The sequence below is a fragment of the Leuciscus leuciscus genome, assembly GCF_965113295.1.
Source record: "Leuciscus leuciscus genome assembly, contig: SUPER_11_unloc_4, whole genome shotgun sequence".
Lineage (NCBI taxonomy): Eukaryota > Metazoa > Chordata > Actinopteri > Cypriniformes > Leuciscidae > Leuciscus > Leuciscus leuciscus.
The window spans coordinates 100,350-231,603 of NW_028118543.1; the positions used below are offsets into that span (position 1 = coordinate 100,350).

General features: G+C 38.2%; 2 protein-coding genes, 5 long non-coding RNA genes and 1 pseudogene across 10 annotated transcripts; 1 reads left to right on the forward strand and 7 right to left on the reverse strand.

The window, feature by feature from the left end:
• Positions 1-12,391: 12,391 nt before the first annotated feature.
• On the reverse strand, positions 12,392-15,404 carry LOC309510188. 3 transcript variants are annotated; one of them, XR_014210243.1, is made up of 6 exons: positions 15,265-15,404; positions 15,088-15,161; positions 14,925-14,950; positions 14,570-14,650; positions 14,225-14,334; positions 12,392-12,775 (listed from the first exon to the last, which is right to left on the reverse strand). It is a non-coding gene; the product is annotated as an uncharacterized lncRNA (long non-coding RNA). The 3 variants fall into 3 exon arrangements; XR_014210244.1 differs by having other exon boundaries at positions 14,925-14,991; XR_014210245.1 differs by lacking the exon at positions 14,570-14,650 and having other exon boundaries at positions 14,912-14,991.
• Positions 15,405-30,561: 15,157 nt separating this feature from the next.
• Positions 30,562-67,509, forward strand: LOC309510207 (NLR family CARD domain-containing protein 3-like; the record flags this gene model as incomplete). The annotated part of the gene is made up of 8 exons (XM_082191244.1): positions 30,562-30,611; positions 30,764-30,923; positions 33,577-35,174; positions 35,916-36,089; positions 47,184-47,354; positions 55,183-55,352; positions 66,038-66,213; positions 67,469-67,509. The coding sequence occupies 7 exons, from the start codon at positions 30,562-30,564 to the stop codon at positions 66,040-66,042; spliced, it is 2,328 nt and encodes a 775-aa protein (XP_082047370.1). The 3' UTR covers positions 66,043-66,213; positions 67,469-67,509.
• Positions 67,510-73,314: 5,805 nt separating this feature from the next.
• Positions 73,315-75,295, reverse strand: LOC309510182 (protein adenylyltransferase SelO-like). The gene is made up of 5 exons (XM_082191237.1): positions 75,093-75,295; positions 74,922-75,001; positions 74,797-74,840; positions 74,067-74,146; positions 73,315-73,887 (listed from the first exon to the last, which is right to left on the reverse strand). The coding sequence occupies exons 1-5, from the start codon at positions 75,180-75,182 to the stop codon at positions 73,765-73,767; spliced, it is 417 nt and encodes a 138-aa protein (XP_082047363.1). The 5' UTR covers positions 75,183-75,295; the 3' UTR covers positions 73,315-73,764.
• An 871-nt stretch (positions 75,296-76,166) lies between these two features.
• Positions 76,167-77,630, reverse strand: LOC309510191. Its single transcript, XR_014210248.1, has 3 exons — positions 77,392-77,630; positions 77,203-77,286; positions 76,167-76,485 (listed from the first exon to the last, which is right to left on the reverse strand). It is a non-coding gene; the product is annotated as an uncharacterized lncRNA (long non-coding RNA).
• Positions 77,631-77,724: 94 nt separating this feature from the next.
• On the reverse strand, positions 77,725-79,233 carry LOC309510198. Its single transcript, XR_014210256.1, has 3 exons — positions 78,905-79,233; positions 78,561-78,617; positions 77,725-78,394 (listed from the first exon to the last, which is right to left on the reverse strand). It is a non-coding gene; the product is annotated as an uncharacterized lncRNA (long non-coding RNA).
• Positions 79,234-89,690: 10,457 nt separating this feature from the next.
• Positions 89,691-90,373, reverse strand: LOC309510192. The gene is made up of 2 exons (XR_014210249.1): positions 90,117-90,373; positions 89,691-89,818 (listed from the first exon to the last, which is right to left on the reverse strand). It is a non-coding gene; the product is annotated as an uncharacterized lncRNA (long non-coding RNA).
• A 2,398-nt stretch (positions 90,374-92,771) lies between these two features.
• LOC309510187 lies at positions 92,772-93,163 on the reverse strand. Its single transcript, XR_014210242.1, has 3 exons — positions 93,089-93,163; positions 92,938-93,005; positions 92,772-92,840 (listed from the first exon to the last, which is right to left on the reverse strand). It is a non-coding gene; the product is annotated as an uncharacterized lncRNA (long non-coding RNA).
• Positions 93,164-105,732: 12,569 nt separating this feature from the next.
• On the reverse strand, positions 105,733-109,463 carry LOC309510177 (putative inhibitor of apoptosis; annotated as a pseudogene). Its single transcript has 2 exons — positions 109,457-109,463; positions 105,733-108,541 (listed from the first exon to the last, which is right to left on the reverse strand). The product of its transcript is annotated as a putative inhibitor of apoptosis (transcript).
• Positions 109,464-131,254: the final 21,791 nt, after the last annotated feature.

Sequence of the window (131,254 nt, forward strand, 5' to 3'; positions counted from 1 at the left end):
AATAACTGCATTAATAACTGCATAAAGCTGGGAACACACTTTAAGGCCGGTAATGAATGTAATTTGATACTTATGACTGATCATGCCCAAAAGCGTGTTCAGCGCGTTCAGTCTGTGTTCAAAGTCGGTGTTTAAAATCTGCTGCAGTCGATGAAAACAGTCAGAGAATGTGTCAGCTAGTCGTGTGTCCCAGCATTAGTCTGCTATCAGCGGCTCAAACCTCCGTTACTAACTCTACCTAACCCTAACCCTAACCCAGCATTAGTCTGCTATCAGCGGCTCAAACCTCCGTTACTAACACTACCTAACCCTAACCCAGCATTAGTCTGCTATCAGCGGCTCAAACCTCCGTTACTAACTCTACCTAACCCTAACCCTAACCCAGCATTAGTCTGCTATCAGCGGCTCAAACCTCCGTTACTAACTCTACCTAACCCTAACCCAGCATTAGTCTGCTATCAGCGGCTCAAACCTCCGTTACTAACTGTACCTAACCCTAACCCAGCATTAGTCTGCTATCAGCGGCTCAAACCTCCGTTACTAACACTACCTAACCCTAACCCTAACCCAGCATTAGTCTGCTATCAGCGGCTCAAACCTCCGTTACTAACTGTACCTAACCCTAACCCTAACCCAGCATTAGTCTGCTATCAGCGGCTCAAACCTCCGTTACTAACTCTACCTAACCCTAACCCAGCATTAGTCTGCTATCAGCGGCTCAAACCTCCGTTACTAACTCTACCTAACCCTAACCCAGCATTAGTCTGCTATCAGCGGCTCAAACCTCCGTTACTAACTCTACCTAACCCTAACCCAGCATTAGTCTGCTATCAGCGGCTCAAACCTCCGTTACTAACTCTGAAATGACGTTTTGGAATTAGCAACGGAGGCATGGGATTAGATGCGTAAGAAATTAGTCCTACATACAAGAGCGTTTTAATGACAAAAACTTTACAAACGTCTTGAAATACATAATCTGAACAATGTTTCGAGGTGTGGTAATGTTGTGGCCAATTCTCTGTCTCTGGTTCAGGTCTTCAATATCAGGTTCAGGTCTCAGAAGAAATCTTTCAGAGTCGAAGTTTCAGGTCTCAGAAGTAACTTTATTGAACAATTCAACAAAGTGAGATGGTAGCTAAGCATCTAATTTTACAATGGTTTTCTCTCAGATCTTATACCTTTTCTCTCATCCCTTGGTGTCCAATTTCCTCGCTTGGTGACCAATTAGCGTTATCATGGTTATCTTTTTCTCTTTGCTCCTCCTTGTCACGTCGCCACGATTAGAAACACCTGCATTAATGTCCAATTTCTATTGGTGGCCATACTGGCGCATGCGCTTTATTAAATATGATTTCATATATGGTTTTTCGGGTACTTTTCCACTCTTGTCCTTAGACTACCTTTCACCCAGTTTTTGTCCTGTCCTCACACAACCTCTTCCTCGTAAACACTTTTGACAGGTTCAGTGTTTCCCATCATTTTGTCCCCTTTGACCTGTTCTCTCTGTTTCCCATGATTTTAGGCCTTCGTTTCCCCTGCTTTTGGGCCTCCCATATTCTAGGCCTAGTTTCCCTAATATTCATATCATGCATTTGAATAGGATTTATGTGTGACAGATGAGACAAAGAAAATTCTCCAACAGTAACTGGAGTATAAGCGGAATAATTGACTTCAGGCCGTTGAATTATTAGAAAAATAATGCACACCCGAGGTGTAACGGCCACTCTGCTTCGCGTCGTGACCGCATTACCACCTCGGGTGTGCATTATTTTTCTAATAATTCAACGGCCTGTCGTCAATTATTCCTTACATAATCACTAACAAATGAAATAACCCAAGACTGAGACAGAAGGGTAATTATCAAAATGTAATAATCACGTGTGCAACCAAGATGTTCACCATCAGTTTTCTCATGTCATCGCTAATTGTCCCTGTATCTTCATACTCCTTCAGCACATTTGCTCCACCTGGTCTTGTGTGTAGAATTTCTTTTATCAACTATAAAAAGAGGAACATTAACCAATTATGTAAGGGATGAAATGCATCCAGCCAGTTGTTATAGCAGAATAAACTCCGACAGGCTGATCAGGACATGAAGCGGTGGGTTCTTGAAAATTTTAAATATGAAGGGGTTTTACTTTAGCTCTCCTGCCCTCCATCTCTCAATAACCATGACAAAAAAAAAAAAAATATATATATATATATTTGCACAGATTAACTGTTCACCAAAAGACTAGTAATGTGCGCTAACGAAGTAAATAGGGTCAATTGACCAATCAGAATCAAATGTTCCACAGAGCCATGTAATAAGAGAGTAGAAAATGCAGGAATATTTAAATGCCCTGAACGATGGTCCTGAACTGGAAAATTACTATTGTGTATAAAAAAAAAAATAAAAAAAAAAAATGAATTAAACTTTTAGCATGTAAAGCTCAAGGTTATGATAAGTAAATCCCCCAATGTCTGTGTAAGGCTACTGGGACTCACATCTCTGGCCTGTAAGCTTTGAGAAGCCTCATTATCATCCTTCCTGAATCGTTTTGGACTAAACCAGTCACTGTCCTCACTGCTTTTTGAAGTTAGAGACAGTGTATCTGTATCCAAGCTGACTGAAGATTGAGGTGTGGAAGGTCCTGTTAATGTTCAAACTAGGGTTAATAGACATATTTGGAATACATTTATCCACACATCATCAACACTAGCTACAACATTTTAAATACTGTACATATTAAACACTACCAGCATTCATTCAGATATTGGGATTTGATATCATTCAATAGCTCCTGTTATCACTCACCAATGTCATTCAATTAATTTATGACAAAAACCAACCCACTGGTGGTCATTAGATCAGGAAACACATCTTTATCCACCTCTGTGCCAGTGTCATCTGTAACTGTAACTGCAAGATCTTCCGGAATTGAGAACTTCTCTTTCACTGCACAACAAAAGTTTTATCAAATTTAGGCAATGCTTTATTCACAATTTGACACATAAGGATAGCTATATATATATATATCCCCTTATGTGTCAAATTGTGAATAAAGCATTGCCTAAATTCTTGCAGTTACAGTTACAGATGACACTGGCACAGAGGTGGATAAAGATGTGTTTCCTGATCTAATGACCACCAGTGGGTTGGTTTTTGTCATAAATTAATTGAATGACATATATACAATATATATCATATATAAAACTATATACAATATATATAGTTTTAGGTTGGTAAGATTTTTAATGTTTTTTTTTTTTTTTTTAAGTCTCTTTTGCTAATCAAGGCTGCATTTATTTGATTAAAAAATTACAAAAGAATATTAATAATATTGTGAAATATTATTACAATTTAAAACAGTTATTTTCTGTGTAATATACAGTAATAGTGTAATTTATTCCTGTGATCGCTGAATTTTTAGCATCATTACTCCAGTCTTCAGTGTCACATGATCCTTCAGAAAACATTCTAATATGATGATTTAAATGCACACCAAACATTTCTGGTTATTATCAGTTTTGAAAACAGTTTTTTACATTTTTATTTCAGGATTTTTTTTTAAAGAAAGTTCAAAAGAACAGCATTTATCTGAAACGGAAAGCTTTTGTAACATTAAACACTACCCGTTCAAAAGTTTGGGGTCAGTAATAATTTAAATTTTATTTTTTGGGGGAAAATAAATAACATAAATCAATAATTTTATTCATCAAGGGTGAGTTAAATTGTTCAAACCAGTGCTCGAAGTGGGGCGGTACTCACCGGTACGCAGTACCGGCACTTCTGCATTTTACTCCAAAGCGTACCTGCACTTTTTCTTGCGTACCGCTACTTCTCGCATGTAGCCGGTACTCTACCACTGACAGAAAAAGCGTCAGTGTCACGCCCATTTCACATACACTCCGTTTGCAGTGCGTATTTTTTTTCCCGCACCCATATTAACAGGTTAGAGCTTTCACACTGCATGCGGATGCGGTCCGGCAATGCGTTCCAGGAGCGGTGCGTATACAGCAGTGCAACGATCGTTTCCACACCGAGTCTATTTCTGCTGTGCTGCACGCGCTTAAAGTGACAGCGCATGGTTCGTGGTCAAAATTAACACAGAATATGACATGAAAATATAATAATCTCACTATAAATGCATTTAATTAAATAAAATGTAGTAATCTCACCATAAATGTATTTTTGGACTTGCAGACTTGTTGTTCCGTTTTTATATACACGCACGCACGCACGCACGCACGCACGCACACACACACATACACGACTTGTTTAAATACATTTATGTTGTTAATAAATATCAATAAATTGTTGTTGTACCAGCAATATCTCCAAGTTTTGTTTTTCACTGTAGAAATCTCAAATGTCATGATTACTTGCCAATGCAAGAGAGTACCGGCACCTTTCCCCCCCCACTTCAAGCACTGGTTCAAACGTTACAGTAAAGACATTTATAATATTAGAAAATATTCTATTTTAAATAAATAATGTTCTTTTGAACTTTCTATTCATCAAATAATTCTGAGAAAAAAATTGTACACAACTGTTTTCAATATTGAAAATAATAGGTAATGAATGTTTGAGCATCAAATCATCATATTAGAATGATTTCTGAAGGATCAGACACTGAAGACTGGAGTAATGATGCTGAAAATTCAGCTTTGATCACAGGAATGAATTACACTTTACTATATATTACATAGAAAACAATAATTTTACATTGTCATATAATTTCACAATATGAATGTTTTTTATTTATTTTTTTATCAAATAAATGCAGCCTTGGTGAGCAGAAGAGACTTCTTTTAAAAACATAAAAAATCGTACCGATCTAAAACTTTTGACCGGTAATGAATATATACACCTAATTATTAATAACGACTTCATTACTTACATTCTGCTATAAATATATCAAAGCAAGCGTCTGGGATTTTTATGAACTTCTTCTGATGTCTAAATTGTGCTTTGACTATCATAGTGATTTTACCTCTGAACTCCTGTGGGAGAGGAATAAACATCTTACTGGGTTGCTAACTTGCTATAAATAAAATTTGATTCAATATGAAACCATTTTCTTTTTTTAAGTGATAAAATAAATTACATTTCAAAATATCAAAACATCAAAGATGCCATTTTCATTTTCTCCATGTAAACGCAAATTTGTGAAACCGACGTCTTACGCATACACATTACGAGATCAATATATCGATTGACTACTGTCCACGTCTGACTTTGCTCCATTAAATATGAGTAAAATGTACAAATAAACAAAAATAAATCAGCTGCATGTGAACAAATCTATATTTTTTTTTCTTTTTTTTTTCTGTCCGTCGACTCTTTTTTTTTTTTTTTTTTTTATTGCAGAACTTGCACATAATTACAAGCTCAGGGAAGTGAAGCAAGGTTGTATCTCTTACAATGAACAAACAATGAAACGAGGAGAAAAAAAAAATACATATCCTGGATTTGCATGAAGCACATTATGTAATTATACATACAAAAAAAGAAAAGAAAAGCATAACAACAAGGTTAAGTCATATCTTTTAATAAATCATCATAATGCATCAAAAATGTTGCACTTTTTTTGTTATTTATAAGTCTAAGGGAAGAAATAAAATAATTAAGGTCAGCAAGAAAAAGAGGGAAGCTCAAAGGAGACTTAAGCCATTTTTGCTTGTGGATGAAGAATTTTGCATATAAGATAAGGAAATTAACAACATGTTCAAGGGACATCCGCTTTGGGTTTTCATAATAAAAGATAATCTCTTTAAGAATGAAGGTGTGGGTCACATTTGTAGGGCCAAAAACAAAAGCACTTAAATTAGCCCAAAATCGATTGGTTACATTACACTCACAAAATAAATGGGGGACAGTTTCCTCAACAAAACCACAAAAAGAGCAAGTCTCATCAATATCAGAATATTTAGAAATGGAAGAGTTAACAGGATAGATTTTATGAAGGATTTTATAATGAATTTCCTTAACTTTGTTGGATACACAAAATTTACTAGGCAAAAGCCAGGCCTTTCTCCAAATTACATTTGTTACAAGGGATCCCCAATAGAATTTACCCCTTGGAGTAACTTTTCTCTTCATTTGAAAAATTGAGCGAATATGTCTGTTGTTGCATTTTCGATCTAAAAAATCTATCTCGCCCAAGCGTAAAGCCGGATAAACACTATTACCTTTACTGAAGTTAAGGTGATTTTTAATTAGCTGAATTAAGCCTGCTGGGATAGCTTTTATCAAGGTATTATATTCCTTTGGTGGAACTGGAAAGTTATGGTGATTCAAAAATTGCTTGTAAGTTAGAATATGACCAGAATCATCAAAGACAGATAGAATGCAATTAAAATTATTGTTAAACCATCTAGGGAAAAAGAGAGATTTATTTCTAACGGTTATATCCGCGTTATTCCAAAGGAGAACTTTGTGGGGGGAAAAGCTATGGACAAAACACAATTTCCACGAGAGAAGGCATTGCTGATGAAAGTTAGATAAGGAGATGGGTAACTTGCTAGGTAAAAAGTTACACTTTAATAGGAAAGACAGGCCACCGAGTTTGTTGAAGATATTATTAGGAATGAAAAACCATAACGACACTGGATTCACAAGGCATCTTTTCAGCCAGTTTACTTTAAAGGTGTTTATGGTATCAGCAAAATCTAAAAAGTCAAGGCCACCTTCACCTCTGGAATTAGAGAGTACTTCTTTTTTCAATTTGTGAGGCCTATTTTTCCAAATAAAATCCAAAAATATTTTGTTAATTTCCCTTATAGCTTTATCATTGATAAACAAAGAAAGAGCAGGGTATACAAAGCGAGAGAGCCCTTCCACCTTAGATAAAAGGACTCTACCGTATAATGAAAGATCTCTCTGAAGCCAGATGTTAAAGACGTTTTTAGTTTTTGTCATTTTATCAGAAAAGTTTAAAAGATGTCTGGTAACTGGATTTTTTGTGATATGGATACCTAGATATTTTACACAGTTTTTAACAGGGATCCCCTCCAATGATGTCTCATCTATATCATGAATTGAGATAATTTCGAAATATTAAGTTTTAGACCCGAAGCACAAGAAAATTGTTCCACCAATTCCAGAGCATTAGGTAACTGTTTTTTATCCTCCAAGAATAGTGTGGTGTCGTCCGCTAACTGTGCAATTTTAAACTCCCGATCAAATATAGAGATTCCTGTCAAACTTTCATTTTGGTTAATCCTTAGACAAAGTAGTTCAGTGGCTAAAAGAAATAAAAACGGGGAGATTGGACAGCCCTGTCTGACTCCACGATGGATGTCAAACCTTTTGGATGTATCAAAGTTAACGATCACTGAGCTGTTAATATCTCTATAAAACATGGTTACAGTATCAATAAATGATTTACCGAATCCAAATAACTCTAGAGTGCGAAAAAGAAATTTGTGTTCTAAGGAATCAAAAGCTTTTTGAAAATCAAGAAAAAGTATGAGACCGTCTGAGTGAATTAAATTAGAGTAATCTAGCACATCTAATACTAACCTTATATTATTAGATATGTGACGGCCTTTCATGAAGCCCGACTGAGATTCTGAAATGTTATTTAGACCAGTACGTAATCTTTTAGCATAAACGGAGGCTAACATTTTATAATCTAATGTTAAAAGAGTAATAGGCCGCCAATTGTCAATTAATAAAGGGTCCTTGCTTGACTTGGGTATAAGGGATTTCATTTCATTTCATTTATTAAGATCCCCATTAGCGCCTGAAATATCAGTTGCTATTCTTCCTGGGGTCTCCTCTTCATTACATCACACATTTACATAATTCATCATTTTGTACACTCACTCACTCACTCACTCACTCACTCACTCACTCACTCACTCACTCACTCACTCACTCACTCACTCACTCACTCACTCACTCACTCACTCACTCACTCACTCACTCACTCACTCACTCACTCACTCACTCACTCACTCACTCACTCACTCACTCACTCACTCACTCACTCACTCACTCACTCACTCACTCACTCACTCACTCACTCACTCACTCACTCACTCACTCACTCACTCACTCACTCACTCACTCACTCACTCACTCACTCACTCACTCACTCACTCACTCACTCACTCACTCACACCCATCCACAAACTGGACATCATCTACAATAGCCCAATGCAATTAAATAAATAAACAAACAAAAAACAAAAAAAAATGCTATACATTTGAACATATAATCCATAAATAGCTCTCCAATACAAACTATAAAACATCTTTCCATATTACCATACTCTTCCAACATCATGACTCTTGTGTGAACAGAAACAATTTTAATTTCTTTTTAAAACAATTTCTATTATTTTCCAACAACAAAAATCCTGGTAATCCATTCCATGCAACCATGGCCCGATAAAAAACTGCTTTCTGAAACTGATTAGTTCTTACTTGAGGCAAAACAAATTGCATTCCAGTGGTTTGTCTTGTGCAGTAATTATGTTGATCAGCAAAAAATGTCAATTTTCTGTAAATTATTTCAGGAATTTTTGTTTCAATGATATTATAAATAAATGATAAAAGAAAATATTTTAATCTATATTTTACAGTTAACCATGCCAAATTATTATGCATTGTGATTATATTAGTTGTATATGGACAACCCAAAACGATACGTGCCACTTTATTCTGTGCGACTTGCAATTTGTATAAATTATTTTCATTGGTATTTGACCAAACAACTGACGCGTAGTCTAAATGAGCTAATACTAAAGATTGGGCTAATCGTTTAGTCAGCCATTTGGGAATACATTTCTTACAGTATCTAATCATTCCCATACTACGACCCATTCTTTGCAATATTTTATTTATTTGGCTATTCCAAGACAGTGAGCTATCCACAATTACACCCAATAGATGAATTTCTTCTACTTGCTGAATCACATTTCCTCCTATATCTAAGTGCAATGTTAATGATGGCTTAAGAAAATATTTTGACCCAAGTATCATACATTTTGTTAATAAGTAATTTATTGTCAGTAATCCATTGTATAACCAAGTCTAACTCCATATTTAACATAATATTCAGTTGATCTATATCTCTTGCTGATTGACACAATGTTGTGTCATCTGCATACATTGCCATGGTTGCATGTTTAATTACAAGTGAAAAATCATTTGTGAAAACAGAAAATAAAAGGGGTCCTAAACAACTGCCTTGGGGCACCCCACAACTCATTTCTTCCACCTCAGAGTAGCTACCATTAAAGTAAACTGTGTACTCACGTTTTCTAAGATCACTTTCAATCCATCTAACAGCAGTTGGTTCAAATCCATAACAAACTAACTTTTTTAATAAAATATTATGGTCTAGAACATCAAAGGCTGTGCTTAGATCTAAAAATACTGTGCCCACTAAATTCTTATGATCAATTTCCTGTAGCCAATAGTCAGTTAACTGAGTGAGTGCTGTTGTTGTGGAATGACCCATTTTATAAGCATGCTGATACATTGTGTTTAACCCATTTACTTCCAAATACTCTTGTATTTGATCATACACAACTTTTTCCATCACTTTGCTTACTGCCGGTAATAAACTTATTGGTCTGCTATTCTGACCTGAAAACTGTTCTTTATTATTTTTTATTAAAGGTAAAATTTTAGCTTTTTTCCATTGTGAGGGAAAAACACCTGCTGTTAAACTCAGATTAATAATATGAGAAATGGGCAAAGCAATGACATCTACCACCATCTTCAACAATTTAACATCTAAGTGATCTATTCCACAGGGTTTATCTTTACTTGCTTGTAATATTTTCTTCACATTGTCCTCTGTTACAGTGTTAAATTTAAATGTGCAATCTTTTTTTTTCATTATCCTATTTGATATTAGATCATATGAGATATTTTCATCTTGTCCCAAATCCATGGCTTGTCTAATTTTTTGTATTTTATGCTTAAAAAAATGGCTCAAATAATTAGCAATCTCTTTTGGTCTAGTAAGACAAATCCCATCAGCCTCTAATGATGTTGTATTACATTTTGTTTTCCTTCCCAGTAATTCATTAAGTGTTTTCCATACCTTTGCACTGTCCATTCCAGCATCTCTTAATTTATTTTGATAATATATTTGTTTTTTACGTTTGTTCATTTTAGTCACCTGATTTCTAAATTTACGATACTAATTCCACTGAACCACGTCATTCTGTTTAATAGCTTCTGCTTTAGCTTGATTCCTGTGCCTCATATATTCTTTGAGCTCTTGATCCAGCCATGGAGTTGAAACATTTCTTACAGTTTGTTCCCTTAAAGGAGCGTGTTTGTCTATTACTCTGGTTATCAAGTTATCAAAAATGGCCACAGCTCTAGTAGGATTCTGCTGCTGTGTAACCTCCAACCAATCTACACTCCTCATTTCTTCTACGAAATCATTCTCTTTAAACTTTTTATATGTCCTTTTATGAATAAAATTGACCGGATTTAGATACTTTTGTAATTCTTTCCACAGCTATTAAATTATGGTCACTACAACCGACCGGAATAGAGACTGCCTCCGAACATAAATCTTTTACATTTGTAAAAATTAAATCAATAAGAGTTGCTGAATATGTGCCATCGGCTTTCAAATTTACTCGTGTATAATCCTTAACTATTTGAGACAGATTACAAGTATTAGCTAAAGAAAGTAATTTACCCTTTGATGTACAATTCATAGACTTCCAATCTATATTAAAATCTCCTAAGAAATAGATTTCATCTCCCATTTCACATGCTTTATCCAACAATTCACATATTTGATCCAAATACATTACAGTAGCATTTGGTGGTCTATAACAGCATCCGATAAGAATAGGCTTTACATAAGGTAATTGTTGCTGTACCCATATTACTTCAACTCCTGGTATATTAAGATCTCCTCTAACTTTGACTGGAATATTATTTTTAACATAACAAGCTACTCCTCCTCCATACAAATTTCTGTCCTGCCTATATAAATTATAGCCATCTATATTCAATACAGTACTATTAATAGTTGAGTCTAAATGTGTTTCTGAAATGGCTAATATGTCGAAATTATAATATTTCTGAGATATCATTTATTTTATTCCTTAAACTACAGATATTCAAATGAGCTATTTCAAACATCCCTTTTTGTACCAAAAAATATTTTTCAACCATCTAACACATGTTTGTCCATCAATACTCATGCCTGTAGTATTACATTGAGCTCTCATTAATGCAAATATAACATCAAACCACTCACACATCACACACATACACACACACACACACAAATATCTTCTGCATTGTAATGAAATAAACAAAATACATCAGTAGAGCAACGCTTGCTCATGACAAATTATTCATTTTCCTAAACTAAATCTTAGCAATGTGGTCTTAAATTCAAGAACAAAAACTTTTAAAATCAAGCTTAACCAAAATTTGAAATTCATTTTCTATTTACCTTGCCCACATCATAATTAGCTTAACAGAAAAATCACTCTTAAATTCAGTGTTTAACTTATAGTCCATTTTATCTGTTATCATATGACCTTATAGTTTATCCGATCTAATCCCTAACATTCAATCCAGTATCGATTATGGTCTTTACATACACTTCTGCTGCACTGCGTTCTGTGAACTTCTTAGTCTCTCCTTTAAATGTTATTATCAGCGTCGCTGGATGAATTATGCCATGTCTCACCCCTGCGTCCTTCAATTTACTCCTTATTTCATGAAATCCTGCACGTTTTTTTGCCATTTCTGTAGTGAGATCTGGAAAAATCCTTAACTTCATCCCTCGTACTTGTAGCACTCCCTCTTTCTTGGCGATTTTTATGATCTCTTCTCTCGTTGTGAGTTTGTGAAGACGTACAATCATCACTCGAGCTGCACCTTTCCCAACCGGTCCAACCCTGCGGGCCATCTCCACCTGTGGCTCCCCCCGTAGTTTATCTTGAAATAAATCCTCAACAAAGCAGACATGTAGCTGCACAGCAAAAAAGCCAGTGTACATTTAACTCAATTTGAGTCAAATTTAACACTCCTGAAATGTATATATGACTCCCTCCATTTTGGAGTTAAAATAACACTTTTGAAAGTGTGAAATATATACATTACTCATGGAGTACATTTGAACTCTTACAGTGTTTAAAATGTACTCCATGAGTAATGTATATATTTCACACTTTCAAAAGTGTTATTTTAACTCCAAAATGGAGGGAGTCATATATACATTTCAGGAGTGTTAAATTTGACTCAAATTGAGTTTGTATTTATGAGATGTGCTTTTTGACAAAAGGAATCTTTTCAGAAATAAAAGCAAAGCATTTAACCTATTGATAACATTGAATGCACATCAAAACAATCCAGAAAGTTAGAATTCGGTTCATTGTAAAGTTAAAAATAAAGGCAAAATGCAAACAGTTGTTTTAACAAACTAATTTTTATTAACGAACAAGTCCCTTTACATCATATGTTAACTTTTAAAATAAATGAAGGCAAAATATAGGCATTTCTGTCATCAGAATTATGTGTAAGCTGCTCATCAAATGGTCTGTATCTCTGTAATACTTCAAGTCCTGTACATGTCAGTGAATGTAAGTCCTGTGTCAGTGAAGATGAGTCAATACCTTCAACTTTGCAACAGTACAGCAACAACATTCAGCAGATGAAAAACAGTTGCAGGATATGAGTGGATCAGTTGTGTCCAGTTGCTAACAGTAAAGTTCAGTGCATAGCCTAGTTGTTTCACAGAGCAGGAAAGGCTGTGCAGATCCAACTTTCTCAAAATCCTGGAGTGCTGGTTCCCTAGAGTAGACAACACAAAACCAGACCATTTACAATTAATACTATTTGTGTTTTATAAATACAGCAAGGTGACTCAAACAATAAACTATTTTGGTTAGATTTCCAAGTATATTAAAGACTTAATTCATCCAAAAATGTAAATTCTATCATTATTCACCCTTATGTTGTTCCAAACCAGTAAGAGTTTTGCTCATCTTCGGAACACTTAAAGGGATAGTTCGGCCAAAAATTATATTTAACCCATGATTTATTTTTTCAGACGAACACATTTTCAGTTATTTTAGAAAATGTCTTCGATCTTTCAGTGGTTATAATGTGAAGTTATGGGGTCCGGCTGCTTCAAGTCCAAAAATGTGCATGCATCCTTCACAAAAGTAATCCATCCGACTCCAGGGGGATAAACGAAGGCCGGTTTTGTCGTAAAAATATACATATTTAAAACTTTATAAACGAAAATAACTGGCTTCCGGCAACGGTCGACGCGCGTTCACGGAGATGGATGCTGGCGTATGACGTAGGACGTAGCGTAGGAAGCGTTGTGACGTAGAACGAACGTGACAGCGCAGCCAGTAAATATGTATATTTTTATGACAAAACTGCACGGATTACCCTCAGAAGGCCTTCGTTTATCCCCCTGGAGCCGGATGGATTACTTTTGTGAAGGATGCATGCACATTTTTGGACTTGAAGGAGGTGGACCCCATAGCTTCACATTATAACCACTGAAAGATCGAAGACATTTTCTAAAATAACTGTGAAATAATTCGAAATAATTTTCGAAAATGTGTTCGTCTGATAAAAGATTGACATATGCATCTTGAATGGCTTGAGTAAATCATGGGTTAAATATCATTTTTGACCTAACTATCCCTTTAAGATATTTTTTATAAAATCTAAGAGATTTCTGTCCCTTCATCGACAGCCTATTCAACTATCACTTCCAAAGCCACAGAAAGGTATAAAGGAAATCATAAGTAATCCATGTGACTCAGGTGGTTTAACTTAAAAAAAATGTATGAAGCAAGAGTGCTTTGTTTGCACGAAAAAACAACAACAAAAAAACTCAACTTTATTTACAAATTATTAATCTTCGATGCACGCTCACTTAACAACGCATGTTGGAAATTAATATTTTATAAATTAAGTGGTAAATGTTTTGTTGCTGCAAACACAGCACTTGCGTAGTTTAATAAAATGTATGTTAAACCACTGGAGTCGCATGGAGTACTTTAATGATGTACCTTTACACCTTTCTGGGGCTTGAACGTGGTATTTGCGTGGACTGTCAATGGAGGGACGGGAAACTCTCAGATTTCATAAAAAATATCCTCATTTGTGTTGTGAAGATGAAATAAAGTCTTGCATGTTTGGAACGAGATGAGGGTAAGTAATGACATAATTTCCATTTGTAGGTGAACTAACCCTTTAGGAATAATTTTAGACACGCACCTTAAGAAATCTCACTAAATAGTCAGCTGACGGAAGAATCTTTGTTCCCTTCTTGTGGCTTTGTGATGTTGGAGGCAGGTGATGGGCAGAGATTTCCCAATCAGTTGAGTCTAAAATTAAAAACCAAGAAAACATCTACCAGTCAAATCATGAAAACAATTGGTTTGAAAACTAATTTTATTTAAGGAAAAGTAACTTTTGTAAAGTAATTTGACTGGACAAATTCAAAATGACTGTTATGAAACACAAAAAATCTAGTTATACCAAATAGCAACAAAGCTATAATTCTTTTTTAATGTTTATGCACATGATTATCTCATGTTATCTGTAAAATCTGTCCCTCACCAGGTTCTAGTCTGTAACGTTACAGCCTTTAAAGACCAAGCCTGGTTAGCCTTAGCCACTTGGTGCAGCATGGAAATGCTCCTAGCAAACACAAATAACAAAATCAATACATTTAAACATAAAAGCATATTCAAATATCAACCAAAATGTAATCTGATAAATACATTTTCATAAACATATTCTTAAAGAATTACTTACACATTCTAAGAAAGTTTGTTTTTCAGATAAAATGAAAGTAAAAGATAGTTAGAGGATAAATACATTATGATATTTGCACATCACAAATATTGTCATAAAACAAAATAACATTATAAAATACGTATTGTAAATGAGTTAAAACACTTTGTGTTCTCACCGTTAAAAGCAAACTCCGCGTCTGCACTGCGCCACGAGTAAAAGAAGATGCAGGGCATAACGTTAGTCTGTGAGAAAGGTTTAGGCGCACATCACATAAATATCGTTATAAAACATTATAATGCCATGAAATACATGTTGTAAATTAGGTTAAAAACACTTACTTTGGGTGTTTTCCCTGTTGACGTTACAAGCAAACCTTCTCGTCGTCAGCTCCGTATTGAGTCAAAGATGTCGCCTTTGAGAAAGGTTTCGGCTCGTTTAAGCACGCAGAGCATTTAAATTTCTCCATAAATCAATATGTTATAAAATACATATTGTAAATTAGATAAAACACTTACTTTCGTCGTTTCTCTGTTTAAAAGCAACCTCATCCTGGTCTGCTCCGCATCGCGCGTCAACGAAAATGCCTTTCTGAGAACGATTTAGCCGTTCACAGCACATACATATTGTAATAAAACAATATAATGTAATAAAATTGTATAAAGTGCATATATAAATGCGATAAAACACTTCATATCTGCGTTTTCCCTCCTCGTATGCCTTGCATCACGAGTCAAAGAAAATGGCGTCTGTGAAAAAAGTTTCAGGTCGTTTCGTCGTGCCCAGCGCGTAAATGTCCCGGATGTAACTAATAACACTCTGTCAGTGTAAATTTAGTAACTCTACATATTTACACCAGCCAGAGGGTGCGGTTTACACTAGCAGTGTTAATCCCGTGAAATTCAACACCAGAAATTTAACTCTTTACTCTAAGAGTCCTTAACACCAGGATTTCAACACTGGAGATTTTGCTGTGTGGTCGGATTCCCTTTTTCGATCTCATTCGTCAGGCCAAATACACGCACATTGTATTTGCGACTGTACATTTCCAAGTCGCTCGGCTTTACCTTTCAACTCCTCGTTGGCCTTAATAAGTCCATCACACAGTCTCCAGCTTTGTCACACGTGAATCAAAGTTCGACATTGTCACATCAACTTCACCAAGCATTTGTGTGCAGAAAGATATGTCTTTCGCGAGGTTATTTAGTTTATCCACCACCACGTTCAACTCCTCTCGCATTATTTTACGTATGAGGGCTGGAAGCTCCAGCACGTTACACTCCTCACCCGCCATGTATCTTGCTCCCACTTGCTGAGACGCTTCTTCACCTTATTTCGGCTGTACTTTAGACTTCTTAGGAGACATAACACAGCATAGAGTCTTTATTGGTGGCAAACTTATATTTTGGTCACTCTTGCCGTAAGTTAAGCACCACACTGCACGATATTTAGACTAATTGTCAGAGCTCAGTGTCCTCACCGTCTACTCAACTCCGCGCATGCGTGCACACATAACTCCCTGTTTCATTGTAGAGGTCATCTCTCCCTGACTGATGCATTCCTTATACATATGAAATAAAGGCAATTTAATAAACTCCCAAAAGTGAAGATAGAATTCTACTGAAAGCCCGTCAATACCAGGGGATTTACCTATTTTCATTGAGTGCAGAGCTTGATTAATTTCCTCTATTGACAAATCAGCGTCACAAATTCGACTAAACTCACGATCAATAATTGGTATAGGGTGTTTAATTGTATTAATAAATTTCTCACAGCTGTCATAGTTAAATTCAGATGTATAAAGATTGCTGTAAAATTTGCTAACAAATTCTGATATTTCTTTAGGGTCTTTAGAGGTAACTCCATCGATGTTAAGCGCTGAAAGAGCTTTCCTCTGACCGTTTCTTTTTTCCAGGGCAAAAAAATAGTTAGAATTCTTCTCCCCCTCCTCAAGCCATTTCGCTCGAGATCTAATATATGCACCTTTGGCCATCTCTAAATAAGCTCTGTCGAATTCCAGATTTAATTTTTTTTATTTCCATATCTTCTTCTTCTGTAATCTTATCTTTAGCTAGTAAAACATTAAGTCTATTAACCAACTCTGAATCGGTTTTATGTTTAATATTTTTAAGTTCCTTACTTCTTTTAACTGCAATATATCTAGCTTTATATTTAAAGAACTCCCAGTTTTTTTTATAATCTCTGGTTGATCCGGTAAATAATTCTTTGGTAAGATTGATGATACTATTATTAAATTGTTTGTCTTGTAACAAGGTATTATTAAGTTTCCAATAGCCCCTCATTCTCGGGTTATTATTGATGTCACTCAATTTTATTGCAACTAATTTATGATCTGATAAGGGGGCAGTGACATGAGAAACATCTTTTACATATTTAAGGATAGAAGATGAAATTAGAAAAAAGTCAATCCTAGATCTAAGAGATAAACTTCTATTGGACCAGGTAAAATCTTTTGTAGAAGGATTAAAGAACCGCCATGCATCAGTAAGAGAGAGATCGGAGCACAGGGAAAAAATTAGATCATTATTCATCCTGCTATCAAGTCTAGGGGGGTATCTATCCAGGTGATCGTCCATACATTCATTAATCTCCCCCCAAAATAAAATAAACATTATTATATTTTTTGTGTAACTTTTTAAGCTTGTCCACTAGATGAGAGAACATTACTCTATTGGATGCACGAGAGTTGTGTCCATATACACAACAAGCTATAAAGGTGGCGTTATCTTGTTTAATTACAGCACAAACCCATCTGCCTTCATCAGAACATACAGTTTCTAATACAGTCCCTTTAAATCTATGTAACATTATAGCAGTCCCAGCCGAGTGGCTGCTGCCATGGCTAAAGAAAATTGAGCTTCCCCATTGCGTTCTCCAAAATTTAACATCTGTTTCCCCTGAATGAATTTCTTGAAGAAAGATAAGATCAGCTGCACTTCTTTTACAAAACAAAAAAATTGCTTTTCTTTTCAGATTGTCCCGCAAACCTCTAACATTTAAAGTTACAACCGACAAGGAGTTAAACGAATACTCCATAACAAGAACCCCTAAACAAAATGAGAAAAAACAACAAAAAAGTTACTTTCTTTAGACTAGCTACCAGAATGTAAAGGGAGAGGTGGATAATAACCAAAGCACATGTTATCGAGGTGATAAACAAATAAGGAGATTAATAGTAAAGGTAACAATAATTAAAGAAGAACAAAAATAGTTCCTATTTGTGCACAACTTAAAAGTTTTTGCACAGTTTATATTGTTAGTCGTCAAGTTTCATCTTTTCGATTTTTGCATGAGAAAAGTAACCAGTGCAAGCAGCAGCTTGGCTTACACGACATCAGCATAGAAGATTTGTTTCCCATCAATCAAAGCAAATGAGTTGGGAAAGGTTGCCTTCTTGCCCTCCTCCCTTGCCTTCTTCACAAGAGGCCACAGCTTATCCCGCGCTGCTCTATCTTCAGGAGACAGCGGCTCCGAGAGACGCAGTTTATTGTCAGTTAGAAACTTGCAACCTTTAGCAGCACTCCAAATGATGTCACGAATGCGGCGCTGTGAGAAGAGAATTATGATCGATCTGGTCTTTCCATCCGTCCGCTTCGGACCCAGACGATGAACGACATCGACACTGTCCTGTAGCCCGTCTCCGACTCCAGGAGCAATCTTCCCTAAGATGTTGAGGACCACACTTCGGACATCCTCATTGTCTTTTTCCGCAACGCCGTGCAACTTTAGAAACCATCGCCAACTGTAACGTCTACACTCCTGTACACTTGCTTTCAGTTAGTGGTGCAACGGATCATCATCGATCCGTGATCCGTTCGGATCAATATCTTCGGTTCGGCACTCACGTGATCCGCGGATTGATTGATGAAAAAAAAGTTGTGCGCATGTTCAGTCCACACACAGCGTGGTCATGGCGAGCGTTATGAACCGCAGAGAGCGTGACGCCTCATTCGCGCCGCAAAACCTCCAGACGTGCGTAAACGCGTCTTTACATTGACTTCACATTGAAATCACTCGCGCCAGACGCTCTATTCGCGTTTGGTGTGAACGCAGCATGGGTGACGGCGAGAGAGAGAGAGAAAGAGTGCCTGCGAGTGCGAGCGAGCAAGGTAATACGTTGTCAAATATGTTTAAACTTAAATGAACTACACAAGTAGTTATGTCTCTTTGTATTAATTTGTCCTGTTATTGACATAGGCCTAATGCGCGTCATTGACAAAATGCGCAACCAGATGTTCGAATAATTCGAATATGTGTTTTTTAGAGGGAATATTCGAACGTCATTTTTGAGCAATTTTGACAGCCCTATATGACAATGGAAACACATAAAGCATTGGTCCATGTTTAAAGGAAGGAGATGTTGCACTTTAAGTTGCACTTTTTATGTTGCACTTTAAGTTGTTTTTCATTAATTATGTTAAAAAGAAGATATTATGCCTTGTGCACTTTAAGTTGATTTTATATATTTTAATTTAACAATTTAAAAGTGTTAATAAAAAAATAAAATAAAATTTTGCTGATCCGAAAAATGATCCGATCCGTGACTCTGATCCGAGAAACGATCCGAACCGTGAGTTTTTTGATCCGTTGCACCCCTACTTTCAGTGATTTGTTTTCCTTTCTCAGAGCGTGGACTTCAGATTCCATATGATCGAGAGCCTCTTTATGCACGCCAACATCCAAAATAAGCTGTTGTACCGTCGCTGTTAGACTTTTGACTTGTTTGGAAGTTGCCTCGGTGGTAGTTTCAATCGCCGAAATCTTCTGGAACGTTTTGTCTAATTTAGAATCAAGCTCACGAATAGCCGCCAAGACATTCTCATTCCCGTTTCCACTAACGTTAGATTCTGCGCGTTTAGTTTTTTTAGCAGCTGGCCTCTGAGGAGTATCCGAGAGGGATGTGACAACAACCTCATTGTCGAAATTTGGACATGTCAAACCACTGTGATTCGGTATCTTTCTTAAGTTTAAATCCAGCACTACTCGAGGCTGATGCTGAATTCTCAAATTGATCAGTTGAGCCAGATGCGTCGGAAGACATGGTGTCAAGCCAAACTTGTTTAACTTTCTTCTTGCCTCTTTTTCCCATGCATAAAGATGTCAAATCAGAATCATATAACGTTTTCACGTATTTTTTCACGTTATCACCAGTCCGATTAATAGGTTATATCACCACTTCACCTTTATTTCCCTGAAGAGCAAAGAAACACTACCACCTACACCGCCGCCATCTTGGCCTCACAAATCTATATTAAATAAAGCAGCACCATTAAAAGCTTCAACCGCCATCTTCTATTGCATCAGCTGCAATACAGCCTTGCACTACAGCGTCCCAATGGTTAAACCGCGTTATTGCAGGCGTTATTAGTTGAAAATATCTGTCGACAATATCTGTTTTGACGTTTATCGATAATGTCGACTACATTTTTCAGCCCTAGGGAGACGAGTGAAGAGCTGTGCCTTATTTCTAACGTTACCTATATTTCACGACGAGTGTTCCACACAGTGTTAGAGCGAACACTAACAAATATTACTGGATTTCGTTCCTTAAAAGGCAACTGAGAGCTTTAATTCACTACAAATTTAATTAATTGCGTTTGACACCCATATTTGGCCGAAAATAATACCACGCAGATCAATCATTTCACAACATGATAAACGTAACGTTACCACAGTTCAGAACCACGACTATCACAGAACCACGGTCAACGAAAGAATATTCAAATTAAAATCATAACAATTAGTTTTAGTCCAGTGATCTTCCTGATAGGCCAATTTAACGTTACTGGTAGAACACTCTAGAAATTCAACAGTTAACCTTGTAAAATGGCCTGTGCTTCGCGCGCGCAAAACTTTAGGCTTTGTCGAGTGTGCTCAGAAAGAAAATGCCTGTGAACGTGCATAAAAACAATTACAGTGCGTGAGACGTGATGATAGACAAAACTAAGCTTAATCGAGGCTTTACTACCTTTACATCATTTATAAAGTGGCATGACATTGGCAAAAATCAAAATACAAAAATCAGACGTCAGAGCTCGTTGGCTGTCTAATGTTAATTATTCATTATTACAGTGATTTGTGATCGAATAATAGATTAAACTAATAAACTCTATACATTGAAATCAATTTACAGTCTGATTTATCTGTATTACTATCAAGTTAAAGTATTAGACTTACCCCACGCTTGACTCTTCCACAAGTAAAATGGCGTTCGCATGTGGTCTGGACTCTGGTTCAGTCAAAAACGACGGTTGCACGTAAACGGAGGTGTGGCTTGGTTAACTCTAAAAGAGAGTTATGTTTGCAACAACGCAAAATGACACCAACTCTTATTTAAAACGGACACTTCTGGTGTTAAACCCAATCTGTTTAGTGTTGATTCAACACTTTATTTTAACACTTTATTGTAACACTGGAAAATCAACACCGGTCAATTTACTGTGATGTTGACAATTTTACATTGTACAGGTTATCACTTGGTTTTCTCTATCTCTTGAAACAATTCACAGAAGAGTATGTTGTCTGGAAAGAAATCAAGCATCACTGGCAAAGGCTCAAAAGAGACCATGCCTTTCTTAAAAATCTTTTAAAATAGGTTGCTGTTGATATAACTGTTTTTGTTCAGTACTTCGCTTATATTATGTGCTGCAATATTATATATATATAATACTTCAATGTGTATATTATATAATGTACTGACTGCTGCTTTGTAAATGTAAGGAACAGGCAACTCTGGCCCTTTGCATTCTACTTTTTGAGGTTAATTAAGAGTTAACCTCCAACCCTAATCGAGCACATCTGAAAATTTGAACCAAAGTCTTCAGGTTTACTTATAGACAATAGGCAGGAGGGTTTGAGGTTGGAGCTAAATCTGCAGGACAGTGGACGCTGAGGGCCAGAGTAAACCATCACTGCTTTAAATAACGCAGAACATAAGCTGACCCGACTGTCCATTAAACAACTTCATTTGAATGGTTTGTGTTTTTTGTTTTACTTTCAGACCAGCACTGGAGAACGCCTGACAATGGGATGTTGAGACTTCTTCCTCTGGTTGAGAAAAAGCTACACCACATCAGTGATCACATCTTCTGTTCTTCAACTGAACAAACTGTTTAGACGAGGTAGAAGAACACGAACATGATAGAGACGTACAGGGAAGAGCAAGAAACCAGTTTAGCTGTGATAATGAATCATTATTTTCCAACACAATATCAAATCTGTTTTCTGTAGGTGACTGAATATGATTCTCTGGCACTCGTGTTGAGGCTTCAGCAGCTGTGAATGGATTCATATGATGTTAACGTATTTTTGAAGACACATTTTTATTTATCTTGAATCTCATTTTTCTTTATGCTACTTTATCAACTTTATGCTTTGCCCTCCAATAAAGTGTTGTTTAATAAAGTATGGTGCCTATTGTGTATTGAAAGTGGTGTTTGGTACAGTAAATATACATTTTTATTTGAGAAATTTTTATTTCTTATTTCTTTAGTTTAATTAATTTAAAAATAACTACATATAATTAAAAATAATAATAATTACAACTGGCCTGTTGGAGAATGCTTTTACTTCTACAAAAAGGGCAGATTAGGTACCTAGTCTTATTATTTTTTATTTCATAAATTAATCAGATGATTTAGATTAATTCACAAATAACACACACGTAAATGCGGTGGACAAAAAATAAATAGGGGTGCACTATCTAAGCTTTCACATTGCCTTTTAAGTCTAGTAATTTACATAATCATAGCAGACGCTTTTGTCCAAAGCAGCTTTAAAAGTGAGGAAAACAACGAAACAGTTATAAAGATAAAATAATAGGCTACTTAGATACGTTTCAACCGTTTTTAGAAACACACACACACACAGTGTGAGCAATGTTCTTATTAGGTGTTTTTACGCGTTTGTCACAGAAACGATAAATATTTAATCAATCACGACAAATATTAGAGAAAAATACAATATGATGTATGCCAGCATCTTGCGCATCAAAACAAACTTGTCCTTCCTCCATCACGGTTGAACTCGCACTAGATCCAGCAAGGGTGAGCTAGAACTCTAGCTCCTCCCATTTGACGCTGCAGCGAATCCCCGCTCACTAAATTTAGCAAGGTGGAGCTGGAGCTCCAGAAAAGGGGGAGCTCGAGCTCTAGCTCCTCCCATTTGGCTCTGCATCGAGCACCATCTCACCCGCCTATTACGTCTCGTCTTTCCATTGGACTGGTTATACACGTGCTTCACGACGCAATCACGCAGGGCGTTCCCACCGCGTCTCGACGCAGCTCGAGTTCCCTTGAAAGGGAAGCTGATGTTTCGCCATGTAATCAGACAGTCGATTCCTAAGTTCCGATACAAAATAGTAGTAAGTATTTCACAGAAACTTTTATAAAACCGTAGACAGGAATGTGTGTACTAGCTACTTGATGGAAAAGATGGAGGAGTTTGTGAATCGGTTGGATATCTAGACTAAATATGGATCAAGGGGACTTTTTATGTCTTGAGGCCCTTTACAGGTGACGTCCACATTAATACTTTTTTTCTGAAAGGACGTGTTTGACATTTTTCATCCTGTAGTAAAGGAACAGGGTTTCTTTTGTGTATCGTGCTGTAAGTTAGGCTATGTGATGATTTTTCAAATTACTTTTTTGAGTGAACGCATCGATGTCATTATCTATTTACCTCCAACTCTCATGATCAGATCATTGATAAAGATGTTTAATTAAGTTTAATTACTTTAGTTTAGTGTTTGTTCGTCATTTACATCCAGTGTCAGTGGAGATCAGACTGTTTCAACTGTTCAGCTTCATCATGGATGACACACAAACATCCAGAGTTGAAGATTTTTCTCCAGTTTGCAGGTACTTTAAATTAATACATTAAATAATTTTATTAAATAACCCTTTATAGACCCATAATAAAAGAGATGTCTGTTTTAAATGAATTTCTTGAAAACAATGTCTAAACCCTCCTCAAGTGCTTTTCATCCAAACAGTATGAAGATCTTGCATATGATGATTATCATCAAAAACTAATTAAATCTGTTCTGTTATAGTTCAGTTCAGCAGGAGAGATCAGAACCAGCGCCCAGCTGTGTGTCTTTGAGGAGTGACGGGTCTATGGGTCATCCAATAGATTTTAAGAATGACAATACACAGGCTGATCTCAGGTAGGCTGCAACATTTCTTAAATAGTGCAGCAGATTAGTAAAAAAATCGTTCACTTTGGTATAGAAGCATGAAATTTGGCACAGATACTCTCTAAGGGCCACTATTTTGGAAAAAGGCGTTGGCCACTCAAAAATTCAATATGGCGGCCATTTTTCAAAATGGCCGCCATTGCTATTCAATGCTTATTATATCAATTATTCAAACAGTGATCCAAGCATAACATTTTATACAAATACTCTCTAAAGGACATGTTAATAGAAAAAGATGCTTGTCCCTCAAAAATTCAAGATGGCCGCCATTTTTAAAGATGGCCACCGTTCCTGTCGAATATTAATTATTTCAAGTGTTCAAATGGTGATGCAAGCATAAAATTAGGCAGAAATACTCTTCAAGGAACACTCTTTTGGAAAAAGGTATGTGCCACTCAAAAATTCAGGATGGACACAATTTTCAAGATGGCCACCATTTCTGTCAAATAGTCATAATGTCTGCTTTGTCTGCCTCCTCTCCTTTGACCTGTCCAGCTTAGTTAAACTTGCCAGGGATATAAAATCCCCACCGGCATAGGTCTCAGGTTCATTGGAGTACACAAGCCTCTCCACCACGGCAAGGTGTAGTCCACAGAGAGGAAGTGCCACTGTTAGAAAAAGGATACGCTGCTGGTACAGGTTGCACATACAGTGGGGAGAACAAGTATTTGATACACTGCTGATTTTGAAGGTTTTCCTACTTACAAAGCATGTAGAGGTCTGTAATTTTTATCATAGGTACACTGAAACTGTGAGAGACGGAATCTAAAATCCAGAAAATCACATTGTATGATTTTTAAATAATTAATTAGCATTTTATTGCATGACATAAGTATTTGATCACCTACCAACCAGTAAGAATTCCGGCTCTCACAGACCTGTTAGTTTTTCTTTAAGAAGCCCTCCTGTTCTCCACTCATTACCTGTATTAACTGCACCTGTTTGAACTTGTTACCTGTATAAAAGACACCTGTCCACACACTCAATCAAACAGACTCCAACCTCTCCACAATGGCCAAGACCAGAGAGCTGTGTAATGGGCTACAGGACAATAGGCAAGCAGCTTGGTGAGAAGGCAACAACTGTTGGCACAATTATTAGAAAATGGAAGAAGTTCAAGATGACAGTCAATCTCCCTCGGTCTGGGGCACCATGCAAGATCTCACCTCGTGGGGCATCAATGATCATGAGGAAGGTGAGGGATCAATCCAGAACTACACGGCAGGTCAATGACCTGAAGAGAGCTGGGACCACAGTCTCTAAGAAAACCATTAGTAACACACTACGCCATCATGGATTAAAATCCTACAGCGCACACAAGGTCCCCCTGCTCAAGCCAGTGCATGTCCAGGCCCATCTGAAGTTTGCCAATGACCATCTGGATGATCCAGAGGAGGAATGGGAGAAGGTCATGTGGTCTGATGAGACAAAAATAGAGCTTTTTGGTCTAAACTCCACTTGCCGTGTTTGGAGGAAGAAGGAGGATGAGTACAACCCCAAGAACACCATCCCAACCGTGAAGCATGGAGGTGGAAACATCATTCTTTGGGGATACTTTTCTGCAAAGGGGACAGGACGACTGCACCGTATTGAGGGGAGGATGGATGGGGCCATGTATCGCGAGATCTTGGCCAACAACCTCCTTCCCTCAGTAAGAGCATTGAAGATAGGTTGTGGCTGGGTCTTCCAGCATGACAACGACCTGAAACACACAGCCAAGGTAACTAAGGAGTGCCTCTGTAAGAAGCATCTCAAGGTCCTGGAGTGGCCTAGCCAGTCTCCAGACCTGAACCCAATAAAAAATCTTTGGAGGGAGCTGAAAGTCTGTATTGCCCAGCGACAGCCCCGAAACCTGAAGGATCTGGAGAAGGTCTGGAGGAGTGTGCCAAAATCCCTGCTTATGTCTTGCAATAAAATGCAAATTAATTACTTAAATCATACAATGTGATTTTCTGGATTTTTGTTTTAGATTCCGTCACTCACAGTTGAAGAATACATATGATAAAAATGACAGACTTCTACATGCTTTGTAAGTGGGAAAACCTACAAAATCAGCAGTGTATCAAATTCTTGTTCTCCCCACTGTATCTGCGAGACGGAAGGCGGAAGGACCATCAGAATTGAGACTGGTTTCAACAATATAGGTGACCAGTTCAGAAAGAGCCATAGGAAAGATGGCTGGTTGAATCGTTTCACTCTGTGACTCTTTCTCAAGCCTTCTGAGGTTTCTCTCTGTTGTAAAGATGAATGAGACGCAAATGATGGTATTTCAGCTCCTGTGCAATGGCATCAGCACCACTTAGTTGAGACAATAATTTAGCATCATTCAGTGTTTGTGCACATTCATGTAGTCTGTCATTCAGTTGCAGTGTCATTACCTGACGTAGGTCAGATTCAGGAGATATGTTATCACAAAGAAAGCAAACCTGATCATGGTCAGATCCTGATCCATGATCCTGATCAGACTTTTCTGCATCATGGTTCTGCGATGCTTTGTTTGGCCTTCATCTATCTCACTACATTGAGCATCGGATTGTTGCTTCTGGGCACGAAGTAACTTTGTGTTGTTGAACCGAAGTCGACAATTGTAGTGATACTTCGCTTGGTTCCTTCTCAAAGCTTCTATACCACCACCTTCATCCAGTCGTTCCAGGTCCAGGGTCATTGGCATTTTGTTCATCTTGTGTAAGAGTGGAATGTTGGTGGCAATCATTTTATAGCCATCATGTTGAGAAACATGATGGGTAGGTGGTGATTGGAGGGGTTCCTTTGTGTCTGTCTGACAAAGACAACATTTCTTCCAATCAGTTGGCCTCTTGGCTGACATGGGATTTTCATTTGCCATTTTGGGGGTTTGTTGTCTGATTAAGGCCGAGGGGTTATCCTTTTACCACCTCAATCATAGACATAGTACACATTCAGGTATGGGATACAACTAGGTACGGGTCACCTACACCTAGCCCGATCATTCATCCAGTGCCATTTAAGTCCCGTGTGATCTGTACACCTTCCAGGTAAGCATACATGAACAAGTCATGTATTTCCCCGCTTACCCTTGGCTCGGCTCTCCCGCGCTGGCACAACCTGTCAATTCAGGTGCGGCTATCTAACTACATCTATTACTAGCTAATTGATGAGGGGCTGGTAGACAGCATTTGGGACACTAAACTTAGCTATACTATTACTACTAGTCAAGAACTACAGTGTAAGTAAAACTAGATCAGCTGACACTAAACCCCATGCTGAGTTCCACAGCAGTTAAGTCACCAGTGTGCCCTGGTTGTGTAATGACGTTCACTCTATTAAACAAAACCTTCCTTAACACATTAAATTGAGCTCTGACAGAAATGGTGGCCATCTTGAAAATGGTCACCATCTTGAATTTGAGCGGCACACACCTTTTTCCATGATAATGTTCCTTGAAGAATATTTGTACCAAATTTCATGATAGCAGCACCATTTGAAAAAAAGATGTAAGGATTCAAGAGAAATGGCGGCCATCTTGAAAACTGGTAGCCATCTTGAATTTTTGAGGGACAAGCACCGTTTTCCAAAAAAACATTCTGAAGAGAGTATTTTCACAAAATGTTATGCCTACATCACTGTTTTAACAATTGACATAATGAGCATTTTACAGAAATAGCGGCCATCTTGAAAAAATGGCCGCCATGTTGAATTTTTCGGTGGCCAACGCCTTTTTCCCAAAAAGTGACCCTTAGAGAGTATCTGTGCCAAATTTCATGCTTCTATACCAATTTGAACGATTCTCTTGAAATATGCCATTAATCTGCTGCACTAAAAGACAGTGTTTTGTATTTTGTATTTATGATATTCATAATAGACATTGTCTTCACCTGATGCAAGAGAGACATATCTATGAGTGTTCCAATTTCATGGCTTGGAATCAGATAAATAGCATTTTATTGAAAGAGATGCTTATATTATTTGAAATACCCAACTTTAGTGGTCATTTTAAATGTAGTCCTTTTTGTTGGTACCTGGGCGATGTGGAATTGCAGGTAATGTGCAGCAGTGCTGCTGTGGCCTTACATGTATATTCAGAGCTCAAAAAAATACCCTATTCTATATTCTGACCTCAAACCCATTATAACCTCCTCCAAAATGACTCCTCCAAAAATGACCAACAGATGGTATCAATGTAATACAATTAAAGGGGTCATATGACGGTTCTAAAAATAACATTATTTGGTGTAATGCAATGTGTTTATGCGGTTTTAGGTTAAAAAACAAACATACTCATTATTCTACACATACTGTACATTATTGTTGCTTCTCTATGCCCCGCCTTTCTGAAATGCGTTGATTTTTACAAAGCTCATCGTTCTGAAAAGCGTGGCGTGCTCTGATTGGCCAGCTAGCCAGTACATTGTGATTGGCCCGATAACCTTAAAGGGGTGGTATAATGCTCTTTTCACAAGATGTAAAATAAGTCTTTGATGTCCCCAGTTTGTGTATGTGAAGTTTTAGCTCAAAATACCCCACAGATATTTTATATCCTTTTACCTCACACAGACATGCACTGAAAATGTCAATGTTTATGTTCAAACCAGAGTCAGACAATAATGGAGAGACTCAAGAAGTGACAACATGTAGAATGCAACAGTACATTTCTGAATGGTTAGTTGATGAATTTAGGTAGCTTATGTGTTATCTTCTATTCATTGATTAGCATTTTTTAAGGACTTCGTCTTCAACATTACACACTAACTAAAGTTAAAAAAGTGAAATCATAATCAACCACCCCTTCAAGCGTGTGACGGAAATGTCTCGCCCCTTACCATATTTGGAACATCAGCTCCAGAAGCAATAAAGGCATGTGATCATGTCAGAACTACCTTATCAATTCGAGATCGATTCTGATCCGGAAAATGCAGATGTCCAAGATGAGCGATCATCTTTGCATGGCGGCGCTGGCGGCAACAATAATACAGCGAGAACAAAAGTTACGACATTGTTTCTACTCAGACAATTCATGGGACCATATCATCTGAACATATTTCCAAATGAAATAACCTTTTATAGGCCCATAATAAAAGAGATGTCTGTTTTAAATGAATTTCTTGAAAACAATGTCTAAACCCTCCTCAAGTGCTTTTCATCCAAACAGTATGAAGATCTTGCATATGGTGATTATCATCAAAAACTAATTAAATCTGTTCTGTTATAGTTCAGTTCAGCAGGAGAGATCAGAACCAGCGCCCAGCTGTGTGTCTTTGAGGAGTGACGGCTCTATGGGTCATCTAATACATTTTAAGAATGACGATACACAGACTGATCTCAGGTAGGCTATAACATTTCTAAAGACATTTAAATATTTGAATGAAAGAGATTTTTGAATAGTCAGTAGCAAATTCTTAAAATATAAAAAAAACATACTTACAGGCTGTGTGTGAGTCAGAAGCGCCAGAATGTACAAGCAAATATGGAATTGCCCCACTTTTTAGAATCAGCTTTGTGCACGGCCTGCCTTGTACTCTCGCAGGGTCTGGAAACAGTCCTCTGAAAATTGCGCATCACACAGTCGAATATTTTATTTGTACTGTTCTGGAACAGTTGTAAATAAAGTTTAAGCATTGTTTTCTAATTGTGTCCTCTTTTGGAAGGCCAAACTCATTTAGTTTGGCTTTCGCAGCGAAAAACACAGTGTCTCCACGACATGGCGGCGCTGGCGGCAACAATAATACAGCGAGAACAAAAGTTACGCCTTCTTTCTTTGCGTATACATTTATTTATGAAACTCTGTCCCCACACACTGACCTAGATTTGTTGGGGCGTGTTTGAAAGAAGAGTTTTAGGAAGGCGTGGCTGAGCCTTTATAACTTTTATAAAGAATATCTCTTAAGGTTTTACACTTTGAGCTTTGTAACTCTGCAGATCTTATACTTGCACTAACAGCTACATAACACACTAAAGAAAAAGGAAAACAAGAAATCGCATCATATGACCTTTAAACTTTATGAAATTAATCCTGTTGTTGATAGAAAACATTGTTTCTACTCTGATAATCACTGGGACCAAATCATCTGCACATATTGCCAAATAGGCACAAGGTTTTGTTATCAGTTGAAGATCCTCCTTTATGCCTCTTATGACAGAGTCCACTATCTTTAAAGCAGATTTTAAAGGAATGCGATGGTTTTAACTCTTCTAGGACTCTGTTTTTATTCTGTTGATTCGTATTAATAGATTTTTTTTTTATTAAGTGAGGCTGAATTAGTTTAAAAACATTTGTAAATTTAGTTTTTAGTTTATTTCTCTTTTTATATTTTGCTACTTTTATTCTCACCATTAAAATAGCTCTGACAACTGACATGATGTTAAATTATAAGCAATCAATCAATAATATATTATTTTAATATAATATTTACAATATATAAAAAGCTTTCTCAAGCTAACACAAAGTTTGTCTTGACAAACGTTTTTTTTATATAGTTTTTGTTTTTAGTATTATTACAGTTGTGGCCTTGAGCAGTTGATTTATTAATAAGTGCATTTACTTATTATCTGTTTTAGGAGGTTGACAGTGAATTATTAAGGTAATATAAAACAAATCCACCAATATGTCTGATTCTTCATGATGTTTAAGGTCAATCCCACCATAAAGATCAACAGTAACAAAACCCGCCTGTAAGAAGAATGACCAGCCTATGAATCAACTTCAGGACTTTAATGAAAGCAGGGATGCTAGTGTCAGGTAAAGTAAACAAACAGGTAAACAAATACAACATTTTACTCTATATATTTAACTTATGTAATACCATGTTATTTAAATTTTACAGCCATGAAGTCCTGAACACATTTAGATCAAAACTGATGGAGAAGTTTAAGTGTCTGAATGAGGGAACAGCAAAGCAGGGAAACCCAACACTCCTGAATGAGATCTACACAGAGCTCTACATCACAGAGGGTGAGTGTGGAGAGATCTGTATCGAAAATGAGGTGAGACAGATTGAGACACAATCCAGGAGAGCAGCAACAGAGGACAAATTTTGGCTCCTGTTTTGTTCTCATTATATATGCTTCCTTTGGGGTCTATCTTTACCAAGCACAAGCTGTCATTTCATTTGTATGCTGATGACACCCAAATTTATTTGCCCCTGAAGCACAACGACAAAACAGCTTTGAGATCCTTAGCTGCATGTCTGGCTGATATTAAGTCTTGGCTTTCTTCAAATTTTTTGCACCTTAATGAGAGCAAAACAGAGGTTATGGTTTTTGAGCCTTCAGGCACCTTTAATTATGATTAGGGAGACTTAGTTTGTTATGAAAGACCCTCTACAAAAAATGTGGGTGTCATTTTTGAATCCTCACTCAAATTTGACAAACAGATAAACTCTGTAGTTAGATCTTGTTTTTTCCAACTACGATTGTTATCTAAAACCAAGAGTTTTTTAACCTTTTCTGAGTTTGAGAGAGTGATCCATGCATTTGTGTCATCTCGGCTGGATTATTGTAATTCTCTCTATGTTGGAATTAGTCAATCTAATATAAATCGACTTCAGATGGTTCAGAACGCAGCTGCCAGACTTTTGACTGGTACTCGCAAGTTCGAACATATTACCCCTGTACTGCGCTCTTTGCACTGGTTGCCGGTCCACTACAGAATTGATTTTAAAATTTTACTTTTTGTTTTTAAAGCTTTGAATGGTTCAGCCCCTACTTATCTTTGCGACCTTGTGAACCCAAAAACCTCTGTTAGATCTCTGAGATCATCTGAACAAAAATTACTGATGGTCCCTAGATCTAGATTAAAGCTGCGAGGTGACCGGGCTTTTTCTGTTGTTGGGCCAAAGTTGTGGAACAGTCTCCCGGTCTCCCTCAGATCAGTTTCATCAGAAGCGGAATTTAAATCTAAGCTAAAAACATACCTTTTTTCTCAGGCATATAACTGTTCCTAGACTTTTTAGACCATTTATCAGTGTTCTGATTTACTCATTCTCTCTTTTTTTTTGCATTGCGGTCTTTATTATATTTATGTATGTATGTATGTATGTATGTGTTATGCATGTTTTTGTGTATAGGTGTGTACTGTGTGTATATGCGCATGTATGTATATTTGTGCATGTGTACATGTATATGTGTATATATGCATATGTGTATATCACTTATTTTATACAGGGTTTCCGCGGAGTCATAAAAAGTCATAAAACGTCTTAAATTTAATAATCAGAATTTTAGGCCATAAAAAGTCATAAAAACGTCCGGATTTTCCATACAAGGTCATAAATTTCATTTAGCCACGTCTTAAATTGATATGCTCGTTCATTCGTTGGTTCTACAATTGCTTTTTCCCCCTGAAAATGCGCTGGCGGCATAATGTTAAATGCACAGGTTAAATGCGCCAAAAGCGGAACGCTCATTTGAAACGCGCGCCACACGAACCATTTACCCGCTCGGCTCCAAGTCCAAACGGCAGCGCAGCGCGAGCTCAATAGAACTGATGCGTTTACTCTGATCGGTCTCGGTCACAAGATCCAGTGAGAAGTGCTTGAATTCAGCGAAGAACACACTGTCTCAGTGATTTAAACCAGTTTAAAGGCAGATTAAACAGCGCTGACCAACAGGAGAAACTCTGCACAACGATACAGTCTGAAGGCTTTTCGGTCTGCAATCTCCCATCATTTATCATGGATTTACTGTAACGTTAGCCTAGTAATATTAACTGCACCATGTGGGATATACATATTGAATTGTATTATATTATTAGTGCTGATAATGTATTAAAGGACTAATGGAATATTTACAGTATTTAATAATGTATTTAGGCTACTGTTTTTCATACATTTCCTGAAGATACGTGCCATCAAAGTTAGGCAACACAAACCTGGTTCAAGACTTGGCCCCTATTAGCACATGCAGAAACTAAGTAATTATTTTCCCAATAAAGATATTTATTTTGTTAAGGACAAATGACAAATGTCCTACCTCAGATTTGTGAAATGTTCACCTGTTTTAGCAAGTGTTTGTCATTATATTTTCTGACAATAAAGAGTAAAGTTAGTTTAAAACCACAATTAAAGCTCTGGTTTCTACAACTTTCACTTAGAAGCAACAGTCTGCCTTTAAACTTGAAAGAAATAAAGATTTGACATTTATCGTGATAATTATCGATATTGACTAATATAAAACAATTATCGTGATAATTGTTTTTGGCCATATTGCCCAGCCCTAACTGAAATCTCCCGGTCTATCACAATGGGAAAGTGTACATTTAACGAGCCATGGCTCAAAGATGGTGTGTTTAGTAGTTGGCTCAAGCCTGTTGCAAATAATCAGTATCAAGCATATTGCACACTGGGTAAGAAGGCGTTGGAGCTGTCTTTAGGCATTTAAATAATACATCTTGTTACTTTCAATGAAAGTCAATAAAAAAAATAAACTTTTGAAAGGAATTTTAATGATTTTTCGTAATTCGTGTAGGTCATAAATTTCAATCATAATGGTCATAAAAAGGTCTTAAAAAGTCTTAAATTTGACTGACCAAACCCTGCAGAAACCCTGTTTATACCTTTTTAGTATGATATTGTACAGCACAGTGGTCAACTATTGTTGTTTTTACTGTGCTTTATAAATAAATTTTGATTTGATTTGATTTGACAAACCCATCAAATGCAATGACATCTTTAAACCTTTACCTGGACAAAACAAACCCATCACAACTGTGCTGACAAAGGGAGTCGCTGGCATTGGAAAAACAGTCTCTGTGCAGAAGTTCATCCTAGACTGGGCTGAAGGCAAAGTGAATCAGGACATCCAGCTCATATTTCCACTACCTTTCAGAGAGATCAATTTGATGAAGGACAAAACACTCAGTCTTTCAGATCTTCTTCATGTGTTTTTCCCTGAAACAAAAGAAATGGAAATATCCAGTGACAAATATAAAGTGTTGTTCATCTTTGATGGTCTGGATGAGTGTCGTCTGTCTCTGGATTTTCAGAGTGATGTGAGGTTTTGTGATGTAAGTGAATCAGCCTCAGTGGACGTACTGCTGACGAACCTCATTGTGGGGAATCTGCTTCCCTCTGCTCTGATCTGGATCACCTCTAGACCAGCAGCAGCCGATCTCGTCCCCTCTGAGTGTGTCCATCGAGTGACAGAGGTACGAGGCTTCAATGAGCCACAGAAGGAGGAATACTTCAGGAAGAGAATCAGTGATCAGAGTCTGGCCAATACAATCATCTCACACCTGAAGTCATCAAGGAGCCTCTACATCATGTGCCACATCCCAGTGTTCTGCTGGATCTCAGCCACTGTTCTAGAGAAGATGTTGAGTGAAGCAGAGAGTGGAGAGATTCCCAAGACTCTCACTCAAATGTACACACACTTCCTGATCCTTCAGTCCAACATCAAACAGGAGAAAGACTATGAGAAGAACCTGACAGATGAAGACATGATCCTCAAACTGGGAAAAGTGGCTTTTCAGCAGCTTGTGAAAGGCAATGTGATCTTCTATGAGAAAGACCTGAGAGAGTGTGACATTGATGTGACAGAAGCATCAGTGTACTCAGGATTGTGCACTCAGATCTTCAGAGAGGAGTCAGGCCTGTATCAGGCGAAAGTCTTCTGCTTTGTTCATCTGAGTGTTCAGGAACATCTAGCAGCTTTATATGTGCACCTCTGCTTCACAAACAACAACAGGAATGTATTTGACCCAGTCTCTGAACCAGATAAGTTGTTTGTATTAAAGGACTGGTTTCAAGTTAAGTTTAAACATGTTTCATTTTCTGAGCTCCATGAGAGAGCCGTGAATGAGGCTCTACAGAGTAAAAATGGGCATCTGGACCTTTTCCTGCGCTTCCTTCTGGGGTTGTCAGTGGAGTCTCATCAGATTCTCCTTCAGGGACTAATGACACTGAGAAGAAGAATAAAGTCTGACAGCAATGAGAAAACAGTTGAGTACATCAAGGAGAAGATCAGGACCATTGACTCTCCAGAGAAATCCATCAATCTGTTCCACTGTCTGAATGAACTGGGCGACCAGTCACTAGTCGAGGAAATACAACAGTATCTGAAATCTGGAACAATAAGTGAAGCCAGACTCTCTTCATCTCAGTGGTCAGCTGTAGTTTTTGTGTTGTTGACATCAGAGAAGAGTCTGGAGAAGTTTGATATTAATACATTTGTTGGAGAAAACAATAAAGCTGAAAAACTGAAGGTTCTTCAGAAGCTGCTGCCCGTGATTAAAGTTCAGTAAGTATCAGTGAAAACTATCACTTTACTGTTAAAACAAAAGAAAATAAAAAGCTCATAAATCTAAGAAACATACAAACATTTATTGTATCAGTAATAGGAGCAATATGGCAGCATACTTGATTTTATTGTTTTTCTGATTTTTTTAAATCTATTTTATTGATGTGAATAATGACGGGGAGATGTGATTGGGAAACAATACAAGCTGACTCAAACTTGTGTTAAAGCACCTGACACCCAATGTCTTCAACATGAGGATTCATTTAAAACAAACAAGTTTAATGTTACAAATGATTTATAAAGTAGTTTTCCTGGCAACAACGGACAAAAAATTTAATATTCATATAGCATGTTTATTGGTTATTCACCTGCAAGGGAGGCCAAGAATTCTAGCCCAAGAATGCGGTCTTACATTTAGAGCAAAGCGAGGAGTTAGTTGGTTTAATTTTATGTTGTATATGTCGTGTCTGTTCAGAATCTTGTTCTTTTGCACACTGAGAGTTTGTTATCCTGAGTCCATGTCCCATTTGTCTTTTATTCACACTTAACTCTCTCCAATTGTAATCTGTGACACCATTACTTCAAGGTTCCTGAGTAATTTTGAGACAATGCCATCCATTGGTGACCAAGTGCAGTGTTTTCTTTACTCCATCTACAAATTGTCTACTTTTTCTCAATTTTCTATTGCTTTTTGTTTTCAGTTCATAGTGTTAACCAAGTATGATTTTCATCTCTCTACAGTTTGAGTGATTGTGGAGTCACAGAGAAAGATTGTGCTGCTCTGACTTCAGCTCTGATATCAAACCCCTCACAACTGAGAGAACTGGATCTGAATAATAGAAAACTGCGAAATCCGGGTGTGAAGCTTCTCTCTGTTGTACTGAAGGATCCTGACTGTAAACTGGAGAAACTCGGGTAAGATCATCTATGGTATATCATAGTCAGACATGTTATTGTCTTCTGTAAGACTAAATCAGGGTTCCACAAATCTGGCACTGGAGGGCCGCTGCCTTACTGAGTTTAGCTCAAACCCTGATAAAACTCTCCTTCCTGTAACTCTGAAGACATGGATTAGCTTGTTCAGGCGTCTTTAATTAGGGTTGGAGATAAACTCTGCAGGACAGCGGCACTTCAAAACCGGATTTGAGGAACCCTGGACTAAATGCTCTGATGTAAATTTTAGGGCTACACTGCAGAAAATAAATTTCTTTCTCAGTATTTTTGTTTTCTTTTCTTTTTTGTATTCTTAATTGAAGATAAATTTACTTGAGAAGCAAAATAACTTAAAATGTTAAGTCTTGTATACTGAAAAATTGCTTATGTATCTTGATTTAAGAATTTTTAGATATTAGATATTTAGACTACGTCTGGATCGGATTCAGAACGATGATCAAAACACAGATGGAGTAGATAAAGTCCAGCAACCCCCCCAAAGCTTCACAGTCCTATACCTCGTCCTGCGTCGACATTTCATTAAGTAACATTAGGCAGTTTTGATTTTACATTTGCGTCTGCTTACATACGTGACCCGTTCTGGCAAAATGAGTCGCAATGAGCAATTGTTCATGACTGAGCTACACCTGTTTGACTTTAATAGTCAAAGTCAATTTTGAAAAAAATCGAGTTAAAGTTTTCTGAAGGTTCCAAAACAAAATCATCTACCAACCATACCTTAAAATCTTGGGTAATAACACCACATTTGGCACACACCACCGAGTCAAAACCAAATATTTATAGGAACAATATATATTCAACTTTTTTCCCCCATGGTACCACAATTGTTTGATTAAAATTAATGAAAAAGACAGCCTATATATTCAGACCTACTGTACTGCACAGGTCTAATATAATGTTACACATCAGCTGTTTTTCCCCAACAGTTAACCAAATGTTCACTTAAAGGTATAGCGGAGGATCTTTCCAAATTTTAGATAAGACCCGCCCTCTCCACTTTTTGAAAAGTTTGATTGATTCACCAGAATGATTGACAATTAGGAGGACCAATAGTATAGGTTACCCACCAGGAAGTAAAACATCCTCCGCTATACCTTTAAGACATAGCAGATTATGTTTGCTTGAATACTCGCCAAGACAGATATTTTGAAACACTGTAATTCTGTGTAGGTATAAGAGTATATCGGGATCACGCGCTGTCTGAGGCGTCTTTGAGGCACGCTTCGGATGTGTCAGTCAATGTGAGTAAAATCACTTTGTTTAAATCAGTATGAGTTTGAAAATCACATTTCATTGGTTCAGACTCATGCCATCGAGAATTCGCTATTAATATTCACAAAGTTGGATTGCTACGTTTTAAAACAATACCAAACTTGTGCTGAGGGAAAGCACAGTCGTCGAGAAGCGAGCAGAGAAAACTGAATTTTTCATGGACAAAGGAAAACATACAAATAAAGATACTTTTAAATGTTTAATTGGTATTTTGACCCTTGGGATCACTAGATGAGGGCTTAATGAACTCATTTTTGTGAACACCTCAAATTCGACCATTTTGCCTGTAGCTCAGAATGATCCTGTACGCATTGACTCATTTTGCCAGCACGGGTCACATATGATATTGCATGTTTCTGCTTCTTCTTCGCCTGTGTTTTTATCAGGAGATTTAATACTTTTTCAAAAGTGAAAGATCTCAAACTAAACCGCCTTCAGTGATACATGTGTTAAATAGTTGTTGTTAAGTGTTAGCTTATTATATTTATGTTGAAATTTTATGGATTTAATTTTTACATTTTCCATAATCTGCCTGTAAATGTTTGTATCTCCCAGGATACGTTTCCCCTTTGGGAGTATAAATTAATTGGAAAAAAGAATGTTTGTTTGGCAATGCGTGTTACAACATTTTAATAACAATTTTAAAACATGTATTCTCTCATAACTTTAAACATTCTTTGTAAAATTCGGTCGAACAATGCCTGTTTATGAATATATTAGCCTACTGTATCATATTTAATATGCAAATTTCTAGGGCCTATGAATGATCAATATGACCAAAACTTTGCTGAGAAACATCGTGTACACAGTCTTCTTCATGCCTTCTGTCCTCTGATTGATAGTTTATACTTAAAAAACAAAAACAAAATTCAAGTAAAGTCCTTTTGCTCAGAAAGTTTTTATTTTTATAAATGTAAATGTAAGAAACATTTATTAGACTGAAGCAACTGGGGTTTATTGATAAACCATTTTTTTTATGTTAAAAATTGCATATATGATCCATAAAAGCCGTGTGTGTGTGTAATGTGATACTCAACAAAAAACAGATGCTAACTTGTATATGCATGCATGTGTTTTTTTTTTTTTACGTAATACTGTTTTTATTGCATTTTCTTAAACACTTACACAACAATGTACATCACATGTCTGTAACATCACATATAATGTACAAAAAAAAAAAAACAAAAAAAAAAAAACAAACAAACAAACACCGGGGCTCATATTACATGAAAAGTGCAATAGCACAACCAACATTGGATAATAAAGTATGTACTTTGGAAGACAGAGTTAACAGTACACTGCAATCAATAATAGCCACAGATAAGATAAATAAAATAAAATAGGATTAGTGCAAATTAAAATGTATTTTCAAATGAATATACTACCTAATCAAGCATTTTGTTCCTCCTCTATTATATTGTTCATATCCCCTTGCTCAATAAATAATAAAAAGGGACTCCAAATCCTCTTAAATTGGTCTTCTTTACCCTTAAGAATATATGTTATCTTTTCCACTGCAATGCATGAAGATATTTCTCTTAACCATTGAGTTATAGTAGGCCTTTCTATCTTTTTCCAATAAATGGCGATGAGCCGATTAGCATGTAGAATACACATATCTATCAATACTTGAGTTTCCTTTTTGATTTTCCAGTTATCTGGATGAATACCAATAATGAAAAGCCCAGGATCCAGTGGCAATCTCACTGAGACTATATGCCATATCATATTATTAATTTCTTTCCAAAACTCTTTTATTTGATCACATTCCCACATACAATGAATCAACGTGCCTTTTTCACTGTTACATTTAAAACAAGTATCTGGTATGTTGCTATGAATTTTATTTAGTTTTACCGGGGTTATATAAGTGCGCATAAGCCAATTGTACTGTAACAGTTTTAGTCTGCTGTTAACTGTCTGTGTTTGAGCTTTTGTACATGTTTGCTCCCATTTTTCCTTATCTATTTTTAATCCAAGGTCTTGTTCCCACATGGCTAATCTGGATGTAGATGACTCCTGAGAACCTAACAATAACATGTTGTATAAACAAGATATGTGTCCTCCACCAAGGCTTGGTTTAGATATACATTTCTCTAGATTAGTTAGCTCTGGTTCAGCCAGTCCTTGTCCCCGGGCAGTACGTATAAAATTCCTAATTTGCAAATATTTATAATAATGTTTTTTAGGGATTTTGAACTTATCAGTAATATCAGTAAATGACATTAGAACGCCATCTTTGTATAGATCTTTAACTTTCCACACACCATTCTGAGCCCAGAGTCGAAAGCCTAAATCCTTTCGACCAGGTATAAAATTATCATTCCCCCATATTGGGCTAAATACAGATAGAGACTCTTTTTCCTTTAGATGAATTCGTACTTTCCCCCAGACATTAATCATATTCAGTACTATTGGATTAAATGATATTGCACTCAAATTTTTCTGTAGTATTTTTATATTGGTTGAATAAAGATACAAGTTAAAAGGAATCTTCGATTTCACAAATAAATTTTCTATTTCTAGCCATTTAGGAGGAGCACTTGCCGAAAAATGAAACATTATCGCTCTTAACTGGGATGCCCAATAGTATGCTTGAATATTTGGGAGTTTCAATCCTCCCCTATCGTATGGTAGGTAAAGCAAAGATGTCCGGACTCTTGGGTGTTTATTATTCCAAATAAACTGGATAAATATTCTTCGTAGAATGGTGAAAAATGAAGTAGTGGGGGGCAAAGGGATATTTTGGAAATAATAAATTATTTTGGGTAGTGTATTCATTTTTAAAATATTAATGCGACCGATTAATGAGATTGGTAAACCTGACCATCTATCTATAGACTTAGTAATTGAATTTGTTAGGGCATTGTAGTTCAATGAGGTTATTTTTTCTATATCTGCCACAATCTGGAGTCCTAAGTATGTAAATGAATCTGTAACATTAAGATTGGAAGTTATGTATGATAATTTTGACTTTTCCTCTTGATTGAGAAATAAAATAGAGGATTTAGACTGATTTATCTTATAGCCAGAAAATTTCCCGAACCTTTTTATGAGATTGAGTAAAGCTGGAATAGATTGGCTGAGCTCTGTAAGAAATAATAAAACATCATCTGCATATAGGGATATGCAGTGTGTTATTGAGCCGATCCTAATTCCACTAATGTAGCTTTCATCCCGTACTGCAATAGCAAATGGTTCAATTACCAAGAGAAACAAAAGTGGTGACAGAGGACATCCCTGCCGGGTGCCTCTGTTTACTTTGAAAGGCCTTGAAATTATTCCATTGGTCAGAACCTCTGCTGTAGGGTGTGTATACAATAACTTAATCCATGAGCAAAATACTTCCCCAAAACCAAACCTTTGTAGAACCTCCCAGAGGAAAGGCCACTCCACCCTATCAAAGGCCTTCTCTGCATCTAAAGATAAAATTGCTGTATCTGGAGAATCCTTTTTATGATGTAAAATATGAAACAACATTCGTACATTGTGAAATCCCTGACGGCCTTTCACAAATCCGTTCTGATCACGGTCCACTATATTTGGTAAGACATTTTCTAGTCTTTTTGCCAATATCTTACTAAGTATCTTTGTATCAGAGTTTAGTAATGAAATTGGACGATAGGATTCACACTTTGTTTTTAATTTGTTGGGTTTAAGAAGGAGCATAATCAGTGCACCTCTTAAAGATGGAGGGAGTACACCTTGTTGGTATGACTCTTTAAACATATTTAAGATAGGAGAGGCTAATTTTTTCTTAAACTTCTTATAAAAATCTATAGGAATTCCGTCTGGTCCAGGAGTTCGACCACCTCTCAGATTCTCAATAGCACTTAAAACTACTTCTTCTGATAAATCTGTTTCAAGATTGTATTTTACCTCATTAGAAATCTTAGGAATTTTAATCTCATTTAAAAAAGTTTCTTGTTGTTTCCTATCTTCTGTATATTCTGAGCTGTATAAAGAGCTAAAAAAATCTTTAAACGCATTATTTATTTTAACAGGATCCGCCGTAATATCTCCCCCCTCTTCCTGAATAGAATTAATAGCACTTTCGGATTGTAACTGTTTGATTCTCCATGCTAAAAGTTTCCCTGGCTTTTCGCCTTGATCATAATAGCTTTGTTTCAGTTTCATCATACTGCTTGCCACTCTAGAGGCGGACATCTCTTCATACTGGGCTCTAAGAAATAATATTTCCTGATCAATTTTTGTATCATTAATTTGATTTTGAAATTGTCTTTTTTCTAGGTCTTTCAATTTAGAATCCAGAAGATTTAACTTTTGATTACATAATTTTGATTTTGTTTTAGTGTAACTAATTATCTGACCTCTAATAAAGGCTTTAAATGCTTCCCACCTAGTACTAGCTGATGTTTCTGAAGTATTCATATCGAAATATAGGTCAATCTGTTGTTCCATATATTCAATAAACTTTGAATTTCCTAGCCACTTTGGATGTAATCTCCAGTTTGGTGGGTCACTTCTTAAATTGGCATCCATGTATATCAGAGATATGGAAGCATGATCTGATAGTACCATACTATCATACCAACAGTCCTGAATCTTTGACAGGAGAGGTGCTGATATAAGAAAATAGTCAATTCTTGAGTGAGTCTTGTGCGTACTTGAGTAACATGAGAATTGGATATCTGTGGGCTTTTGGTTTCTCCATATATCAATTAAATTTAAGTCATTTATAAAAGATTTTAGTACTTTTCTTGTTTGATTGTGTGACCGATCGACTCCAGAAGATCGATCTTTACCCGGATCTAGGGTGCAGTTAAAGTCACCTCCCATTATATAGTGACCCTGAAGTGAGGAAATAGTTAAGAATAGGTTAGTAAAGAATGCAGCATTATCTATATTGGGACCGTATACGTTAATTAAGTTTAGTGTTTCTGACAAAAGGGTTCCCTTTATAATGACATACCTCCCCATAGTATCGTATTTTACCTCAGACATCTGAAATGGTATAGATTTATGAATCAAAATAATTACTCCTCGTGCTTGGCTACTATAAGATGCAGAAAAAACTTGTCCAGGCCATCTCCTTCTAACCCTTATTATATCTTCAGATCTTAGATGTGTTTCTTGAAGGAACACAATTTTGCACTGCAATTGTTTGAGTCGGAGCATGACCTGCTTGAGTTTTGTAATATTGTTAAGTCCCCTACAGTTCCAGGATGTAATTTTAAGCTTTACTTCTCTAGACATTGTTATTAATTATATATGCAATGCACCCTTTTCTTCTATTCAACACTTGAATGTCTCCAAAATACACCAGAATGAACATATTCGTAAAATTATAGACCAAAAATAAAAAGCAGCCCCTAGTTGAACAATTAGACATAGAAAAAGAAGAAAAAAAAATACAAATTAAACTAAATGAACACATTTCCCAGGTCGTTTCGACCACACTTATCCCCTGAATTTAACTTCACTAGAAACAACACGGGTCCACCGACTCTCTCTCCCTGAGGAACCGTTCTCCTTATGTCAACTCGCGCCAACACTTCCGTACTTAAGCTCTTTAGTATGTAGCTAACTATTTACACTGATAGGTTATGCAAAAAATAAAAAATAAAAATATAATAAAAATCAGTAAAAATAAAATAAAATACACAAATAAATAAATTATATTAAAGGATGGGGGGCAAAATATAAATTTCCCCACACAGGTCGGTGAACATTGTCCAACTGATTACGTTTGCACTCTTTCAGTCGCAACCCCATGCCCATGCAAAAATTAAATAAATAAATGAATGATTGACTAATAGTAAAACTAAAAATGATCAAAACAAGTGTATAAAGTGGGCATTATCAAAGTCTAAAGTCTCTGGCATTATATTTTTAATCCAGTTCATTACATCAGTGACTCACCCTATTTCTATTGGACTCTACTCTGGTGGATTGTCCAAAAAGGTTTCAACTTCTCCAGGGTTCTCAAAAGTATATAATGTTCCATTGAAAGACACCTGTAGCCGTGAGGGGAAGAGGAATCTGTAATCCAAACCTTTTGCTCTAAGCTTTTTCTTGACCTCGTTGTAGCGCTGGCGTTTCTTGCTGACCTCGGCTGAAAAATCAGGAAAGAGCATCACTCGCTTGCCTTTGTACAGAACCTCTTTTTTTTCTCTGGCCGCATTCAATACCCGGACTTTGTCTTTGTAATTGAGGAACTTCATTATTAATGCCCTCGGCGGTGCTTTGTCGTCTGATCTGACACTTGCGATTCTGTGAGCTCGTTCAATGATCAGCGGAGAGCGAAGAGGTTCTATCCCCAGTGCGTCAGGAAGCCAATTTTCCAGAAAGCCACACGCGTCCCTGCCTTCAGCTTTCTCCGGCAGCCCCACCAACCGTAAGTTGGAACGCCGACTGCGATTTTCCAGATCTTCTGTTTTAGCAGACAGCGACTTTATTTTGTCTTCCAACATTTTAGCTGTAGATTGCAGCTTGTTAACGGTGTCCTCGGTCTGAGATATTCTCTCCTCTGCTTCTGACAGTCTAGCGGAGCAGTCACGTATTTGATTCTTAACGTCCGTCAAGATGGTTAACACCGATTCAAATTTAGCAGAAAACTCAGACTTTAGTGAGATGATTGCTTGGAAAATATTATCCAAGTTAGCGGGATTACTTTCCCTCGATGTCTCTGCGTCTGAAGACTCGGCCTCCGAACTTTGTGTAACACCCGCTAACTTCACCTCCTCGTGGTCTTCGGAGGCGGAGAGCCCTTCATCTCGATCTGATTTAGACGTTTTTCCTCCTTTATTTTTCGACAATTTAGGTGCCATATTTGTTAGGAATATATGAAATATCAGTAAATACTTTCTATTAGTAATGCAAGAGCGATTATTGATGAAATTAGATGAAAGTGGAAGCGACGCAAGATAACGTTACCGCTTATCTCCACGCCATAACCGGAAGTCCGCATGTGTGTTTTTTTTGTTGAGTATCATATTTATACATCGCTTTTATGGCTCATACTGTCAGAAACACAGGGTTAGGACTAGTGTGAAAACTTGAACACAGTCAAAAGGTGAACCCAAATGCAGAAAACCAGATGACAGTTCTGGGAAATATCTTCAAATCTTGTATTTGATGAAAAGGAACGTCCAAACTTTCCTAGGATAAATCCAAAAAGTAAACTCCAAAAAACTTCCACAAATAGATTGACAACAGTTCCAAAAAGTAAATCCAAAAAGTCCACAAAGTAAATCCAGAAGGAATTTGAAAAAAAGTTCACAAAAAGATCTGTGAGTACTCCAAAATTTCAAAGAGCAAAAGTCAATTAAACAAAACAAAGGAACTATACCAGGTACACAAATTAGATTTAGATAACTCCAAAAGAGGCACAGCAAGAGAATGACCTAGACTTGGTCATGGCACTGGAAACACTGAGCAAAGTACTCAGGAGAAGGGTGACTTAAATACACAAACAGGGAACAAGGCACAGGAGACATAATGACAGAGACTGAAAACCAACAAGAGACACAATGAACATATATAATCTATGTGGCCAAACATAAGTGTAAAACCTTGACACCGGTGTTGTGCCTGAACGCGTTCATTGAACGATAGATAGTTCATGAACTCGTTCATATTTTGGGCGAACGTGAACTGAACGTACTCTGTTACTGCCTGATGAACGTTACTGTGAACTCGTTCATTCTGGTGTCTGTGAACGGCACGCTCTCTCAGTTTAACTTCGTTCAAAAGGGTGCAAGATTTCTATAGAAATGTATTTGTCCCGTTCGGAACCTCCGTTGTCCCGTTTATTGACGCTGATCTAACCACTGATGTATGACTGAATCTGATACAACAGCAACACTTGATCACGACACCGGTCATCATCCAATCACAGTCCACACTCACGCGCATCAGACCCAGAGATCAGACCATACGAATAACAAACTCTAAATTGAGAATTAATTATTATTTTGGGACAAATCATTGTTTGATTTGCGCACAGAATCCTCCGCTGTCTGGTCGCTTCGATCCGGACTCGCGCTAACGGCAAATCCCTTTCACTCTCCGACTGGGTTTTGATTTCGGCAAATCAGTTTTAACGAATTCAAACAACGTGATTATTGTGAGTCCAACATACATCCAGCCACGCAAGAAAGCATCAAATCATCCTGAGTCGAATAATATACTGATGTGATTTGCTGACCAAGAAACATTTATACATTAATTATTATTAATGTAAAAAAAAAAGAAAGAAAAAAAAATCAGGATTCTTTGATAAATAAAAGGTTCAAAGTAAATTTATCCGAAATAAAAAAACGTAGCATTATAAATGTACTTGCTGAATAAAAGTAGGCTATTAATTTCTTTAAAAGTAGTGTATAATTACAAAAGCTTTCTATTTCAGATAAATGCTATTATTTTGAACTATGGTTTGTGTGTAATATGACTTTAATCAAAACAAATGTGTTGTCTGAAAACCTTTTAAACGCATACGAACCTGAAATGACATATAGGCCTACTGTGTTATGTTGGCCTAGCCTATAGCCTACAAATATTTTTGAGTGTCCCTCATTTTCCTGTAAAGAACCATGCACGATTGTCCCGCATTTGTTTAGTTGGCAACCCTACCCTCAATGCTATGTAAACCCTGGTTGGATAAGGATTTTAAAATTGGATATGAAGATGAAATCTGACGCATAGTTTCAGTGTTAAAACTGATAACATAATTGCTGTCTGTGGTTTTATATGGGCTGTGGCAATAATTTTGAAAAATAATAGTTTGCAGCAACATATTGAAAAAAAGAACTGAACTAGTTCATTTTTTGGAACTGTGAACTTTAGTTCAAAATTTGAAGTTTGAACTATGAACTGAACTAGTTCATTTAAAAATGTGTTAACTGAACTTTGAACTAGTTCATGTAGAAAGTGAACTTTCCCAACACTGCCTGACACATATATGCAATTCAATGCAAATCAATAATAATTAAGAGATGGAAAATGTTCCCTAAAAGCCTGTTGTGTCATATTTGACATTTATATTAACATGAAAAAATGTCAAAAGAATAAAAAATGTAACATTAACAAATGGTGAATAATCAATAAACCCAGTTGCTTCAGTCCAGTAAATGTTTCTTACATTAATTTATAAAAATCATGAATCATTAATAAATCATTTCTCAGCAAAAAATACTTTATTTGATAAAAAAAAAGTATAAACTATCAATCAGAGGACAGAAGGCATGAAGTAGATTGTGTGCAAGAGCAAAACAGAGAGGCAGAAGGTAGCATTAGGAAGACAGAAACAATCACTGCATATCCAGTAAAACCTCATGGTATGTTCACTGTCAGCAACAGTGTTGTCATAATTATCAGTTTAGGTTTGACCATATTGGTTTCACTTTATTTTAATGGTCCCTTGAACACATTCTGTTGACTATCAGTACAGTTGCACATGTCTACTAACTCCCATTGGAGTGTTAATAGATTTATTAGTAGACTAGTAGGGTTAGTGTTAGAATAAGTTGGCATGTAGTTGCAAAGTTACTTATAGTCAGTAGTTAACCTACCATACTCTTGTGTGCTTTCATCTTCACGATGAGTCTGTCACAGAGAAGAGGTGTAGTTGTGTTTGAGCTCATTTAGAACGGTTGGATTTATGAAGAACATGTGTTGAAAGCTCTTTGTTTTTCTTAATTTTTTTATGACTGATAAATCTCCAATTGAAATTTAGACATATTTAATAGTCTGTGTAGAATTGTGGCTTGTACGTGTTGATCTGAACTGAGAGAGTGAAGAGTGTGTCATTGTTCTCTACAGGTTGAGTGATTGTGGAGTCACAGATGAAGGTTGTTCTGCTCTGGCTTCAGCTCTGAGATCAAACCCCTCACACCTGAGATATCTGGATCTGTGGGGGAATAAACTAGGAGATTCAGTTCATCTGCTCTCTGCTGTACTGGAGGATCCTCACTGTAAACTGGACACACTGAGGTAAGATTGTCTCTCTGATTGTCACACATGTCTTTGTCCTCAGTAAGAATTTTAGGACTAAAATTAGCTTGTAAAATGTTCTGTAAACACTAAATCTCAGCACAGAAATCACAGGTGTACACAAATGTCTAATCTCATGATCTGGTATTAGTGTTCATTTTTACATTCTTTTTAAAATATATCCTTTAAATTTTTTCAGTATTTCATTATATTCATTATGTTCAATAATTTTAGTCTGTTTCACTCTGACTACAATGACAACTCTTTTCCCCCACGTTTACTCAACAGTGTTTTCCCTAATGATGTTTCTGTGTAATAATAGTGTTTCCCAACCCTGATCCTATAGTTCCCCCGGCACTGCATAGTCCTTAATCGTTGAAGTTTCTGCTTTGAACAGCTCTTTCCGTGGCTACAAAAATACAATTCTTCAAAGTAGCTTTTCAAACACTACTAATGTACTAATATGAAAGATAATAAGCAAAAGAAATGTAATAACTTCATGCTGATCTTCATTATCTTATATGCAGGGAAAACACCTGAACTTCTGCGGAGCAGTAATGAATAAAGTAACATGGTCAGCGTCGCGCTGGTGAGATTAGTTTGCTCTGTCCATTCGGTTTCGCTAGCAAACACGTCCTCCCTGCGATGTCGAGTCGGTCACACAGCTCGGTCCATTGAGCCGCACCGATGATGTCAGCACGGCACGAGCTCTGTAACACCGCTCCGTTTCGTCCCACTGTTGGTGTGTTTGGCTTCCCATACAACTCGTTACAACTAACAGACATTGCTTAAAAGAGTTTGTGAGACGCGCCAAATTAAACAGAAGTGCGGACACACAACTTCCTTTTCAAGGGAAATTAGCCATCATCAACTACCGAAATCTCTTCTTATTTCAGTAATGCGTATGAATGAATTTCACCAAGGTTGATCAATGTTTTTTGTTCCACTAGTGTTGAGGCTTTTCAATAATTGTTTCCTATACGGCCCTTCATACTGGAGATCTCATAGTTGTCTCCTCCAAAGTTTAGAAGAAATCTCAGCAACATCACACACTGTGCTCAGAGTTTTTCCCTAAACTAAAGACCCTGGTGGTCTCATTTTTGTCTCCTCCAAAGTTTCAGACAAGAATGAACATTGATCTAGTTCATTTGTACAGTATGGTGCACTGGCAGAATAGTTTTGTATAATTAGTGTAGAAATATGTGAAATGCTTATAAATCATTAAATGTTTAAGTTTTATAGACCCCATTATTACACATTTTTCAAGTGTCCAGACATATATTGTTATCCATTTAATATGAAGAGACAATTTTATTAGTCTTTTTCATTATAAAATATATTATGAGTAAGTAAAATGTATTTATACAGCGCCTTTCACAGACTAGGTCACAAAGCGCTTTACAATAGACAATAAAACATAATAAAGAACAAAATAAAATAAAATAAAACAGATACAATTTTCAATATATAAAAGGACAGAGATTACCCAAAAGCTAACCTGAACAAATTATTCTTCACTTGTCCCCTAAAACTGTCCACATTCTCAGCAAACCTAATACTGGTTGGCAAAGCATTCCATAGTCTGGGTGCCATAGCGGCGAAGGCTCTATCCCCACCTGTCTTTAAACGAGTGCGTGGCGTAGATAGCAGATTATTAGACCTGAGAGACCGGAGAGGGGTATGAAGATGAATTATGTCAGCAAGATAAGCAGGGGCCTGACCATGTAAAGCCCTATAGGTTATGGTTACAATTTTGAATTGGATCCTGTAAATTACAGGAAGCCAGTGAAGGGAGCAAAGTATCGGGGTGATATGAGTGCGCCTATTTGATCTAGTGAGTAACCTAGCAGCAGAATTTGGAATAGATTGCAGTCGATAAAGAACAGATTTGTTAAGTGAGGAGAAAAGTGAGTTATAATAATCAAATATATTATAACATTTCTAAAGACACTTATTTACTGTTGTGGTAATAAACACATATGTGTTAAACTGCAAGCATGAAGTTATAAGGCAACGCAAATAATAGAAATAAATGATAAACATGAAAATGGTCTTGATATAAAAGCTTCAGGTCAGGGGCATTCAGTCCGTATACTGTACGCTGTGAATGCTCTGCAGACCCAAGCCATTTAAGAGAATGAGTTTGTGGACTCGCAAATTAATATTAACACTATAAATATGACTATAAATTCCCTTGTCGTTTGAGGTGTAAAATAAAGCTTACATAATAAAATTATGGTAATACTGTACATATGTTACTGTCCGTCATTTATTTATTTGCCATTAAACTTTTTTTTCCAGATAAGTGCCAGTTATAAATAAAATAAAATAAATTTTCTGTAAAGCTGCTTTGAAACAATATGTATTGTGAAAAGCACTATACAAATAAATGTGAAATTAATTGAAAAGTTATGGAGGGTTTTGGGTAAGTGTATCCACAACGCTGGCGTTATTATGCGTTATCATCATTGTTTCGCGTTCTATGGAAGCATATGGGTAGCAATATTCAACTTCACACAGTGATTGACAGGGTGGGAGGGGGCGGGGCCAACTTCACACAGTGATTGACAGGGCGGGAGGGGGCGGGGCCAACTTCACACAGTGATTGACAGGGTGGGAGGGGGCGGGGCCAACTTCACGCAGTGATTGACAGGGTGGGAGGGGGCGGGGCCAACTTCACGCAGTGATTGACAGGGTGGGAGGGGGCGGGGCCAACTTCACACAAGGCTTGTTCGACTTCATGCAGGTCTGCGCAGACCGATCGGAGGCTGACTTGAAGCAGTGCATGCCGGTTAGAAATTTTGTCCGACTTGATAAAGTGCCGACGCCATGTGACTGTGACGTATGCCATCAAAGTACCGCGAGAGCGATTCGAGAGTAGCCGGAGAACTCAGCCAGCGCAGCTTCTCAAGAGCGGCTGCACGAGCTCTGATAACGACACAGCTGTTCCACGATTGGCCGGATTCACCGCATGACAACGATCACGTGTGTTTCGTGTTTATTCGAACACCTTTAGTTCCTCTAAAGCTCACAAATCAGGTTTTTTTATAACAGTAAACACTCTTTTCATGTAGTTGCGATGTTATATTGTGTCATATTTATCAAATTAAAACTGATTAAAAAACGTAGACTCCACTTCATTGATAGAAGTTTATGTTGAACTTTATTCTTGTTCAAACAGACGCTGTATGAAGCAGTACATAAAGTATTGAATGAAAATGTCTCTGAAACATCTGTGTATTATTTGGCAAATATTGAATTTATTTCACTTCAGCTGTGGTAAAGTATGCAAACACCACGTGAGCGGTCACTACGGGAACCAGAAAGTGTCCGACTTCACGTGTCCATTTGCAGCTCCTCCCCGCCTGCACTCGACTACTCTCAAGAAGTCCTCTCTGCAGCCTGTAGCACGATGACGTAGCTGGATCAGATCCAACACGTACTGGACGCTGTTACGCGCATGCGCGGTGGTGTGTTTGGGTGACGTCATATATGCATGCGCACTAGAAGAGAGTTGATCAGTGATGTGATCAGTTTGTATTTTAAACTTAAAATCTTTTTTTTTTTTTTTTTGTGCGTACATGTTATACAGCAAATTAAGAGGAACCTTATGTACAGATCACTGTGGAAAAATTAGCCATTAAAGAAGGAACTCTTACCAGACAAAATATCTTTAAGCACTTCTTTTTCTTTTTTTTTTGACATCTGACAAGATTTCTTTTCTTGATGCTGTTATTATTTTTGCATTTTCTCTTGAATGTGTACTGGTATGTTAAGTTGTTTACAGACCATATTTTATTGTAGCTTTAGGATTAAAATTACAGAGACAATTACTTGACTCATTTTTGCTTCCACTCAACAGCAAATATGACCTGAATAAAACTAAATGGCTTAATTTTAAAATGTTCTGTATACACGCATTAAAAAAATAATAATACTTGCGGTGACCACATGCTATTAATCCATAAAATTTAGGTTTAAAATCATGTGATTTAAAATGTTGTAAAATGAACTATTTTGCATGTATGTAGAGAGAAACTAGGATAACTTAAGCATCACATTTATGTAAATAATTATTCATCAATAATGACTTATTACTATTTATCAGTACTACTACTACACAGGTTAGAACATCATCTCAATACAATATTGAGCAGACTAATACCCTCAAAATTAATTGGTTAAAATTTTGTTTGAAAAAACCTTCTTTGTGGAATTTTATTCCTAATTTTATTTTTGACCGACTTGGGGGTCTTTCTTTTTTACTAATGTGTGATTATAAAATTGACAAATTGCCAGTGAAACTTTCTGCCTTTCATGCTCAAGCTTTATTGGCTTGGAAACTGATCTACAAGCACAACTTCTCTCCGCACCGTTTTCTTATTTGGAATAATCGTTGTATTTTGTATAAACACAAAAGTATTTTTTTAAAAGCTGGTTTGAAAAGGGTATTGTTCTAGTTTGTCATTTGTTTAACTCTCAAGGATACCTTATGACGTATGACGAGTTTCTTCTGCACTTTAATTTTCCTGACTCCCAAGGAATTTGCTCTTGTATTTTCTACAATCAATTCTGGTATAATTTCCTTATGTAGAAGTGTGTTGTCATCAGTTGATATGGCCATAATTAACCCAGCTGACACAGTATGTGGCAAAATTAGTTTTTTACAGTACAAAAACAATAACCAATCTATTCGTTCTCTATTTTTAAAGGAGGTTGTCACCAAATCTTGCTCTATTGCTTATTGGACTAAATTTGTTAATGACCTTGATTGGGAAAGTGTCTGGTTTTTACCTCAGAAGTTTTTGGTTACAAACAAGGTGAAAGAAATCTCTTTCAAGATATTGCACAAATTCTACCCTGTCAAACATTTCCTTAGTAAGTTTAAGACATTGATGTAAGTTGCTCGTTTTGCTCTTTGCACTTGGAAACAGTTCCCCACATTTTCTGGCATTGTAGTCGTGTGAAAAAGTTATGGTATGAAGTGTCTGTTTATTAAGGAAAAGGTACTCTCTAATTTAGTTTTGCATTTTGAAAATGTAATTTTTGGATATTCAAAGTATGATAACAGTGTGATTAAGGAGGCTTTTGTAATTAATCTGTTAATTTTATTAGTCAAATTTCACATCCATAAGTGTAAGTTTTCTAACAAAAAGCCCCTTTTCTCAGTATTCCTTAAAGAATTTGAAAATTACTTTTCTACTATTCATTCTAGTACTAATGGAAAAGCTATTAAGACTGTTAATTTGTGTACTGTCTTCAAAATCGTTGATTGATACAATGGTATTGTATTCTTGTGATTTATTATTATTTATTTAGATTTGTGTGTGTGTGTGTGAGAGAGTTTTCTTTGCTCCCCTGACTCTAAAATTGTATGTTGTATTGTTTTGTTGTTTAAAAAAAAAAATTATATTGAGTATACTAAGACCAGCGCATTATAACCCAGAGATCGGTACTGCGCATGCGTCTATGACGTCGCCAAAACACACAACCATCCAGTATGTACTGGATCTGATCCAGCTACGTCATCGTGCTACAGGCTGCAGTGCCGGCCCGAGCCTTTTGGGGGCCCTAAGCAGAATTTGATTTGGGGGCCCCCTCCCACCACGCGGAGTCACCTGTTTGATGATTATTGACACAAATGTCACGATATAATGTTACATTATAAATGAATACAATGAGGTTATTATTAATACAAAATAAATACTTAATAAAAAATAGATACTTAAAAAGTTTTAACTCTTTGAAACTTCTGAAAACAAACTGTCACAAAACATATTAAATAAATTATTTACAAAATATCCTCCAACGTTTTGCAACACTTTGCAGTTTGAATGATGTCTTGTATGAACATGACGGAGTATGTTTTTATGTTTCCACTTTTCGATCGCGCCCGCGCCTCACACACACACACACACACACACACACACACACACACACACACACACACACACACACACACACACACACACACACACACACACACACACACACACACACACACACACACACACAACATATTCCAGCATTGTAATCTTGCAGCCTGTTCATTATAGCCGTAATAAAATATAATAATAAAATAGTCAACCTAACATATAAAAATTGCACTGCTCTGTTTAAATAGTCAGAGGTATAATTCGTACATTCACAGTAAGCACCGCTCCACTGTGATGTTTCCAAGCACATTTTTGCACATGTGAAGAGGATGATTTTTTCCGTCGATAATGGAACGTGAGTGAAGTAAAAAGCCTATAATAAAGAATAGTTTACCATCCAAATACATCACGAATGTTGAAACATTTTGATTCTAATGAGAGAGATGCGTGAGCCCAACGCCGCTTACTTTCACTTTCGCTTTAAATTATTTCGTTTCGGCTTGTTTATAGTTATTTTTTGTATTGTTCTGTTCTGAATATTATTAAATTTAACTTCATTTAACTTAAATTTAAATCCAACTTCACGCAGTGATTGACGGCGGAATGCATTTTCAATTTGCACATTGAATTTTGCTTCATTCATTGCGGGACATTTAATGAAAATGCAATCGCAAGTGTCTTAACTGTGGGTGTAAATGCAATTAAGAAAAATAACATTTGAATGATCATTTTGCTACATTATTTGTTTGAACATGTTAAACATATCTAATAATTTCTGTAATACATTTTAATTTTAATTTTGCAACTTATAAAGCGTTAAAATGTTCAATTTACATATTAAAACTAGTGTATGAAATGGCAAATGTAAATTATATAATTGAATTTTCATTTTGCACCAAAAGTTGCACAAATGTAATAGAAAATGTAAATTTAAATACAGAAATGCATTACCATTTTACATATTACATTTCAAATTGAATATTGCTACCCATAAGCTTCCATAGCATTCTCATTGGTTTGCTGGCATTTGGGGGGTTTCATGCGAAAGGAAAGCTGACTGTGAATAGAGCTACAGGGATGACATCAAAACCTGGAAGAATAATTCGCCACTGGTTGCCTCTAATTTATGGAAGATTATTTCCGCCACGAAATAAAACAATTTAAAAGATAATTGTGACTTTTTATCTCACAATTCTGACTGTTTTTCCCCTCAGAATTGCAAGGTACAAACTCGCAATTCTGACTTTTTCTTGCAATTGCTATTTATGTCACGCAATTGTGAGTTTGGCCCTGTCACAAACGGCACCCTAAACACTCGCGGTCTTCCTCTGAGTCCGCACTTTCCTGACGTAACGCCACTTTGACTGTCGTGAGCAAGTCAGCTGTGGAGCTCGATCGCTTCAGTGCGCATTTAGAGCACATATCGACCGCAGAGGGGCGCTCGTGAGTACCCTTCTGAAACCTAACATTACTAAATGGGACACCCTATGGACTTAACGGGCACGCAGAAGCCATTGTAAGTCTACAAGACTGAAAGTGCATATGAAGTGTGCCATTTAGGACAGGGCCCTTATATCTCGGTGAGTGGACTCTGACAAAATGAAACACCTCTGATTGGCCACTGCGTTCAATAGACCAACAAACATGACTGTGATTGGCTACATTTCTCACCGCTGTAAAAACATTTGACGTTCTCCAGAGCTCAAACACAAAAACACACTTGAGAGTTTGTCAGTATGATATTATTACAGAATCAACTGAGGATGATCTTGCATTCGCTTGAGAGTGCTTATATTTAAATTTGACTTTGTGATGTTTTTTTCCATTTTTTAATTTAACAAACTATTTGTGATCAAGCATTAATTGACGAACCCCCTGCAGTACGGCTGCGGACCCTTGTGTTAAACTGATCTGAACTGAGAGAGTGAAGAGTGTGTCATTGTTCTCTACAGGTTGAGGGATTGTGGAGTCACAGATGAAGGTTGTTCTGCTCTGGCTTCAGCTCTGAGATCAAACCCCTCACACCTGAGAGATCTGAATCTGTCTGGGAATAAACTAGGAGATTCAGTTCATCTGCTCTCTGCTGTACTGGAGGATCCTCACTGTAGACTGGAGAAACTGGGTTAAGATGAACTCTCTGATAAACACATATTTTGTCCTTGGTAAATATATTATGTATTAGTTATGTAATAGTTTTTAACTTTTTTACTCAATGATCACCAACTTTGCTTGTTTTTTTTTGTGATCAAATTTTTATTCATTTTTTCTTTTAGAAAAAACAATACATACAGGTATATACAAGCCACAAAAATAGAGTATAAACATATATATATATTCACACACACACATACATATATATTTTCACATACATACCTATACATAAGCATATATAATTAAGCATATGATTAACATAATATTAAAAAAAATATATATATATATATAAAACTAAAAAAAAACCCCAGGTATAACCCATCCGCCCCCTGGATCCAGATCTCCAAATCTCAGTTACAACTTAAATCTGAAGCCCACGAAGAGTGGTTAGCAGTGAATGCCAAGCCTCTATTGCTGACTCTTTTGCACCGTGGACTCTAGCAGTCGACAACTCCAAGTAAACAATATCCATATATGTTAAAACCCAAGCCCGAAAAGAGAGTGAATGTGGAGGTTTCCAACGTGTGGCAATTAATTTTTTTTGCAGCCGTAAGTCCAACCAGCAATGCTCTTCTCTTATCCAATGTCAAACCCAACCTTGAAAGATCATTCAAAATGAGTGTATCAGGTGTACAAGGTAATCTAATCTTAAACAACCTAGAGAGGTTAAAGGCAATCATCTTCCAAAAGTCGGCCACTGGGGTACATTCCCAGAACATGTGAAAGTAACTGCCAATCACTTTGGAAGAACATAAAGTACACGTAGGATCGTTGATAACCTTCATCATATGAAGCTTCCTAGGAGTTAAATAAACCCTATGTACATAATTATAATGTATTTGCTGATGATCGGGGTTCCTGGACGCTAAACCCATACTGATCCACACTTTATCCCAATCAAATGTGGGTGCCAAATCTGGAACATCTCTCCTCCACACCGTGTCCAACGCCAGAGGTCTATAAGCATACCGCAGTACGAACCAGTAGAGTCTCGACACAAAACCCCTTGTACTCCCAACAGAGTGAAACTACTTTCGAAGTGGGTGTGGTGTGAGAGGGGCCTGTAAAGGGGCACCATTGCTTTTTAAAGCCGATCTCAACTGCAAATAAAAGAAAAAGGAGGTACGTGGTATACCATGCTTAATACAGATGTTCTGAAAAGTGAGTAACCCCCCCTCCCCATAAATATCACCAAGTGTACAAACGTTTTTGTTTTCCCAATCAGGAAATCGAATAGGACAACCGCCAATCAACAACCTCTCATTGTTAAATATAGGAAAGTGTGGGTCCCAAACAGAAGAGCAACCAGCCAATTTCTCCACCCTCCTCCATACCAATAACAAATATGAAATCATAGGACCAAATCTCAAACGGCACTGATGGGGTGAGATTTTAGCATGCAGAATGTTAGTAAAAGAGTATGGAGCTATCATCCGTTCCTCCAAAGTTCGCCAAGACACTTGAGCATCAGATTGAAACCAGGATAGGAGAGGTCTAAGTGTAAAGGCCCACTCATAGAACTTAAAATTTGGGAGAGACAGCCTGCCTTTCTCGCTGCATAGTGGTGAGCTTAATGCGAGGTCGTTTGCCATGCCACAGAAATGTAGTTATTGCTGACTGTAATTTGCTCCAATAATTAGGGGGCGGGGGAAGGGGGAGCATCGAGCTGACGAAATTGACTCTGGGCAGAATATTCATTTTGATTATGGCTACCCTGCCACGAAGCGAATTTGGCAGGTTTGACCACCTGTCCAGATCCGCCACAACTTTAAGTGTTTTACAAAAATTTTTTTTAATAATTGTCTGTATGGAGGAAGAGATATCTATCCCCAGATAAGTGAAGTTTTTAGTGACTGGAATAGATGCAGGGATGGGAACATTACACATTGCCTGATTTAAAGGTAGCAAAGCTGATTTCTGCCAGTTTATTTTGAAACCAGAAAGCTTGCCATAAAGATCAAAGGTAGACAGAACATGTGGGATACATTGCACTGGGTTGTTTAAATACAATAAAACATCGTCAGCATACAGTGAGACATGATGATGTGTTCCTCTAATGGAAATTGGAGAGATTGTGGGTGAGCCGTGGATAGCTTGCGCCAGTGGTTCAAGAGAAAGGGCGAATAACAGAGGGCTAAGAGGGCAGCCTTGTCTTGATCCTCTCGAGACAGCAAAGGGAGAAGAACTAATTTTACCCGTAAGTACTACAGCTGTAGGGTTTTTATACAGGACCTTAATCATATTAATAAACGGCAAACCGACTCCCATGAACTCTAACACTGACCACAGAAATGGCCACTCCAGGCGGTCAAAGGCCTTCATTGCATCTAGTGAAAGGACAGCAGCAGGGGAACTTAAGCTTTGAGCACCATCTATAACGTGTAACAGGGTTCCCGCGGGGTCTTAAAAAGTCTTAAAAAGTCAAAAATTCTGAACTTTAAATTTAAGGCCTTAAAATGTCTTAAAAACGGCCAGATTTTCATCCGTGGTCTTAAATTTCATTTAGTCAGGTCTAAAAAAGGTCTCGCCAACAGGCCGTTCACATATCGCATCTTTTGCGTGCTCAAGTTCGTTCAAATGTAGGCGCGCGCTCATAATTGAAGCGACGCACTCGTTTTTTTCCAGGCGCATCGAGATAAAAAAAATCTCAACTCTTCAGAATGCCGCAAACGCACCGCAGGTCATGTGACAAGAACCAACCAATCAGCTTCGCCCCTTTCCGTAACAACATTGAAAGCTCACTCAACTGGAAGGATGCGGGTGCACCCAAACACTAAGGGTGTTTTTCTCTTCTCCGTAAATAAATCTTGAAGCAGAGCTACAGCAAGCGTTTCTCGCCGGTGGAAATCCATTAGCCACTAAAACTTCTTTGTCATTGTGGAGAGCGCAGAGCACGGTTGCATAGCAACGACAGACGCCACGGGAAAATCCGACCGAATTTTACTATTAATAATAAAAGATAAGCTAAAGTGCATTGTAAATGTCAGTAATTTATCTTTTTATAAAAACTGATTTAAAGTCTGAAATATGTGAGGTTTATCTTTTTATAAAAAAAACTTTTTTGTCTAAACTTTATTTGAACTTGTACATGTTAGTATATAACATGTTGCAAGACACTTTTAAAATCTGGCTATCATTTTTAATGGTATTATTTTAATGTTTATGTAAAAAAAAAGTGCATATTGATGCTAATTTTATTTGTTATTTGCTGGTTTTCGACATTGTGTAGTATGAGTACTTTTTGAACAGGATTCTGTGATAACCGTGGTAATTTTTGTCACTATAATCATTGAAATGAAATGTTCATGCCATTTCATCTCTAGTTATGATCAACTAAAATCAACTAATTATGTGTTTTTTACAGTATAATATGCATAGTACAATTTTCTATAAAAAAAATTATATATCTGATTCTGATTCTGACACACGTTGTTGGGTGTGGAAGGTTACTAATGTGATTGTTTTATCTGTAAATTAAATTAATGTTTTTTCAATTACTTAATTCATTGAAATAAAATGAATTCTTTGATTTGAATTTTTTTTTTGGCAATGCGTCGTGTAGGTCTTAAATGTCAAACTTTATGGTCTTAAAATGTCTTAAAAAGGTCTTAAATTTGACTTGCTGAAACCTGCAAGAACCCTGGTGTAAAAGTCTTCTAACATTATCTGTAGCAAGTCTAGACTTTATAAACCCTGTCTGGTCACTATGAACCAGTTCTGTCATATGACCTTGAAGCCGTCGGGCCAGTAATTTCGCGTAAATCTTTAAATCTGCATTTAAAAGCGAAAGAGGCCTGTAGCTGGAGCACTCAACTGGGTCCTTTCCTTTTTTAAGAAGCAGTGAAATTAATGCAGAATTAACATCCCTAGAAAATGATCCCACTCTGATCGAGTAAAGGATCATATCTAATAAAAGCGGACCGATCAGGGGCCAAAAGGTAAGATAAAATTCGGGTGGAATTCCGTCTGGCCCTGGTGATCTACCTTTACGCATGTCCCTAGCAGCTGCCTCGCACTCCTGCAATGTAATAGGGCGATCTAGGTTTATGGAGTCATCAGTGCTAAGGCGGGATAGTTTAACGCCATTCAGGAAATTATCGCAGACATGTTTATCAAAATTACTTTCCGAATGATATAACTCCTGATAAAAGGAGGCAAAAGAAGCATTTACTTTCTTTGGGTCACATTGTATAGTGCAGTCTTTGTCTTTAATGCAAAAAATATCAGCAAAGTGCTCATCCGTCCGGAGTTTCATTGCTAGTAAACGACTGGGTTTTGAGGAGTTAAAATAGTAAGTTTGTCTTGTTTTGTGCATGAGGAATTCTGAACGGCGCCTCAGAAGAGAGTTAATCTCTTTTTTAATCAGTTCCTTCTGTAGGGCTGTGTAATCGTTAAAATTATGTTGCAGTGAAGCATCAAGGGTGGCATATTTTAATTCTAAAGCTTCCAATTTGGCTGCACGTGCTTTGTTTCGCGTTGAAGCATATAAAGTGGTGTTACTCCTTATAAAGCCTTTTACCGCCTCCCAAAGTATCCTTGGATCAAAAACAGAGCCGACATTAAATTCCAAAAATTCGCAAAAATTAGTTTCAAACTGAGTTTTGAATGATTCATCACGCAGTAGGGAAGTGTTAAAACGCCACCTGGGGGCTTTAGTGGAAGATGGGCGAACAGTAACCGAACAATATATGGGTTTGTGATCAGACCAGGTAACCGGAATGTAATGCGCATTTTGAATATTTTGAAATAAATCTTTTGAGGCAAAGATAAAATCTAGCCTCGAGAAGGATTTATGTCTCGCTGAGTAAAATGAAAAGTCTTTTAAAGAAGGGTTTAACAAACGCCAAATGTCGACCATGCCTGTATCGGATGCCCAGTGGCGCAACGCCTCAGATGCAAGATGTTGGTCCCTAGTCTCGCTGCCACCTGATCTGTCCATGCCGCTGTCCCACACCGCATTGAAATCTGCCCCAAGAACTAAATGAAACCCTGTGAGATCAAGCAAAGATTTAGTTAATAGTTGAAAAAAAGTGCGATCAAATGCATTAGGGGCATAAGCAGAAATAAGTGCAATGTTTTTCCCATCCATGCAAATCTTTGCAATGGCTATCCGACCTGCATCATCCGCCCAAGAGTCAATCACATCAAATTTTAGTTTGCGTTTACACAAAACCATTACCCCTTTTACATTTTGTAGCTGCAGATGAAGTTGCAATAGGGTGATAAAACTTATTGGCTAGTCGACCCACATCTTTGCACAATAAATGTGACTCCTGAATCATAGCAAAATCTATATTTTTCTTCCGGAGAAATTCTAGTACAGTGGTCCTTTTGTGTGGAACGTTAAGACCCCTGGCGTTGATTGAAATAAGATTAAGAGCTGTCATATGCTAGAAAAATTTGTAAAAAAGGAAGAAAGAAAAATGGAGTTGTCCCCACAATAGTAGAAGAGAAGTCTGGATCCATAAAAGAAAAAAACACCCCAAAAACAGGGAAAGACAAAAAAAAAAAAACACATCAAAAACACCCAAAAAGAAAAAAGGAAGGTGAGGAAACAAGGTACTGTCGAACCTTCCTGATAAATCCACAACTGGATAACTAACTCAAGGAACTAAGAGTTTCTGGCCACTCAAGTGTGGCAGCGGCACCACCAAATATCAAAAAACGAAACAGCAGCAGTGTGAACATTTTCTCTGCCATATAACAATGTGCTATACCCTTTAACAGACCACCAACTTTGCTTGTTAAACTCTAGCTTGTTTTCGGGTCTGAAGAAGGAGTCCAACCAAACAATTACACATCCACACAACACAAATGAGAGACAAATGAATACATTTCATTGAGAGCTAATTTTCTGTACAATTATAGTTTGACCAGGAAAACCAAAACCAGTATTTTATGTGTGATTCATAGACACTCAGTTAAACAATAAATGACAAGTGATTCTTACTTCAGTCCAAATGCACTTTAAATAAATATTCAGTTAAATCAGTGAACATCACAGGTGAGCCAATGCTTGATTAAAACATGCTAATCCTAAAACATAAATGTTCTCCCCAGTATATACAGTACTGTGCAAAAGTCTTAGGCATGTTAATATCCCCCCCCCCCCCCCCCAAAAATAGTTTTAAGTCAGTTATTTATATATTTTGCTGTAGTGTGTCAGTAGGAAATATCAGTTTAGATTTCCAAACATTCTTTTTGCCATTAATTGTAATAATCCAGTGAGATTTGTGTATGCACAAGGAATCTGACAACAGCCGGTATGATCTGATCTCACCATCATCGAGTCCGTCTGTGATTACATGAAGAAACAGAAAAATTATTGAACATGCCTAAGACTTTTGCACAGTACTATATAGTCTATATATATTATATATATATAATTACTCCACATCACAACAAGACAAAACATTACACAAATACACAAAGTATAAATGTTATATTAAAACAACAGTGTTTTGAACTGACAGAGTTACAACACCCACAGACTTCCATAGGAATCGAGGAATGCGGAAGTAAAGTTTTGTATTGAAGTAAATATCATTACAATAAGGCAAAACAAAACTATAATAAAATGTCCTAAAGAACAGAGCACAATATAAAAAAGGAAAAAGAAATAGAAAAAATTATAATATCAGGGACAAAAAGGTTTCTAATAATTAACATTTTCTTTAATAAATTGAATTAATCTTCCACTTTTCAATGTTTGACATTCTCTGATCCTCTTCGGTTTAAAAATGACCGAACACATTTTTAATTTAATTGTTTTGCTTCATCTGAATGGGATGACACTTGGTGACGATTGTTGTATTAGCTTTGTGAACACACACAAAATAATCATAGACATGATTCGGATATGGTAAAGGGTCGTAAAAAAAAAGTGTCACACTTGGTTCCTTCAAAAATGACCGACAGGAAATGAATGGGAAATACGAAAACTCCGAGAAACTTTTGGTGGTACAAACTACAAATCAGCCGCTGTGCAGAAAAAAAGTGCACAGCAATGAAGGAGTGACACTCTTAACACATCAAGAGTGCAAATAAGACCCCCCCCCCCCTCCCCCCACACACACCCACATACACCCACATACACACACACACACACACACAGAGAGAGAGAGAGAGAAATGAACTAGTTAGACTGCAACAGTAAATTTTGAGAATATGTGTAATAAATCCATAAATGAAGAAAATACAAAAGAGACTCTCTCGCTCAAACACACGCACACACACTCACACACACACACACACACACACACACACACACAGAGAGAGAGAGAGAGAAATTAACTGGTAAGACTGCAACAGCAAACTTTGAGAATATGCGAAATAAAATCAATAAATAAAAAAATACAAAAGAGACTCTCTTGCTCACACACACACACACACTCTCTCTCTCTCTCTCTCTCTCTCTCCTCCCCTCTCTCTCTCTCTCTCTCTCTCTCTTCTCTCTCTCTCTCTCTCTCTCTCTCTCTCTCTCTCCTCTCTCTCTCTCTCTCTCTCTCTCTCTCTCTCTCTCTCTCTCTCTCTCTCACTCACACACACACACACACACACACACACACACACACACACACACACACACAAATAATAATAATAATTGTTTGGTCTTATTTTAGCCTAATAGGTGTTCCTGATATCTGCTGCATATGCAACAATACATAAAATAATTACAGTTTGTATATACATAGTTAAACTAATATTTATTATTATAATTACATTTTTATTCCTGTTTTTTAACCTACAGTTTGATAATGATTGTTTGCTGTTATGTTATTTATTGTTTTTGCTGTTAGATCATAATTGCTGTTCCCTTCTGAAGTTTTATTACCATTTATAGAATTAAACTGAATAAAATACCAATTAATTGCAAAATGTCTGTATAAAGTGTTTTGAATTATCACTATCCATCCCTTATTATGTCAGATTTTTTAAATTATCAAATACTGATTAACAAAAATGCTTGCATTGTGTTCCTTTTCTAACCAAACATTATTGTTTGATTGTAATCATAATGCAAAACCTGATACTTATGTAACAAAAATATCTAAACCTTAAAAAAAAGTATTTTAGAATGTCTAAATATATATCTAAATAAATTTTAAAAAACTAATAAAATGGAGAAATCATGTCTAAAAAAAACAATGGGAATCAAAAAGCCTCTCTATGTATTTATATAGGGAGCAACAGTACAGCCTACAGGCGGTTACACGACATTACACAAGTTTTTACTTTTTAACGCCACTGGATGACGCTTTTCTCACTTCAAAAAATGGATTTTAAAGGCCTGCACTAATGTGACATGTTGCATTTATTGAAAAATAATAATAATACAAATAAAAATATAAATTTTAATGGAACAAAATGCTCATACATTTTTTTTTTTTTATAATTATTGCATAGTACCATAAGCCGCTTTTCCACCGACATTACCCGGAACAATTTGTCCCAGGAACATTTTTCCCAGGAACTTTTTTTGCCCCAGACCGGTTGCTTTCTGCGTTTACACCGCGGTCTAAAGTACCGGGAAGGTAAACTGCGCGCAACTGCTCCTCCCAGTCTGCGACGGACAGTAATCAGTTTTGAGCGCCACATTTAAGTATGGAGGAGATTCAAACTGTGCTGCAGTTATGTATTGGTTTACTAACGAGGTAATTAACAAAACAAAATAGACGAGCACTGATACTAAAGCGTGTTCAGAAAGCTCGTATGCGTATAAAATTAGACAACGTATGTGATCAGTTATTGTGAGATGCCTGGGACGAACGCGCAAAAATTTCCTCTTTCGCAAATACGCTTAAAAAAAAGCCTGAACCCCGTCTATCAATCATAAATAGTGACAGTCTTGTAAATAGTTGTTTGTTACTAACCTCAAAGCGCTATTTCAATCCTGTTATAGTAAATTTGTAACATGGTTTGGAGTGCCTTGCAATAGATGACAATGTGTAAACATAATGACTTAATAATAAAAGCTGTGGCAGAAAAGAGACGAGCACTGATGAAGCGTGTTCAGTAAGCTCGTAATGCTAACGTTAGATATAAAATTTGTATGTTATCAGCTATTGCGGACATTGACCGTGAGATGGCTGGGACGAACGCGCAGAAAGTTTACTCTTCCACAAATACCCTTAATAAAGCCTGAAACTCGTCGCCAGTCCACCAGTTTTTTTTTATTAAATTCCATATTTGCAGACAGACAACTCTTACTGCATGAAGCCACGACACGAACCGCAATAGATTTTTTAAAAAGGGAGGTTAAAAATAAATAAATGCTGCGTGGTGTCATCCAACCAAAATGCGGCGTGAACACAACCAATCAGCTTGTGCAGCGCACAAGTCCCACCCCTGAAAGTTCCTGAACTTTGAAAAAGTACTACCTCATGAGCAGGGACTATCGGAGGGGGAAATATTTACCCGGAACTTCATTTAGACCCTGGTTCCTGCGGTGTAAACACATCGAGTACCAGCCCAAAGTTCCTAGTTCCTGGGGAAAGTTCCTGCGGTGGAAACGCGGCTATAGAAACCTTTCTAAATTCGAAATAATAATAAAAAAATATTATTGAACAAAAATATATTACATTGGTTTTCCTGAAAAAAAAAAAAAAAAAAAAAAAGACATTTTAAGGCTTCGGCCACTTTTGACCGCGAAGGAGCCAAGTGTGACCCCTAAACGAAGAGGACCAGAGGGATTTACAGTAAATCCAAAATTGTTTTTAAGATACAGAAAACAATGCACTGAAAAAGTGTGTAGGATTTAAATGATTGAATCATGCACATCAGCTCCACATGAACCAATTAAGTTCAACAAAGATAATTTGTTCACATAATGTCAACATCGTGGAATCAAGTCATTTCCAAGTAACCCGATGAAGAAGTTTTAAAGTCATTTTAATATGGTTCCCTAACTGGATTAATTCATTCAATTTCTTATATTTGTGTCACATGACTGAGTTATAAGATTGTATTAGATTGCTACGAAACTATTAATTAGCAATAGCATATATTAGCATGCTAAATGCTAAGCATGAAATCTAATTGTAATATAAGTAATAAACATATTAGAAAAAAATATTCTTTTAAATGGCCATTAATGGATCATTATTGGACAAATATTTAGAAACAAAAATATCTTCAAAATATTAAATTAATATTATTGAACTAAAATATAGTACATTTAATTGATAAAGTTACACTTCAGGTGTTATTAATGTTATCTCTTTATCACTCCATAGTTACAGCACTGCATGGTATTTGTCCCTCAGTTTCTCCTGAAGTTCATGGAGAACCGGCATCCTTTATAAAGCAGTGTAGGATATAGTGGCATTGCTTGTCACTACATTCAAATCATATCACACATTGCAATCTTTAATAAAATGGTCATTTTACACACTGTTTACACAGCGTCATTGTTCTCTACAGGTTGAAATATTGTGGAGTCACAGATGAAGATTGTTTGAGGAAGATCTTGCATTCGTTTGAGAGTGCTTATATTTAAATTTGACTTTGTGATGTTTTTTACCCATGTTTTAATTTTTTAACAAAAAATTATTTGTGATCAAGCATTAATTGACGGACCCCCTGCAGTACGGCTGCGGACCCTTGCGGATCTGATCTGAACTGAGAGAGTGAAGAGTGTGTCATTGTTCTCTACAGGTTGAGGGATTGTGGAGTCACAGATGAAGGTTGTTCTGCTCTGGCTTCAGCTCTGAGATCAAACCCCTCACACCTGAGAGATCTGAATCTGTCTGAGAATAAACTAGGAGAATCAGCCGTGAAGCTTCTCTCTGATCTGAAGAATGATCCACATTATAAACTGGAGACACTATATTGTAAGTAGATTATTTACTACAGATTACAAAATACAGTAATTTGTAACATATTTCGTTAGATTACACGAGCTTTGTAACCTAATCTAAATAATTTAGAATACTTTGGAATACTAATAAGGTTTGTAACACAAAGGGTCCACCAAACATAGGATTTGGTTTTCCCTGCATATTATTTTAATGACATCAGTTTTACACAGTATTTCTTGAAAAAAACTAATATTTTTTGTTTTTAGTAAACATTTAGTTGAATATTTTAGTAAAATACTTGTAATATATATATATATATATTTATATTTATATTTTTTATTTTTATTTTTTTTTACTGATGCAACACAATGCAAAAGCTGGGGTGTGTAAACTTTTTAAATTGCATGAACAGGATAAATTGTAATTATTTTGAAACCGGGAAGTATTCGCTTCTGAAGGGCAGTACTGAATGAAAAAAAAAGATGATCTTTGAACAAAATTTACACATTATCATAATCCTGTTTAAAGTTTACACCCCCTGCTCTTAATGCATCGTTTCCTCCTTGAGCATCAGTAAATGTTTTTACCTTTTGTAATAGTTGTGTATGAGTCACTCAATTGTCCTTAATGTAAAAATATGGATCTCAAAATCATACAGTCATTGTTGGAAAGGTGTCAAATATGCAGAAGATTCTGGAAAACCTAAAAATGTGCAAAACCTGGAGGATTTTTCTGGAGAACAGCGAGTTTAACTGCTCAGTTATTTAGATCCTGTAATAAACATTATTTGTTCTCATTATTCTGAGAACACACACAGTCTCTATGGAATGGACTACATATGCCGTATTATCATTTAATCAGTTAGTACATAGATGTTGTCCGACAGGAGGTCCGCTCTGACTCTCGGCTGCAGGACATTGTCACAGAAGAATCTAGATCACTCCCAGAAAAGATTACAATTAATTGCAAGAGTAGTTTCTGTTCATCACATCATTCATATAATGCGAATAATCGACTGAACCTTTCGTTTCCACGACGGTAAGTGGGAAGTGGTCCTGACACGATGATCTGTTCACAATGGTCTTGATCAGGATCTTCTTCATCTTGTCGTTCTCCCGCGTGCAGAACAACAGCTCTGATGTTCTCCTCACCTTTATATCTCTGGCTGTAATATTAATGTACTCTGTATGTATCTCTGCCTGTGTTTGTTCTGAAATGAATCTACTGATGTGATGTGACCGCAGTAATGTCTCGTACTCCATATGTGACTCTGTGTGTTTAATTGTAGTTTAAGGATCAGCTGATGGTGAATAAGGAGCCGCTACAGAGACGTCACAGTCACACAGTCAACAGAGACCGAAGACGCAGAGACCGAAGACGCAGAGACCGAAGACGCAGAGACCGAAGACGCAGAGACCGAAGACGCAGAGACCGAAGACGCAGAGACCGAAGACGCAGAGACCGAAGACGCAGAGACCGAAGACGCAGAGACCGAAGACACAGAGACCGAAGACACAGAGACCGAAGACACAGAGACCGAAGACACAGAGACTGTGACATTACTATTTTATTAATTTTTTCTGTATGTGCAGCTGCAAGTTTTTTTGTTTGTTTGTTGTTGTTTTTTTACTTTTGGTTCAGATCCAAAGACAGTTTGAAAAAGCATGAAACCTTAATACATTTTCTTTGTGTCCAGGAATGCACCCTTATGTCTCTTATGAACTGGTTTTACATTTATCAATGGTGAAGTTGCTCGGAAGTCATCATCTAAGAAATTCTTCTTGAACTGAAAATTTGTTTTGTTACTTAATTATTTAAACTTTCATGATGGTTTCACATTGCGACATTGTTTTTCTTTAACCTATTCTACACTTGTAAGTTTCACTCTCGGTCCCATCACCGATCAGTAAAAAAAAAAAAAAAAGTGTTTTTTGTACAGTGTATTTACATAATAATTTGAATGTAATAAGAAAACGTTCATTTTGGATGAAGACCTATTTAGCCTGCACAAAATGATCATATTCATCTGAAATGATGGGTCAATCTGATGATCATCATGTTCACAAGAAAGCAAACAGAAGACAGAGCATAAAAGATTATTGAATTTACAGTTTGCTTGTTTTTGTGTGTAACATGATGTTTATTCATTTATTCTTATTATAGAAGGTATAATATCTCACCACTGTAATAGAGGAAATGCAAACTGTCAAAAGTAGCTCTCATTTGTCCACTGGCCACAGCTGTGCAGTGTTGAGCTCACTGCTGTCCTGGGACACTGAAACCATTGTGGAACATTACCTTGAATATGTGCAGGAAGAGCTTCTCTGATCTGATCAAACTCTGTTTCTGTGCAAATCAATCCATGCATTATAACTGTAACCATAATAATACCAGGCATGTGTGACAGTGAGTATCTGTTGTCTCATTTCACTGGCCAGCTCTGTGTAATTCTCTCTGCAGTGGCTCTGAGCTCCAGTCCAGGGCTGCGTTTCCCAGAAGCATTGTGAAGTTGATCGTGAAGACCATTTGCCACCAATGTCCTCTACGATCAACTTATCTCACAATGCTTTGGGAAACGCAGCCCAGGTTTTTCTCTCAGATACCCAGACATTGGCCTATTGTGAGAGGAGATTTCTTTGTACCGCAATATATCCAGAGTCTTTATTGCGCAACCACAAACTCTAATGATCACAGTACTTCTACCAGAAAGACTCGGGAGAGTTATTTCAATAAACCATACATTTATTGACAGCTCAGCAAGCTGATAATCTACAAAGTCATTTGGCGTAGGCCCCGTCCGTAGTGCATAGTCCGAGAGTATCGGATCTGCAATTCCTGCCTAAAGATGAAGGCAGGGGCGCAGCCGACCCCCCTCCTGGGAGGTATGGACGGGACCATCCTGGTGGTGGTGGGGAGGATGGGGGTAATCGTCGCTTCAGTATCTGCGAACTCAAACATGTGTAAGTACCGTGCTTTTATACAATAAGCATAATATGATTGGATAGAAGTGAAGCAATAAGTGACGTAATAATTGAGTCTTCCCAGCAGAACTTATGCTAAAGCTTTCATATCTATGTGTGTAAGTCGCATAGTTGTACTATGTTTTACTAGTTTTACGACGTAGGCAATTGCATAGATACAAATAGAAATCCTTTTCATTGCTGAATGTGTTCCTAACAATTCAACTATTAATTTTCCCACACAGGGCCTCTGACGTGAGTTCACGAGAGCGCCACGGCGCATGCGCGAGAACTGAGAAGTTTTCCCTTCATAAAACGCTTAGTTTCTCCTTGCCCATACTGCATATCTTGCATGACTCAGTACATAATTGCAGAGATTCACTTTCATATCTTTATAGTCTACACAATCTCCAATTTTTTTCCATTCGTCTTGTTTAACATTTCCCCCCCAGTTTTCTTTGATTAGCTCTTTTAGCTTTTCATGAAAACCATCAAGTTCTCTGCACTCTAAAAAAACATGCATCAACGTTTCTGGAGCAGATCTACACACATCACAATCCCTCTTTATGTTCTTGTTTATCTGGTGGAGGACCACTTTCCTGTAGATTCTGTTGTGTCTTAATTTAAAATCCAGGTTTTCACATTCTATTCCATTGTACTTTACACATAGATTTTCCCAAATTTCCTTAACCTTTAAGCCAGGGAGCACCTTTAGGCCACACATTTTCTGATGCTGGTAATTTGATCTCTTTTTTCAAAATAAATGTGTACATCATATTAGTGGATACTCCTTCTAGTAGTCTTTTCCCATCACCTCCGTCAAAATACAAATCTGGCAATCCCCATTCCCCAGGTTTAACAGTTTCATTTTCAATACTCTCTACCCCAGGCTCTGGGCAGACTTGTCTTAATATTTTCACACATCGAGTCCACTTTTGACATTTCGTTTTCATCATCCCACTCCGAAACACAATCATATAAGGCTCTATTAGGTAAGAACCCTCTTACATCATATGCTATATCCTTAACTTGTCTCACTCCTGCTTTCATATATAATTTGTCATAAAACACTCTCTCTTTCATTCTAAAATTTGGATATAAAAATATCGGTTGTTTTAAAACTTGATTTATATTTTCACACTCATACTGTATATTTCTGTATATGACCTCTGCCCACACACTTAGCACTTCCTGATAAAACAGCGGCATTTTGTCATACATCGGCTTTTTCAATCCCATAAAAAGCCCTTCTTCCCCACATCCACTACATTTGTCCAGCACATCCTTCATATAACCTTTCCATCCATACTCCACTTTATCACATAAATACTTTTTCATCGTTTTTACCCTTATGGCCTTCTTTTTAACTTCTAAGTCAATCAATCCTAATCCTCCTTCTTTATAACTTGCAATTAATGTTTCCTTGCTATTTTAACTCCTTTCCCTCCCCACATAAAATCATTTGTTATCTCAGTCATCTCATTAAGAAAGCATGACAAATCATCAAGGGTGTTTCAGGCTATGATTAGGTTAGGGTGGGCTGTGTTTTATGTTTGTCAAGCAATTGGGAAATAAAACGCAAAAAATGCAATAAATGTAATACATGCACAATTAAACCCCGACTCCGACAGAAAAGGGACATACATTCTTTGTATGTATGAAATAATTCAAAATTATAAAGCAAAAGATTTTTGTGGTTCATTTTAGCAATATTTAGAGCTAATCCTAAAGTGTGGCATGAGGGGCACTGGCAATCAAATTGTGATTTTAGTGTGTCATCCACTGTCTCTGCTATGCAACTGCAGCTCAATAACATATGTAATCAAAACAATATTAATATCACCAACTGTCCAATTTGAAGAAAAATGAATATTAGCAAAGCATGAACTAATACTGAAAACCCTAGTAAGTTGTTACCCAACCCTTTGTTGTTTTGAGAACAAAAAAACATTGATTAAAGATTCAACCCCTGAAAATGGTTCCACAAATCTGTAGAGAATGACAGAGGGGAAAAAGTGTTATTATCTTGGCCTTCTCAGGTGTGTATATCAGGTGTGTGTCATGTTCATATGGTCACTGTGATCTGCTTTCTTCATCCTCAAATTCAAAAAGAATCCCAATACATCAAGTATCTGTGTTGTGATGATGAGTTGACCATGACTCTGTGGGTGACTGGGATACGTATTGCAAAGGTGAGCAGAAACCAGGCCACACACCAAAAACCAAAATAGATAATGATGATAAATGCAAGAAGACACTAAGTTGAACTTTATGCAGCAAATTAAATTATAAATTATAGTTTACAATGCAAAAACATACTGTAAATTGTAGCTGTATTGTGTTGGGTCCTATTGTGAGCTGTCTACTTTGTCAAAAAATTATAATAATGAAAACCTACCTTATTAATGGTCTTGTTTTGTCATGATTTTGTCATAGTATGGTAAGCAGTTATATGAAAACTACAAAGCCGCTGTGAGGAAAGCAGCCGGCACTGGAAGCTGGGCTAACCGCACTATCCAGGCCTCCTCCAGTGCATCCACACCCTCCCCTACACCTAAAGGTAGAGATAATGAGCTAAATAGATTGTTATAAAATGTATCATAGATCTTGATATATTAAAGGATTTTAATTACATTTTTGTGTTTATCTTTCAGCCAAAGCTGTGAATGGACACGCTCCTCAGCTTCCAAAGGACACCAAGGTACCTCTAAATCTATCAGTTAGTAATGAAGAACACCATAATATAATACCATAAATAATATAAGTTCATGGACCATAACTGAAGTGTGAACTATAATGTTTTCAGACACTTAACTGCATGTTAATTGCAATTAAACAAAATATAGTTTACATTTATTGACACACTTAAGTACATAATTTTATAACATTTCATAATTACTTCTACTTTCAATGAAATATGAAGTTTACTGCCGAATGTACAGAGAAGCATTTATAGTAAACTAAAATATACATATATCATTTCTATTGAAACTTGACATGTTTTCAATATTTAATTACACATTTGTCATGATGAAGTTGCCAATTGGTAAATTTAAAATATATTAACATTAAATGTATTAACGAATAACACACTACAGTTGAAATTATAATCAAATTTGCATGTGCTCTAGTATGTTTGTCAATATCAAAATAAATGTACTGCAAAAGATTACTAAACCATAATTTAAAAAGTATAACTGTTAATTTGTCATGATTGCAAAGTACACTTTTTAAAATTGCACTAAACTCTGTTAAGAAACAGTCATGAAAGTGCAGTGTCTTTAAATACACATATAGTGGCCTTTTATTTAATGAACAATATATTATCTGAAAATATATATTTTTAAATATACTTCAAAGATTTAAAGTATACTTCAAGAGCAGTAAAATTACGCACACTACTTTTCCACAAAGGGTGACGGTTCCTTTAGAGTTGTTTTAATCCCCTTGTAATTTCATCATTTATCTGAAATGCTCCTGAATGCTACTTTTGGTTTGTTTTTGAAGGGTCCTGGCAACCAAACATCTTTCCCACCACCTCCGCCTTCAATGGAAACCCTGCCTCCTCCACCACCCGACCCCATGTTGCCTCCTCCTCCCCCTGCTCCTCCTGCCAGCACAACCAAAGTCAACAAGTTTCCTCCTCCACCTCGATTCCCACAATCCTCCTTCCCACCTCCACCCATGGATGACCTGCCTCCACCACCACCTCCTCCAGAAGATGCCGAGCTGCCCCCTGACTTTCTTCCTCCACCGCCTCCTAGTTTTGCACCTCACGGGGGAGACTCACTCCCCCCACCACCTCCAGACCCCATCACCTCCCTTCCACCTCCTCCTCCTCCTGGTCCCCAAAACTTTGCATCTGCAGGTGGAGCTCCACCACCTCCACCCCCACCCCCACCACCACCCCCACCACCCCCACCACCCCCACCACCAGCTCCTGCACCGGCTGCCAACCCATCCGCCGGCTCCATCAGAAAAATGCCTCCAGCTCCACCAAAGAGAACGACACCTCTACAAACAGCGCCCCCAGGTGGCGAACTCATGTCAGAACTGATGACAGCAATGCTGAAAAAGCGCAGTCAACAATGATCTTGAAGACAGATAGAGCTAATTGACATGTTTTTGTAGTTGGACTGAGGAACTGACCGCCAAACAAGTTCTCGGCGTGACATTAGGACACACATCTTTTGTTGTTTAATATTCTTGCATTACACCACCAGACTAAAATATGTAAATACTTTGTACTTACGCACCTAATCAGATTATTTGTATTACAAATATGCTATATCATCATTGCTAATGGAATGTCATAATAAATAAGGTCTTGCAAAGTTAACTGTTTAACAGATTTTGACATGCCTAATTGTTAAACAGAGTAAACGAGATGCATGATGCAAAGATTTTTGCACTTTTGTAGAAATGCAGAAACAGCAATATTACAAAAGACATCCATGTCCATTGTCCATATATAACATGCATATATGTACATATATAACATCAAACATGGCGCATCCTCCAATCAGATCATCCATTAGGAAGTGTGATTACAATGTCATAAACAATATTTTTGGTTCAAATGATGCTGAAATTCATGATTTTTTTTTTTTCATTCGACCCTGAGTTAGGAAGAACAGCTGACCCTCAGCTGCTGAGCCCAGGATGGAGGTTTACTGGCATATCCGGCTCTCTCAGCCTCTTCCTGCTCCATAAATGGCTCCATTAAAGTCTTCTGCAACAGTGTCACCTAGAAATACATCAAACATACTGTCAACAAGCCATAATGGTCTGTCTGAAGATGTTACATTGTATGTATAATTGTCAAGTCTTCATTTCACAGTTATATATTAAAGCAAACACTCTAAGATATATGATAAGCATGATCATGACAGTATATTAGTTTGACATCACATGTAATAATAATACCTCTGAAAAGTCATTTTTCTCTGCTTTTCTGACAGCAGATTCAGCCATCCAGTTCCTCAACACATACCGTGGGTTTACTCCTGAACAATAGAAAAATTACTAATAACATTAAATACAACATAACACATCGTAAAAAAACACACACTACCGTTTAAACATTTACGGTCAGTAAGGCTTTTTAAAAAAAAAAGAAATTAATAATATTATTCAGCAAGGATGCATAAAAAGGGACAATAAAGACATTTATAATATTACAAAAGATTCAAATAAACGCTGTTCTTTTGAACTTTATATTAATCAAAACATGTATCAGGGTTTCCTCAGAAATATTAAGCAGCTCAACTGTTTTCAAATGTTTCTTGAGCAGCAAATCATCATATTAGAATGATTTCTGAAGGATCATGTGACACTGAAGACTGGAGAAATGATCACAGGAATAAAGTACATTCAACTGAACAAATATATTAATTACACAAATACTGTATATTCAAATAGAATAATTTATTTTATATTGTAATAATATCTCATAGTATAATAATATATTATAGTATTACAAAATTACTGTTTTTATTGTATTTTTGATTAAATAAATGCAGCCTTCGTGAGTATAAGAAACTTCTTTCAAAAACAAATCTTACCAATCATGAACATTTCAGCGGTAGTGTTACTGTAACAATATATAAACACATAATATATAACACTGCATCATATAACATATACAAAAACACACCTTGCATTCTGTGCTGCCGTTCTTCATCTGAGTCACTCATTATCCTGTAGAAGACGATTAACACATCAAGTGATGTTCATTTTTAATCCTCTAAAGAGTTTGAGTTTACATTACAGCAACATTACCTTGACAGACGCTGTAAATACAGCTGAACCCAGTCTCTGAAATGCTTGTGTGATGAGAGGTCTAAAAGAGCCCACAAAGACTGTCAAGAGAGACACAGTCACAGTTAATGGACTGAAATCATGATTATGGATATTGCGGCTGCTGTGGGAGTGAATGGAGAGGAAACGTACCGGAGCAAAGGATCCCTTCTGAAGCCGGGACAGGGTCACTTCACTCAGCTGTCTGAAAGTCATAGTGAAGTCTGCTCCAGTGTCCTCCATTAGCTCAACACATCACACATCATACAACATTATATGGGTCATTCTCAGGAAATGCTGCCATTTGTGTGATCTACTACTGATACCATACTGGACTTAACTATTTCTGACAGTTTGGCTGTTAAATATATAATTCAAAAAAAAAAAACTATCTAATTAAAAAAGTTTATAATGAAAGTGTGTGTGTGTGTGTGTATATATACACTACTGGTCAAAAGTTTTAGATCTGTAAGATTTTTTATGTTTTTAAAAGAAGTCTCTTCTGTTTACCAAGGCTGCATTTATTTGATAAAAAAACAATTAAAAAAATTAAAAAACAGTAATATTGTGAAATATTATGACAATTTAAAAAAACTGTTTTCAATTTTAATATATTTTAAAATGTAATTTATTCCTCAGATGATAGCTGAATTTTCAGCATCATTTCTCCAGTCTTCAGTGTCACATGATCCTTCAGAAATCATTTTAATATGCTGATTTTATGCTCAAAAAACATTCATTATTATTTTCAATGTTGAAAACAGTTGTGTACAATTATTAATTTTTTTTCTTTGATGAATAGAAAGTTCAAAAGAACTTTACTGTATATTCACATAGAAAACAGCTGTTTTAAATTGTAATAATATATCACAATATTTTTTAATCAAATAAATGCAGCCTTGGTGAGCAGAAGATACTTCTTTTAAAAACATAAAAAAACTTACCGATCTAAAACTTTTGACTGGTAGTGTGTGTGTGTGTGTGTCTTACTGATTCCTTACTTTTTTTATAAAAAATAAAATAAAAAAATTGTCACAAATGACACCATGTCCTGAGAATGGCCAAATAACTTTATCACATGAATTAATTATAGTACAATTAGAGAAAAAAACAATCCAGCTAATATTTACCTTTAGAAGAAATGCAATCACATATGAATCCTTTTCTTCATTTCCCAGAAAGCCCAACTTTGCTTTGAACAGCTCTATGAAATCTACAACAGAAACAGTAAAGTGAGATCAGGAACGACTCAGAGAGGAATACAGTGATCTATATTGTCTAATGACAGGCTCACCTTTGATGGTAGATTTGTGGATACTCTCTCAATATTTGCTGAGATCTGAAGTAAATGAATTGACACGAATCACCCTTATTTATTCCAGACCAATACCAACAGAAAATAAAAGGATCTCTTACTGTGAAAGCTGATCTGAGGTCAGCAGTGGTTTCAGAGCTTCTAGAAGTTTCTGTAGATTGAACAGGCCAACATTAGCCTGAGCTCCTATACTGTACCGGCCCTCGTCATCAGACGTGTTGGGGACAAAATCTATACAGAGGAAACAATGCTGGAGCAATAACACACATTTAACAATACAAATATTATATGTTATTATTATGGCTGTCTGTTTCACTTTAACTTATTAGAATATAATAAAGTAAAATAAAACAAGTAATGGATTAAAAAAATGATGCAATTAATCATGCCCCTCAACCCATACTGTAAGTATATACAAAATTTATAGTAGATCTAAAGTAGCTTACTATTCATACAATTTACCACTTTTGCAGTATTGTATATATGTATATATGTATGCGTGTGTGTGTTCTCGTATATGGTTTAGGAGGACACAAATGTGTATAATGACAACGTAAACATCTTCACACTTCCTGTGTCCTCATAGGTTTAGGGGTAGGGTTAATATACAGAGTCCCTGTGTCTGTGTGTCTCTGTGTGTCTGTGTCTCTGTGTCTCTGTGTGTGTGTGTGTGTGTGTGTGTGTGTGTGTGTGTGTGTGTGTGTGTGTGTGTGTGTGTGTGTGTGTGTGTGTGTGTGTGTGTGTGTGTGTGTGTGTGTGTGTGTGTGTGTGTGTGTGTGTGTGTGTGTGTGTGTGTGTGTGTGTGTGTGTGTGTGTGTGTGTGTAATGTGTGTAATGTGTGTGTGTGTGTGTGTGTGAAATGTTATATGACAAAAAAGCTTAAAAACTAAACGTATAGGAAGATGATTGCTAAAATTATGAAAGTTTAAGTTAGACAAAGAAACATACTTGGGTCATATGATTCCATAAATCCAAATGGGCCATAATCAAAAGTGATAGAAAGCAGACTGAAGTTATCTGTGTTACAGACTCCTGTGTGAAGATGCAGATCATGATGTTGTGCATTTTGTGTATTAAGCTCGATCTATAATGATAAATCTATGTGATAACTAAACAAGTAAAGCAGAGTGAACTAACCATGAGCAAAACCAACCGACATCCAGTGGGCGATTAAATGTGCCGTTTCATTCAGCACTCGAGAGAAAAACACCTTCACACAACATGAAAACCATTCAAATATAGTGAGACTGATCAGACAATATAAAATAATCTTGTATTACAGCTAAACAGCAGAGAGACACAGATACTCACCACATACTTGTCAGGGTCATTTGTTGCTATAGATTTAAAATGCTCTTTAATTACAAAGTCCAACAATGTCCTGAAAATAAAAAATAAAAATAAATTAAAAAGCAAATAAGAGTGAGAAAAAAAAAAAATATTATCTCCCAAGTAAAAGTTAATATACCGTAGGACATCTAACTCTCCAGTTCTAGTTAATATCTCCAGTGAACCGATACGAAACCAGGACTTGGCCAGACGCAGAACAACCGCTCCTGATAGATACAGAGAACAATCACATAAAGCTGAGGAGGATAAAGAACTTAGTTACTCGATTTTTCCAAATCTGATCGTATTTTACCTCTTTCTTTTATGACACTGCCATTATAAAACGGATCCCTCCAAACAGGTTCCTCACTCACAACCAGACTGACAAACAATAAAGGCAAAAAAATGGAAAAAGTATAAATAAAAATAAAAATAATATTCAACACCAAACATTTGAATATGATAAATCCATATATTACTCTTCTTGTGCATGTCCATTCATATATATTGTGCATATATATGTGTGTGTGTGTGTGTGTGTGTGTGTGTGTGTGTGTGTGTGTGTGTGTGTGTGTACCTGAGGGCTCTGCTGGTACGTGTGTGTGTGTGTGTGTGTGTGTGTGTGTGTGTGTGTGTGTGTGTGTGTGTGTGTGTGTGTGTGTGTGTGTGTGTACCTGAGGGCTCTGCTGGTACGTGTGTGTGTGTGTGTGTGTGTGTGTGTGTGTGTGTGTGTGTGTGTGTGTACCTGAGGGCTTCACTGCACAGGAACTCCCTCACAGAGGAGCGAATCACAGCCCGTCCATCACCAGACCTGCACACAAAACATCATGTACAGTAAACAGCATAACCATTACACTCCTGCCAGACAGAGAATCACACACTATGAGTCATAATGTAAGATCATTTACAACTAAATATATCTCAGAATTACTTAAAAAGCATATCAAAAATATTGAGCAGCAGAAACTGATATTCACCTTGAGTACGGTGTCTTTCCTGAGCCTTTCAACTGGACTTCCCATCTTTCACCCTTTCTGGATAAAAGAGAGATTGTATACCGCTCTAACGGTTAACACTTGTCAGTTCTAAACTGAGAGATGTCATTGTTCAGACGCATGTTTAAGCATTAAGTGAGAATTAGATTTTAAAAATGCCAGAATCATCTATTTGCTGAAAAACCAGTAAGTATAGATCAAACTTTCCATTCTTTAATCTTAAACAACATTATGGGAAAGTTGACATGCATTACAACAGAAAAGTCACATCTGACAATAACAACTGATGATTTGTGTTGAACGCTGATGGAAAAGGATGATTTTACCTGTTTGTGTATTCACCCAACAAATGTGCTCTTCCATCCCCCAGCTGTCCGGCCCAATAACCAAACTATAATAATAATAACACATGGTTGACATGTTTGCTCTGGTTGTCTTACGCCATCGCTGTCGGGTTTGAAGTGACGGTCAGTTTTACCTGATGGCCCCCCGTATCTGTGTGCCAGTGGAACAGAGCCAGGAAACAGTTTCCCACCACTGACACAACGGACAAACTCTTCATTCTGAATCACAGACTCATTCAGATCCAAAATATTCCTCAACACATCCTGAAATACACAAAAGAGCCTGAATATATGCAGAAACAACATTTACACAAAAGTACTGTGGTGGTACCATGGTCCAGTTTGGTTTTAAAGCAGTTTTACAATAAATAAGAAATGAAGCCTGTTCTTCAGGAGCAGGTAAAGCCAAAACAAACAAAAGATCTCACTACCCGGTAGAAGGAACACCTAATTGACCTACAACAATCAACACAAATAAACAACAGAACTCTTACCTTACTTCCTAACTAACAAAAAACAGGAGAAAATGAGAAAAGAAAAATGGCACCCACTCCCTACTGCTCCAACACTCAACAATGGGCAAGCAATTCAAAGCTGCACACTACAGCCGTAACAACACATTTAAGCGTAACAACACACTTAAGCTTAACATACACCAACAAGAGCAACACTCCAAGTCTGGTAACACAACAGTCTCAGGCCACATTTACACATAGCCGGGTATTTAGAGAAACGAATATTTCTCCCCCTCCGTTTTCAAAAATAACATCGTGCACGCAATATCGTTTTCAAAAAAAGTTGTCGTTTACATCAACCCGCATAAATACAAAGGGGCGGCAGTGTAAGGAGAAGGATAAAGCCATGCAAGCCAATCAGAATCCTCAAAATCGACAACGACGAATAGCACGAGCGACTTCCTGTTCCTTTCAAAACAATAGACATGGCGCGAGGTTCGTTCGTGTGGACAGACAGCGAAGCAAATGCAAACAGGCCAAAAGCGTTTTCACAAAAGTAAAAATGAGTACCACTTTAACAGCATCCATGATCAAATAGTAGCCAAACAAACTCATAGACAGTATGGAACAAACTCTGAACATAGGGCGCTCACATGACGTAAGCATTTTCTGGCGCATAATGTGACCCTAAAACCCCGTTTCTCCCAGTTGACACGGCAACACATAACCGGCGTTTTCAGAAATCTCCACTTTGGCCGGAGTTTTTAGAAATAATCGTTCTCTGGGATAAAAACTGCGTTTTCGTGTAAATGACAGGCCAAAACGCAGGGAAATATCTGCGTTTTCCCATCGTGTAAACGGGGCCTCAGGCTCTTGGGAGAAGAAACCTCTCCCAGTCCCAGTCCCAGTCCCAGTCCCAGTCCCAGTCCCAGTCCCAGTCCCAGTCCCAGTCCCAGTCCCAGTCCCAGTCCCAGTCTCTCTCTCTCCCCCCCGGCTCTGCTTAAATACTGGATCCTCTTGCCATTGATGAGGAACAGCTGGTAGGTCCCATCACCTAGATTAGGACAGGGAGGAGCACAAGAAATTGGACAAAAAAAAACAAAAAAAAAACCTTTTAATATATGTCCAAATAGAAACTGTTATTTAAAATGGTAATAATATATCACAATACTGTAGTTTATAGCCTAGCCTACTATATTTTAATCAAATAAATGCAGGCTGGGGGAGCAGCGCAAGAGACTTATTTCAAAAACATTAAAAAAATCCACCTGACACACACACACAAGTTTCAAGTTTTGAAAAATACAACAACAAACAGTAATATTGTAAAGTATAATAACAATTGAATTTATAATTAGCCTATATAGGATTATGTAATGGTTCACAAAATTCACGGTTCAATCACTGTCTGTTGTTGCATTGAGACTCTGGTAGGGCTTTATTTTGAAATTCTCGTCAGCAAAATAGAGGGAAAACAAACAATATTGACAATATTGTTTATAAAATGTTACTCACCATGTTCATTTATGGTAAATCTGACTGTTCCGTTGCGTTCGCACCACATACTTGATAATCGTGCTGTAAACATTGCCTACGCCAATAGCAGGCGCTTATAATCGTGACGTGCGCCAATGGCAGCTGCAAAGGAGAAGCAATATGGGAAATACCGACTGTTTTAAGGAATAAACGCAGAATTTTTGGTTCTTGTCGTGTTTAACACAATCTACACTCGATCGCGCGAGGATATCCATCGTGAAAAATCGCAGCTTGAATTTTTTTTTAGTTACCATCGAAGTGAAAGACACGTCCTTTCTGTGGTATAAATACAACGTACAACAAAACTACAACTCCCAGCAGGCCGTTGGGTCCATTGGCTGCGCGCGCACACACACTCAATAAATCAATGAATGACACTTACCCAATTAGAAAACGCAAATGCATACGTCCTGGGACGGTAACACCAGTCAAATTAAATCATTCAAGGAAAATACATCTTTGCAGTGCATACACAGAAGTGCCAATAATATATTTTCACTGCATTTACAATTGCAGAAATAAAGCTATGAGATCGTTATTACAATTAGAAATCAGATTTTTTTTTTTTTTTATATATGTCCAAATAGAAACTGTTATTTAAAATGGTAATAATACATCACAATACTGTAGTTTATAGCCTAGGCTACTATATTTTAATCAAATAAATGCAGGCTGGGGGAGCAGTGCAAGAGACTTATTTCAAAAACATTAAAAAAATCCACCTCACACACACACACAAGTTTCAAGTTTTGAAAAATACAACAACAAACAGTACTTTTGAACGGTACAGTTGGTTTCATTACAACATTTACACTACATTTATTCATTTAACATAACCTTTATTGACTTAGAAAATGAAGAAAATGACAGGCTAATTAATATGTTATATGAATTTGTGTTTCAATATGTGGCATCGTCAGGTTTTCATACCTCAAATTAAAACCCAGTGATGTCTAATGGTAACAAAATAAAAACGAAACTAAGATTATGCCCTGTATCATGAAGAAAACATAGGTTTATTTTGTGTTACATGACACCTATTGGTGTTGCCTATATGAACAGTGCTAATTCAGGTTAAGAATACACTGTGACAGAGGCAAAACAATTTATTAAAATAATAATAACAACAATAACAATAATGATTATGACGACGCATGCAAAACAGAGAGAAAAGACTCAATTCTATTCGAATAATTACACAATACCACTGTTACGTTCCCAATTCATTTTCTAGGGGCAAAAGGGAAAGTAGCTTTAAAGCAAAAATGAACAGCGACAAAGAAAAGTTAACCTATCTGAGTCCCAGCACACAATACACAAAGTAAGATTTCCAATACATTTATTTACAATAAGTGATAAATACAGTGCAAAAAGAATCCTAAACAAACAGCTCCAAAAGAAAAAGAAATGAAGCCTGTTCTTCAGGAGCAGGTAAAGCCAAAACAAACAAAAGATCTCACTACCCGGTAGAAGGAACACCTACAACAATCAACACAAATAAACAACAGAACTCTTACCTTACTTCCTAACTAACAAAAAACAGGAGAAAATTTGAAAAGAAAAATGGCATGAATAATGTCTAAGCACTAGTAGTTGTGTTCACTTGCAGTGCATTAGCAATCTTCCCACTGTGAAGTTGTACATGCTGGTATTCAGGATGATGCGAGTCGCTGATGCAGAGGTCTCCGTCAGGAACTCTGAGGTGTGGCCTCAAGGTCTTTAAGGTGTCCCTCTGACGAGATGAGGCTCTGGTTGAGCTGGCCAAATCCAGCTATAGATAGATTTACGATGACGTCACATTTCTCCCGCAACTCCTTACGGCGCCATCTTGTGTGTCAAGTGGGTCAAAGCATTTGTGTTATGGAGCATTATAATATCCTGAATCGGCATTATTCTGAACATGAAAATCATACGATTATTCTCCGTTTGGCTGGAGTTAATGTTCAGTGCTGCTCTTGTGAACATTTAGAGGTTTTGTGCTCTGGAGATGTGACACTTTATCTAATCATTTCCAAGATGGGCTAGCTAAACGCGCTAGCTCTCATCGGCTGTCAAATCGCTGTAACGTTACCCAGGTGGCTACTATCGACACAGCCCTTGAGAGGTGTTGGCTGGGCAGAAGCACACTCTGACGATTGTCCACCTTCATCACTTTCTCTGTGGCCACATCAGCTGGTCGAGCCAGAGGCAGAGGCTACACCTGGAGCACATCGCTCCGTGCCTCTGCTCTCCATCTCTCTCCTACACTAAATTAGTTCGGAGCGTTGTGTTGTTGTTTTTTTACCCAGATGGTGTTGTCTTGACACTGAGTCTAAATGTACCGTATAATAAGGGCTGTGCAGATATCAGCCGCCTGGCTACAGCGATGTGAACCGTCAATGCAGGGCTCCAGACTAACTTTTCCATGAGGGAGAGAGAGCAAGACAGCGCTTAGTTTGGAGACGGTGAAGTCTTGTTTACACTTTCGCCTGGCTCCGAAGAGAGAGGGAGTGCGCGCGCGACCGGCTCTCTCTCTCTCTCTGCTCGTTCTTTCAGTTAAACATGCGCCCAGTTCATCTACATTACTCACCGATCAAATAAGACTTTGGCGGGCGCTAAAACAAGTTCAATGCAGGAGAATTCATGCGTGAATTTAACTGAGTAGTACATGACCATGCACTCGCACAAATGCGACCACATACAATTTTAACTCGCACATTCTAACAAAATAATTGTATGCTTCCAGAGACTTTCTTCCTCTTAATTCGTCACGCACTAACGGTGTGGATGAGATACTTGGCAATGTCCATTTCCTGAATATCGGGGTACGCCGCAGGATTAGCCTACATAACCAGTCCTCTTTCGACATTGTGTAAGGATCCTTTCCATCGATATAACTCAATTTCTCATCATATCTTGCCTTGCAAACATCGTCTAATGTGTCCCTGTAAATAACCTTCACCTTGTCGCCATGGTTTGGAGGAATTTGTCATCGTTATCTCAACACAAAAGAGTCAAAAATACTTTATATTAACTGGCTTTCTATTAATGTAGCACAGTGAATGAGCCGTGTCTCCCAGTGGCTTACTGACAGTTTTGACACACAACATGGCGGCGCGCCGCAGAGGATAATGGGTAATTCGAGAAACGGAAACCCATCTATTGAGCTGTGGAGGTACACAACATCATGCATCATGTTACCTTATTATTCCCTAATTGATCTGTCTTCAACTTCCTACTCTTGCAAGTGTACCAAGTGGATATACATTTCTGAACTTTTTATACTTTACATTCATTGGTACATTTCAAATATTGGTCACACTTTAGAATAAGGCCCTATTAGTTAATGTCAATGCATACATAGGCCTATGAATCTTTGTTACAGAAAATAAAATACAACAGTTCCACAACGAGGCAAGGCAGCGAATGATCCATCTGTTGTATTCTTCATTTCACAGGAAACGAAGGACACTTTTGGAGGCTGCATGTGAAGGAGGCTTAGAATTGGATCAGCCTTCGTCGTGCCACGGTGACTCAATCGGATGCAGCCTCTGAATTGGGAAGCAGCAATGGATCCTTCATGGCCTTACCTTCCCCAGAATTCATTGCGCACAATTGACGACAGGATTTCTTTGAGAGAAATTGCCGAATTACACTTTTAAATGCAAGTAATGCTTTTTTAAACAAACAAACAAAACATTATTTTGGCTAAAGACAATTTCAAAAGAAAGTATGCAATAAAGCATCAGTTGTATAAAAAAAGTATAATGATTAAATTACACTTAATTTTACACTATTGGTTCTTTTCGGTCTCTATCCTCTGTGAGTTCATGGAGTAATGGAGTGTTTGAGAATAGGTTTGTTAAATACATGGACAGAGGATAGGTTTAGAATACTTAGATATAATGAATTCTGTTTTCCTTCAAGAAACCTATATAAATAGAAAATATTATAGGGTAGACTGTGTACAGTTGAGACACCTTAAATAACTTGCGCGCGCAGCATGCACAAGTTGTGATTTTTGCTGTGCACATGCGTATTAGTGTCCTCTTTTATCCTGCAAAATCTGAAGACTGGACGCGTCTCCGATCAGAAGATATCTGCAAAAGTTTTTTTTCTAAGGTAAGGCTTGCATCGTTTTTTGCGCACTCAACTATGAATAACCTATTATCCTTCTGTGACTGTTAAACGTAACTGGTACCATTACAAACGTTATTCTGTGCCCTAAAAATTGGCATATTTCATGGTATTGAGTCATGCAAGCTCAATGCAAAATCTAGAGAAATGTGCGAAGTGGCCAGCGGGGGATAGTTGAGACACCGTACCCCAATAGAGTTATATTACAAAACACGCTGTTTATTTGTTCAGTGTTATGATAACAGGTTAAACGTCATAATTGGCCAGCATAGGACGCAATTAAAAATACAATTTCATATTTATTATATTTAAACTGTAATACAGTTACTGTATATTATTAATGAATATATTTTTCTAACATGCATGTTAAAGATAACCTAGCAAGTTGTCAAATAGACAAGGTGGTAAAATGATATCTGTTTGTTAAATATCTTGTTCATGTTTTATACATTTTAACGGTGCTAATTTACATCAAATTAATGAATTTAGAAAGGATGAACAAACAGACATGTTGCCCAATTGTTATTTTCTTCATTTCCCTCATTAGAAATGGGTGTCTCAACTGTACCATAGTACTGTCTCAACTGTCCCGTACATTGGTACAGTTGAGACAGAGTTGACACAAAAAGCACCTTATTTTTATTCGCTAATTGTGGAAAATATAAACTACTTATGGGTATTATTGATTGATAATATATTTGATTGATAATATATTAGTCTACAAGCTAATGTAATGTCATGTGGCATTTCATGTGAAAATTCAATTCTTTTCAGTATGTATTTTTGTGTGAAAAATCAAAACTCAAAAAGTTCAATACAGTCTACCCTAATGAATGGGATGTGGTGGGAGAACAATTTGCTTTTAGTCATGGAACAAACAACAGTGCCCGTTTTATTTTATTTGTTGAAGAAATATAAAAAGGTCTTTATTGCTAACAGAGTTTGGGGTAAACATGTAGGTCCTATTTGAAACTATACACACACACACACAAATTGTGTATAGAAGAAGACTGGAGCTAAAAAAGAAAGGATCCTCATGGTCAATGTTGTGAGGTCTATATAGTTAAGTTTATTTAGTGAATGTGAAGAAGATGATGAGTGTAGAAGTGGTTTAGAGTTGCCTATTAAATAAGAAGAAAGTAGTGCTACATAGATTCTATTTAAGTGAGATGTGGAATAATAGGCTAATGAACGCTTAAATGTTTTATTACTGACTGATATAGACAGGGGACCTGATCTGCACGCCTGTATCGCACACCCGCTTTCACTACACAGCGCACACCGCCCTCTACTGGCGAACACAGGTATGAATAATCTGCTGTGGCTCCTACAAATGCATTAATCCGTGTAATAAATATGTTTGTTTTGAGTTTATCAGCACACAAAACTGACTGGAGTTATTAACTGTAAACCTTACTGGTGATTAAACTCAAGTCATTTGCCAATAAGGGCAACCATTATACACTAACTTACTAACTAAGAGTGAAACTTCTCGCCATATTAGACATTCTCTGCTATAATGTTGGTTAGTAAGTTAGTATATGTTATATGTTAGGTCAGCATATCTTCAGAAGGCCACCTTCAAAGTTCTACCACTGGACCATTAAGATACGTTTAAGTAGGCGGATCTATGTATGTAGCCTATTCGGACAAATTCTAGAGCTGACTTTATGTAGGCCTACAGGACTCGTTGCACAGTTGATTTTTTTTCCCTTTGAAATAAATAGCAAAAAGTCATAGCTGAGACTATGTGCATGATTATGCTGTATTATTCTACTTGATAAAAACGTATTGCAGCGAGATTATGCGTGCAATAGAACTAGAACAGCTACGTCCGTGTGACTGTTATTCATGCGCAATTGAGCATCCACATCAAAGAGCAGGGCCTCGCATTTCAAGTTCACACAGGGCCTCGCACCCCACCTGCGACGGCGCTGATTTCAAATACATAAATATTGACAATTTGTAGGCTGGCCTTTATGTATTTACTTATTAGGGTGGGGGTGCTGCTTTTGTATAAGAAACAAAATCAAGTCTATGAAACTCGTCAAAACTCTGCGAATCACAACAAGCGAATCGGTGGGTTTTGACATTGTTGATGCTTTCAATCGAGTTGCGTGTCCTCCTGGATGAACTTTCACCGATGATCCTTCAGTGACAAGCACTAAAACACTGTAACGAGATGAATAATTGTGATTTCATGACCAAATGTTTTGATGGAAATCACTTGACTTGGCAATCACAATCATGATCTGGATCAATGTGATCATTTGCATTTAATCATTTAACACATGCTTTTATCCAAAGCAACTTACAAGTGATGAACATCACAATGTTATCATAAAGTGACAACTGATTTTGATTTCTGAAGCTTGAATATGTTTATGGGCCAGAATCTAAACCAGAGCCCTGTGTGGAAAAACTCAAAATTGAGAGATATAAACTCGCAATTCTGACTTTTTTTCTCGCAATTGCGAGTTTAGGCTAGCCTATATCTCGCTTCTCGCAATTCTGAAATCTTTTCTCAGACGTGATACACTGTAAAATCTAATTAGTTGGACTTACTTAAAAAAAAGCATGCAAACCTATTGCCTTAAAAAAAAAAAAAAAAGTAAAGTGAAATAGGAATAGTATGTGGTACTGACAAATGCTTAGTTAGTATAGTTCACTTACACAAGAGTTCTAGTAATTAAACAAGAACTGTAGAGAGTGCTTGATAATTTACTTTAAATAAAATATAATTGTTACCATTGTTGTGTTTTGCATGCTGAATGTTGAAGTCTGTGTGACTCAAGTATGATCAATTGCAAGATTGTCACAAATATAGAGGGATTATATCAACACAATTAAAAGTTTCACAAGATGTGTAGGACATAAGTGTTAGCAACAAAATTACAAAAGATCATTAATTGACATGAAATATGTTATACATCATTCATTCATACATATACATACATACATAACTTCTCTTCATTTGAAACCAAATAACTGATTTCTTGTTGCAATCACTGCATCAATGGGAAGATAATTAAAGTTCCAAGTGTCCAACCAAAGGGATCACTAATTGCCATAAAGGTGACTAAAAACATTTTAGGAAAATCAACATCAATTTATGAAGTCAGCTTATGTGATGTTCTCTCAAATAGTCACCTTCCTAAAATAATTGCCTAAGTCATTTTTTGACAAAAATGAATTTTTTTTATTTATTTTTTCATAAGTCATCTTCTCATGATGCTGGCCACCTCTGGTAAAATCACCCACATCCTCAGTTGAACAGATCATGCAATTCTACCCCTGTAGTATAATGGCCTATGTCAAGAGTTTGACTTAGGCTGTTTTATTTTGCCTAAGTCAAAAGACAATGAGACTTAGGCAATTTTACAAGCTTTTCAAGATGGCAGTTGCATCAAGAAGAACGAAAATCTACTCGGCCTCTGAAGTTAGGTTCAATTTTTTGTGTTTTCTGAGAAACCTGCAAAAATGACTTGGGCAATTATTTTAGGAAGGTGATGAAATGTATCAGTTGTATTCAAATTTCATCATTCAAGATGACTTTGGGAAATGAGTGAATGCAAACAGAGTCCATTAAGTGAAAAGTCCATCTCACAATTCTGACTTTATAACATGCAATTACGACTTTATGTCAGTGTCACGCAATTCTGACTTTATAACACACAATTGCGACTATATCACAAAATTCTGACTTTAAAACTTGCAATTGCGACTTAATATCTCGTAATTCTATAAAAATAAAAAATAGAGATGAAAAAACAGAATTGCGAGATAAAAAGTCACAATTACCTTTTTTATTTTTTATTCTGTGGAGGAAACAAGCTTCCATAGGCTCCGTAGAATAGTTATTGTGGTGAAAAGAAAACAATACATTTAAAACAGTGCCATCTAGTGGCCATTAGTTCAAACAGGTAAGGTAGGCTACTGTAGGTGAAGGTAGGATTCCAATCCGTTTATTAAACTGGCCTGAACTGTCAATCTACAAGTTCTAAATGTAAACTGACATCCTGAGGTGACATTCAATTGTAACTGACATCATCCTCTACTGCAGTTTCCTGTGTTAACACCGTGACTGTGATGTTATGTTTATGTTATGTTTATTGTACGGCTACAAACCACAAAGAGAGAGAGAGAGAGAGAGACAGAGAAAATGATCCTAAGACAGTTTTTAAGCGAGTAAGTGAAATTATATTTGATAAGCAAACATAGAACTGCAAATACTCTAATTTGACATATTTTTGACTATGGAATGGTAAAATACTTGTCATAAATATGTATGTAAGAGCTCCTGAAAAAAATAAAACAAATTCCTTGTGTGTTTGCGCACACTTGGCGAATAAAGCTCATTCTGACTCTGATTTTGATTCAGTTATCTTTAAGCTGATCACATTCTCATTCTTTTTGCTTTCCAGGGTGAAATAAAGTTAGGTCATTTTATGATGAGACGTGAGGAATGGACACTGACGGAAGTTATTTATACACCACTGAATAATATTTGTTAAATCATAATTTCAAAATTCTTTATACACTTACAGTAACATGTTTTTGAACAAGTTATTGAATTTGCATTGAATATGTTAAAACAAATGATCTTGTTGTGATTATGTGGCATCCTAAAGCACCAATTTCTGACTAAACTTTAAACAACATTGGCTTGATGGATACATTTATTATCAATGTGTTTTCTATTTGTAATTTTTGATGAGATTACAAACAGTTAAAAAAAAGCAAATAGCAACATTTCTAAAGAAGTGCATATACAAACAAAGAAGTAAAACTATTTTCATGAGTTCACACTTACATTTGAGGGGGTAAAGTTTAATGCGTATTTGGCGTGCTCTCCGGAGGGAGGGCTCCGAGCTCGGAGTTCGGCCCGAACCCAGAGTACTCCCCCCCTATGTAAGTGTTTAGGACTAGAAGTGTGGAGAAGGGGTGGTGGGGGGATGCTGCAAAAACTGTCAATGGATTGAGGTGAGACTGCTGAGTGTATATATACCTCTTACCATTGATTGCTGAGTGCTCTCCACTTGTGTTAATTATCTGAACGTGCTCCTCCCGAACTTTGTTAATAAAACCTCTTTTGGATGCATTTGCTTGTGGGTGATGTCTAGGTAATGACTTTTGAACATCCTAAATGTTTTTAATGCCATATAGTTTAGTGACCATTAACCACATCTTGTTTTTCATAGTTGTCAGTCACACTGGACATTTATAACCACACATAGCGCTTTACCACAGTGAACCACTAATGTGAAATGTGCTGTTGTATCTGAGCTACAGACCACAGCCGGTCCAGAAAGTGTGTGATCATTTCAGAGAACAACAGATGGAAATTCTCATCACAAGACTGCAAATGAGTTTATATCTTCTTATTTTAATGCATGATGGTTGTTTGAAAGGGCATTAGAGTGGATTGGTTCAGTTAATCCAAATTTAATTCGTAAAAAAAACACAAAAAAAACAGTGTTGAAGGGGTCATGAACTGGATTATGTTATTATTTTATAATGTTTCCTGGGGTGACCCTATAATGTTAATATGATTTTTACATCAAAAATTGTCATAATGTCGAAATAAAAGGCATTTTTTCTAGCCTGGGCGGTTTTCAGTTTGGCCGATTGGAAATGGAGCGTTCTTTGATCGCATTCTGTATATAATTTAAACAGTTTAAAAAATATTATTTTCATCCTACTTAGAGAAACGATGTGAAGTTGATCTTTTAGTCACTGGCTTGATTTACTGATGCATAAACAGTATTGAACGATTTTGAGAGAAAGATAATCTGTCTGAACTTGAATAATTACACATCAAAAATCACTGATCACAGATCAGGCATTAGAATAAACATGGTTACTTACATGTGGCGTAACCCCCTCGAAAATTAGATGATTCATCTCAAGGGGTTAATCCTAATAAATTCATTTCTAATAATGTGTTCTCATTATGAGTTTGCTTTTAGATTTTTGTCCAGATCACAGATGAAAAAAACACAACAGCCAAACTCCTCATGAGGATCCTTTGTGTCTCCATTGTCACAGTCGATCTTCAACTTTCACTGCTTGTGTCTGAGAGATTATATTCAAGACTCTCACTAGCTCACCTTAAATAGTCAATAAAGCAGAGCTTAACCCTTGTGCTTTGTTGAAAACCCTGTAACACCTTTTGTGTACTCGGTCAAAAATGACCGGCCTTTTAAAAATTGCTTGTAAATCGTTTGTTATGCTATATTATCACCAAATATTGGATTCAATCTTTTTTATCAACTTGTCTGTCAATTGGCACAGGTTTTCTATTTCTTTTTGGAACTGATTGATCATAGGCCTATAGACCTCATCGATCTGAGCTCATGCACCTCAGCTTTTGAGTAATGAAAGCCTGATTTGTGGATAAATTTGTCAATATTCAACAAAATATGACAGAAGTGTGCTTTAATATTTAACTAGGAAGTTTATTTTGAAATGCTTTTATTTGTACAAAATGTAACAAAGTCACACTTGTGGAGTTCACGGTCAAAAATAAATTACAAAAAATTGCTTGTAAATCGCTCGTTATGCTATATCACCAAATATTGGATTCAATGTTTTTGACAACTTGTTTTATTTCAATTAGGACAGGTTTCATATTTGTTTTTGAAACTGATTGATTGTTCAAAAAAACAAAAAAACGACTGAACGAATGATACACGGATTCTATATAACTTCCCAATATTACCCTTTTTGTTTTTTAACGTCTTGTTTGGGGATGTGTGCGTACAGTAGCCTATGCAAAGTAAAAAAAAAAAGTTTATTTCTGTTTATGCCTTTGCTTGTGAATCTATCCCATAACATGTTTCATTTGTTTATTTGCTAAGCCAAATAAACACTGGTTGAGAGTTTTTTGGCTGATAAATTGCATAACCTACTCTGTGCATTAGGTGCTGTTCTCCACTAGAGGGCGAACTTTCTATTACTGTAACACAATTAATTAGTATACTACATACAAATGTTTCACCCAAAAACGAAAATTCTCTTATAATCTGCAAAATATTAGTAGCCTATGCTGTTATCTTTTTTCCCATTCAATTACAGTCAATGGGGACTGGCTCTTTTTTTTTTAACCTCAAAAAGGACTCGGAAGCAATAGTATCATTATAAGTGAGAAGAAGAGAGAAAGTAATTCTGATTCTTAATAACACGAGGATTTATATGTGAACCTGGACCACAAAACCAGTCACATGGGTCAATTTTTTTTTTTAATTGGGACAAAAAGGACAATAGGACAATATTTGTCTGAGATACAGCTATTTGAAAATCTGGAATCTGAGGGTGCAAAAAATCGAAACAAAATAAATGTTTTATATATTTACGGTAGGAAATTTACAAAATATCTTCATGGAACATGATCTTTACTTAATATCCTGATGATTTTTGGTATAAAAGAAAAATCCATAATTTTGACCCATATGTGTTGGCTATTGCCAGAAATATACCCGTGCGACTTGTGACTGGTTTTGTGATCCAGGGTCACATATTTCTTTAATGATCTAGCTTAAATATGATTAAATACAGTACAAACTGTTACAGAGAAAAGGCTGGATGTAAGTAAGCAGTGTCATTTTTCCACCAAAAGTGCATTTCAAATTTAAAGGAGATAAAACAAAGCAATTAAGTGAAACTTCTTTTAACTTTCACATAAGCTAAAGGGGTCTAATGGGACCTTTTTTGCCTAAATAAACATATATATTCTATTTGAATAAATTGATATAGATAGATTTGCGGCATCTTTAGGCCTCCATTGGCTCAGTCCTCAATCTCCTTCAGACCTGAAGGAAAGATGATCATGTTATACGTTTTTTTTATTTTATTTTTTATCAATACACAAGCATCATATTAAGATGTCATATTAATATAGGCTCGTACCTTTCAGTCTGAATTGAATCCAGCGCGCTGTTGGATCAGAGCAGTACTTGTCTTTCTCTGTGTAGAATCTGCAGGACAGATATACAGTACCACTGAAATGAACACAATATCAGGCATATAAAACTGTGAAATGTGTGTAGAGAGAGCTTACACTATAGCATCCACACATGGACTCAGAGCATTCTGATGCTTGTATCCAATCAGTTTACAGTTTTGCTCGATTGCTTAAACACATTTCTTGAAACTATGCCTCATATTCTCAAAACAGTAAACACAAATCTATAACATCTCACCCAATTCCCCAAACATCTTATTTTCAGGTCAAAATGAAGCTCTACACTCAAAACCATTCACTCTTGCTGAAAAACCAAACTTTGCCCTCAGACATCACACACACTACAACATAGTCTTACACACTGGTGCAATACATTTAAAACAACATTTCCAAAACTGGTAAGTTATGTTGCTTGTGGTTGCTCTATCTCTATCTATATGTGAGGCAATTTGATGCATTTCTTTTTATTACAGTAGTGCAACAGCGACAGTACATGTATGTGTTGTAACAGCACATAGTACAGCTCTCAAAAGTTACAGAGCAGTCTGAAGTAAATCTCCTGTACCTGTTTTTCTCCCGGAAGGTTCTTATGATTGAGGCGACGGTGAAGCGACTCAAATTTGGCCTTACTTGTATCCCAGCCTCCCTCATAGTCATACCATGGACAAAGACATGGGCAACTAGAGTGTCTTGTCTCCTTGCCCTTGCCCTTCACCTTCCTCATCCTCTTCCTTCACCTCTTCCTCCACTCCCATCTTCATCTGATATTGAATACTAATGCTTTCTAAATGACAACATGGTGTAGGCAATGAGAAATGAAGGGATTTGTGTGTAGAGTTTATAGTGACAGTTCAACAAATCTGACTCATGTGTCAAAACAGGGGAATCGTGTTTATAGTTTCGGGAAATGGGTGTGCTTTTTGATAAATGGCGTTATGGTTTTGAAATTTTAGTTCTAAAGCCTGGTTAAAGTATTTAAGCAATCAAGAAAAACTGTGACAGCTGTATTTCTGCATGATTTGAGATAGATGTCATGCAGAAAGGGGAGAGCAGACCCTGTGATGTACTCAGCTAAGTGCCCTATATACTCTCTGCAGAGCTTTACAGTCCTGATTAGTGCAGTTCCCATAACACACTGAAATACATTGAGTTTGTACGCTTTCTATTGTTGCTGAATAGAAAGTTTTCAGGATTGCTTGAGAGACCCTGAATTTCCTCAGCTGTCGTAGATGGTACAGTTGTTGTCTGGCTTTATTCACCTGGGAACTTGGCTTGTACATGTACAGATCAGGTCAAGTTCTCAGAGATGTTTATTTCAACATATTTGAAGCCTCTCACCCTCTCTACGGGGGTCCCGCCAATCAAGAGTAGGGAGAAGGTTCTCTGCTGATGGTGAATCCATAACAGATTGCATTTAGCTATAGCACAGTTTTCTTTGATGCAGCCCTTATCAAGATCAAGATCGTCTTGTTTTCACACATACTGTATACAGTACAGTATAAGTGCTTTGGAGATTTCAATCTCTGTCTCTCTTTCAGATCGTCGGCCCACTAGAGTTGGAGTGACTTGCTGTAAGGAAGTGTCGAAGGGAAGAATCCCTCCTGAAGTTACAGTTTTTTTTCAATTGCTTACACACTAAAATTAAAACTTTCCCACAATTAGCAAAACCTTACAGTCACGGAGCAAAACTCCGGCCGAGATTTGCACGATTGTAAGCACATGGTCAGCTTCACACTTTTTGCAAAACATCATGTGGTGTTGGTGAATATATTTTTACACTCTCTCTGTGTAAATGCTAAAAGTGTTTTAAGTTGAGCACAGGAGTGTGTAACTGATTCAAACAGAATTAGACCATTATGATGGTTGTTTATGTTATGACAACAAAATAAGGTTTTATAAGACATTGTATAGTTTTGACGAAAGTGTTCCATTTTGCAAATGATCTGAGGTGTTGTGCTACTTTGGTGTAGTGTTGTGCTAATTGTGTGAAGGGGTGTGAAAAACCGAGCCCTGTTTTCAAAATTGTGCTTAAGCAATTGAAAAAAACTGTAACCTCCCTCAGTATTAGTCCGTGGTTTATTACATGGTCCACAATTGTTTCCAAAAACAACTATTGTCAAATGTATACAAGTGTGTTTATTGTTTTGCAAATCACTGTGTGTAATGTTTTGCAAAAAGTGTGAAGCGGACCATGTGCTTACAATCGTGCAAATCTAGGCCGGTGTTTTGCTCCGTGAGTGTAATGTTTTGCTAATTGTGGGAAAGTTTTAATTTTAGTGTGTAAGCAACTGATGCAAAATCGGATTATAAATGTTAAAAAAATCATTAAAATCAGTAGATCCATTAGCCTGGATGCCAGCCGAACTTAGCCCTGCCCACAACATTTGAGGTCGGGAAGTATTCTGACTAGAATCTGAGTATGACAACGTCAGCCTATAGATCCATAATAATCAATAACAAAGGCTCTTATAAAAATACAAATCCAATGATAAAAAAATCCTCATCCTCAAAATCCTAAAACTCATATCTGATGAGTTAGTAATCCACTCAACACAGAAAAAGCCAATTTCCTAATTGTTCACACAGCTGTCTTAATTACAACAACTACAAAAGGGGAAGAGAAAAACAACAAAGAAGACGAATGAGGAGAAAATAAAAATAATAATAAGAAGAATGAGCAGTGGAAAAGGAAGAGGTGTAAGAGTGAGAGGTGGTGGACAGGGTAGAGGGAGAAGAAGAGGAAGAGGAGATGGAGAAAGAGCAAGAAGAGCTGAAGATGTAGAAGGAGCAAGAAGAGCTGAAGATGTAGGAGAAAGAGAAAGAAGAGCTGAAGATGTAGGAGAAAGAGAAAGAAGAGCTGAGGATGTAGGAGAAAGAAAGAAGAGCTGAGGATGTAGGAGAAAGAGAAAGAAGAGCTGAGGATGTAGGAGAAAGAGAAAGAAGAGCTGAGGATGTAGGAGAAAGAGAAAGAAGAGCTGAGGATGTAGGAGAAAGAGAAAGAAGAGCTGAGGATGTAGGAGAAAGAGAAAGAAGAGCTGAGGATGTAGGAGAAAGAGAAAGAGAAAGAAGAGCTAAGGATGAAGCAGCAAGAGAAAGAAGTGCTGAGGATGTAGGAGAAAGAGAAAGAAGAGCTGAGGATGTAGGAGAAAGAGAAAGAAGAGCTGAGGATGTAGGAGAAAGAGAAAGAAGAGCTGAGGATGTAGGAGAAAGAGAAAGAAGAGCTGAGGATGTAGGAGAAAGAGAAAGAGAAAGAAGAGCTGAGGATATAGGAGAAAGAGAAAGAAGAGCTGAGGATGTAGGAGAAAGAGAAAGAAGAGCTGAGGATGTAGGAGAAAGAGAAAGAAGAGCTGAGGATGTAGGAGAAAGAGAAAGAAGAGCTGAGGATGTAGGAGAAAGAGAAAGAAGAGCTGAGGATGTAGGAGAAAGAGAAAGAGAAAGAAGAGCTAAGGATGAAGCAGCAAGAGAAAGAAGAGCTGAGGATGTAGGAGAAAGAGAAAGAAGAGCTGAGGATGTAGGAGAAAGAGAAAGAAGAGCTGAGGATGTAGGAGAAAGAGAAAGAAGAGCTGAGGATGTAGAAGAAAGAGAAAGAAGAGCTGAGGATGTAGGAGAAAGAGAAAGAGAAAGAAGAGCTAAGGATGAAGCAGCAAGAGAAAGAAGAGCTGAGGATGTAGGAGAAAGAGAAAGAAGATCTGAGGATGTAGGAGAAAGAGAAAGAAGAGCTGAGGATGTAGGAGAAAGAGAAAGAAGAGCTGAGGATGTAGGAGAAAGAGAAAGAGAAAGAAGAGCTGAGGATGTAGGAGAAAGAGAAAGAAGAGCTGAGGATATAGGAGAAAGAGAAAGAAGAGCTGAGGATGTAGGAGAAAGAGAAAGAAGAGCTGAGGATGTAGGAGAAAGAGAAAGAAGAGCTGAGGATATAGGAGAAAGAGAAAGAAGAGCTGAGGATGTAGGAGAAAGAGAAAGAAGAGCTGAGGATGTAGGAGAAAGAGAAAGAAGAGCTGAGGATGTAGGAGAAAGAGAAAGAAGAGCTGAGGATATAGGAGAAAGAGAAAGAAGAGCTGAGGATGTAGGAGAAAGAGAAAGAAGAGCTGAGGATGTAGGAAGAGATGTAGGAAGTAGAGGGAGAAAGAGATGGATAGATTGGAGGGCAATGGTATAGTGGAAAGAGAAAGAGTAGAAAATATAAGAAGAGATGGACAGAGAGGAAGAGGAGAGCAAAGGTGTAAGAGGAGGGCAAGCTGTAAGAGGAGGGAGGAGAGGTAGAAGGATAGGGTACACACTTGTTTCAAATGAAATCGGAGCAACACTTATTGACCATATCATAAATCATGGTCTCTCACTGAGAGAAGCTGGGCAGAGAGTTCAGTCCAATATAAACAGATCCACAGTGGCTTCAATTATCCGCACATTTCAGAGGGAAAACCGGTAAGTAACTATATCATTCTACTTCTACAATGAGAGTCCATGTAGTCTTGTTTGACACAGGTCTAGATTTCTACAGTAAATGTTTCTGCTTGTCCAAATATTTTTCAGATTTGAAGTTAGAGAACATTCAGGTGGACTAACAAGACTCCTTTCAATTGAACAAGAGCATGCCATTGTTGACATGGTGGTCCAGAACAACACCCTCCACCTCAAAGAAATTCAGCAAAGAATAACACAGGACAATCAATTGTTCCACAATATCCACCAATGCTGTCTCTCCACAATTGATCGTGTTCTAAGGAGAAATGCAATCCGAATGAAACAAGTATACAAAGTGCCCTTTGAGAGGAACTCCGTTAGAGTGAAGGAGTTGCAATTCCAGTTTGTTCAAGTGCAACCCAATTACTGCACTTTTACTGTCAACACAAAGATATATATTTCCTGAATTTTAAGTATGTGTCCATAAACTATTCCATGCTACTGTAAGTGAAGAGATTTAAGCATATCTATGTATACTGCTGCTTCAAAGTGTGAACTCAAACTTCAGCAACAGTTTCACAGTAGTATTGACTGCAATCAATGCCATTACTGTAAAACACTAACTTACTGTATTGTACCTTGTGTTCTTTTTACTCTAGAGAATCTTGGAGTTGGATAGCAGTGCAACTCATTATGAGTACCTATATATTGATGAAGCAGGCTTCAATCTTCACAAAAAAAAAAGGATAAGAGGGAGAAATGTGATTGGCCATCTTGCTATAGTCAATGTCCCTGGACAACGAGGGGGCAACATCACTCTCTGTGCCACAACTTCTACAACTGGTGTTGTGGCACACAATGCTGTCTTGGGACCATACAACATGGCAAGGCTCCTACATTTTTTTTTAACCTCCTCAATGAAATCCTCTTTCCGCAGGGTGATCAGGAGCAAATGGTGCTGAATTTTGTAGTTGTTTGGGACAATGTCCAATTCCACCATTCAGCACTAGTGCGAGAATGGTTTGAGAATCACCCACACCCACATTTCAGGATGGTGTTCCTTCCACCATATTCTCCTTTCTTGAATCCAATTGAGGAATTATTCTCCTCTTGGAGATGGAAGGTACATGATCACAACCCTTACAACCAAGTAAGTCTTCAAGCGATGGAAGAGGCCAGTGGTGATATTGGGGCACAAGCATGTCAAGGATGGATACAGCATTCAAGGCATTTTTTCCCACGATGCATGACTCGTGAAAATATTTGCTGTGATGTTGATGAATTTCTCTGGCCAGATGTAATTGAGAGGCATTATCAATAAATTAATTGATTCAATGAATGCAGTAAATTTTATTGTCCCCACCACTTTTAAAACAAAATGCACACAAACGTGTCCCTGCTTGATATACAACCACTGATAAACATAATAGATTTTGATGAGGAAAATATTTTTTGCGGAATAGAACCCAGAACCTCTGACACGCTTGGCAAAAGTTATACCACTGGTCCTGGACAATAAAGTACAACAGTCGGATCTATGTATTTATTCACGTGAAAATTCTTGCCACTAACAACATATTAGATCTCATTAAACGCCAAATTAAACCCAATGTACGATTTATCGATTACTGGACATCGTAATGCTATTGTACATACATCTGATTTATGATTTAGCACTGTAACCCCCCTCACATACACCTGTCCCACCCACTTTTTAAAACAAAGTTAACCCACTTAATATAATTACAGTCTTTTTTTCACGAGCTTCAACAGTAAGCTACTGCCTTAATCACCTTATAGGGTTCATGTTAACGTAGTAGATAGCCTACTGTTCTTTGCAATATGTGCCTCTAGAGAGCAGCACAGTATGTGTTATGCATATTATGTGCACTACAGTGCTGTTTTGCAGATGATTAATATTGAGGGATGGTTAAAATTTTGGAAGGCATCACGTCATGATAATTTAATAATAAAAAAACCTTTCAAACAGCCAGTGTGAATATTAATATTTGTTCAGTATGGGACACTCCTGATGGAGTAATATTTGTACACTAAAAAATTATGTTGGTTCAACAACAATTCTAATAAAATAACACAACTGTTTGCATCAACCTTTTTTTAGTCATGGCTCTAATGAAATTGTTAAATCTAAACTAAACTGAGTTAGAAGAACTTGATCATTTTTAGCTACTCCTATTTAGTTACTCCAACAAATGGAGTTGTGGCCCTGGAAGTAATTAATTGGATCTTTTTCAGTTAAAATCAGCAGCTAGCATAAGCTAATTTAAGTTAATGCAACTTATTAAGCGTGTAAATTTAATGAACAAGTAAGATATCTGCCACTGGCATTAGCACAGTAATTGCTCATATAGTCATTTACCTGCAAGTATCGACTCTTCAGCACAATGGTAAACATACAAAAACATAAACTCAACATAACATAAACTATTTTAAATGTCGAACATAACAGCATTTAACACTAACAGGCATTTTCCTTTACCTAAAAGCACATAAAATAACACTTAATTTCAACATTTATTCTCCTTATTCAGTCTTATGCAAAGCATATGCAAATAAATCTACTGCCCAATTTCGAAGTTAACAAGAAAATTTTAAGTTACTTCAACTTATTTTTTTTAGAAAATAAGTTAACAGAGACATTTGAGTTTACATTACATGCAACATTAACTTAATGTAATGATCAACATTATTATCTCAACAGAACTAGTTCTGTTTGTTGTTGTTCAAGATTTTGATTGACCTTTTACACCTTAAAGTTTATTCAAATTAGGGGAAAATAGTATGTATGCATCATCTGAAAACATGTTTGTCTGTGGAGGGTGTGTCATGATCAAAACATTTCGAACAATTTACTTGCATGCAAATAGTTGAAAGCATTCAGCGGTTTCAAATGTATGAGCAGCAGTACATACATGTTCAACTTTCTGACAGAATTCTTCTTACAAAGTTATGGTAAACTTACCAAGACCAAAAGTATTTGGAATGTGTGTAGTAATAAAATAAATATTTTTACTTGTACACTAATTGTAGTGTTGTCTATTGGGTTGAACAAAATAGAGGCATGATAGCTAGCTAGATAGACAGACATACTTTATCATCTCAGGAATAAGTCATAAAACTAGCTAAGAAACAAATTTCATTAAGCCTACTTTAATGATTCTTCCTCTTTTTGTAACCCCATATTTCTCTCTGTGCATTTAGATTTCAGCTTGTTTATATGCAAATGAAATAAGAGACCCAAGTCAAGCGCATATATATATATATATATATATATATATATATATATATGCGCTTGACTTGGGTCTCTTATTTCATTTCATATATATATACAGTGAGGAAAATAAGTATTTGAACACCCTGCTATTTTGCAAGTTCTCCCACTTGGAAATCATGGAAGGGTCTGAAATTGTCATCGTAGGTGCATGTCCACTGTGAGAGACATAATCAAAAAAAAAAAAAATCCAGAAATCACAATATATGATTTTTTAACTATTTATTTGTGTGATACAGCTGCAAATAAGTATTTGAACACCTGTCTATCAGCTAGAATTCTGACCCTCAAATACCTGTTAGTCTGCCTTTAAAATGTCCACCTCTACTCCATTTATTATCCTAAATTAGATGCACCTGTTTGAGGTCGATAGCTGCATGAAAACACCTGTCCACCCCATACAATCAGTAAGAATCCAACTACTAACATGGCCAAGACCAAAGAGCTGTCCAAAGACACTAGAGACAAAATTGTACACCTCCACAAGGCTGGAAAGGGCTACGGGGAAATTGCCAAGCAGCTTGTTGAAAAAAGGTCCACTGTTGGAGCAATCATTAGAAAATCTCCCTCGGACTGGGGCTCCATGCAAGATCAGAGAGAGTATAGAGGGACCCAATGTGTCACTTTTGAGTGATTTATGGCCCCTCTAAGCCCCGCCCCCTTTTTGACCGTGGGAATATTCCCACGCTAGCTCCTCCCACTTATGGGCTGTACGTACACCGTGGGAAAATTGGACTTGTGGCACGCCTCCTTATGGGTTGAACATCTGAAGCGTGGGAAAATCTCCCATGCTCAGTAGTTCTAAACAGTGTATATTAAAACTTTTTAAAGAAATGTACAATAAAGACAATAGTCGGAGATGAGATCAATGTTTTTTATTTATTAAACAAGACATATGTACATTCAACACTTTTAAAACGTTAAAACATCAATGAAATAAGTTTAAATTGAATTTTTTCTCTAAAAAGAGTTATTAAAAAATGAGTTAGTGTTATTTTAAGATGTTAAAACATTAAAACAACTTTTTCATTTACAAAAAGATCATTTTTACATACCCAGTTGTTAAAAACTCGAAGGTTTAAAGACAAAAGTGTTTTCCATGTGTATTTTTTCTGGAGCAAAGTGAAAAAATGTCCACACACGCCGAAGATTTGTCAGGACTGAGAGTTTGTGAAGGCTGCAGAGAGACAGACCCAAGCTCCGCCTCTACCCCCACCCACAACAGATGTCACCGTGGGAAATTCCCACATCTCCTATCCACTCCCAAAAAGAAAACACATCCGGTCATCTCAGTGGCCAGACTTAAATGACCAAAGAATCATGGTGCAACAGCTCGAAGAGACCACACCCCCTAACACACCCCTCTCAAAAGTGAGTGGTCAATTTCGATTTAAGGGTGTGTGTAAAAAATGACATCACTAACGGGAATCCCCCTCCCACAGCGTCACAGTCACATGAGATGTTTAAAAAGGAGCGCAAACATGACAAGAGATACTTGTGATTTTACAAAACAAATCTGCAATGGCAACGGCTGCAACCCCGAAAACACCTGAAAAAAGCATCGATGTAGCTATGGATGATTTGACTCTAGCTCCACGAAAAAAACGTGGAACGCACGGGCCCTGTTTAACACAATTTCTTCACGAACCGGAAGATTCTGTGAAATACTTTTCTGGAGGACGTGCGTGCGAAGTCAGATTGGTTAATGGATAACGACGAGCGATTCACAACGAATACAACAGAGGATCCCAATTTGTTTTTTTACGGAAAGGGATTGGATTTTATTTTATACAGGAGAATGGAGAGATTTGAAAGATGATGGGGGTGAACCGGTTTTCATAGCAGAGTGGGCTGGATTAACCACGGTTGCAAGATACCGACTTCTCACGGATTATATATATATATAAAAAAACACCCAGAGGATTACGTTTACATACTTTTTTGGAATGGATGTACCCAAATGTTCGTAGCCTATTTCTGAGGATGAGCATTTAAAATAGCCTACTACGATTTAAAATTCATGTTTCAATGGAATGTTTACATGTGTTGGAACAGATTTTTTCTAAAATCACGTAGCTTTTTTTTAAAATGGAGCGACGCATTTGGATCTGTTGATGGATACGCACCAATAGGATTACCGGCTGCAACAAATGGATACCCACAGAAAAGCATCGATTGGCTGAATACATTTTGTGATTATTTAATCCTTTCTATGTAAAGTATTTTGAATTGCCAGTGTATAAAATGTGCTATATTAATAAACATGCTATGCCTTGCTTCGCCTATGTCATAGGAGAAATTATATTTAACTCACACTCACACAAACACCGACCCCCACTCCTCCCCACTTTTGGACTGAGCCCTCCAACGTGGGAAAATTCCCACGGTCCACATTTAAAGGTGTACTTTTCACAATCACATACAAAAAAAGACATTAATACAATGTTTATCATTAAAATACAAAGGGTGGTAAACACACATTTTAAAAATAATATATAAATTTAAAATACACATGTCGTTAGCGTTCATACATTTTTAATTAAAGAAAAGTTTTGCTTTCCATATATATGTAAAACTTTTTACAAACACGGCATAAAGTTAAAATGCAATGGTTTAGTATTCGTACATTTTACAACGTTATCTGAAAATAGTTAGAATGTGGTCGTTCACATACAGATAAAAAAAAAAAAAAAACGTTCAAAACAACGTCAACTAAAATACAATATGCTACTAAAGTTTAGTTTTAAGTTCCGTATGATACTACATCACTCATCGCCGGTAGAAACATGAATGAGTATAGATCATGTGTGAAGCAGAGTCTCCGCCCACCTAACGCTAGATTTATTTATAATTACACTAGTAAATAACATTTATAAAAAATAATAGTTGTTTAAAAAAAATAAAAACTCATGTTTCAGTTAATTTTGGACTTTTGGTGAAGTTAACAAATATTCACTACTGATTTATTCACTCTTCGATAGGATAATCCACATCTCCCAATGGAGAAATCTGATCATTGTTTGAGAATGCGTTTTGGAGTAAAAAAATAATAAATCTGTTCAAAACTATGTGATTTAAACTGTAAAACCGTGAAACGTAAGCGGCAGGCAAACAGTTTTCTTTTCACAGACATGTAACACTTTCACATATAACTTTTTAAAATGATACAGACCTTTAAAATACAAAGGTGTAGTATTTAAAACGTTAGGCCTATCAGAAAAATTTAAAACAAGTTAGAATGTTTTCCTTCACCTACAGATTTTAAAACCTGTAAAAAAAAATATTATAGAATGTCTATAGAAAGTTATAGAATGTCTTTCACGAACGACTTTTAAAGATACCAGAAAAATGGTAAATTATGTTTTTTAAACAATGTTTCAAACGTGAGCAACATATCAAACATATCAAACTACAACAGTTAAAAAATACATCAAACAAATAGATTATAAGCAAAACTTTTTAACATAAACTTTTGTTTAGTTTTTAGCTAACAATATCTCTTACGCTGTCCCGCAAAGCACATGAATGAGAAATAGAGTCTCCGCCCACCTAAAACTCCGCAACGTATGAGAATACACATGCGCAGCGCTAGCCTATAGCTACAGATTTAAATCTTGGTAAAAAAAGACTTATCAAAACAACGTTCAAAATGTTTACATTTTTTATTTAGGCTAATTTAGTTATTAATTCACTATTAGATATTTCTAGCCTAATATTTTCAAGCATCTGTCCACACACACACACACACACACACACACACACACACACACACACACACACACACACACACACACACACACACATACATACGGATGAACGTCTTAACTTTTACGACATCATAGAGAGAGAGAGCATCACTTTGTACCATGCTGTGTTATGCCTAACGAGAAATGATCTCTTCTGAACTCTGAATGGCATTGTGGGCTTTGGGTGATACTGTAAACTTTTGGTTTTCTTTACAAGAAATTGATGAAAGCTATTTTTAGAGTCGACATGAAATCAAAATTTATCCTATTTACTTTGTTAGCGCATATTACTAGTCTTGTGGTGAAAAATTAATCCGTGCAAGTTAATACAGGAAAACTGGTTGGTCATGGTAATCTTTAATCAAAGTCTGAAAAGCGACTTCCGGTCTGGAAATGGCGTTTCTTTTCTGATGACGTCAGTTTGACGGCTTAACCACTCCTTAAACCGTCTGCTATGAGCAGAGATGGACAGGAGGAGTCTGTTCAATATTCCCTTTCACTTGGAAATACGTCACAACAGTGGAGAAAAGTCGTTTTGCAACTTCCGGTTCACGGGGACTTTAAAAAACATTAATACAACTCTTTGCTTTACAAAAACTGTTTATTACACTAAAACAAGACACAAAATAGGATATTTCATTTACCCCTACAGTAGTCATAATAGTTATTTCTTTATTTTTATTCTGTATTTTTACAGACCTAAAACCATGAGGCTTCAAAGTATGGATTGGAAGTAAATTACCAAAGACACAAACGATTTTGAACATTTATACATTTGTGTGTTGCAAAAGCAGAAGTCTATCTTCTTTATATAAAGAATCACCTTTATTTATGCTTTAATTTCTTTAAAACAATCTGGTGACCTGCATTATTTCTGTGATTACATGATTAGTAATATTGCGAGAGGTTTCCTCACACGTATAAAAACTCTTTAGATGTCTTTGTGACAAACACAACATCTTCACTTAAAAGACTTTTTTTTAAATGTATGGCCGATCCTTTTTCTTCTGACAAACTTACATTTCATATTAATTACCTGAGGCGTTTAACAACCACATATAGGGAATGCATGTTAATTAAATGTTCGAGAAAGCTAATATTGGTGTAATCTCTGAGAGGTCTCACCCCCAGATGCAAAACTATGCGTTGGGATAATCCAGACATAGCTTTACTAAAAGAAAATATTATGGAAGTCATTTTCAAACTGTGCGTAGGCTATGCTTCAACATGTAATTATACAATATTTTATATATTAATATCATGGTTCCATGTTGTTTGTTTGTCTGTTAGTTATTAACTAATACCTTTATCTTTTAACTAACACTTCAACATCCAGAACAAAATTAAAGAGATGTATGAGCTAAGGATGTTCTCTGACCCCAAATAAACGGATAATGGAATGTTCACAATCTACAATATACAGTTAGATATTCTCCTACTTAGTATGTGTAATAGTTGTGCTTAATTCTTTGGGTGTATTTTTACACACCCTATGGACTAACTTTAAAACATAATCTTTATACACGAATCACACATGTCCTTATAATCCATGTAAGATTCAAAAGACCAAATCACTAAGAAAAGAGCCGTTTATAATAAATACACAAAAGTTTTCCAAATGATGGATTTATTACTCCGCTAGATTTAGTCATCTTGTTCAGATAGCACAACGCTGTTTCACATGTTGTATGTTGGACTGTATGTGTTTTAGGTGAAGACGTTTCTTTGAGAGCTGAAATAAATGACAATTAAGAATTTAAGTGATAGTCTTTCTGTCTGACTAAATTGATACTTCATTTAGTGCAACTTTCCCTCTATCTACGAATTACACAAAGTGCATGCTGTTTTACACTTAAACTATTACAACAGAATCACATCTAACTATTGCACTGAGAGAGGCATATTCATCCAAGCTCGAGGCTGTTAAACTTCCACACTTTGGTAAAACCTAAATTCTAGAGGTCAATTGGGTTAAAAGTAAATGCATCATCATGAGCCATTTTAAAACAAATACAGAAAAGCCACTATAGTGACCAGTTTTAGCGTGTGAATTGACATTTTACATATTACGCTGTTTACATCTTGTTTTTGTACAGTTTTTGTTCATATAGGAATGTATGAAAAACATGAACAAATATTGCATAAAGATAATTAAATGACGGTCCTTCAAGTATGAGAGTGACTAAACAAATCATATTTATTTTAGAACATCTTTCTGCTATGTCTACGAAACATTGACGTGAAAGATGAGTATTACACTTCAAACTCGTCTAACTATTACACTTATTTTGTTATTATTACACGTTTTTTTTGTGTGTGTCACTAAACAACATGGTTAAGCTAATGAATTACAGTTGATACGTGGTATTTTTTTACGTGAAAGGAGGGAAAGGAATATTTAACATATAAAAATAAAAATATTTTAACCTAAAGTCAATTTCAATGGTTAGATCAATCATCTAACAATCGACAGTTATATGTGAAACAATTAGAGTTGGTGTAAATTTGCACATCCAAAAACTGTTGTTACTTGGATGATGAATATCTTCACTTTATGATAGGAAAGTACGGACAGCGCCTTTGACCAATCCTCTACATATGGGACACTTGCGCAGAGAAGGCGCACATTCTTTGCACACAACTAGGTGACCACAGGGCATGAAGACAATGTTCACTTCCTTATCCATGCAAACTTTGCATGTGCGCTCCTCTTGAAGTCTTCTTAACTGTTCCTCCATAGGCAAGTCTGAAAGATCTTGACTCGGTGATGCAGCTTCATTTGTCTGGGTCATCAGTTTTCTCAGCAGGCAGACATCATTCTTCTTGATCCAGTTGCGGAAGACTTCTGCTGCTGCATTTCCTTTCGACAGGACTAACTCAATGAGCTGCCCTGTCTGCTGCTTGACTATAGTGCAGTTACGAATAATGTCATACTCTTTCTGTGAGATGACGTTCTCCTCTAGAAGATGGTCCATTAAGCTCTGCACGCTTTTTAGCTGCTGTGAGATGACATGATGATGTTTCTTAAGAAAAGTAAAACCATCTGATGCCATTTCCTCAGCAAGAAGCTCTCGCTCCTCCTCTCTCTTCTCATCTTCTGCACTTAGTAAATCAGACACCAACTCTTGAACGGTTTTGTAATTTACTCCACTTGCGAGAATTTTGCTCTGCACGGTTTGCTTCACCAGGCCACGCTCAAATCCCATCTCTAAAGCAGACTTCACCACAGGATTGTTCATCATCACTGCATCTTCTGAACGGTCTTCTCCAGGATCCAGGTGTACAACAGCTGGATCAACAAATTCTCTCGAGTTACTGTCTCCATTAGTCAATAGCTGTTCAAATAGTCTTGGAAATCTTGCTTGAATCTGATGAACAAACTCTTGTCCCTTTTCTTGCAACAGGTATTCACATCTTGGAAACCACTTGGCATGCTCTACCCATGGATCATCACCAGACTCCCAACATCTGAGTCCACCATCACAACAAAAGCACTTCACGTCATCACGACGACCAACATAGTAAAAACCAGCCTTAGCCAATTGGTCTGGTCGAACAGTTATTCTTGAGGGCCAGTAGACAAATGTGAGCAACCTTTCTTCACACTGTTGCATTGCCGAGTTAGATACATTGGAAAGGTCGCCGGCAGATAAAGGTACATTATCTGCACAGTCACCTCGAACAAAGCGGCAGTTGGGGTAATGCCTCTGGTGCTCTGATACTGCCCGATCTCCCGGTTCCCAGTTGCTAAGCTGGCCTCCACAACTGAAGCAAGCCACTCTGTCGCCCTGGCCAAGGTAGTAGAAACCACTTTTAGCAAGCTCGGCTGGACTTATTGGTGCAAGAGTCCAATTCTGAAAGGTGTCAAGGCGTTCCTGTTCCCGACGCATGTCAGGACTGTGACAAGCCGGAGGTCCCTGGTGAGACATATCCTGGTGAGACATATCCAGGTTTAAGTAACCCACCAGCTCCTCCATTTGGTCTGAAACGGATGCCGTGGTGGTCGATGTTACGGGTATCGCAGGGCTGTAGGATGGCTACTTTGCGAAACGGGAGAAAAGGCAGGGTGTGAGGACGACAGGAGGTTTTGTCCGGGTTGTGTGCGAAGTCCTGAAATATTTATCAGGACAACAGCTCACTCCGCCCTGCTGGAGGGGTTGTCATCATGACGCCGTAAACTGCTGTAGGCCTATAGGATTACATATAATGCCACATTGAATCAGAAGTAGCGTCATGGAGAAGTTATGCATATGCCACCGGAGAGATGTCTATAATTACACCAAAATTTTATATATAAAAATATACATATATTTTTAAAACATAGCCTACAGTATGCATGGGTGAATTGTACGTCATAAGATCTGTAACAAGCATGTAGAAAGTAGTTATAGGATGTATTTCATTTTGCCTAGGCTTTAAGTTAATTTTACCAACTATTAAGATGTTAAAGTTCATAGACCTTTAGCACATTCAAATGTATTGAGTTAAAATGAAAACGTGATATCAATATCGCATTACCGAATTCATGGGTGTTTAATAGCTTCAATAGTTATCAAGCACCAGCTGATTTAAGTTTTTCTTCAAACAAAAGTAATTTTCTGACAAATCATTGTACACATACCCATGTGTTTTGTTGTATGCACAGATTTTGAGGGTCGCTTATAGAAAGATGTGTCCTTTGTTTCGCGGTATTTTTAAAAACATAGATCTACATAGATGTTTTACACGATAAGATATGTCAGAGAACCTTGTACGACATTCTATATCCGCATAAAGGGTTAAAATGTAAAATATACATTTTAGCGCTATTTAAAAACTAGGACGGTATAATAATATAATGTAAATGTCTCACGTGAAGATGATGGTTTAAACCATAATTTTATCAAATCAAGTCAATTCATGTGAATACTGTCGTATATGAACAAAGAGAAGACCTAGAGTTCACTAACATCACAGCTAACTGTAGGAAACAGATATCCGGGGGAAAGTGTAAAGAAAACGCCATACAAAACATTACAATCACACCCGACATACCCATACAAAACAATACAATCACATATGATAAGTGTTACGCTAGTGATGATAAAAATTGTTAAACAATTTCAAAACAGGGTGTTTCAGAAGAAATGTTTCAGAGTCGGTATGCTCCGGTGAAAACTGTCTGAACTTTGATGAGGCCGACAACAATATAGGGCTGTTAAACATGCGGTAGAATAACAATGTTCAATATAAACAAGAATCCTGCTCTAATGGATGACAAATTTACACCAACTCTAATTGTTTCACATATAACTGTTGATTGTTAGATGATTTATCTAACAATTGAAATTGACGATAGGTTAAAATATTTTTATTTTTACATGTTAAATATTCCTTTTCCTCCTTTCACGTAAAAAAATACCACGTATCAACTATAATTCATTAGCTTAACCATGTTGTTTAGTGACACACACAAAAAAAAACGTGTAATAATAACAAAATAAGTGTAATAGTTAGACGAGTTTGAAGTGTAATACTCATCTTTCACGTCAATGTTTCGTAGACATAGCAGAAAGATGTTCTAAAATAAATATGATTTGTTTAGTCACTCTCATACTTGAAGGACCGTCATTTAATTATCTTTATGCAATATTTGTTCATGTTTTTCATACATTCCTATATGAACAAAAACTGTACAAAAACAAGATGTAAACAGCGTAATATGTAAAATGTCAATTCACACGCTAAAACTGGTCACTATAGTGGCTTTTCTGTATTTGTTTTAAAATGGCTCATGATGATGCATTTACTTTTAACCCAATTGACCTCTAGAATTTAGGTTTTACCAAAGTGTGGAAGTTTAACAGCCTCGAGCTTGGATGAATATGCCTCTCTCAGTGCAATAGTTAGATGTGATTCTGTTGTAATAGTTTAAGTGTAAAACAGCATGCACTTTGTGTAATTCGTAGATAGAGGGAAAGTTGCACTAAATGAAGTATCAATTTAGTCAGACAGAAAGACTATCACTTAAATTCTTAATTGTCATTTATTTCAGCTCTCAAAGAAACGTCTTCACCTAAAACACATACAGTCCAACATACAACATGTGAAACAGCGTTGTGCTATCTGAACAAGATGACTAAATCTAGCGGAGTAATAAATCCATCATTTGGAAAACTTTTGTGTATTTATTATAAACGGCTCTTTTCTTAGTGATTTGGTCTTTTGAATCTTACATGGATTATAAGGACATGTGTGATTCGTGTATAAAGATTATGTTTTAAAGTTAGTCCATAGGGTGTGTAAAAATACACCCAAAGAATTAAGCACAACTATTACACATACTAAGTAGGAGAATATCTAACTGTATATTGTAGATTGTGAACATTCCATTATCCGTTTATTTGGGGTCAGAGAACATCCTTAGCTCATACATCTCTTTAATTTTGTTCTGGATGTTGAAGTGTTAGTTAAAAGATAAAGGTATTAGTTAATAACAAACAGACAAACAAACAACATGGAACCATGATATTAATATATAAAATATTGTATAATTACATGTTGAAGCATAGCCTACGCACAGTTTGAAAATGACTTCCATAATATTTTCTTTTAGTAAAGCTATGTCTGGATTATCCCAACGCATAGTTTTGCATCTGGGGGTGAGACCTCTCAGAGATTACACCAATATTAGCTTTCTCGAACATTTAATTAACATGCATTCCCTATATGTGGTTGTTAAACGCCTCAGGTAATTAATATGAAATGTAAGTTTGTCAGAAGAAAAAGGATCGGCCATACATTTAAAAAAAAGTCTTTTAAAGCCACACCGTGGACTTTGTGACCTAAAGAGTTGACGCATACGAGTTATTTTAAATGATTCCTCAGGCCAATATACAGCGTTTGACACTATTAATGCTCCGATCGGGGCTGCCCTCTTGAAATACCGCCTATGTAAGTTTGGAGAAGACGGACCGTCGTTGGCCAGGTCATGTGACCTGGAGAACGTATCGCTTTACGGCCGTCACGTGACCATAGGCTCTGATATACTCATGGAGCTAAGGCATTTGCTACTGTTTTCCCGCCTGCTCGGCTCGCGGACATGGCTGAGGCAATAAAAAAATTTAAAACTCTCCCTCGTCGTCCTCCTCGTCCTCTCCCTGTTTCGGGAGAGGACTCTGAAGATTCTTCAAGCGGTGAAGAAAATGACTGACAATAAAACGAACATCGGCATAAATGTGGATATATAATGTAATATTTACTGCGAAGTCTGGAAATCGTGTAACAAAACTGATATAAGTCACAACATAGCCTACTGTTGTTATTTGTAGGCTTCAGTTTCTTTGTCCTTTTACACATTCATATATGTGTGTATTATTATTAGTGGCTTATATGATTTTAGATACAAACGTGTATGTATTATTAGAGGCTTATATGATTTTAGATTCAAATTCATAGGTTACTACAGGAAAAACACAAATAAAACGATGTAAGTCCGATCTAAAGATAAAATGACTCCAAAACAAGCACAATAACAACTTAGTTTTAGGTATAAAACGTCTATAACCTGCTCCCGCCGATCGACTGTCCTGACCTGCACAGTTTATCTCCAACCCTAATCAAACACACCTGAAGCAACCAATTAACGTATTCAGGATCGCTTGAAAATTAAAGACATGTGTGTTTGATTGGAGATGAACTGTGCAGGACAGACGATCGGCAGGAGCAGGGTTGTGCACCCCTGGTCTATGCGACTTACCTGATCATACATTATTTTCTGTTCACTTTTTGTGCAATTAATTTATTAAGTGGATGTCTTCTAGGCTTTTGCGACAGTGCTGCGGCGCTTGTGGCCTCTAGGGGCGCTAGACGTGAAAGTTACAGGTCTAGCGCCCCTAGCGCCCGCAAAAGTTCCGCGGTGTGGCTTTAAGTGAAGATGTTGTGTTTGTCACAAAGACATCTAAAGAGTTTTTATACGTGTGAGGAAACCTCTCGCAATATTACTAATCATGTAATCACAGAAATAATGCAGGTCACCAGATTGTTTTAAAGAAATTAAAGCATAAATAAAGGTGATTCTTTATATAAAGAAGATAGACTTCTGCTTTTGCAACACACAAATGTATAAATGTTCAAAATCGTTTGTGTCTTTGGTAATTTACTTCCAATCCATACTTTGAAGCCTCATGGTTTTAGGTCTGTAAAAATACAGAATAAAAATAAAGAAATAACTATTATGACTACTGTAGGGGTAAATGAAATATCCTATTTTGTGTCTTGTTTTAGTGTAATAAACAGTTTTTGTAAAGCAAAGAGTTGTATTAATGTTTTTTAAAGTCCCCGTGAACCGGAAGTTGCAAAACGCCTCGGTTACGACTGTAACCTCGGTTCCCTGAAGAGGGAACGAGCGTTGCGTCGAAAAGCTGACGCTATGGGAACGCTTTGCGTGATGACGTCTTGAAGCACATGTAAAATCAGTCCAATGGTGTGGCGGAACGTCAGAGGCGGGTGACGTCACGTACCAGGAAGCTATAAAAGCCGGCCCGAAACAGAAAACGAAAGCTTCGTAAAGTCTGAAGTCGCGCTGACAGGCATGAAGGAGATATGGCAAGGCGACGCAACGCTCGTTCCCTCTTCAGGGAACCGAGGTTACAGTCGTAACCGAGGCGTTCCCTTTCAAGGGAACTCCCGTTGCGTCGAAAAGCTGACGCTATGGGAACGTCTATACCAACGCCTCCATAGCTACAAATGTCTGTCCTGTGTGTAATCATGTGAGCAGCACTAAGAAGACAAAACATGAGACCCTAGAGTAGAGTCTAAATCCAGAGAGTAGAACCTGACGAAGGTGTGCGGTGAGGACCAGCCTGCCGCATCACAGACGTCCTGTAACGATACTCCTGATATAAGGGCCTTAGAGGCCGCCATACTCCTAGTAGAGAGCGACCGGACAGCCAAAGGAGAAGGCTGTCCAGCCGCCTCATAAGCCAGTGAGATAGTCTCAACCACCCACTTGCTCATCCTTTGCTTAGACACTGGACCTCCCTTGTTAGGGGAGCAAAAGTCACTTTTACGCCACAGGGCAGCTCTGTGGACATACGCGTCTAACGCCCGAACAGGGCAAAGCAAATTATTCGCCTCCTGGTCCGATTTCGAAAGGGAGGAGGACCTCCAAGTGCCACGAAGGAAACGAGATACCAAGGGGTCTTTCCCCACAGACATTCCACCCAAAGGACTGTGGTAAGCACCTATGGCCGCCACATAGACCTTTAAAGTGGACGGGGTCAGACCTGCAGTGAACCGTTCCTGCAGGAACTCCAGCACTGTACCAATTGGGCAGTGGACTGGGTCCAACCGACGGTCACTACACCAAGAAGTGAATACTCTCCACTTCAGGGCATAAAGTTTCCTCGTGGAGGGGGCTCTGGACTGTAGAATGGTCTCAACAACCTCGGTTGAGAGACCTGACTCTATGAGCTGGGCCCCCTCAGAGGCCAAGCCCACAGGTTCCACAGTTCTGGCCGAGGGTGAAATATCGAGCCCTCTGCCTGGGACAGAAGGTCCCTCCTGACGGGTAACTCCAGAGGATGCCCGTCGAGGAGGGACACAAGATCGGGAAACCATACTCTGCCCGGCCAGCGCGGGGCTATAAAAAGCAGGCAAACCCGGTCCCTGCGAACTCTTTCCAGAACTCCCGGGAGCAGAGCAACTGGGGGAAAGGCGTACAGACGTAGCCTCGGCCACGTCTGTACCATAGCATCCAGTCCCAGAGGAGCTGGATGCGTGAAGGAGAACCAAAGTGGACAGTTAGACGTCTCTCGAGACGCAAACAGATCCACTTATAATTTCCATATCAGCTCCACCACCTCGGGGGTGGAGCCACCATTCCCCGGGCCTCGGCCCCTGTCTCGACAGAGTGTCTGCTCCTATATTCTGGACCCCGGGGATGTAGGCTGCCTTGAGTGACAGCAACTTCCCCTGGGACCACAAGAGGATATGGCATGCCAGCGCAAACCCCCTTGATATAGGCGACTACCGACGTGTTGTCCGTATGTACTACACATGGTGTCCCCTGAGACCTGTGATAAAGCTCCTCAGAGCCCGGAAGACAGCTAACATCTCTAGGCTATAGAATGCCAGGAACGATGATGGTCTTCCCACAGACCTTGAGATGAGCGACCCTCAGGATCGCTCCCCAACCCGTGAGGGAAGCATCCGTCGTTAGCAGTTTGCGACGACAAGGAGCTCCCAGCACTGGGCCCTGGGACAGGAACCAAGGTTTCTTCCACATAACCAAGGCACGTAGGCATCACCGCGTGACCTTGATTGTGCGAAATGGGTTGCCCCTCGGGGAAAAACCCTCTGGTCCTGAGCCACCACTGCAGGGGCCTCATGTGCAGCAGTCCAAAAGGTATCCCGTTGGAAGCTGCTGCCATGAGACCCAACAGTCTCTGGAACTGTTTGACAGTGAGTAGCTGGCCTAGCTTTACACTTCTCACAGCTGCCAGGATGGAATCGAAGCGTGGCGATGACAGGCGCGCCTGCATCGACACTGAATCCCAAACCACGCCTAAAAAAGTGGTCCTCTAAAATGGAGAAAGCACACTCTTCTTGGCGTTCAGCCGTAACCCCAACTCTTTCATATGGGCGAGAACAACATCTCGATGTTGAACCGCCATCTAATGCGACTGAGCTAAAATCAACCAATCGTCGATGTAGTTCGTGATGCGAATACCCCGGAGGCGCAGAGGCGCCAGAGCTGCATCCACGCATTTGGTGAAAGTGCGGGGTGATAAAGCTAGGCCGAATGGAAGAACTCGATATTGGTATGCTTTGCCCCCGAAAGCAAACCTCAGGAACTTCCAATGACACGGACGAATGGAAATATGCGTCCTTGAGGTCTATCGTGACAAACCAGTCCTCGGACCTGATCTGTGGCACGATTTGTCTCAAGGTTAACATTTTGAACTTGAGCTGCATGTACTCGTACAGAACTCGAAGATCTAAAATGGGACGCAATCCCCCGTCCTTTTTTGGAACTATGAAGTACCGGTTGTAAAACCCGGTTTCCCTGTTGGAGGGGGGTACATATTCTATGGCCCCTTTCTCTAACAGAGTGTTTACTTCCTGTTCCATAACCAGAACCTGCTCGGGGCCCACCACTGTGGGCAGGACCCCCATAAACCGCGGTGGGCGTTAATAGAATTGTATCTAATACCCTTTTTCCACGGTCTGCAGGACCCAACGAGAAACATTTGACAGTAGCTTCCACGCTGTCAAAGATTCTACTAGAGGTACCAGTCTCTCGAGACTGGTTTCTGGATTTTGTTGCTGTTGAGTAGTCGGTTCGTCGCCCTGTAACGGCGCACCGGCAGGGAACGACCAAACAGACTGCTCCAGCACCCTCCTCAGAGGGGGCGGGCATCCCGAGGCCACTACGTTTCCGGGTGGACCTTGAGATATGTGCTCGCCGGAGACCGCTGCGCCCTGTAACACCGGAGGCGGCAGGGTTGGCAGAACGGTCCCCTGAGGGCACCGAAGAGAGACGGCACCGTATTTTTCTCCTGCTGTTGAGTAGTCGGTTCGTCGCCCTGTAACGGCGCACCGGCAGGGAACGACCAAACAGACTGCTCTAGCACCCTCCTCAGAGGGGGCGGGCATCCCGAGGCCACTACGTTTCCGGGTGGACCTTGAGATATGTGCTCGCCGGAGACCGCTGCGCCCTGTAACACCAGAGGTGGCAGGGTTGGCAGAACGGTCCCCTGAGGGCACCGAAGAGAGACGGGCACCGTGAAAAGAGGTGTTAACCGCTCTGCTTCGGGGGGACTACCCTCATTTGTCCTGAGCCCTCAGACATCAGGACTTTTTCCCAGCAGCCTTCTTGGCGGTAATAACGGTCCGCAGATCCGTTTTACCCCTCGAAGACTGCTGGGTTTGAGAGCGCCCTCCGTGTCCCCGAGATTTTTGTGGGGGAGCACGAGAGGACACACTCTGTTTTTGAGTGGCACGATGTTCAGCGCTCTTTTTAGAGGAGTGAGGCTGCTCCCGCTCAGCAGCCTCAATGAAAGAACGGCGGGGGAGAAGTTTTTGTAATGCAGCTGCCTGTTTAGCAGCTTCCTGAGATTTAGCTACCGCACTGTTTACTGCATCACCAAATAAACCAACAGTGGAAACCGGAGCATCTAAGAGAACGTGCTTTTCTTTCTCTTTTATATCGCTCAAATTGAGCCACAGATGCCTCTCAGTGGCCACCAGGGCTGCCATAGACCGCCCGATTGATTTAGCGGTCTCCTTGGTGGCCCTGAGAGACAGATCTGTGGCTCTGCGTAGTTCAGCCACTGTGTCAGGACCAATTCCCCCGCCCTCCTCTAAATCCCCCAATAATTCTGCCTGATAGGCTTGCATAATAGACATCGTATGCAGACACGCTGCAGCTTGACCAGCGGCTGCATACGATTTATGAACCAGAGATGATGTGAATTTTACTGGCTTAGAGGGAAGTGAAGGAGCTTTCAGGGAAGATGCCGTTGCTGGAGAGAGATAGCTCGCAAGCGTCTCCTCCACCTTCGGCATCTCCCCATAACCATATTCTTTAAATTTGTGAATGGAAGAATAGTGGGATGTTTGTGGTGCATACACTCTGTATGAAACCGGTTTTCCCCACGATTTCGACACCTCGGTGTGGAGATCGGGGAAAAACGGAAGGCTTCTTCGCTGAGGCTGTGTACGAGATGGCAGGAAGCGTTCGTCGAGCTTACTTTTCGAACGAACGTCCTGCCTATCCTCTGGCCACTCAATAGATAGTCTGTCAACTGCTCTAGTAATAACATCGAGCAGTTCCTCAAACGCATGAGACTGAGGTGGCGAATCCTCAGACTCAGCTTCAATACTCACAACATCCAACTCCTCAGAGCTGGACAGTTGCAGTATTGGTGCCTCCATCGGGGGGGAAGAAACCGCAGCGCGTGCTTCCACACCCTGATGAGAGGCACTGGATCTATCAGAAGGATGTTGAGATAAGGCAGAGCCCGTCTCAACATCCACTGATAGATCCATTTGCGAACCCCAGGTCTGTGATTGCCGCCGTGCCTCGGCAGCGGCGGGACCCGAGCCCTGGGGAACGCGATCGGGATCGGATCACGATCGCGGGATCGCGATCGTGAACCGAGCCAAGCGGGATCGGAGCGAACGCAATGGAAGCGCGTCGCAATGCACACAGTCACCACCCTCGAGTGCTGACTGGGCATGCTCCTCACCCAAACAAACAACACAAAGAGTGTGAGTATCACCTCCCGTTAAATAACGCGGGCAGGGATGGACACACACTCTAAACTGCTGCTTGCTCGCCATACTGAATATATATATATAATATAGACAGACAACACCAAATAACAAGGACAGATTCAACACAGAGCGCAACTGAAGACTCAGAAAGCTTTCGTTTTCTGTTTCGGGCCGGCTTTTATAGCTTCCTGGTACGTGACGTCACCCGCCTCTGACGTTCCGCCACACCATTGGACTGATTTTACATGTGCTTCAAGACGTCATCACGCAAAGCGTTCCCATAGCGTCAGCTTTTCGACGCAACGGGAGTTCCCTTGAAAGGGAACGACTTTTCTCCACTGTTGTGACGTATTTCCAAGTGAAAGGGAATATTGAACAGACTCCTCCTGTCCATCTCTGCTCATAGCAGACGGTTTAAGGAGTGGTTAAGCCGTCAAACTGACGTCATCAGAAAAGAAACGCCATTTCCAGACCGGAAGTCGCTTTTCAGACTTTGATTAAAGATTACCATGACCAACCAGTTTTCCTGTATTAACTTGCACGGATTAATTTTTCACCACAAGACTAGTAATATGCGCTAACAAAGTAAATAGGATAAATTTTGATTTCATGTCGACTCTAAAAATAGCTTTCATCAATTTCTTGTAAAGAAAACCAAAAGTTTACAGTATCACCCAAAGCCCACAATGCCATTCAGAGTTCAGAAGAGATAATTTCTCGTTAGGCATAACACAGCATGGTACAAAGTGATGCTCTCTCTCTCTATGATGTCGTAAAAGTTAAGACGTTCATCCGTATGTATGTGTGTGTGTGTGTGTGTGTGTGTGTGTGTGTGTGTGTGTGTGTGTGTGTGTGTGTGTGGACAGATGCTTGAAAATATTAGGCTAGAAATATCTAATAGTGAATTAATAACTAAATTAGCCTAAATAAAAAATGTAAACATTTTGAACGTTGTTTTGATAAGTCTTTTTTACCAAGATTTAAATCTGTAGCTATAGGCTAGCGCTGCGCATGTGTATTCTCATACGTTGCGGAGTTTTAGGTGGGCGGAGACTCTATTTCTCATTCATGTGCTTTGCGGGACAGCGTAAGAGATATTGTTAGCTAAAAACTAAACAAAAGTTTATGTTAAAAAGTTTTGCTTATAATCTATTTGTTTGATGTATTTTTTAACTGTTGTAGTTTGATATGTTTGATATGTTGCTCACGTTTGAAACATTGTTTAAAAAACATAATTTACCATTTTTCTGGTATCTTTAAAAGTCGTTCGTGAAAGACATTCTATAACTTTCTATAGACATTCTATAATATTTTTTTTTACAGGTTTTAAAATCTGTAGGTGAAGGAAAACATTCTAACTTGTTTTAAATTTTTCTGATAGGCCTAACGTTTTAAATACTACACCTTTGTATTTTAAAGGTCTGTATCATTTTAAAAAGTTATATGTGAAAGTGTTACATGTCTGTGAAAAGAAAACTGTTTGCCTGCCGCTTACGTTTCACGGTTTTACAGTTTAAATCACATAGTTTTGAACAGATTTATTATTTTTTTACTCCAAAACGCATTCTCAAACAATGATCAGATTTCTCCATTGGGAGATGTGGATTATCCTATCGAAGAGTGAATAAATCAGTAGTGAATATTTGTTAACTTCACCAAAAGTCCAAAATTAACTGAAACATGAGTTTTTATTTTTTTTAAACAACTATTATTTTTTATAAATGTTATTTACTAGTGTAATTATAAATAAATCTAGCGTTAGGTGGGCGGAGACTCTGCTTCACACATGATCTATACTCAATCATGTTTCTACCGGCGATGAGTGATGTAGTATCATACGGAACTTAAAACTAAACTTTAGTAGCATATTGTATTTTAGTTGACGTTGTTTTGAACGTTTTTTTTTTTTTTTTATCTGTATGTGAACGACCACATTCTAACTATTTTCAGATAACGTTGTAAAATGTACGAATACTAAACCATTGCATTTTAACTTTATGCCGTGTTTGTAAAAAGTTTTACATATATATGGAAAGCAAAACTTTTCTTTAATTAAAAATGTATGAACGCTAACGACATGTGTATTTTAAATTTATATATTATTTTTAAAATGTGTGTTTACCACCCTTTGTATTTTAATGATAAACATTGTATTAATGTCTTTTTTTGTATGTGATTGTGAAAAGTACACCTTTAAATGTGGACCGTGGGAATTTTCCCACGTTGGAGGGCTCAGTCCAAAAGTGGGGAGGAGTGGGGGTCGGTGTTTGTGTGAGTGTGAGTTAAATATAATTTCTCCTATGACATAGGCGAAGCAAGGCATAGCATGTTTATTAATATAGCACATTTTATACACTGGCAATTCAAAATACTTTACATAGAAAGGATTAAATAATCACAAAATGTATTCAGCCAATCGATGCTTTTCTGTGGGTATCCATTTGTTGCAGCCGGTAATCCTATTGGTGCGTATCCATCAACAGATCCAAATGCGTCGCTCCATTTTAAAAAAAAGCTACGTGATTTTAGAAAAAATCTGTTCCAACACATGTAAACATTCCATTGAAACATGAATTTTAAATCGTAGTAGGCTATTTTAAATGCTCATCCTCAGAAATAGGCTACGAACATTTGGGTACATCCATTCCAAAAAAGTATGTAAACGTAATCCTCTGGGTGTTTTTTTATATATATATATAATCCGTGAGAAGTCGGTATCTTGCAACCGTGGTTAATCCAGCCCACTCTGCTATGAAAACCGGTTCACCCCCATCATCTTTCAAATCTCTCCATTCTCCTGTATAAAATAAAATCCAATCCCTTTCCGTAAAAAAACAAATTGGGATCCTCTGTTGTATTCGTTGTGAATCGCTCGTCGTTATCCATTAACCAATCTGACTTCGCACGCACGTCCTCCAGAAAAGTATTTCACAGAATCTTCCGGTTCGTGAAGAAATTGTGTTAAACAGGGCCCGTGCGTTCCACGTTTTTTTCGTGGAGCTAGAGTCAAATCATCCATAGCTACATCGATGCTTTTTTCAGGTGTTTTCGGGGTTGCAGCCGTTGCCATTGCAGATTTGTTTTGTAAAATCACAAGTATCTCTTGTCATGTTTGCGCTCCTTTTTAAACATCTCATGTGACTGTGACGCTGTGGGAGGGGGATTCCCGTTAGTGATGTCATTTTTTACACACACCCTTAAATCGAAGTGTGTTAGGGGGTGTGGTCTCTTCGAGCTGTTGCACCATGATTCTTTGGTCATTTAAGTCTGGCCACTGAGATGACCGGATGTGTTTTCTTTTTGGGAGTGGATAGGAGATGTGGGAATTTCCCACGGTGACATCTGTTGTGGGTGGGGGTAGAGGCGGAGCTTGGGTCTGTCTCTCTGCAGCCTTCACACACTCTCAGTCCTGACAAATCTTCGGCGTGTGTGGACATTTTTTCACTTTGCTCCAGAAAAAATACACATGGAAAACACTTTTGTCTTTAAACCTTCGAGTTTTTAACAACTGGGTATGTAAAAATGATCTTTTTGTAAATGAAAAAGTTGTTTTAATGTTTTAACATCTTAAAATAACACTAACTCATTTTTTAATAACTCTTTTTAGAGAAAAAATTCAATTTAAACTTATTTCATTGATGTTTTAACGTTTTAAAAGTGGTGAATGTACATATGTCTTGTTTAATAAATAAAAAACATTGATCTCATCTCCGACTATTGTCTTTATTGTACATTTCTTTAAAAAGTTTTAATATACACTGTTTAGAACTACTGAGCATGGGAGATTTTCCCACGCTTCAGATGTTCAACCCATAAGGAGGCGTGCCACAAGTCCAATTTTCCCACGGTGTACGTACAGCCCATAAGTGGGAGGAGCTAGCGTGGGAATATTCCCACGGTCAAAAAGGGGGCGGGGCTTAGAGGGGCCATAAATCACTCAAAAGTGACACATTGGGTCCCTCTATACTCTCTCTAAGATCTCACCTCGTGGGGTCTCAATGATCCTAAGAAAGGTGAGAAATCAGCCCAGAACTACATGGGAGGAGCTGGTCAATGACCTGAAAAGAGCTGGGACCACCGTTTCCAAGGTTACTGTTGGTAATACACTAAGACGTCATGGTTTGAAATCATGCATGGCACGGAAGGTTCCCCTGCTTAAACCAGCACATGTCAAGGCCCGTCTTAAGTTTGCCAATGACCATTTGGATGATCCAGAGGAGTCATGGGAGAAAGTCATGTAGTCAGATGAGACCAAAATAGAACTTTTTGGTCATAATTCCACGAACCGTGTTTGGAGGAAGAAGAATGATGAGTACCATCCCAAGAACACCATCCCTACTGTGAAGCATGGGGGTGGTAGCATCATGCTTTGGGGGTGTTTTTCTGCACATGGGACAGGGCGACTGCACTGTATTAAGGAGAGGATGACCGGGGCCATGTATTGCGAGATTTTGGGGAACAACCTCCTTCCCTCAGTTAGAGCATTGAAGATGGGTCGAGGCTGGGTCTTCCAACATGACAATGACCCGAAGCACACAGCCAGGACAACCAAGGAGTGGCTCTGTAAGAAGCATATCAAGGTTCTGGCGTGGCCTAGCCAGTCTCCAGACCTAAACCCAATAGAGAATCTTTGGAGGGAGCTCAAACTCCGTGTTTCTCAGCGACAGCCCAGAAACCTGACTGATCTAGAGAAGATCTGTGTGGAGGAGTGGGCCAAAATCCCTCCTGCAGTGTGTGCAAACCTGGTGAAAAACTACAGGAAACGTTTGACCTCTGTAATTGCAAACAAAGGCTATTGTACCAAATATTAACATTGATTTTCTCAGGTGTTCAAATACTTATTTGCAGCTGTATCACACAAATAAATAGTTAAAAAATCATACATTGTGATTTCTGGATTTTCATGTCTCTCACAGTGGACATGCACCTACGATGACAATTTCAGACCCCTCCATGATTTCTAAGTGGGAGAACTTGCAAAATAGCAGGGTGTTCAAATACTTATTTTCCTCACTGTATACATATATATACAGTGGTGTGAAAAAGTGTTTGCCCCCTTGGTAAATATGAGCAAATATGGCTGTAAAAAATAAATCTGCATTTTTAATCCTTTTGATATTTTATTTTAAAAATGTGCACAAATCTAACCTTTCATTGAAGTAAAATAATTGAAAGTGGGGGGAAAATCACATTATGAAATAAATGTTTTTCTCCAAAACACGTTGGGAACAATTGTTTAAGTTTCTGTTTAAGTGGCATGCTATAAATTAATTCAGTAGTGAACTTTCAGCCATTACAAAATAGCATGGATAGTGCTGTTGACCTTAATCAAACTGATTCAAAGAAAACCATTATAACTTGAACCATTATATGTTAAAGTAAATGCATTCAACAACAATAAATAATGTTTAGCTTTCGTTTAACTGAATGTACTGTTTTGTGTAAACCGGTTTAACCGGACTTGTTTGACCTATTCCGGTGAAAAATGAACCTGGGGTAATTAACACATGGTTACCGAGTCGAACGTTCTCTGGGATGCGTTTTCATGATAATCGAATGTAAAGAGTTTTATCTCTAAAAACAGATTAGCTTATAACGCTAGTATATGGGGCATAGAATAAGTAAAAGTAAATCACTAGTTAATACCACTAACAAGGCTCAAAATAGCCTCACACTAACACGGTAGCATAATGAGGATCCCTACATGTAAACCAAAACATTGTGAACTTTGTAAGTGTACAGACAGTTTAATAAGAAGATACTTTATAAAGACAGTACATTACAGGCAGGAGCCATCTTGGAAAACAATAGGTTACTGTCGTAACCCCGGTTCTCTGAAACATCGAGTGGAGAGATCCACCTATGGGAAGGGCATCCGTACCTGACCTCTGCAGAAGCATCCAATTGCACCAAGTCTGGCTAGACAGACAGAAGCGCGCAGCCAATGCCAGGTAAGGCCACACCCCCTTACCTAAGGCATATAGCTGTCAGGCGCGCTGCTATTCCTCAGTAAGTATATTCGCTTCTCGTGCGGCAAGCGGGGCGAAGCTGGTGGATCTCTCCACTCGATGTTTCAGAGAACCGGGGTTACGACAGTAACCTATTGTTCTCTTTCATCATCTCGTTTCGAGATCCACCTATGGGAGAGACATGGACAGCTCCCCGATTGCCCAATACACTCACAGTGAGGTTCTGAAGGCCAGAGAAGGACGGTCACCTCAGAGAGGCGGTGCCTGACACGTCCCACAAACATGACCCTGCAAGGGTGACGCCACGCTAAACTGCTGTGGACAAGCAGGGCATGAAACATGCATGAGACCCATACATGATAATGACCCCCGCACCACCAATGCACATAGCTAAACCCAAGAAGGAATGCGAATGCTTGGTGACAGGAATGAACATGGCCAGCCGGCCCATTCACTCTTCGTTGGTTAACCCAACGGGGCTGTGGGAAAGGGCTAAGAGGACCCTACCCCTAGGACCGAATGTGCCACCGAGGTTCTGGTGACATCCAACCGGTAGTAACGCTCAAAGGTATGAGGAGAGGCCCAGCTGGCTGCGGAGCAGATGTCTTGCAGTGGCACTCCCCTGAACAAAGCCCAAGAGGCGGCTAAGCCCCTTGTAGAATGAGCTCTGATGCCCCCTGGGGGCTGCACTCCCTTTGCTTCATAAGCCATAGTATAGCGTCCACAAGCCAATGTGAGAGGCATTGCTTTGAAATGGGACTCCCCTTGTGCGGGGGAGCCCTTGAAACAAAGAGCTGGTCGCTCTTGCGGAAAGCACTGGTCCTGGTCATACATGCTTGCAGAGCGCAACCGGGACACAGAGCATTCAGCCCCTGATCCTCCGAGGAGGCAAAGGGTGGAGGGTGAAAAGCGGATAGCTCCAAAACCTCCGAAGTGAACACAGGGAAGCATTTCGGCATGAAGGCCGGGTTAGGCTTAAGGGAAACCTTATCTCCACTTAAGGAGAATTTGGCGCACGAGGGTTGAACCAAGAGTGCATGTAGCTCACTGACCCGTTTAGCAGATGCCAAGGCCGAGAGCAAAGCTGTCTTGAGGGACAGTGAGCTTAAGGGAAATACTTCCCAGAGGCTCAAAAGGATAAAGAGACCGCGCTTCCAGCACCATGGAGAGGTCCTACCCTGGAACAGATCTCCTGATGACCGGCAAAGAGCGGCGTGCACCCTTCATAAAACTGCGGGTTAGAGGGTGCTGCCTGACGGTGGAGCCCTCAAAACCCACATGACAGGCTGAAAACGCAGCCAGGTAGACCTTAATGGTGGAAAAGGACCTGCCTCTTTCCATGAGGTCTTGCAGGAAACACAAAATATCAGGCACCGAGCACTGATAAGATGTGAGACCACGCCCATCACACCACCCTTCGAACACTTGCCACTTCCAGCCATATAGGGATCGTGTGGAAACGGCCCTGGCATTCTGAGTGGTGGCGATTACACGCGGCGGGAGCCCCAGTGCATTTAGGTTTGTCCTCTCAAAGGCCAGGCCCAGAGAGTCACCCTGTCCGGGTGAGGGTGGTAAATCTCCCCGTTGGCTTGGGACAGTATGTCCGTGCGATGGGGGAGGCGCCATGGCTCGGCGTACAACAGAGGGATTATCTCTGCCAGCCACGGGGCTTTGAGCCACCTGGGTGCTATCAGAATGAGAGACAGGCCGTGCTCTCTCACCCTGGCCAGTGTGAAAATATCAGGCACAGGGGAGGAAAAGCATACAGCAGCACTTTGGGCCATGGGTGGGCCAGTGCGTCTGCCCTGAGGGGCGTGTCCACGTCCTTTAGTCGAGAAGAACATAGGACAATGGTGGTTTTCGCGCGAGGCGAAAAGATCTACGGCTGCCTGTCTAAATCTCATCCATAACATCTCCACTATCTGCGGGTGAAGGCGCCAATCCCCTTAGATTGGGTTTCCCCTCGATAGCAGATCCGCGCCTCTGTTCAGAATGCTCGAACATGAGTCACGCGTAATGACAGAAAAACCCGTCTGCTCCACACCAACAGCCTGTAAGCTAGAGCGTGGAGTTTCGACGAGCGCATGCCGCCCTGACGGTTGATATAAGCCACTGCCGTGGTATTATCGCACCGTACTAGAACGGGATGTCCCTGCAGGCGAGGCAGAAAATGATTCAGAGCTTTCCAAATGGTAAAAGCTCTAAATAGTTAATGTGCGCTGAACGTAGTCTGCTCAGCCACAGACCGTTCACCATTCTGCCTTCCTGGGTGGTTCCCCAGCCTGTTAAGGACGCATCTGTCGTCACAACTTTCCGCATCGTAACCGTCCCAAGGGGGTTCCCCGAGCGTAAAGTTCTCGCTCTCCCAATGGCGCAGGGCCGCCGAGCAGGCGCGCGTCACTGTTACCGAGCGGCAGAGATCGCGAATCGGGCTGAAATGTAGTGACAAAACCCATTTCGTGAACGCTCTCATTCTCAGGAGACCCAACGGCACAACTTGGATAGATGAAGCCATGAGACCCTGCAGCCTGAGGCATGTGCGATATTGTACTCTCGCCCCTTCTCTGAACTGAGACAGACAGTTCATCAGAGAGCGAACGCGCTCTTGAGAGAGACGCGCTCGCAAGGAGACTGAGTTCAATTCCAAGCCCAGGAAAAAGACATTCTGACTGGGAGTCAGATTGTTTTTGCTCGCATTCACCTTGAACACGAGGGATGTGATGTACGCGAGCACCCGGCCGGTGTCCAGCGACACCTTCTCCTTCGATTTGGCTATGATGAACCAATCGTATATGTAATTCAGAATTCTCAGCCCTGATAGTCTCAGGGGCGCCACGCCCGCCTCCGCACACAGACAGAAAGTTCGGGGACTCAAATTTCGCCCGAACGGAAGAACTGTGAATTCGTAACAAATGCCTTGGTAGGCGAGACGAAGATATTTCCTGTGTGGAGGGTAGATACTTATGTGAAAGAAAGCATCTTTCAGATCGACTGATGTGAACCAGTCGTTCTGCTTTATGGCACTAGAGAGCCTTGTGTCACATTCTGAAATTGTATTTCCTCAAATGTTTGTTCAACATTCGAAGGTCCATATAGGGCGGGGGGCACCACGCCTTTTGGAAACATAAAAATACCAGGAATAAAAACCATGGTTTATAAGATTGGGTGGCACCATCTGAATCGCTCCCTTGTTTAGGAGGGAGGAAATTTCTTCTTTCAGAATGTGTGAGCCATTTTCTTCTGTGTGAGAAGAGAGAACGCCGTTGAAAAGTGGAGGTTTTATTGCAAACTGCAGCCTGTAACCCTAGGTTACGGTACGCAAAACCCACTCGGGCACTGAAATGGCTTGCCAAGCCGCTTCGTGACTCGAGAGCGCCCCCGCTCGGGCCGGAGCGGGGGTGTATGGGCCCAGCTGGTTCATTCGTGATGCAAAGGCGCCATCTAGTGGGCACACTAGAGGCGACATGCAGGGGTTCGGAGGGATTTCCTCCCTCTGCAGTGAGAAGTTTTCTCTGCGGAGAGAGGTCTTCTCTCCAAAACGAATTCATTTGATTCGTAACTTTGTGTGTTTTGTGTTGGGCAAACACTGGGGCCGGAGCCTTTATTGACAGAGTGAGGGGAACATAGTGTGGTGTCCACTGTGCTAAACTTTCCCTCACAAGGCCTGAAAGTGGGCGGAAAACACACATATCTCCTGAACACATGAACTGGGCAGTCTTAAGTGCAGGCAGAAAAATAATATCCGCGGAGAGAGAAATTCTCTCTGTAACGGATTTATTTAATTTGTATGTTTTAAAGTGTTATTTAGTTATGTGTGTGTTTTGTGTTGGGGAACACAGGGGCCGAAGCCTTCCACACACAACGTCCACTAAAAACACACTGCAGGCAGAAAAATAATATCCCCGGAGAGAGATACTCTCTCTGTAACGGATTTATTTAATTCGTTTGTTTTAAAGTGTTATTTAGTTATGTGTGTGTTTTGTGTTGGGGAACACAGGGGCCGAAGCCTTCCACACACAACGTCCACTAAAAACACATGGCTGGGCAGCCGCAACTGAGCTGTGTGAGCCCAGCTAGTTGATTTGTGAGGCAAACGGACTCAGGGCGACATGCATGGGATCAGAGAGATTTGCTCTCTATGTTGGCAGATATATAAATCTGCACGAATTCATTTGATTCGTTTGTTAAATGTGTTGTTTAGTAATGTGTGTGTTTTGTGTTGGGAAACACTGGGGCCGAAGCCTTTAATAACTGGGTGAGGGGAACCAAGTGCGTGCAGTGTGGTAACACTGCTACGTACTTTTCCTCACGACAGCCCCGCTTGGGGGGGGGGGGGGTACACACACACAACGTCCACTAAACGTCCTCGTGGCCCGTGAACGCGGGCTCGATACACCCAACGGTCGAACAACAGGCAGGCCGCTTGCGTTCGGGGCCGCCTTCCTAGGAAGGCATAAATTGAAAGCCTCAACACGTAATCGTAACACATCAAGGCCCGTGAGACCGTGTTAACAGTCTAGCGGGACGCTCCAGTTTTAAGAGTTGTTTCCACAGACTGGGCGGTGGTCTCAGCGCTTACCCGTCATAAATATTCCTATCCTGGTCGGTGGCGCTCTGTGGAGCTGGCCACACAATGTTGAGACGAACGGCCGCTCGCTCACAAACTTCCAGGAGGATGGACAGAGGCAAAGCCGCGTGAGCGCTAGCCTAGGGAACGCTAAAAGGACCGCGTCATCCCCGTCGCCGGAACCGGCCAGTTCGTCAACGAGAGTAAGGTTTTCCCGCGAAGATGTCCTCTTCAGGGAATGCGGATTGGGCTGATGTCAGCTCAAATATTTAGAGAGGTGGCGCTCCGGGAGTCCCCCGGTAGTGCGTCATCATCACCGTGTCCCCCATCCGAGTCAGAAAGGCCGAGCACGGCGCGCTGGGCCGTGCAACTAAAAGCCGGCTTAGTAAAAAGCTACATGTAATTACAATGACCGCAATTCCTGGGTTCTCCAAAGCTTCTTGAGCGTGTTAAGCTCAAGCAAACAGCGCAGAACGAGAGGGTCCTTAGCGGCGATTATTAGAGCACCACACGCGGCCGGGCAAGCTCGTCGTGATAGGCTGGTCCCCGGAGAAGCGGCTGTTTAGACGGTCACATAGCCATGGGTGGGCTAGCGGTGAAGAACTCGGAAAAATCCGTGGCGGGCAGCCATGTAAGGAGGAGCAGGTGAAGGAAAGCGAGAGCGCGGGCGGCTCCGGATGCAAAAAACACAGCGGATAGGCTGAAGAAACGACTGTCACTCACGTCTGGCGGAGGCTGATCTGGCGATATGTCCTCCTGAAGACTCGAAAGTGAGCAGCGTAACGTTAATCCAACCGAACTGTGTCAGTGCAGAGATCGCGAGAAGCGAATGTCAACTGAGGAATAGCAGCGCGCCTGACAGCTATATGCCTTAGGTAAGGGGGTGTGGCCTTACCTGGCATTGGCTGCGCGCTTCTGTCTGTCTAGCCAGACTTGGTGCAATTGGATGCTTCTGCAGAGGTCAGGTACGGATGCCCTTCCCATAGGTGGATCTCGAAACGAGATGATGAAAGAGAACAGTCTCGACTAGTCGAGCCATGAACTGTAATGAACGAATGTACGAATGTAATTTCATCGGCTTCATTCCCCTGAAACAATAGAGATAAGTGTAAGTTACCAGAAAAAGGTTTGTAAGACTTAATCAGTTTAACAGGCCAGGTCATTAAATACTTTAACTTTATATATCAAGTGTACTTAATATTTAAAGTTGCTAACCAAACAAAAATAATTGAATTTAACAAATATAAACAACTTTTCAGAAGTCTAAAGATGAATACCTGTTCGTCTCGTGTACTTTTATATAATGACTTTGATGCCTTTAAGTTTCCTGAAAAAAGAAAAGAAATGTGTAATTTGTACAGCTGAACAGTTAAACTGAATTTAGGCAACATGAATTGTGATATGTGCCGCTAACCTTTTTTTGGTCTTTTTATTCTCCAGCACGTTGCAACCCAGTCTCACGGCAGTTCGTGAAGTGGTCACGTAATTTAATCTATTTATTCGTGGCAGGGACACGTTTATTTCGTTATTTTCGTAACTCCAGCACGTTTTTTAAACTAATGCATTTCAATTGGATGAATCTTTCGTGCATCCAGCACGATTCTTTCTGCCGTTATTTTCAATTGGAACAGCACGATTCTTTCTGCCGTTATTTTCGTAATTTCAGCACGTTTTTTAAACTAATGCATTTCAATTGGATGCATCTTTCGTAGCACGATTCTTTCTGCCAATCGGGCTGGAGCACAGAAGCTGTTTAATCAACATTTATTCACGAGATCTTATCACGGTTTATATATTTATTATGTATTATTATTTCGGTCTTTTTCGGTTATTATTTCGAAGCTGGATTGCTTTGCTGTTTATTGATAGGATTTTTAAAACTATAACGCTACATCTATCAACATTTATTTAGATGTCATCATTGTATTCATTAATTGACACACACTGTATTATTGTGTAAATGGCAGTTAAAAATCAGATAAATGTTTACCCTTATCACAATGTCATCACGAACAAAGTTCAAAACTCAGAAGAATGACTGGTTAAGACAATTTGACCATTGAAATTAAGAAAGCATATAGCATCCCTTGCATAGTGTGATTTTAAATCATAGTGTGATATTAATTCAGAATGTTTCTATCGGTATTTATGCCTATATTATACATAAATAACTTTCTCTTTTTTCTTTCTTTTTTTCCTCAGACAATATGGTTTCTAATCAAAAGAAATGCCCCAACTGCCCCCAGGTCATGCCCTGTGCCACTAAGGTTTGTAAGGCCTGTGGGGCAGAGCAGCCCAAGAAGGCTCGTTTGATGAAGAGGCTGCAGGCCCTTGATATGAAGAAGGGGGAGTGGCTTGCCAATCTTAAAAAAAAACACAATGAGGCAGCCATGCGGGACGAAGCCATCATTTTGGTGTGTACAATTAACACTACCTTTTTTAATAGGGTCGCCACATTTACCAGTCCTGATTGAGTGACATTTTTGACAGAAGATCATAATATATTTTTCAAATTCTTTTATTTTTATTTTTGAAAAGAGCGATTTAAGCCAGACTTCTGAAATATAGGGTTTACCGACCTCTAAACATTTTAAACACAAAATGCAACTTTAAGGTTCTCTTTCACACAGTTAAAGCCTAGTGCAGGCGTGTTAAACTCAAATACACGGTGGTCCAAAATTAAAAACTGGGTCCAAGTTGCGGGCCAGGTAAATCTTTATTGAAAAAGGTGCACAGTTCTAATAAGCTATATACATTAAAATAGAAAGATAAATATGGTTTGTATACTGTGTGATTTTGATTGTATCAGAAGTATTAAATATTAAGTATTAAATATTGAACAGTAATGAAATTGCACAGAATATCAGTGTTATCAAAAGTATTAAATGTTAAATATTGCACAGTAGGTGGGTAGAAGAAAGGTATAAGGGTTCGGGGGGTGAGTGTGGAGTCAGTGCCTGTGTGAGTTCAAATTGGTTATGGCTTTTGGGAACAGGCCAGCAGATTTAACCATTAAGGTCACTGACT

Coding starts and splice junctions, on each gene's coding strand:
- LOC309510182 (XM_082191237.1), bottom strand. CDS start 75,182: ATGGAGGACACTGGAGCAGACTTCACTATGACTTTCAGACAGCTGAGT. Junction 74,841..74,921: donor TATTTACAGCGTCTGTCAAG/GTAATGTTGCTG, acceptor CGTCTTCTACAG/GATAATGAGTGACTCAGATG. Junction 73,888..74,066: donor AGAAAAATGACTTTTCAGAG/GTATTATTATTA, acceptor ATGTATTTCTAG/GTGACACTGTTGCAGAAGAC.